The sequence below is a fragment of the Podarcis melisellensis genome, assembly GCF_964234715.1.
Source record: "Podarcis melisellensis genome assembly, chromosome: 6".
NCBI lineage: Eukaryota > Metazoa > Chordata > Lepidosauria > Squamata > Lacertidae > Podarcis > Podarcis melisellensis.
Window position 1 is genome coordinate 87,220,189 of NC_138538.1, and position 143,008 is coordinate 87,363,196.

Consider the following 143,008-nt stretch of genomic DNA (forward strand, 5'->3'; position numbering starts at 1 on the left):
GAGTTGGTGCCAGCAGCACCCAACCAGGGAAAGCGCAGTGATGGGCCTTGAGCATCCTTGGAGCACTGTGTGCTGCTGCCGCCACAGACATGTAGCCGCAAAATGCACCGAAAGCACAGGATCAGCCTCTGACAAGTTGCTTCTGCATCCCTCCCAAAAGCACTGCGATGGGAAGGAAGAAAGGAGAACCCTGGGAAAGATTCCCCAGCTAAAAGTGAAAGCTGTCCATCACAAAACTACAGCCCCACATTTCCTACCCTTGTGTTTTCCTAATAAAAGCAAATTTGGGAATAAATGTTGCAGTTTTTGCAGATACACTGCCTGCCTCCAAATCTCTGAATTAATATGCACAAGGCTTTGAGGGGATCTAATTTGGTTTAGAACATTTTGGAGGCAGCCCAGTTTGGCTCAGACATCTCCTGATTTTCTCCAAATCAGCTTGATTCAGATCGGGAACTTGTCTGACTCTTAGGCACACACCTAATCTTTCTCTCTCTGTGTGTATAATTCATCTTACAGCATTTGATATATCGTGCAGTCATAATTAGTACTTTTCAGTAACTGACAACTCGTGGAATTTCTCACTTCAAACCCAGCAAAATTGAGAGATGAAAAAAAAAAGTGGGGGGAGCCTTACCAATGTTAATTACAAATTGCACATTGAAATCAAAGTATCTCATTTAACATATTGTACCATTTTATGTAAACTGTTAAGAGATTGTTTTTTCCTGATTAAGTGGTATATAAAACTTGCTAAGTAACAGAAACACTTTGGCGATAAATAGGAAGGTTCGCTGAATTTCAAATACTTGTATAAAAGACAAATGATGTAACCAGGTATGTGAAAATTCACCAGCGAGGTCGAACGCCCTTGTCCAGAATGTCTGGTGGCCTGAGACTGTTTGGAAATCATATGAGCATCTGTGGTGATCGTGCAGCTGTGGCGTTTCATCTGCTCTTCACGAACAACGGAGTTAAAGCCGTTTGATTGGCATTTGCAAATAGTATTGCTGAATATGCTTGCCATCCATCTGAAATGTAGCCGGGCATCTGTAGTGCAAGTCAGATGGAAGGGGCTTTTGCCATCTTCATATCCTGAGGTAAAGTGAGAGGAAGGGTAAAGGAAACACCAGCAGATGACAGAGAGCACACTGATTTCAGTACAAGTTGCTCATTGCTCTCTCTTTGGCTTGAAAACACCCAGCGCTGAGTCTGGACAGTAAAGGGGGGAGGAAAAGGTTAAGGACTTCTAGAAAGACAATGAGGTACACTCCTAAGGGAGATAGAAGCAGCAAAGACTGTATTCCTGGAAGACACTGACAGGACAGGCGGCTCTTGAGCAGAATCCTGAAGGATTTCCCCCCAACAAGGTCTAGGAATCTTGTGTGCTTAACGAGAACATCAACTTGGCAAGAGAGATTAAGGTCTCTGGTCACCTGAATAAATAGGACTCTGCCAGGAATTCCAGAAACAAGAGTTTTATTAGAAGGCCTGTTGGAGTCAAACACAGCTCAAATAGAAGAAGGAAGGTAGGTCTTGGTCCGAGCAGAGGAGGAACAGGAACAGGACTGTGAGAGTGGCTGTAAGCAGAAGACCCTTTTGCTTCTCGCCGTGAGGTTTTAAGGGATTTGTCAACGAAGCTGGCTTCAAGTGCTTCCTTATGCGGAAGTTCGGCACGAGATGCAAGACGCTTCACCTTCAGCCCCGCCGGCTAGGAGAAATACAGTAGACTCCTAAGGGGCAAGGCTAGCGACTGGCAAGGCTACCGGCACAGCGGTGATTTGACTCTGAATTGCTCACCAGGCACCGTGAAGCTCCGATGAATATAGACAGCTGTAGGGATCAGAGTCCCGGGTGGCAGAACTGGCATGAAGAAGGCACAGCGCTACGGTAAAACAGCCGGACAACAGCTAAACAACAGCACTTTCCAGCTCTGCTCACGAGGACCGGTCTCTGGAGGGAAGTGATTCTCATTCTGGCTGTGCAGTTTCAGCATTCCCAACGCCCCAACGGAGGTGATGTTTGCTCAGGAAGGTCCACAGATGCTCCACTGGTTAGCAAAGCACCCCAGGCAGCCCAGAGCCCCCAATGGCTGGCTCCCCACGCCCAATGCAAACATGTCTGGGTGCTGGAAAGAACATCTGCCTTTCTTGACCTCCTGCCCACACCTTTACCCAACTGGAGCCGTCCTCTGGCGATGTGGGGTCCGTTCCGTCACCAGGCTCAAGAAATGTTAGAAAGCAGCAACCGAAGCAGGGACAGTCTTGCTACGAAACGGGAGCAGCCGAGATGATTCTACTCAAACGACAGCAAATCTGGACTGTGACCTTCAGCTTCCAGGGTGGACGTCTCCGCTGTGGAGGGGGCCACACTGCTCTCAAACTGGCATTCGGGAGGGCTCTTGCCCGCACTCAAACTGAGCGCCACATTTTCCGGGGAGGGAGGTATCCTGTAAGCAGTGTTTAGTTTAGGCTCCAAATTCTCCTTATAGATGAGATCAGGCACCTCACAGGCCCGGCTGTGGCTGGTCCCAACCTCCTCCTGCGTCAACAAACCCATTTCGCTCCGCGTTGCCTCTCTCCTGGAAGGCTGGCATCCGTGTTCCTGGCTTCCTTCTGGGAAAGAAGCCTCGGCGCTACCTACCAATGGCTGGGAGGCAATCAACATATCTTGGGTGGTCTTCAGAGCTCTTGGGGTGCGCTTCTTGGTAATCTCCGGGGGTGGATTGAGCCGCGGAATGGCATCGATAGGAACCTGCCTACAAGCATAAGAAGAAATGGTTAAGGGAGGCACTCAATGAGAACGGTGCATTACCGAATCCTTTGAAAAGCATGGCTTGAAACCAATCATGGCTCACAGGTCTTCTGTGTCACCAGATTCTTTCTAAGAAACAAGATGGCAAGAGCTAATGGCTTCCATTTCGACCAAAGCTAGAATGTGTAGCATGCAGAAGACTGTCAGCACTTCGCATACTGGGGCAGCACAGCTTAAAATTGGCACAAATTCTTCCAGCTCTTCGAAAGAATACACCTCCTTAAGAGCGCAGGTTCTTAGTTCTTCTTCCACCCCAGGGCTGATCTGGTGGGGAGTCCCATCCCATCTTCCACCTACCTATTGTGGTGCACTGCTTTCTGGTGCACATGTAAATCAAGTGTAAAGGTAGATGTAAAGGGACCCCTGACCATTAGGTCCAGTGGTGACCGACTCTGGGGTTGCGGCGCTCATCTCGCGGCCGAGGGAGCCGGCGTACAGCTTCCGGGTCATGTGGCCAGCATGACTAAGCCGTTTCTAGTGAACCAGAGCAGCACACGGAAACGCTGTTTACTTTCCCGCCGGAGCAGTACCTATTTATCTACTTGCACTGGCCTGCTTTCAAACTGCTAGGTTGGCAGGAGCAGGGACCGAGCAATGGGAGCGCACCCCGTCGCGGGGATTTGAACCGCTGACCTTCTGATCGGCAAGTCCTAGGCGCTGAGGTTTTACCCACAGCGCCACCCGCGTCCCCTTAAATCAAGTGTAGCAATGGGCAAAATGGCCTAGTACCACTTTTCACGACCTTCTGTTAGCTGGATGTCCTGGGACTTAAACCTCTGAAAGGTGTGAGCCCATGGGGGTTGTGAGCTTTGGGAGTTCAGATGTTGTCATGATTCCAACTCCAGCCCCAGCACAGCACAGCCAAGAGTCCTCTGGCAGCAAAAAGGTAAAGGTACCCCTGGACATAGGCCAACTCGGCCCTCCAGATGTTTTGAGACAACAGTTCCAATCATCCCTGACCACTGGTCCTGATAGCTAGGGATGATGGGAGCTGTAGTCCCAAAACATCTGGAGGGCCGAGTTTGCCTATGCCTGCCCTGGACAGTTAAGTCCAGTCAAGGGCAACTATGGGGTTGCAGCCCTCATCTTGCTTTCAGGTCAAGGGAGCCGGCATTTGTCCACTGGTAGCTTTCCAGGTCATGTGGCCAGCAGGACTAAACTGCATCTAATGCAACGGAACACTGTGATTGAAGCCAGAGTGCATGAAAACACCATTTACTTCCCACCACAGAAATACCTGTTTATCTACTTGCGCTGGCGTGCTTTCAAACTGCTAGGTTGGCAGGAGCTGGGACAGGGCAACGGGAGCTCACCCCGTCATGGGGATTTGAACCGCCAAGCTACTGATCAGCAAGCCCAAGAGGCTCGTGGTTTAGACCACAGTGCCACCTGCGTCCCATGCATTCCTATACTACCGCAGGCTAGGTTCCTCCTCATCCTTCTACCCCATTTCACATTTCATTCAGAAAACATTTGCTTCTGTTCAAACTGTTCCGGGGGCACTTTTTCCTGGCACTCCCCCCTCCCTCCCAGCTCACCTGGCAAGCTGCTTTTGTGCACGGGGCATGTTAAGTCAGGTACACTCTTCAGGGCAAAGCTGGGGAGACGTGGCCCAGAGATTGTCAAGAGGGAAAAATTTTCCATGTCCTCTCAGACACTCCTTCACTAAAAGGGCCCATTTGTGGTGCAAAGCTTTCTCCGGGCAAAGGACCAGGTTGCCAGCTGGCCTTGTGACATCATCTCCTGACCTAACAAACAGAGACTGCTGGCACCTGGGCATGACTTTGTGGAGGCTGTTGGCTGCCAAGGGCAAGTTGTGGGGGGAGCCTTTCTATGTGGGTCTCATGCTGAATCCTCCTCGAGGGGAGAGATGTGTAGGACAGTGTGTTGCCACTAGTTGTAAAATGGGGAGTTCGTGGAAGGGAAACTGGGACGATCTTAGGAAAAGTCTTTAAGTATAATGATTGGTGTATACAGTGGTGCCCCGCAAGACGAATGCCTCGCAAGACGAAAAACCCGCAAGACGAAAGGGTTTTTCGGTTTTTGCGACGCTTCGCTAGACGATTTTCCCTATGGGCTTGCATCGCAAGACGAAAGCCCATAGGGAAATCTCCGGGGACCTTTTTTTAAATGCTGGCGGTGGGGAGCAAAGCCTTTTCCCCCCCTCCGGACTTCAGAAGAGGTCCAGGAAGGCCGGCAGGGGCGAAAGGCTTTGCTCCCCACCGCCAGCATTTTAAAAGCGGTCCGGGATAGCAGGGAAGCGCTTCCCGCTATCCCGGACGGCTTTTGAAGGCAGGCGGGGGGAGCAAAGACTTTTGCCCCCCGCCCGCCTTGGGAAGAGGTCCTGGACTCTCCCGGAAAGAGCTCTCCCGGAAAGGCAGGCAGGGGGGACAAAGACTTTTGCCCCCCGCCCGCCTTCGGAAGAGGTCCAGGACCTCTTCCCAAGGCGGACGGGGGGCAAAAGGCTTTGCCCCCCGCCTGCCTAACCGGGGGCTTTTAAATCGCCCCGGGACAGCTGAGAATTCCTCCGCTGCTCCGGGGCGATCTTAAAATGCTGGCGGGCGGCAGCGAAGGCTTTGCTGCTGCCCGCCAGCATTTTAAGATCGCCCCGGACAGCGGAAAAGTCTCCGCTGTCCCGGGAAGGCAGGCGGAGGGGAAGCAAAGACTTTCGCCCCCGCCAGCCTTCAGAAGAGGTCGGGGGACAGACTGTCCCCAGACCTGGTCTGAAGGCGGTTTGGTTTCCATAGGAACGCATTAATTGATTTTTAATGCATTCCTATGGGAAACCGTGCTTTGCAAGACGAAAAACTCGCAAGACGAAAAGACTTGCGGAACGAATTAATTTCGTCTTGCGAGGCACCACTGTATAAGCTAAAAGTTGATATATAAATTGAATTTAACATAACAATAAATTAAGGTTAAAATTTAGGGATAAGAACTTGCTGAACAAACTTTTGGATATGGAATACAAGAAGGGGAGGTGAGGGGAAGTTGCGGAAAAAAGGTATTGAAAATATGGATTGTAAATGTTGAATTTTTCTTTTTTTCTTTTTCTTTTTTGTTTTACTTTTTTATGTATTATTTGAAACTCTAATAAATATCATTTTTTTAAAAAAAGAGATGTGTAGGACAGGCTACACAGATGCAACTGAAAGTGGTTCGGTGTCCTTCGCGAGGTATCTCAGTCCCATCGTCCTAATTTACCGCCTCTAACGAGAAAGGCAGCAATCGGTGGATTAAAATGAGACACAGGCTCTGAGCTCAGGCTCTGAGCTCAGGTGGTTTAGAGCACAGTGCCACCTGCATCCTCTGGCAGTGGGGGAGGGGGGCCTCAGGTAAAGTCCTAAATTCCTATATCAGTGACCTGAGGAAGCTGCAAACAGTAGTGACCACTAATGGCTCTGGAGCTCTACGTGGGGCTACCTTTGAAGGTGACTCGGAAACTACAACTAATCCAGAATGCGGCAGCTAGACTGGTGACTGGGGGTGGCTGCCGAGACCACATAACACCAGTCTTGAAAGACCTACATTGGCTCCCAGTACGTTTCCGAGCACAATTCAAAGTATTGGTACTGACCTTTAAAGCTCTAAATGGCCTCAACTACCTGACATTCAGAAGACATCTGAAGGCAGCCCTGTTCAGGGAAGTTTTTAATGTGTGACATCTTAGTATATTTTTGGTCTTTGTGGAAGCCGCCCAGAGTGGCTGGGGAAACCCAGCCAGATGGGCAGGGTACAAATAATAAATTATTATTATTATTATTATTATTATTATTATTATTATTATTATTATTAAGCCCAGTCTCAAATCTTCCATTCTTGGGCAAGGTGATTGAGTGGGTGGTTGCTGAACAACTCCAGGCACGCCTGGAGGATGCGGACCATTTGGATCCCTTCCAATCGGGGTTCAGGCCTCATCATGGGACTGAAACTGCCTTGGTCACGCTGGTTGATGATCTCCGGCGAGCTAGGGACAAAGGTGAGAGTTGTTTCCTAGTTCTGCTGGATCTCTCAGCGGCCTTTGATACAATCAACCATAACATCCTTCTGGACCGTCTAGAGGGGCTGGGAGCTGGGGGCACTGTTATGCAGTGGTTTCGCTCCTTCCTCCTGGACCGTGTCCAGAAAGTGGTGGTGGGGGATAAATGTTCAGACCCCTGGGCCCTCACTTGTGGGGTGCCTCAGGGTTCCATCCTCTCCCCCATGCTTTTTAACATCTATATGAAACTGCTGGGAGAGATCATCAGGGGGTTTGGACTGGGTGTCCCTCAATATGCAGATGATACCCAGCTCTACCTCTCTTTCAAATCAGAACCAGTGAGGGCGATGAAGGTCCTGTGTGAGTGCCTGGAGGCAGTTGGAGGATGGATGGCGGCTAATGGATTGAGGTTGAATCCTGACAAGACAGAAGTACTGTTTTTGGGGGACAGGGGGCGGGCTGGTGTGGAGGACTCCCTGTTCCTGAATAGGGTAACTGTGCCCCTGAAGGACTAGGTGCGCGGCCTGGGAGTCATTTTGGACTCACAGCTGTCCATGGAGGCCCAGGTCAATTCTGTATCCAGGGCAGCTGTCTACCAACTCCACCTGGTGCGCAGGCTGAGACCCTACCTGCCCGCCGAGTGGTGCATGCTCTGGTTATCTCCCGCTTGGACTACTGCAATGCGCTCTACGTGGGGCTACCTTTGAAGGTGACTCGGAAACTACAACTAATCCAGAATGCGGCAGCTAGACTGGTGACTGGGGGCAGCCGCCGAGACCACATAACACTGGTCTTGAAAGACCTACATTGGCTCCCAGTACGTTTCCAAGCACAATTCAAAGTGCTGGTGTTTACCTTTAAAGCCTTAAACGGCCTCGGCCCAGTATACCTGAAGGAGCGCCTCCACCCCCATCGTTCTGCCTGGACGCTGAGGTCCAGCGCCAAGGGCCTTCTGGCGGTTCCCTCATTGCGAGAAGCAAAGCTACAGGGTACCAGGCAGAGGGCCTTCTCAGTAGTGGCACCTGCCCTGTGGAACGCCCTCCCATAAGATGTCAAAGCAATAAATAACTACCTGACATTCAGAAGACATCTTAAGGCAGCCTTTTTCAGGGAAGTTTTTAATCTGTGATATTTTAGTGTATTTTTGGTTTCTATGGAAGCCACCCAGAGTGGCCTGGGAAACCCAGCCAGATGGGCGTGGTACAAATAAATTATTATTATTATTATTATTATTATTATTATTGAGCCCACTTACCATTCCTCCTGGTCCTGGCCTTGCCCACAGGAGAGGGCGGCCCCAGCACGCTCATTCACTTCGGTTACCCCAAAGCTGCTGTGGTTGCTGGTCTCTTTCCTGCGTAGCAAGTCGTTGACTTTCGCACCCATCGTCTTGCTCAGGTTCTTCAAGTGCTGGCTGCCCCCCACCCACTCGGGGGGGCCTCGAGGACTCACACGGGGGGAGGATCTGGGGTGAAGGGAGACTGATTTGGCAGCCGGCAGCTTTGTTGCAGCGGTAGTGTTTGAATTCTCATACGTATTTTGGTCAACTAGAAAAGAAACAAAATGGCACCTGTGTGAGTGGGACAGTTGCCTGGAAAATCCCTCTTCACACAGCTTAGCCTGATCAATTGTTTTTCATGTGCATTTGTTATCTGTTTAATGAATGAATTTCTTCCCATAGAACACAAGGCAAATTAACCAGCTATGTGTATTAATAACCAAAGAGCTTCAAGTCCAATATAAACACAAGCTGGGATGAAAATCTTCTTGAAAAGCGAGTTCTTCAAATCACTCTCCTTCCCAGGCTGAGAGGAAAAGATGGCAAAAGCAGGTTATATATTGGGACAATGTGATTTTTGTAATATTTTACAAGGACAGGAAGAAAAACTACGGACAGAATAATTGCCACACACCGGAAGAACAAGGATATAGTCTTACTGCCTCACTTGTAGTTTTTATAAACCACTTAATGTGTCAATATGAATGGATTATTTTGACTGGAGTGTAATTGAAATTAATAAGATTTCGGAATGCAGAAATAAAGCAAATCATCAAACCATCTTATCTAGCACGCGGGGGCCACCTAAATGATATAATTTGGTACCTGAATGATTGGTATTAGTAATTGTGCTATAATTTGGCATTGTTATAATGAGGCTATTATTGGGTTGTAATTGAAAACGAATGAAAATTATTTTTAAAAAGGGAAAAAGAAAAGCAAGTTCTTCAATAGACACTGATAATGATAACCGAGATGGTGGTTGCCTGAAACACAGCGTAAGAGAGAATCCCAATTCTAACACGGCATGGGATGGACCTCCTAGTGAACTGGTATCTGCAGGAGGCCTTCTCTTGAGGAACACGGTTATCAGTGGTGAGACAACTTTAAGCTATACTGGTCTCAAGAGCCTATAATTAACACCAGCCCTTTGAACTGAGCCGGAAGCTAACTGGAAGCCGGTGCAATTTTTTTCAGCAAGACACATAACGTGATCATAATATTCTGCCCCAGTGACTAGCCACATCGCTGTATTTTTCACCAAGTGCAGATTTTCTGGGCCCCAGATAGAGTGGACTGCAGCGATCCAACATGGAGATTATCACTGCGTGGATGGCCGTGGCGAGGCTCTCCCAGTCTAGAAATGGCCATTGCCGTCTCAGTTGCCAAAGGAAGAAAGCCATGATTGGCTTTTCTCACCAGGGACACAAGGAAGGGGAAGGTGTGCATTTAAGAAATCAAGTTCCCCAAAGGGCAGAAAGTCTATTCAGTCAATTAAAAAGCCCATAGTTACTTTCCCAGTTTTGTCCTAGGACACTTCTGTACATAGGCTTTCCTGTTTCCTTAGGAAGCAGGCTTATAAATCTCTGCTTTCCTTTAGACCCCATTGGTGCAAAACTGTCAACCGTCCCTTATTTGGCGAGAAACTCTCTTATCCCAGCGCCGTTTCCCGCTGCTATCCTGGATTGATGATGTCCCTTAAATTTCCCGGGTTTCATGCTCGCCCGGCTCGGGAGGGAAGCAGCGGCTCAGGGTCCTCCGCCGTGAGAAGACAGGTGGTGGTGGGCAGGCAGGCAGGCAACCCCTCTCTTGCGAGACTTCCGCCGCGCTGCCAGGGGAAGCCAGAGGCGGCAGCGGGGCTGGAGGCGGCGGCCTGAGGGAGGAGGAAGAGGCGGGGATGGGGAGGGACGCAGAAGGGCGGTGCTTCAGCGGCCGTGGTGGCACCGCAACCGCCTCATGCCAAGCTTGCGGACGGAGTGGGCAAGAGTCTCCCTCCCTCCCTCTCTCTCGGGCAGGGAAGGGCCAATGGAACTCCTCGCGCCAGGACGATGGCAGCCCCGACGTGCTGCTTAGCATACCCTCCAAGCAGTGGAGCATCTTAATGTAGTGATTTCCCCCTCTGCATCCCTTTCATAACTCTATTTTTATAAATCAATTGTCCATCCATAGTTCAAATTTTTACTACAAGTTTTCTGTCAATCCTACCAATGTATGTAACCCTTTACAATAGCTTTTCAACTAAATTATAAACTTTCCCCCTTCTTTATTAAAGAGGTTCTCTTCCTGGTTTCTAATTCCGCCTGTAAGCTTTGCCATCTCGACGTCGTTCATCAGTTTTGTCTGCCACTCTTTGGTCGGGGTTGGAGACCCTTAGGATCATCTAGTCCAACCCCCTGCAAAACACAGTCAGTCGCAGCCAAAGCAGCATGGCTCCATGAGTGGCGGATTTATGCATAAGCTAAGCCAAAATCCCTTATTTTGGCTGCTGATCCCTTATTTTCGAGGCTGCTGGTCCCTTATTTTCAAATCTGTAAGTTGACAGCTATGCAATGGTGAGGCCAAGAGGTAGGTCTTGTTGTCTGGGCTGCCCAGGACCTTCACATACCACTGCCCAGGCTTGCACCCTGGAGAGATCACTTTGGTGCTGATAAAACAGTGGTTTGACTTTAACCCCCAGAGGCGCACTCCATCGTCTCTTGAGACAAATGGATCCCAACGACAATTTACTCCATTTCAAGTTGCTTTAATCTATTCTTCACTAGCGATTCATTTACTCGTCCTTTCCTCTTTCCATTTGGTTAATTTCCTCTTCCCTTTTCAGTTCACTCGGCTGGTTGTGTTTTGGCACTTATTACCCTCATTCTATTTCGGCATGTTGGTTTCCATCTCTCCGGATGTTATATTTCCCATTACCCTTCTTCCATCATTTCTTTCCCCTCTTCATGAGTTTTCTCAAACTCTCTTGAACTTCCTCACACTTCACCCTTGACCGTTTCCCTCTTTTGCTTACTCCTATTCAAAATTTGGCCAATGGTCTCCTTTAGAGTGCATGTCATTGTGATCACGTTTCTCCTCTTCCCTTCGACTCCCTTTTTCGTTTCAGATCTGCTTCAAGCTCTCATTATCTTTTAAGTGTCTCTTCTCTAATTCTCCACTCTTTTCCTCTCTCCTTCCACATTCTGACTTAAATCTGCTTGCCAAGCCAAATATTTTTAACTCAGTTTTTGCCTCCTTCCCCTTTTCCCTGGTTATACCATATTGTTTTTGTAATACTCTTCTCATCCGTGGTTAAGCCACTTCAATCACTTCATTAAAAAAATTATCGCAAGGCATCTCTTTAGGTGAGATTTTCCTGGCAAATCCTCCTCTGCTCAGAGCCTGTGTCTCATTTTAATCCACCGATTGTTGCTTTTCTCGTTAGAGGCGGTAAATTAGGACGATGGGGCTGAGATACCTCGCGAAGGACACAGAACCACTTTTGATTGCATCTGTGTAGCCTGTCCTACGCATCTCTCCCCTCGAGGAGGATTCAGCATGAGACCCACATAGAAAGGCTCCCCCCACAACTTGCCCTTGGCAGCCAGCAGCCTCTACAAAGTCATGCCCAGGTGCCAGCAGTCTCTGTTTGTTAGGTCAGGAGATGATGTCACAAGGCCAGCTGGCTACCTGGTCCTTTGCCCGGAGAAAGCTTTGCACCACAATGGGCCCTTTTAGTGAAGGAGTGTCTGAGAGGACATGGAAAATTTTTCCCTCTTGACAATCTCTGGGCCACGTCTCCCCAGCTTTGCCCTGAAGAGTGTACCTGACTTATCATGCCCCATGCACAAAAGCAGCTTGCCAGGTGAGCTGGAGGGGGACGGGGGAGTGCCAGGAAAAAGTACCCCCGGAACAGTTTGAGCAGAAGCAAATGTTTTCTGAATGAAATGTGAAATGGGGTAGAAGAATGAGGAGTAACCTAGCCTGCAGTAGTATAGGAATGCATGGGACGCGGGTGGCACTGTGGTCTAAACCACCGAGCCTCTTGGGCTTGCCGATCGGAAGGTTGACAGTTCGAATCCCCACAACAGTGTGAGCTCCCGTTGCTCTGTCCCAGCTCCTGCCAACCTAGCAGTTCAAAAGCATGCCAGCGCAAGTGGATAAATAGGTACTGCTGTGGCGGGAAGGTAAATGGTGTTTCCGTGCGCTCTGGTTTCCGTCACGGTGTCCTGTTGTGCCAGATGCAGTTTAGTCCTGCTGGCCACATGACCCGGAAAGCTGCCAGTGGACAAACGCTGGCTCCCTCGGCCTGAAATCGAGATGAGCGCTACAACCCCATAGTCGTCTTTCGCTGGACTTAACCATCCAGGGGTCCTTTACTTAGGGGTGGAGGAAGAGGGTGCGCTGGGGGTGGGCCACCCCAGGTGTCACCACCGAGGGTGTGCCAAAATGCCAGGCGGCACTCACCGCGGGGCCTGCAGCGCGCCCACAGGCTCCGCGCTGCCCCAATCGGCCTGCCCGTCGCCTCACCCTCAGCTGTAGGGCAGCTGAGTGGGAGGAGGAAGGCAGATTCCTTGGAGGCCTTGTGGAGCGTCCGGCCCCGGCTGGTGCTGCCCCAAGGGCATCTGGCCCCGCTCCTGGGCGCAGGGCACACACGCCACCACAGGCACCTGATCGGCTTGCTCCACCATTGCCTTTACCTTTTAGCTTACCGCACCTACCATCACACGGTGCTGGCCAGGTCTGCGAAAGTCACAAGGCTCACTCCCCCTTTTCTTTTGCCAGACTGCCTCCTCGCGGAACTGCAGAGCGGGGAGCCTCCGCAGCAGAACTGCACCATCTACCGCCCCTGGTATTCCCCCTACAGCTACTTTGTGTGCATGGACCAAGACAGCCAAACCGACTCCTGTGGTTTCCCAGGGACACTGGGAGGCAACAGCCAAGAAGTCCCAGCGGACACTGGGCCTGCCGGAGACAACGTGGACAGTGGCTCCTCTTCGTCCGGCTCCCTGGAGAAAACTTATCCCCAAGAGAGTAGTGGCGGTGGCGGCAGCAGAAAGGCCATGGACTGCATCACTTCCCAGGACATCCTATTGGCTTCCAAGTGGCGGCCCCCACATGGGTGCCAATGTGTGGCCTGCTGCCGAATGTTCCCGACTTTGCGCTCGCTCAAGGCCCACATCAAACGTGGAGCCCAGGAGGGCTTCAGCTGCCGGGTCTATTACCACAAGCTCAAAGCCCTGTGGGGGAAGGAGCGCAAATGGCGGCCCAGTAATCACCCAGCGGGCAGCCACAAAATGCTCAAATAGCAATGTCCGTCTGCGAGAGGCGCCGCAGCCAGCGGGCGCCCGTCCTCTCCCCCGCAGCTCCAAAATAAAGCAAGTTATTGATGCCGCTTAGAGCAAGCTCGCTGTTCCACCATAACCTCGCTCCCTTCCTTGCCTGGGGTCTCTGTTCCCAAAAGGGAGAAGCCTCTTCCTCAGACCTCCTCCTCCCTGAGCTTGCCCCTCACGGTTATTTCCACCGCTGATGCTGCTCAAACTTTGGTGCCTCAATAAGTAACCAAACAAACCCCTGTGTTGCAAAGAGAACGTCAGCAATGTCTAGGCAACACGATGACCATGTACGTACGCAATAGACAATCTTTCTAGAATTCCTTCAAACCATAAGAAGAACAAAATGAAATCTTTCGTCTCAAAGTCTCTGAAAATCTTTAAAGGAAGCGAGGCACCAGACTTTGTATGATGAAAGACAAGCGAACATGATGTCCAACACTGGACAGTGAATCCGGATATTGATTACTGTTTTGTAGAATTCTTCGTCAGCACGGTGGAGGATATAGAATTGCTTCATAAACCCATCTTATTTCGAATGAATGTGTGTAAATGAAAATATCAAATGCTGTGGAACAGTGCTCACGTAATAATGTAGAATGCAAGTCTATATCCTCCCACCACGCTGACAAAGAATTCTACGAAACAGTAGTCAATATCCGGAATCACTGTCCAGTCTTGGGCATCATATTTGCTGAATAGACAAAGCTTCACAGCTTGTCTTTCATCGTACAAAGTCTGGTACCTCGCCTCATTTAAAGATTTTCAGAGACTTTGAGACGAAAGATTTCATTTTGTACTTCTTATGGTTTGAAGGAATTCTATAAAGATTGTCTATTGCGTATGTACATGGTCATCGTGTTGCCTAGACATTGCTGACAAACTCTGGTGCTGGCTGAGGCCTGCCCGCAACTCGGCTCGCCCTGCCCCAAAGCATCCCCACCGCTCATCTGGTGGCTGTTTACTAAGGCTCCTGTGTTCCTCTGGCATGGTCACCAAGGCAAGCGAGGCTGGCAAGGCTGGCTAGAACCATGCCAGGAGCCTCTTCCTGGCACCTTCAGGGCGCCTGGCTGCCATGAAAGGGCAGTCGCTCCAGTTGGAGACACACCAAGGCAGCAGATTCAACCTACAGGCCACAGAGGCATCAAGGGCATGTCTGCACATGAGACGGGGGGCGGACTGCCTGCAGCTCTTCTGTGCCGATTCAGGGGGCTTTGGCCTTCAACTGGCCCTTTGCCTGCCCTCATTGTGGGACTAGAGTAGTCCTGGCCCTGCATGGCAGGAGAGGCTGCAGTCCTGCCAGTTACATGCTACACATGCATGCTTCATTCCCTACCTTCCTCAACCCCAGCTCTGTGCCATCAATAGCTCTGGAAGAGGCTTGGAGCAGACGCCACTGCAGAATGAGCAGGAAGGTGCATTTATGGCAAATGTTTAAGGCTGGCAATCAGAGAGGTGCCCTCATCTCCGGCTTCCGAAACACGTTTTAGAATCAGGCAAGAGAAGTGGGAAGCATCAGGCAAGAGAAGTATCAGGCAGGAGAAGTGGGAAGATAGCAGAAAAATAAACTGGGTCAGCTGCATAATTTGTTATGGACCTGGCTGGTACCCTAGATCAGTGTTTCCCAACCTTGGGTCTCCAGCTGTTTGAGGACTACAATTCCCATCATTCCTGACCACTGGTGTTGCTAGCTAGGGATGATGGGAGTTGTAGTCCAAAAACAGCTGGCGACCCAAGGTTGGGAAACACTGCGACAGGCACAGAGCACTTTATTCAGAACGGGTGGCCAACTCCCATGAGTGCGATCTACTCACAGTGTTAAAAACTGGCAGTGATCTACCCCCCCTTTTTGGGGGTTCAGGTCAAAGTTGCTGAGCTTTTTTTAGGAAGAAAAAATGTTTTTTGGGGGGAAGGAAAAGGAGGAAGGCCTGTTTCTTAAGGGTGCAGGGCACAAAAGTTGAGGTTTTTTAGGGGAGCCAAAGTTGTTGAGCTTCTTTGGGGGGAGCCTGTGATCGGCCAGTGATCTACCTCAGACATTCAGTGATCTATTGGTAGATCACGATCTACCTGTTGGACATGCCTGATTTTGAACATGTCTGGTCTAAAAGGATTGCATGGCAATGGGAAGGAGGACAGGCACTTAGTGAGAAACAATGCAGGGATCTGGTCTTTGACTGTAATAAAATAGCTATCTAATTACCTAATGCAGGGGCACAGAAATCATATGCTGGGCAGGCAACGCCAAGGAGAAGTCAGTGGCTGTAGAGGGTTTGGAAGAAAATTCTGGGTTGCTGGATATAGGATGGAACCTCCAAAGTATCATTTTGGAAATGTTCCCTGGATTGGGCCAGCATTAATTATCCTTAAAAGGTTAAGAAAGAAGACAGAGACAGCAGTTATAAATTGATAAGATTCCACAATAGAAGAAGGATCTGTCCTGAGAGTGATGCTATTTGATTTATTCTTAAATGACCTAGAAATGGGGTGAGCAGCAAGGTGGCCAAATTTGAAGAGGACAGAGTTATTCACTAAAATAGTGAAAATCGAAACAGATGGTCCTTTCAGAGCTACTACAAACATGGTGTACAGAAAACAAAATGAAAATTGAGATCCAGTGGGCAGGCCCCAGACATTGAGGCTTCACTCCCTAACTTCAAATGTAAGCTTTGCAAGTGACTAGGAAAAAATCATGAAGAAGAGTTTGGATTTGATATCCTGTTTTATCACTACCCTAAGGAGTCCAAAAGTGGCTAACAATCTCCTTTCCCTTCCTCCCCCACAACAAACACTCTATGAGGTGAGTGAGGCTGAGATACTTCAGAGAAGTTTGACTAGCCCAAGGTCACCCAGCAGCTGCATGTGGAGGAGCGGGGAAGCGAACCCGGTTCACCAGATTACGAGTCCACCGCTCTTAACCACTACACCACGCTGGCTCATGGAGGAATGCTCAAGGAGACTGTTGACTCTGTATACTGAGTTGGTAAAATGGGGGTGGTGGGAGGTCTATAAAACAGGGGTAGCCAATCTGGTGCCTCCCTCCACATTCTTGGGCCCCCAACTCCCATCTGCCCCAGCCAGCCTGGTCCGGGGTTCTCCTAGAGAGGAAAGGTATGGGGTCACTTCCAGTTCAGTCCTGGTGCTGTCCTGGTTGCAGCATTTCCAAAGGATTTTTGTGTTTTGGAAAAAAGTGTTGCAAGGGGGAAATTACAATGATCAGGAGACAGGAGCAGTTTACCTATGGAGAAAAATTAAAGGGGGACAGGGACCATTTAGTGTAGGGGGAAAACGCCCTGCTATCACCCTCACATTTGGCAGGTGGGGGGAATGGATTCTGTGCCTATACCCTGAGGGTTGGGGTAGAGTTCCTTCACACGAGGGGGAACACGGCCCAGCCAGGTCTGTCCCCCCGCTCATGCCCCCGTGCGAAGGAGCAATGTCTGCGTAGAATCTGGCTGAGGCCCAGGTTGTGTGAAGGACTCTAATCCCCCATATGAACCTTCCTGGGCTCTGAGATCTTTGGGGAAGGCTCTTCTTTCTGTCCCTAGACCTTCGCAGGTGGGGCTGCGGGAGAGGAGGGTCTTCTTGGTGGTGGCAGCTTCACAACTCCCTACCTAGAGGAGCCAAACGGGCTCCCTCATTGTCCTTCCGTCAGCAGGTGAAGACCATGTTGTTCCGGCAGCTGGGCTAAGTAGGGTGGCCTGACCCTCTCATGCCATCATTTAAAAGGCTGTTTTGGTTCCTGCTTTTTCCTCCCAGTATCTCTTTCCCTTTGCTATTCCTCAGAGCTGGTTTTTCACCGGTCGGCCAGGGCCTCCGAGACACAACATTTCGGCTACTTACGGTAGCCCTCCAAGTGCGGCCTTTTCACAGGGTTTCCCCACCTAGGAGCGCACAGTCGTAGAGGCGGGTGTGCATTTTGCTAAGGAAAGAAGAACAACCAGGACAGCTCCCAGACCATTTGGTGAGGAGGTTGGGAACAGCCCAAGCACCATAATTCCGGATGGCACACACCATTAACATTACTGCACGCCTCAAGGCACACTCTCGTCCGGGACAGCTGCCCGAGGGCTCATCCAGACTTCCTTTTGCGCCGCATTTCTAGGTACAGGCCTGCACTGCGTCCGAGCCCCCTCACCGACTTTTTGGCCACTTGCCTTGCAAAAAGCTGCTCTTTACTGCTAAACTGGAGCAAACAGCAATCCGGTGAAATCCCAAATTTCCGTTTGTTCAAATTCAGCATTAAAAAGCGGGCTTTTGCAGTGGGTGGGGGAGTGCTCAGACCTGGATCTGGAAAGCACAGACCTAGTTCTACCTCACCTTTAAATCAGAACCAGTAAAGGCGGTGAAGGTACTGTGTGAGTGCCTGGAGGCGGTTGGAGGATGGATGGCGGCTAAGAGATTGAAGTTGAGATTGAGACAGAGGTTCTGTTTTTGGGGGACAGGGGGTGGCTGGGTGTGGAGGACTCCCTGGTCCTGAATGGGGTAACTGTGCCCCTGAAGGACCAGGTACACAGCCTGGGAGTCATTCTGGACTCACAGACGTCCATGGAGGCACAGGTCAATTCTGTGTCCAGGGCAGCTGTTTATCAGCTCCATCTGGTACGCAGGCTGAGACCCTCCCTGCCCGCAGACTGCCTCGCCAGAGTGGTGCATGCTCTGGTTATCTCTCGCTTGGACTACTGCGATGCGCTCTATGTGGGACTACCTTTGAAGGTGACCCGGAAACTGCAATTAATCCAGAATGCGGCAGCTAGACTAGTGACTGGGAGTGGCCGCCGGGACCACATAACACTGGTCCTGAGAGATCTGCATTGGCTCTCAGTACGTTTCCGAGCACAATTCAGTGTGTTGGTGCTGACCTTTAAACCCCAAAATGGCCTCAGTCCGGTGGGAAGGCAAACGGCGTTTCCGTGCTCTGCTCTGGTTCGCCAGAAGCGGCTTAGTCCTGCTGGCCACATGACCCGGAAGCTGTACGTCGGCTCCTTCGGCCAATAAAGCGAGATGAGCACCGCAACCCCAGAGTCGGCCACGACTGGACCTAATGGTCAGGGGTCCCTTTACTTATACCCTGCCTTGGGACCTGCCAGTGTTAGCCACAGATTTTCACATGACCTTTTCTCTTTTCCAGACTCAGGGTGTTAAATTTGGGTCCCTGTTCTCTAACTGAAGGTTGCTGTGCTACTCCTTGTAAGGAACCCTGAACAAACCAGCCATCTTTCTTGTAACACTCGAGGTGATTGAGAAGAAAGGAGGGAAGTGTGAAAAGATACAAGGAAAGCAAAGGAAGCAGAGACGACAGTTCAGCTTGAGAAATAAGGAAGATTTATTTAGCAATAGCCAAGAAGCTCTAACACCACCGGCCAGGGCTTAAGTGCACTTACAGAGAAAGAAATTCCATAACATCCACTGCTTTTGCAAAAGGAGAGAACGAAAGGAAAAATGGAGAGGGAAATCCCAAGAGGCTTTATGAAGGAACCACCTGTGGAATGCCAGGAGATGCAGAAAGGCCTTCCTCTGAGAGTCCCTCTAAGCCAGGGGTCAGCAAACATTTTCAGCAAGGGGCCGGTCCACTGCCCCTCAGACCTTGTGGGGGGCCGGACTATATTTTGAAAAAAAAAAATTGAACAAATTCCCCACAAATAACCCAGAGATGCATTTTAAATAAAAGCACCCATTCTACTCATGTAAAAACACCAGGCGGGCTCCACAAATAACGCAGAGATGCATTTTAAATACAGTGGTACCTCAGGTTAAGAACTTAATTCGTTCCGGAGGTCTGTTCTTAACCTGAAAGTGTTCTTAACCTGAAGCACCACTTTAGCTAATGGGGCCTCCTGCTGCCGCTGTGCCGCCGGAGCCCAATTTCTGTTCTCACCCTGAAGCAAAGTTCTTAACCTGAAGTACTATTTCTGGGTTAGCGGAGTCTGTAACCTGAAGCGTATGTAACCTGAAGCATATGTAACCCGAGGTACCACTGTAAAAGGACACATTCTACTCATGTAAAAACACACTGATTTGTGGGCCGGATTTAGAAAGTGATTGGGCCAGATCTGGCCCCCAGGCCTTAGTTTGCCTACCCATGCTCTAAGCAGTCTGGGCTGCTGTGAGAGAGCTGCCCCATGAACTGAGAGCAGGTGCCTTCCTTTTCAAATTGCATTTTCTTGCCTGAGGCATCTGCCAGTGTTGCTGGGCATGCTGGCACCTCTGCCCTGACTGCTCTATGGCAGGCGCTTTCCTGCCCTTACGACCGACACACACTCATTCCGTCTCGAAAAACATTCATTTGGCACTGTCCAGCTCACTCCACTTTCATGCCTCCCGCGTTCAGCAAGGTCTTGGGATATCAGGGCCTGACCTACGTTGAGAGCAGCAGCCCAGCCCCTTCATTGCTCTTGCCCAAACACAGAAGTATCTCGGATGCTCCCTTCCTGAACAAGACCAGCAGGATTATGCCCTCCCTCTCAATTCACCCCAAAGGCACTTTCTCCCAGAGCTGCATCCCTGAGAGCCCAAACTACTGAGCAAACAATAGGCCTGACTTCCTCAGGGGAGATAATTTGGCTTCAAACTTGCCGGGTTAAGAAGAGAAGAAGAGTTCGGATTTGATATCCCGCTTTATCACTACCCTACGGAGTCTCAAAGTGGCTAACAATCTCCTTTCCCTTCCTCACCCACAACAAACACTCTGTGAGGTGAGTGGGGCTGAGAGACTTCAGAGAAGTGTGACTAGCCCAAGGTCACCCAGCTGCTGCATGTGGAGGAGCGGAGACGCGAACCCGGTTCCCCAGATTACAAGTCCACTGCTCTTAACCACTACACCACACTGGCTCTTAAGTGGCTCCGGATGTAACAACCCTGGTGAGATAAACCGTGGCTTCTCAACCTAAGAGAGCCATGTGCTGCTTCCCTCTTGCAGGAAACTCACTTGTTTTCCCAAGCCACGGTTTCCTGTGAGATCCAGACCAGGAAACAGTAGCTTAAGGGCTCCCTCCCTCCAAACCTGGATATGCCACAAGAAACCAAGAAAGCTTTGCTGAAGCTGCACAAGAGAGGGGAAGGGACGCAGCTTGTTCAATGGCTTATCACATTTGCATTGCTTTCTCTGAACCAAGAGTGGAAGGAAAGGGTGGAGAGCAGCCGCAAAAGAAAGGTCTTGTCTTGCAGACACAGGTGGAATCCTGTGGATGCTATGTGAAAACTGCCATGGAATTTTTTAAAAATTAAAAAATCCAATTTGCTTAATAAGAACTGCACAGCAGTTAAATGCAACGTGTCTCCCTGTGCAGCTGTATCTCCCTGTTCATCGTTGTGATTTCTCCAACTACATCCCATGACCCTTGTTTGCAAACAAATCCTTGGGAGGATTTGCAGAACACCCTGGAAATATTAATATTAATCCCAAATCTTCCTTTGGTGCCTTATGCTCCCCAACAGGGAAGGACAGAAGCGATCGTTCCTCACAAACCGAGGCAACGGCCTGCAAATTAAATAATGGCAAAGTCTGCAGCGGCAGCAGGAGAACAGAACAAAATTCGAGCTATGGAAACACCTAAGGAAAGGTCAAACTGAGCAAAAGCCCAACAGCCCCATAATGTTTCTGAGCACATGATGCTTCTTCAGGGCAGTATTAAGAGGGCAGCAGGGATCTCTGCACCACCTGAGCTGGAAGGAAGGGCACTAATGCTTCTTCTAGCTGCCAGTCATAATATGGGCCAGATCTCAGAGATTGAAATGCTGTCTTGCACGACTGAGTTCTAGTTCAGTTTATGCTGCGCAGGGACCACCCCGTTGTTTTACTCAACAGCTCCCTGAAAGTGAGCAGTCCATTTTGCAGGGACGCGGGTGGGCTGTGGGTTAAACCACAGAGCCTAGGACTTGCCGATCAGAAGGTCAGCGGTTCGAATCCCCGTGACGGGGTGAGCTCCCGTTGCTCAGTCCCTGCTCCTGCCAACCTAGCAGTCTGAAAGCACGTCAAAGTGCAAGTAGATAAATAGGGACCGCTCTGGCGGGAAGGTACATGGCGTTTCCGTGTGCTGCTCTGGTCCTCTGGTTCATTGCAGTTCTGAGTTGTGGGATTTACTGTTTTGTAGGGTGGCGCTGTGGGTTAAACCACAGAGCCTAGGACTTGCCAATCAGAAGGTCGGCGGTTCGAATCCTCGCAATGGGGTGAGCTCCCGTTGGACGGTCCCTGCTCCTGCCAACCTAGCAGTTCGAAAGCATGTCAAAGTGCAAGTAGACAAATAGGTACCGCTCCGGCAGGAAGGGAAACGGCGTTTCCGTGCGCTGCTCTGGTTCGCCAGAAGTGGCTTAGTCATGGTGGCCACATGACCCGGAAGCTGTACGCCGGCTCCCTCGGTCAATAAAGCGAGATGAGCGCCGCAACCCCAGAGTCGGCCACGACTGGACCTAATGGTCAGGGGTCCCTTTACCTTTACCTATTCTGAACACAGAAGCTCCTTTAGGATTCTTTTGTGTCTTAAGTTAAAACTAAAAAATCTGGACCTCTCGCTTGCAGTACGCCGCTCGCCCTATCCCTCAGAAATCCACAAAAGAGAAAGCAGGGCAGGAGAGGCCATGTCTCACGTGGGGAAAACAACCTGGCCAATGGAAGGCCAGGGCTGAGATGCTACTTCCCAAAGGACAATCACAACATGGAGCCAATGGAATGCTTAACTACCGATGATGCCAAGCATTGCCTGAGTGCATCTCAGAGAACAAATACAGCAAAGTGTATAACATTTGCCTCCATACAAAACACGCATTGCAACCCCCCAAAAAGTTCTTCTCTGGCTCAGGTTCAAATCCAAGCTAGAGAGGGACATATGTAGTCTTTGCTCTGCCTCTCACCCATCCATTCCGCACACTTGGAATTTGCTTAGAAAGAACTGAGCCGTTTTCTGAGTTTAGACAAAGAAATTCTAACTTTTCTTGTGCCCAGTTCCAAGTTCAACTGTAGCTCTGACACGTCTAGGAGATTTTTGGGACGAACGCAGAGGCAGCCTGAGCTTTCAGACACACAGGCCTCTTTTGTTTAGTTGCTTCCATAAGGAACCCGCTCCTATGTTCCTGCAGTTATACGTTCAGGGGACTAAGGTGCCAGAGTTACGACAAAAGAGGACGATTTGAGCTTCTGGAACTGAGGCTGCCGTGTCAAGAATTTCAACGGTATTCAAAAATTGTAGGAGAAGTTATCAGGCCCACACTTCTAATACCAATTCCAACCAAGGTTCGATCATTTAACCACAGGCAACCTGTCATAATTGAATTGTTTCAGAGGTTTGCAGAAACGTAAGGCTATTGGTCCTGTCTGGAAGCTGACTAGGGATTATCCTAAGTACGGGGGGCAGCAAGGGAGGAGGAGGGGAAATCCCTCTGCAGGGCTTTTGCGGATGCGACTCAGTAGCCGAATCTAACCCACTAGGTACACAAAAGGCCCCTCTGAATTCTGCCACCTGTATGCATGATGCAAAGGAGGCCAAATTGAAGGTCCTTGCTAAATTTGCATAATTTATCCAGCGTCTAATAGGTATTTTGGGGAGGGAGAGTGTTATGAAGAGACACCTGGACACTGGTAACCTCTCACTGCTGGCTTTTAAAGGTTTCACCAGGAACTGCTGACACCTTTTCAGCTTTTCTAAAAGAAAGATGAGGATCCTCAAGATGCTGTCATTTGCACCCAGTATCCCTTTTTGGTGGTGCAATATGGCATTAAAATACATATATAAATAAATGAAAACAATTCCTGAGACCTTTGGGCGCCCCGGATAGCGGCTCTTGCCTTCAGGAGGAAAACCGCCACCCTACTCCTGACTTTCAGGTACCAAGACACAGAAAAACAGAGAAGCAGGCTTTCCCCGGCCTGTTTGCAAGGAGGCCTGAGCCCCCCACTCTCTCCTCCCCTGTTGCTTGCCACGGGCCTGAGATCTCTGCCTCCTCTTAAATAGCAACCTCTTCATCCAAGCTATCTCCCAGGCCCTGCTTGTCGAGGACACTGAACAGGCGGAGCGAGTCCTCCTGGCCCCACGAGTCCCACTCCTCACTGTCGTCCGCGTTGGACTCGAACTCGGAGGCGATCCCCGACTCACGGAACTTGAGGAGCTCCAAGCTGCCCAAGGGAGGGCCATCGCCAGGGAGGAAGCAGAAATATTCCAGCTTCGCCAGGCAGTCACTCCTACCTAAGGGGCTGGCCAGAGAGCTGGCAGCGTTGGAGAAGCTGGGGTTGAGCTGGAGGGGGTGAGTGTCTTCTGGCAGAGGGGTGCTGGGGTCACACAGAACGGGCAGCCCGCCGGGGCGGAAGGTGATTTCCAACAAACTATCCCGAGAGCCTCCTGAAAGACAAAGGAGAGAAGAAGCAGCGTCAGGCCCTGTATCCAGTCTGCCTGATGGGAGAGAGGGAGGCTCAGGCATGAGATCCTCTAGGCTGGCAGCAAATGTCAGGTAAAAAAAGGCAAAGGGACCCCTGGATGGTTAGGTCCAGTCAAAGGCGACTATGGGGTTGCAGCATTCATCTCACTTTCAGGCCGAGGGAGCTGGCGTTTGTCCACAGACAGCTTTCTGGGTCGTGTGGCCAGCAGGACTAAACCACTTCTGGCATAACAGGACACCGTGACGGAAACCAGAGCGCACGGAAACACCGCTTACCTTCCCACCGCAGAGGTACCAATTTATCTACTTGCACAGGCGTGCTTTCAAACTGCTAGGTTGGCAGGAGCTGGGACAGAGCAACAGGAGCTCACCCCGTTGTGGGGATTTGAACCGCCGCCCTTCTGATCGGCAAGCCCAAGAGGCTGAGTGGTTTAGACCATAGCGCCACCTGTGGTCAGCAACTGGCTAAGCAACAGGAAATAGAGAGCAGGGGGGAAAGTGACAGTTCTCCCTACAGAGGGATGAAGAAAGTGGAATTTCCCCGAGGATCATGGTTGGGACCTGTGCTTCTTAACTTCTTCATTAATGATCTAGGGTTAGGGATGAGCACTGGGGCAGCCAAGTGGAGGAGACTGTCCAACACAAGGGAAATTGCATGCAGCTGGGTCCATGGCGTGAGAGCCTGAAACCCAATGGAGAGAATATGGCCACCTTTGGGGAGCTAGTGAGAATGAGGCTTGTGAAAGTCAAGTCAGTCGGACAGTCAGTATTTGAGAACACCACCCTCCTTGGTGCTTTACAGACTCCCTCTATCAGTACAAGCTAACCCCCCCCCCCATTTTCATTTTATATGGGCTGAAAATACATGTTTCTTTAGGTTGGATTCCTGTGGGATTTTGCTGGTGCATTCTGATTTGTTTTGCTTTGATTGCCTTGCAAACTGCTTTTAGCAATTGGGAAAACAGTATATAAATATTTTAATGAACAGATCGAGGGAAATCCCTGCCTCACAGTCAGCGGCGGAGTAAGCCGATTGGGCGCCTGGGGTGGCGCATGTGCCCTGCGCCTAGGGGCCATAGCTGTCAACTTACAGATTTGAAAATAAAGGACCAGCAGCCTTGAAAATAAGGGACCAGCAGCCAAAATAAGGGATTTTGCTTAGCTTCTGCACATCGGGGCTGCTGTCGTCCTGGCGCGAGGAGTTCCACTGGCCCCTGTCTACCCGAGAGAGAGGGAGGGAGAAAGACTCTCGCCCACGAGCCCGGCATGAGGCGGTTGCGGCGCCTCAGTGGCTGCTGAAGCGCCGCCCTTCTGCGTCCCTCCCCATCTCCTCCTCTTCCTCCTCCCTCAGGCCGCCTCCGGCTTCCCTTGGCATCACGGCGGAAGTCTCGCAAGAGAGGGGCTGCCTGCCTGCCCTCCGCCACCTGTCTCCTCATGACACGCCCCTGAAGGGGAAAAGGGAGAGACGGAGATGTGGCAGCTCGTGCACTCTCTCTCTTGAGGGGGAGGACCCTGAGCCACTGCTTCCCTCCCGAGCCGGGCGAGCATGAAACCCGGGAAATTTAAGGGACATCATCAATCCAGGATAGCAGCGGGAAACGGCGCTGGGATAAGGGAGTTTCCCTCCAAATAAGGGACGGTTGACAGCTATGCTAGGGACGGGGCCAGCCACCCATGGGGTGGGGCAAGCCAGGGCAGGACGCTCCGTGGGGCCTCCGAAGAGTCCGCCTGCCTCCTCCCACTCAGCCGCCCTATACCTGAGGGGGAGGTGGCAGGCGGACCGTTTGGGGCAGAGTGGAGCCCGTGGGCGCCCAAGCCATTGCGTCACTCCCAGGAGAGACGGGTGGCTCAGGCGCGCTGCAGACCCCACGATGAGTGCCATTTGGCATTTTGTCACCCCCCCAGTGGTGACACCCGAGGCAGCCTGTCCCCGCCGCACCCCCTTCCTCCGCCCCTGCTCACAGCGTCACTGCGATCGTAAGCACAAAGGCGGAAGAGCAACTGTCAGATGAAAAGCTTGCTCTAAGCGTTAAGGAGAAGCAGAAGAATGACAAGGGAGGAGGAATATGAAGGAGGAGGAGCTCTTACTGGGGTTGGATCCCAACAGCTTTGCCTCTAGTTCTTGCACCTGCTTCACCAGAAGCGAAATATGGTTCAAGAGGTCCTTATTCTGCAGCAGGAGCTGGTGCACTCGGGCTTGGGCCTCAAGGCGGGCAGCGGCCTCTGTTGCCAGCTGGTCCTTCAGCAAGTGCACCTGCAGGAACAGAGATAAAGGAAGACTCAGGTGAGATGCTCAGAGGAAGCAGGGAAGGAAGCAAAGGGAAATCTTCTCGGAAGACACTCTGCACCCATGTAGGAACACACTTGCTGGGGCCGTCACAAAACTGCCAGTTTCCCCAAATTGGGGAGGGGGCATTTTAAGGGGTGGGGGGGGGGTCCTGAAACATTGCAAATTGTTTTGTGGAGAAGGCACCCAATGGCGTGGCTTCCTGCCTTATTTTTACAGTACTCCCCCCTCCCCCCAAGAGGACATTTTGGGGACATACATTATGTACAATGTGGGCACACCCACATTTTCTACCGCCTGGCAACATGCCTTCAGGCCAAGCATCTTTGCCATAATAATAATAATAATAATAATAATAATAATAATAATAATTTATTTATTTATACCCCGCCCATCTGGCTGGGTCCCCCCAGCCACTCTGGGCGGCATCCAACAAAACACTAAAATACAATAACCTATCTCAGAGACAGAAACAAAATTGATAAAAACTGGTTTCGGGTTTACAAAGAAATAAAAATAAAATAGGGATGATCACTTCTCAGGCCATGCTAATTTTAATACGGAAGAAGCATATTCTTTTCTTTAATTCAGCGATGTGTAACTGGAAAGGAGGAAGTGCAATTATAGCATAAATCACGCAAGCTCTAGAATTGCTATAAATATGAAAAATGGCAAGAAGATTCAATCACTGTATAGAATGGGAAGGGAGAAAAAAACTCATTTCTTACTTCTATAGCATATTGTTAAATAAACTGCAGCAGACAGAAGGGTGGTCCTTCTTGAATTCATGTACATGAGTGTTTGGGTTTTTTGTTATGGAAAATGTTGTCTTCGACATTGTATTTGGCCGATGCATGTCTTTTCCCATTGTATATAAAGTATACAATGCTTAGAAGTGATATAAATTAAACAAAAACGAACAAAATGGAGGCATGGCTCTGTTTCAAATAACTTTTGCTGGAGTTGGTGATTCCCTAAAGGACCTGTCGAAAATTAATCGCCTCAAAGTATTCAGAATTCACGAATCAAGACTAAACATCAGGTAATCACTGTTGTGGCTATGATGCAAAAAATAGCCCTACTTACAGTCACAGAAGCTAGCTTCAGAAACAGACATAAGTAATAAATCACTGTGTAACTAAATGAAAAATCTAACAGCAACCGATTATTATTATTTAATCAATGATCAAATACAAACCTACCATGTATCATTGTAAAAAGCCGGGATGCAAGATATATACTGAAGCATTGTCAGCTTCCTTGTAAATGTATCTAACACTTTGCAGAGCAACAGAGGCAAAGAAAGCCAGGTCCTTACACATATTTTGAAAGAGGGGGGAAACCAACAGAGGGAAGGAAGTGTGAAGGTAACTGGGACAAACTGTGTGAGAATGCAGTTAGTAAAGGTAAAGGGACCCCTGACCATTAGGTCCAGTCGTGACCGACTCTGGGGTTGCGGCGCTCATCTCGCTTTATTGGCCGAGGGAGACGGCGTACAGTTTCTGGGTCATGTGGCCAGCATGACTAAGCCACTTCTGGCGAACCAGAGCAGCACACGGAAACGCCGTTTACCTTCCCGCCGGAGTGGTACCTATTTATCGACTTGCACTTTGATTTGCTTTCGAACTGCTAGGTTGGCAGGGACAGGGACCGAGCTACAGGAGCTCACCCCGTTGCGGAGATTCGAACCGCCGACCTTCTGAGTCCTAGGCTCTGTGGTTTAACCCACAGCACCACCAGTTTCTAAAGAGTGGGTAGAAAATGCGCCCAGGAAAAGTGGATTTTCACAACATGTCACAGGGAGGAGAAACGTGATGGGAACTGAGCAATGCTAAGAGCCAGAGAGAGGGAGCTTTCAAAGCTGAAATCGAGGCTTGGTGCCTGGACAACAGAGGAAGCCGTGGCCGTTGCTACTGGATACAGAGAGTAACTGAGCAGAGGAAGGCTTAGGAGAAAAGATCTTGAGTTTGAAATTGTGATGAGACATCCAATTAGGCAGGATAAGCAGTTGGAGGTGCCAGACTGAACGGAGGGAGAATGAGCTGGGGCAAAGAGGCAGAACAGCAGTATTCTGGTGATATTGAAAGCCAAGATAACTGTCGGAAGCCGTGGTGGGATAGCGGGCAGATTTAAAAATAGCTAGGAATGAGGAACAGACTCCTGAGCAACATTCCGTGGAAACACTGAACGAGTAATAATAATAATACAAAACCCCCTAAAGAATCATGGCAAGAAAAATCGATGGACTATGCAGAACTGGCAAAACTGGCATATAAGCTACGGGACAAGGATAACTGTGACTTTAAAGATGAATGGGAACCCTTTACAAAGTATTTGAAGACGCAACAAAGCGAACTGGACTCCTTGGCTGGCTTTGAATAAACATTCACCATCTTTTTATTGATAATAATCAGCTAAATAGTTTGAGGGTCTATACAGCTGTGTAACATGAGGAAAACAGCCTTTTTAGAGAAATCAAAGACTGGAACTGAGGGAAGATGGCGGGTGGGGGTGGGTGGGTTTTGTGGGGGAGGAAGGGGGAGGGAGGAAAAATGGGGGCGGGGAAATCAGGATGATATGTTTCTGCATATGTTTTGTTTTAATTTTGAATAAACAAAGTTTTTTTAAAAACAGGATAGCAGGCAGAATTAAAAATAGTTAGGAATGAGGAACAGACTCTTGAGCAACATTCTGTGGAAATACTGAATGAGCAATAAAAAACAAACGCAGGAGAGTGAATGAGAAGAAGAAGAAGAGTTTGGATTTGATATCCCGCTTTATCACTACCCTAAGGAGTCTCAAAGCAGCTAACATTCTCCTTTCCCTTCCTCCCCCACAACAAACACTCTGTGAGGTGAGTGGGGCTGAGAGACTTCAGAGAAGTGTGACTGGCCCAAGGTCACCCAGCAGCTGCATGTGGAGGAGCGGGGAAGCGAACCTGGTTCACCAGATTACGAGTCCACCGCTCTTAACCACTACACCACACAGAGTCACAGGGACCCAATAGGGCATCTCTCTCATGACACCAGCCACTGGCCCTTTAAGGCATCTGGTGATTTCTAGGACAGGAGAATTTCATGCACCGGCTCTGCCCCATGGATCCCCTTGTGCTCTTCCCTCCCGCAGAACAGAGATAACAACCTGCGCCACGGCCACTTGCGTCTGCTGCGTCTGCTGCTGCAAAAGCTGCTGCAAAAGCTGCCTTTGGTGGTGAGCAGAGAGAGGGGTCCCTGGCTCAGACAGCTGGGCAGAAGACGGGAGCAGCATCTCGGGGGAGGCCGTCAGGTTGTCCTCATTGTGGAGCAAGCCCTGAAAAAGACAAGCAAGCTGCAGGGAATCAGAAACAACAACAACAACAACAATTTATTATTTATACCCCACCCATCTGGCTGGGTTTCACCAGCTACTCTGGGCGGCTTCCAACAGAATATTAAGATACAATCATCTACTAAACATTAAAAGCTTCCCTAAGCAGGGCTGCCTTCAGGTGTCTTCTAAAAGTCTGGTAGTTGTTTTTCTCTTTGACATCTGGTGGGAAGGCGTTCCACAGGGCGGGTGCCACTACCGAGAAGGCCCTCTGCCTGGTTCCTTGTAACTTGGCCTCTCACAGCGAAGGAACCGCCAGAAGGCCCTCGGCACTGGACCTTAGTCCCACTGGGGGAAAACACCACGGAGTTGCTTTGATTTGCCATATCTAAGGCAAGAAAGATCAAACCCATCCCCCAAGATTAGATCCACAGAAAACGCGGATCTTTCCCCACCCCCCAAGATGACTCTAAGGCTTGGGAAATTTGCCCTGCAGGCCTTTCTTCTGCTCCTGTGCTGTGGCTGCAGCCTGTTCTTTCGCAGACTCCTGGTTCTACGGAATGGGAGGCAACAGATTTTCGTATGCTGAAGTCCCCCCCCCCCCCCGCCCCAAGATGAATGTAAAGGTAAAGGGACCCCTGACCATTAGGTCCAGTCATGGCCAACTCTGGGGTTGCGGCGCTCCTCTCGCGTTATTGACCGAGGGAGCCGGCATACAGCTTCTGGGTCACGTGGCCAGCATGACTAAGCCACTTCTGGCGAACCAGAGCAGCGCATGGAAACGTCGTTGACATTCCCGCCGGAGTGGTACCTATTTATCTACTTGCACTTTGACGTGCTTTCAAACTGCTAGGTTGGCAGGAGCAGGGACCGAGCAACGGGAGCCCACCCTGTTGCAGGGATTCGAGCCGCCGACCTTCTGATCGGCGAGTCCTAGGCTCTGTGGTTTAACCCACAGCGCCACCCGTGTCCCTCAAGATGAACGTACCTTGGTGCAAAGAAGGCCAGGCAGCTCTCCCCCGACAGCATCAAGGTCCGTCACTCCCCTGTTGAACTCCAGGTGGTGCCTCCCCGGCAGCCCAGAGTCCACGGCATCAATGTCCGTTTCCTCAGCGGCGACAACCGGCTCGGCTTCAGGCAAGGCTAGGAGAAAACAAAGGGTACCTTGAGAGCATGGTAGTGGAGGTGGGAATTATCCCCAAAAACTCTTGGTAGAAAATGGAAGGAAGTCCGCAAGCTTCTCCTCTAAGGGTCAAGGGGGCTGGTGGAGGCCCCGTGTGGCCTCCATGCCAAGGGGCAGGCAGTGGGTGGGTGAGGGAATTGTGTCAGGCGGCAGAGGATCCACCCCCCGTGGCAGGACGCCAGGAACGGATAAGGCAAGGGAAAGTTCTTACCAACTGCTTTTTATTCAATATTCACAGAGAGAGGCTTGGGAATATAGCCTCTTGGAATTATGGTGTTGCCCCGAGTGAGTGTCCACCCCCATTCTTCTCTCATGTGTCACAGCTACGGGTGCTGCTATGTGCCCTCTGCCTTTGAGCTCTTTGCTCTCCTACTTTCAAGGCTCGCCAGGTTCTGGGAGAGGGTGGTCTGGAATGCTTTCTAAAGACACTGAGTCCATCAACTGACGCCCCTTTGGTGCTTCTTCTTCTTCCTCCTCTCCCGTTATTTCCCAACTTTCCCACTCATCTTCCCCTGACCTGTGACCTCCCTCAAACCCCTGTTGTAATTCTGAACTGCCTTCTTCTTCTCTGGAAGGGTCAGGCCGGGGAGGCCGTCTCCATCATTCCTCCTCTGCCCAGTCCCTGACAGAATGGAGCCAGATTTTTGCTCTGTACACCCTCTCAACTCGGCGTCAGAGGGAGTTTCTCAAACTTTGCTCTTGTCCCAGTCCCACTCGTCACGTTGCTGCAGGCTGACACTATGAGGACGGAGGACCCAGGGGTGGTTATGGAATCGTAGAGTCACAGAACTGTGGCGTTGGAAAAGGGACCCTTCCAGGAATCTCAACTGAAGCATCTATGACAGATCCACACAACTCCTGGTGGTTTCTGCCAGGCCTGTTGCTCTGAGAAGAGAGTGATTCTCTTCAGGGCTTAGTCCGAGGAGGAGGAACATCCAGACTGAGGAGGCCAGCAGCAGCCTCTTAGCCCTCGCCCACGCACCTGGCGCCTCCGGGTCTTCTCTGCCCTTCTCGCTCTGGCTGTCCTCTTGGCCGTCCGCGTTCTGGTGAGTGTGCTGCAGGCTCAGCTTGTGGCAGACCTCAAACGCTTGCCCCACAGTTCGGACAATGCGCATGGCCTGACTCTGCAGAGAGGCAAGGAAAGAGGTTCTTCCTGGGACACAAAGAACAACGGACCCTTTGCCAAATCAAGAGCCTCCTGCCACCTCTGCCCTGATGCAACTGGAGAGAAACCCAAGGATGCAACTCCAACCGGGGGTAGCACCGCACAGGATCCTGACCATTCAAGCAGTCCAGGCAAGGCATTTGTGCCCAAGTAACTGCCCCCAGCTCCCCCATCCTCTCTCTCTCTTTTTAATATAATTTTTATTAAATTTTACAATTTAAAATACTCATTAAACATCCTTAAGATATCAGTGACTTCCTTTCTTCTCTTTCCATGGCTCATTTTGCATATAACAAATCCCTGCATATTTTAAATAAACTAAACCATTCAGTATTCCATTATTACATCCATCAAAACTTGTTTACACTGTTGAATTTATCTTAATGCTGCCAGGGTTTTCAGCTGTACACAATTATTTCCCATAGATTCAATAAACGTTCTCCAATCTTCTCTAAATGTATGTTTTTCTTGTTCTCTTATTCTATAGGTTAAGTCTGCAATCTGCCCATATTCTGTCAACTTAAGTCCCATTCTTCTTTGGTTGGGACTTTTTTGGGCTAACGAAACATGGGCCGCAGTAGTGACATACAGAAGTAACATTTTTTGACACCTGGGAATTTCAGTCTGAATCATCCCCAACAGAAAGGACTCTGTATTTTGGGAGAAAGTACTTTTAATTCTTTCCCCAATTTCTTATAGATCATTTCCCAATACTCTTCTACCCTTTTACAAGTCCCGCACATATGAAAGAACATTCCCTCCACCTCTTTGAATCTCCATGGGAAGCCAATTCTTAAGTCCCGAGGGGGCCCCTCCAGATGTTTCAGTCTACCATAGCATGTAAAAACAGAAAGAAAGAGTAGAAGAAAGGAAAAATCCTTTGGCACCAGAGGTGGTCTTTTCTCATACTAGCTTGAATCTGGGGGAGAAAATTGCCTTCCTTGTAACCTGCTCACAATCCCCATCTAAGTAGGTCTCAGGTTCCACACTGTGTCTCCAGCTGCAAGCTCTGCCAGAGGTGCTAACTCCACATTTACACCATGATCCTGCCCCGCAAAGAAAGATACTCAGAGGCCACCACCCCAAGGCTTGCCTGCTGCTGGCCAGACCAGACCAGCTTGGAGCTCACCTTCTTCTTCGACTTGAAGACGTTGCAGCGGAAGACGTTGCTGGAGCCATCCCTGGCAATGTAGCTGAAGATCTTCAGGTCCTGGGAATCGTGGGACACGTAGAATATCCTGCAAGAATGGCACAGTAATTGTACACGTGCCCAAGATGTGCAAAAGAGGCTCCCATGCTCTTTGGCTGGGATGGGAGCCTGTGGCCCTCCAGGTGTGGTGGGATTCACAAGTCCCATCACCCCTGGGCACTGGTCATACTGGTTGCTGTGGGTGGGAGTCCGATAACAGCTTCCCGCCCGGGCACAAGGGAAAATCAGGACATGGGCAAGTAGGGAACTCCTGTCTTGGAATGGTTATTTGGGGTGGGCCCTGCATAAAGAAGGGATGCGGGTGGCGCTGTGGGTTAAACCACAGAGCATAGGACTTGCTAATCAGAAGGTTGGCGGTTCGAATCCCCACGACGGGGTGAGTTCCCGTTGCTCGGTCCCTGCTCCTGCCAACCTAGCAGTTTGAAAGCACGTCAAAGTGCAAGTAGATAAATAGGTACCACTCCGGCGGGAAGGTAAACGGCGTTTCCGTGCGCTGATCTGGTTCGCCAGAAGCGGCTTAGTCATGCTGGCCACATGACCTCCGGAGCTGTACGCCGGCTCCCTTGGCCAATAAAGCGAGATGAATGCTGCAACCCCAGAGTTGGCCATGACTGGACCTAATGGTCAGGGGTCCCTTTACCTTTACCTGCATAAAGATAAAAAGGTAAAAGTAAAGGACTCCTGGGCAGTTAAGTCCAGTCAAAGGCAACAATGGGCTTGCGGCACTCATCTCGCTTTCAGGCCGAGGGAGCCGGAGTTTGTCCGCAGACAGCTTTCAAGGTCACGTGGCCAGCAGGACTAAACTGCTTCTGGCGCAACAGAACACCAAGACGGAAACCAGAGCGCATAGAAATGCTGTTTACCTTCCCGCCACAGTGGTACCTATTTATCTACTTGCACCGGCGTGCTTTCAAGCTGCTAGGTTGGAGGGAGCTGGGACAGAGAAATGGGAGCTCACTCCATCGGAGGGATTCGAACCGCTGACCTTCCGATCGGCAAGCCCAAGAGGCTCAGTGGTGTCGCCCACAGCGCCACCCGCGTCCCTCTGCGTACAGGACATCAGGCACTAATGAAGGACACCAGGCTTCATGTGGGAACGCTCAGAGTGGTGAGAGGACCTCTCAACCAGAAAAGTCCACCTGCTGTCAACCTGAAGGGCATCAACTGGCTCTTGTGAATAGTGAAAAGCAAGACCATGTCCTTTTCCATTTTGTGTGGGGTTTTTTTCCTTCTTTTAAAGCGACCGAGCCCATCCTCCCCTTGTGCCTCGTTTGCAGTGTTCCCTTCTTCCTCAGAAAAGGCACTGCTTCCTCTTTTATTAATCTGCCAGCAGCGGCCAGAGGTCCAACTGTAGATTTCCTTTGGCCAGACACCGACCGACCCAAGTTAAGTGTGCTACGAGCCGACACTCCTTCCCTGCTCTCGAGATCTCACCTGTAAATCGGGTCGTGCATCACCAGCAGTTTGCTCTCGTCCCAATCCCACTCTTTCTTCTGCAAAAGAGAGCTGCGTATAAGCAAGACAGATGCCTCACTGAGTGGCAGAGTTATTACAAAGTTCACAAGGAAGGGTTTGTGCACCCATCATCCTTCAGGTGACCTGGCATCAGCTGATGTCACCTGCAACCCACAGGGCGGGCAGGATGAGATTTGACTCTGCATTGGCTGCAGGTGACTTTTGCCAGGAAGGAAGAGGCAACTGCAGCCAATGCAGCAGGATATGGCCCACAGTAGCCAGCTGATGGGCAAGGCTTAGGTTCTACTCAGGTAAGAGGAACGCATAGACAAACAAGGCCTGTAAGCTGTAAAGGTAAAGGTAAAGGGACCCCTGACCATTAGATCCAGTCGTGGCCGACTCTGGGGTTGCAGCGCTCATCTCGCTTTATTGGCTGAGGGAGCCGGCGTACAGCTTCGGGGTCATGTGGCCAGCATGACTAAGCTGCTTCTGGCGAACCAGAGCAGCACACGGAAACACCGTTTACTTTCCTGCCGGAGGGATACCTATTTATCTACTTGCACTGGCGTGCTTTTGAACTGCTAGGTTGGCAGGAGCAGGGACTGAGCAACGGGCGCTCACCCCGTTGTGGGGATTTGAACTGCTGAGCAGAAAAGTGTCCCGAGCAAATATGGGGGGAAGAGTCGGCTCTCACGGAGCCAGATAGGACAGTGGCCGCCTCATGAAAGTCAACGATTTCCTGCACAAAAATCTCCTTCCATCCAGTCTAAGGGAGGAATAGCACAGACGGGGCCCAGAGCTTATTGCAGCCCGGGAAATCGGGAGCTCACCTTCTTCTTCTTCTTTTTCTTCAGCAGCACCTTCACGCCGTCCACGGACACCATGAGAGTGACCTTCTTCTTCTTTATACTTTTGGCTTTGAACTCGTACTGCGGGGAGCAAAAGCACAATGGGAAGGAAGGCCCCCTCAGCAGCGTCTCCAAGCTATTTGTGAAGCACACGAATCCACCCCTTGGCCTGCCACCCGCAGAGGCTTATTTCATGCGCAAGGCAGCCCCCATGTCACAGCTACCATGTTTCCTAGGGGCACTTTCTGTGGACCCTGGTATGCGCAAGCAACCTCATAAAGGGGGCCAGGCAGGTGGGCCACGGACAAGGGCAGCGTCAGCAGAAGATGCAATGTGCTTGGAGGGGATACCCCAGCAAGGAGCTTCCGCAGGCCTGGCCAGCTGTCTGCCTGTTGAGGAAGAGGCCTTTTCTTTCTGTTTTACATTTTAGAATATTCACTTAACAGTAAAGGTTAAGGGGACCCCTGACCATTAGGTCCAGTCGCGGCTGACTCTGGGCTTGCGGCGCTCATCTCGCTTTATTGGCCGAGGGAGCCGACATACAGCTTCCGGGTCATGTGGCCAGCATGACTAAGCCGCTTCTGGCAAACCAGAGCAGCGCACGGAAATGCCGTTTACCTTCCCGCCGGAGTGGTACCTATTTATCTACTCACACTTGACGTGTTTTGGAACTGCTAGGTTGGCAGGAGCAGATACCGAGCAACGGGAGCTCACCCCGTCCCGGGGATTTGAACCGCTGACCTTCTGATTGGCAAGCCCTAGGTTCTGTGGTTTAACCCACAGTGCCACCCACGTCCCTAATATTCACTTAAACAACCTTAAAATATCAACGACTTCCCTTCCTCTCTTTCCATGGTTCATTTTGCACAACATAAATAGCTGAATATTTTTCATAAACTAAACCATTCAGTATTCTATTATTATTGCACCTACCAAAACTTATTTACACTGCTGGATTTATCTTAATGCTGCCCACGTTTTCAAATATACACAATTTCCCTGCATATATTCAACAAACATTTTCCAATCTTCTTTGAACCTATGTTCTTCTTGTTCTCTTATTCTATATGTTAGGACCGCAAGCTGTGCATATTCCATCAGTTTAATTTGCCTATCTTCTTTAGTTGGAACCTCACTCGTTTTCCATTTTTGGGCTAACGAAACACAGGCCGCAGTAGTGTCATACATAAATGACCTTTTTTGACACCTGGGAATTTCAGTCTGAATTATCTCCAATAGAAAGGACTCTGGGTTTGGTTTCGTTTTTTGGTGTGGGGGGGTGCTTTTAAACATTTTTTTCAGTTCATTATGAATTATTTCCCATCACTCTTTTACCCTTTTACAGGTCCACCATATAGGATAGAACATACCCTTTCCTAGCTTCTGAGCCACTTTTGACTTGTACAAAACAGAGAAGTACAAATGAATGATGGGACAAACTTGCTGTCTCAGCACTAACATGAAGCACAAGCCTCAGGGGCACATTTGTCATGAAGTACAGCCCTCCACAGAATTCCTGAGAGCAAGCTCCATGGGAATAATAATAATAATAATAATATATATTATTTCTACCCCGCCCATCTGGCTGAGTTTCCCCAGCCACTCTGGGCAGCTTCCTACAGAAGGTAAAAAAAACATTAAAACATTAGTTGTTAAAAACTTCCCTAAACAGGGCTGCCTTCAGATGTCTTCTAAATGCCATATAGTTGTTTATCTCTTTGACATCTGAATGAACTAAGGCAGGACAAGACTGACAAGGTATGGTTACTTTCGTCCTAAAACCATCAAATACAGTGGTACCTCGGTTTAAGATCAGTCCGGTTTAAGAATGATTTGGTTTACAAACTCCGCAAAACCAGAAATAGTGTCTTGTTTGAGAACTTTACCTCGGTCTAAGAACGGAAGCCGAACATTGGAAGGGCACCAGTGGCTGGAGGCTGGAGGCCTCATTAGGGTAAGCTTTTGGTTTAAGAACGGTCAGATTTTGGTTTAAGAACGGACTTCCAGAACGGATTAAGTTAGTAAACCGAGGTCCCACTGTAGTTTCATTCAGGATCCTGAGACATCCTCTGGAGGTATGATCCCCTGAGTCACAGGTGACCCCTGAAAGATTTTAAGACTTCAGTATGTTCTCTGCATCAAGATCTCAGATTGTGTGACAGAGCCTCTATGCACCTTCAGGTCCAGAGTGAAATCCGAGCCTCTGATGGAAAATTATTGCACAAGCTGCTTTACAATAACTGTTTTATACAGGAGAATAAAGCAAGGATTGTTTTCGTACATGATTCACAGCTGCTGAGAAAGACCTGCTGAAGACTAAGGGCTCATCCATACTTAGCCTTTCTAGCCACAGGCTCATGCTTCTCCAGTCCATGTTTTAACACTAGTTGTTTTTTGGTGTCCCCCCCCCGGTGCTTTTTTCAGGAAAACCCAACATTTACTACTGAATTGGAGCAATTTGAGTTGTCTGCAGATTGCCATTTGTTCCGATTCTGCAGTAAAGAGCAGTATTTTAAAGGGAGAGCACTGGGGCAAAAAGGAAGGAAGGAAGGAAGGAAGGAAGGAAGGAAGGAAGGAAGGAAGGAAGGAAGGAAGGAAGGAAGGACTCAAACACAGACCTGGAAAGCCCTTGCCCTTTGCCCAGAGCTGTGCAGAGCGAAGGTTAGTGTGGTTGAGCCCTGAGCAGTCTCTGTCACTTATGGGGAGAGGGTCCTTGCTTAGCAATAGGAAACCTTTTTTCCTTGGTGTACATCAGTCCATAAAGAAGGCTGATCGCCGAAGAATTGATGCTTTTGAATTATGGTGCTGGAGGAGACTCTTGAGAGTCCCATGGACTGCAAGAAGATCAAACCTATCCATTCTTAAGGAAATCAGCCCTGAGTGCTCACTGGAAGGACAGATCCTGAAGCTGAGGCTCCAATACTTTGGCCACCTCATGAGAAGAGAAGACTCCCTGGAAAAGACCCTGATGTTGGGAAAGATGGAGGGCACAAGGAGAAGGGGACGACAGAGGATGAGATGGTTGGATAGTGTTCTTGAAGCTACCGGCATGAGTTTGACCAAACTGCAGGAGGCAGTGGAAGACAGGAGTGCCTGACGTGCTCTGGTCCATGGTGTCACGAAGAGTCGGACACAACTAGAAGACTAAACAACAACAACAACAGTTCTTAAGGAATAGCAATACTGCAGATGAGACGCAGATTATTTCATGCTGTCAGAACCATGACAGAAGATGGTGCCAAGGAAGGACGTGTGAATCAGTCAAGATACCCAGGTGTTGGGAAGGTCCAAACACACAGTACAAAGTCAGGGGTGAGACATCCCTATCAGGAAACGTAAGGGCCATTGCAATAGCTGGAGGTAGCTCCTCCATTGGTGATGGAAGCATCATCCAACCATGACAGCTCTTCCTTTAACCAGAACAGAAGTATAAAAAGCCAGACAGCAGCACAGACTGAGAATTATTCTCCCTACTACATTTCTGCACTTTGGACCAAGTAGAGCAAATTATTTAATCAACGACGGACGGGGTTCAGTTCGCAGCTTGCTTCCTATATTTGTAATGCCAGCTTTGCAAACTGCATAGCTTTTGTTTTATCTGAAGTTTATTTTGCATTGCATTTCATTCCCATGGGCTCACCCAAATGCTCAAGTAGCCCTTTATTTTCTTTATTAGTTACAGATCTGTACCATTTGTAAAAACCACCCACTTCTGTAACCACAATGCAAACTCTTAAATGTTGTATCTTATCTTTAATAAAAATGTGAATGCCTCCTGGTTAAATCCTGAGTCGGCAGTTCTGTTTTCTGGCTTGGTTAGCCACCGGCATGTCCTCAAGCTAGATACCGGCCTTAACTGACCATTGGGCTGCTGAGAAGCACATTTACAAAGACTTGTCCGAGTGTAACTATCTCCTAAAGGGCCTTGTGCCATGGGAAACTGCTTCATGTCATCTCCATGACCCTTATTTATCCAGACAGACTTGCTCCAGGCAGGGAACCAGCATAGAATTCTGCATTTGCAAACCGCCAAGAGAGGGGCATATATCGATCATTTCGAGGCAGGAACAGGGAATGGCAATGTGAAAGAAAGCTGGATTTCCTTGTCAACAATCTCACAGAAGGACATAGGCCTGGTGCCAACATCAGATCATAGAATCAGGAAGATCCTGTTTGCAAAAGGTCACATGTGACAGAATTCATCAGTTTAATGCACACTGCTTCTACCTCTCAATAGTTTACACAAGCAAAACAAACTCATACACATATCCAGGGCGGTTATATAATATTCATATAAAATTTGGGACTGGGGAGTGGATGAGAGTCCCACAACCTCTCCAAACTGACCTTTGTCTTTAGCATCTCCTTTATTTCCCACAGAGGCTATTTAAAAAAGCAGAAACTCTACCCTTTTGCCATCCAAAATCAGGCTGTGGGGGAAGACAGGGGCCCTAAATCAAGTTCTCAGAACATCTAAAAGCCACAAAGCAGGAGCAATGAGCAAAGGGAGCCACACTGACCCATAAGGGGGGCAGAAATAATCCACAGAAGCATAATATATTTTATTAGGACCAACCAAACGTGTCACAAAATGGAGGCAACCTTTTTGTCCTCCAGAAGAGGCAAGAGTTGGAAGGGGAGTAAAGAAATATAAACAGCAAAAAGGTACAAAAGTATGCTTGGGCGTCAGCTATTCAGGATCCTGATAAATATTTAAATCCTTGCATCCAGGGGTTCAAATGCACAGAACAACAAGATCTTCCCATCTAACATCCTCCAGGCTTCAAAGCCCTTGGGAGTTCAAAAAGGGGAAATTTACCAAGGTATGAGGTGTAACACTTGGGATAAAAGTAAAGGGACCCCTGACCATTAGGTCCAGTCGTGGCCGACTCTGGGGTTGCGGCGCTCATCTTGCTTTACTGGCCGAGGGAGCCGGCGTACAGCTTCAGGGTCATGTCGCCAGCATGACTAAGCCACTTCTGGCAAACCAGAACAACGCACGGAAACGCCGTTTACCTTCCCGCCGGAGTGGTACCTATTTATCTACTTGTACATTGTGCTTTCGAACTGCGAGGTTGGCAGGAGCAGGGACCGAGCAACGGGAGCTCACCCCGTCACGGGGATTTGAACCGCCAACCTTCTGATCGGCAAGTCCTAGGCTCTATGGTTTAACCCACAGCGCCACCTGCGTCCCTTGGGATAGGACAGACGAAAGATAAAACGGGCCGCTCAGGAATAAATTATGCCATTCCTAGAGTCCTTTCCCCCAAATCAGTTTTCACTGAGTTGAGTGGATAATCTTCCAGCCTCTTTACTGAACACTTTTGGGATGTGAAACCATGTGAATCTCTCCACAGAGAATGCATCTACAGTGGTACCTCAGGTTAAGTACTTAACCTGAAACTGTTCTCAACCTGAAGCATCACTCCTGCTGCCGCCGTGCCGCCAGAGCACGATTTCTGTTCTCATCCTGAAGCAAAGTTCTTAACCTGAAGCGCTATTTCTGGGTTAGCAGAGTCTGTAACCTGAAGCGTATGTAACCTGAAGCGTATCTAACCTGAGGTACCACTGTATTAGGATAGTGGCTTGTGGAGAACAGCTGAGGTGCCCAGGGGGTTTTATATCTAACCTAGGTTTGTGCGGCTTAAAATGGCCACAAAAATGGAAGACAATGCAGATTTCCCCAGCCTATTTCTGATTTCTTTTTCCCTCGTGAGAAACGTGGGTAGCCAATTTCTTTAGGCCCATGGCTGGATCTTTGCCAGCCTTACCCGCCTGGGAGAGCAAAGCAGAGATGCTGGCGAAGTAATTCTAGGGTTCGCAGAACCATTTGTTCCCGCCAGGAGTATTTTTGGGGGGGGGGGCAGGGTGACAAACCGCTCGCCATTTTCCTATATTTCCCCATGGAGAAGGTCCCTCATCAGTTCTAGATCACATGCGCCCTCAAAGAAAGAAAAGGAAAAAGTTCACTGGGAGCATGAGGAGAGAGCAGGAACCAGTGAAAGTCTTGTGTGAGTGCCTGGAGGCGGCTGGAGGATGGATGGTGGCTAATGGATTGAGGTTGAATCCTGACAAGACAGAAGTACTGTTCTTGGGGGACAGGGGGCGGGCTGGTGTGGGGGACTCCCTGGTCCTGAATGGGGTAACTGTGCCCCTGAAAGACCAGGTGCATAACCTGGGAGTCATTTTGGACTCACAGCTGTCCATGGAGGAGCAGGTCAATTCTGTGTCCAGGGTAGCTGTCTACCAGCATCATCTGGTACACAGGATGAGACCCTCCCTGCCCGAAGACTGTCTCACCAGAGTGGTACATGCTCTGGTTATCTCCCGCTTGGACTACTGCAATGTGTTCTGTATGGGACTACCTTTGAAGGTTACCCGGAAACTACAACTAATCCAGAATTTGGCAGCTAGACTGGTGACTGGGAGCGGCTACCGAGACCATATGACACCAGTCCTAAAAGATCTACATTGGCTCCCAGTATGTTTCTGAGCACAATTCAAAGTGTTGGTCCTGACCTTTAAAGCCTTAAACGCTCTCAGCCCAGAATACCTGAAGAAGCGTCTCCATCCCCATCGTTCTGCCCAGATACCTAGGTCCAGCGCTGAGGACCTTCTGGCGGTTCCCTCACTACGAAAAGCAAAGCTACAGGGAACCAAGCAGAGGGCCTTCTTGGTAGTGGCACCGACCAGGTGGAACACCCTTCCATGAGATGTCAAGGGAATAAACAACTACCTGACATTTAGAAAACATCTGAAGGCAGCCCTGTTTAGGGAAGGTTTTAATGTGTGACATTTTAATGTACAGTGGTACCTTGGGTTAAGAACTTAATTCGTTCTGGAGGTCTGTTCTTAACCTGAAAGTGTTCTTAACCTGAAGCACCACTTTAGCTAATGGGGCCTCCTGCTGCCGCTGCACAATTTCTGTTCTCATTCTGAAGCAAAGTTCTTAACCTGAGGTACTATATCTGGGTTAGCAGAGTCTGTAACCTGAGGCGTATGTAACCTGAAGCGTATGTAACCCGAGCTACCATTGTATTTTTAATCTTTGTTGGAAGCCTAGAGTGGCTGGGGAAAACACAGCCAGATGGGCGGGGTACAAATAATAGATTATTGTTGTTGTTGTTGTTTGCTGCTGGCAATAATGTCTTGGACGTGCCATCTGTTCGCACGAAGTGCATCTTTGAAATCACTTTTCAGTGCTAGTGAAAACACACAAGGGGCTCCTCCATACGATCAGGAACCCTGGGCCAAGTGCGCTTCCCCTTATGGGAAGACAGATATTTATAGTTATTCTCGTTCGCACACACTTGCATGTTGCTGTCGCATTTAGCTCTTTGAGGCGGGTCTGGTCCTTTCTTTCTTTTTTTAAGCATTATAATCTGAAATTTGTAATTGTGTAGGATTAGAGAAACTGAATTGGATGGTTTGCGATAATGACCAAGAATTATATGTGGAATTTACACCTTAAACTTTAAATTCACAAAATAAAAATAAAAATTGAGGAGCTAGACTAAAAGTCGCATTGGCATAAGCGAACTGGATTTCCCGACACTGTTTTGATAGAATATGGGGGGTGGGTTTCTGCAAATTAAACTCTAGTCGGTCCGGAAAATATATTAAAACTCAGCACATTCTATCCAGCCTCTTGTCTGCAGATTAGGAAAGGCCTAAGGTGAAAAATGACCACATGCAACAGCAATTCCAGGCATTCCTGACAAAAGCCAGAGGCTACCACACTCCTCTGAAGGGGGCTGCAATTCGTTACCATGGGAGGAGAGAGAAACAAGAAGTGGCCGGGAAGGGGGGGTCGGTGGCATATCGGAGAGCAAATCCATGGAAGGAGAAAATCGGGAAGGTCTCCAACCATCACCTGACCTCCCCAGGGAAAGAAGCGCCACCAGAACCCGGGCTTTCTTCCGGAGATCTCTCCGCAAAGAAGGCTCTCCTGAATGGCCCTGGACTGCAAGCAGCCAATGGCAGAGCAAACTCTTGCGCCACAGCCATGAAGGGCTCCTCTTTATTATTATTATTACAGTGGTACCTCGGGTTAAATACTTAATTCATTCTGGAGGTCCGTTCTTAACCTGAAGCTGTTCTTAACCTGAGGCACCACCTTAGCTAATGGGGCCTCCCGCTGCCACCACCGCGTGATTTCTGTTCTCATCCTGAAGCAAAGTTGTTAATCCGAGGTACTATTTCTGGGTTAGAAGAGTCTGTAACCTGAAGCGTATGTAACCCGAGGTACCGCTGTATTATTATTATTATTATTATTATTAATAATAATAATAATAATAATAATAATTTATTTTGTCTTTCAGATTAAATACCTAACATACAATAATAACAATAACAATACCCAACATACAATAATAACATACATACCCAACATACAATAATAACAGTAACAATTAGTTATTATTTATTATTTATACCCCGCCCATCTGGCTGGGTTTCTCCAGCCACTCTGGGCGGCTTCCAATTGAATATTAAAACAATACAGCGTCAGACATTAAAAACTTCCCTAAACAGGGAACTTCCCTAAACAGTTGTCTTTTAAAAGTCAAATAGTTGTTTATATGACATCTGATGGGAGGGCGTTCCACAGGGCGGGCGCCACTACCGAGAAGGCCCTCTGCCTGGTTCCCTGTAACCTCACTTCTTGCAGTGAGGGAACCACCAAAAGGCCCTCGGAGCTGGACCTCAGTGTCTGGGATGAACAATGGGGGGTGGAGACACTCCTTCAGGTATACAGGACCGAGGCCATTTAGGGCTTTAAAGGTCAGCAGCAACACTTTGAATTGTGCTCAGAAACGTATTGTTAATCATCTCCTCCTGCATCTTTTATGCTAATCCAAATCTTTTACATCTCCGTTATGTCCAAAATTCACCATTAAACTACAAGTGTCATTCCAATCCTACCAATGGTTTTAGCTGTTTACAATGGTTCTTAAGATAAATTATAATTTCCCCCGTTCCTTATGAAAATTTTGGTCTTCCCGATTTCTGGTTCTTCCAGTCATTTTAGCCATTTCGCCATAATCCATCAGCTTCATCTGCCATTCTTCTCAGGTAGGGACTTTATCTTCCTTCCATCTCTGGGCCACCAAGGGCTCCTCTCGGTTCCCTATACCGCACAATTTCTTCCGCTTGTCCTTTCTGGCTCTGGGGCTTTCCCCACAGAAACACGCTCTTTAAAGCTCCATCGGAGCCAACAGCAATCCGATTGAAACACAAGTTGACGTTTGCTCCGATGGAGCGCTAAAGAGCAGGTTTTCGTGGAGAAAGTTCAGGGGGTAACAGCAGCAGTTGCGGCAGCGGCGGCAGCAATGCTCAGACAGGGAGCTTTTAAGCATGGAGGTGCGCCTGGCAGGAGCAGGGAAAAGGTAGACAGCTGCGCCTTCTAAAATGAGTAGAAGCAACTGGGTGGCTAGCCTTCCTTCTGCGTTTACAAAGGTCACCATCCAGCCGCTGTCTCTCTGTTCTGCCTAGGTGGTTTCTCCAGGAGAGCCAGACGGAGGGAACAGGGTGCTCCCGAAATTCCTGGCAGCCGTGGGATGGGGTCGGGCAGGGATGTTGCAGGAACTAATGTGCTGAAGTCTGCCCTGCTCTTCTCTATAGGATATACATTGGGGAATTCAACCCTCTCTTTATTTTTAATAATTTTTATTAAATTTTCAAATTGTAAGAACAAATTTTCCACAAATCTTAATCAAACAATTTATATATCCATATTTCTCCCCCCCTCCCCAGTTTGTCTTCCCACGTATTTCCGTATTAATTTATTAAACAAATTCTATACCCTGCTGGTTTTACCTCTGATATAATTGTGAAAGTTTAGTCAAAACCTGCCAATGAGTCCAAATCTTTATACTATCTTTTTATATACAGTCATACAGCAGCTTCAGCTTGCGTTTTTTTGGGTTACGCACCCGCCAAAACCCAGAAGTATCGGAACGGGTTACTCCCGGGTTTCAGCGGCCGTGCATGCGCAGAAGCGCTAAATCGCGCTTTGTGCATGCCCTGAAGCGCCGAATCGCAACCCGCGCATGCACAGAAGTGCGGCTACGGGTTGCGAATGTGCATCCCGTACGGATCACGTTCGCAACCCAAGCGTCCACTGTAGTTTATAAATGGTTCCCACTCCTTTTTGAAATCGATGTTGTCTCTCTCATGAATTAAACCCTCTCTTTAAAGAGTAAGTCTCAAAAATTGATGAAAATGCTAGCGATGCTTACATCCCCCGCTGACCATAATAAGGGTCAGTTGATAAAACACTAAAAAAATACCACCAATCATGGCAACATCAACCGGTCTTAACATAAGGACATCTATTACGCAAGGGATGCGAGTGGCACTGTGGGTTAAACCACAGAGCATAGGACTTGCCGATCAGAAGGTCGGCGGTTCGAATCCCCACAACGGGGTGAGCTCCCGTTGCTCGGTCCCTGCTCCTGCCAACCTAGCAGTTCGAAAGCACACCAGTGCAAGTAGATAAATAGGTACCGCTCCGGTGGGAAGGTAAACGGCGTTTCCGTGTGCTGCTCTGGTTCTCCAGAAGCAGCTTAGTCATGCTGGCCACATGCTGTGGGCCGGCTCCCTCAGCCAATAAAGCGAGATGAGCGCCGCAACCCCAGTGTTGGTCATGACTGGACCTAATCGTCAGAGGTTCCTTTACCTATTACGCAAAGCGAAAAAATCCGAAGCAGCTATATTGACCTAGGGCTTTGACACCCCCCCGAAAAAAACAGGTCCTATCCTGCATTTTAAACACTTCTTAGCTAAGTGCTTGGAAGTTGTACTCCTTGCCAGGGTTTCTCTCATTCTTCGGGTTCAATACAAGGCAACTGCTGCTCCACCACACCTTTGCCTGGGTCATGTTGGCCTTGCGATTCCCAGAAAAGCTAGGCTGCCCCCCCCCTTCCAAGACGTCTGGCAGGCAGCTCCCTCCCTCCTTGTCTGCTAAGCTTGAGATGGAATCCAGAGCGGCAGATTAAGGCTGGAATGTGAGGAATTTCCATTACTCTGCTTTCTCCTGCTTCATTAGCACACGGCTGGGCAGAGATGGGGGAACAGAGGTTGGAGACCTCTGGGACGAGTCTGCGCAGGTCAGCGGCAAGGAATTTCCTGTTCTTGCGCTCATCGCTATGCAGACACAGAGAGCAGCAAAGAAGCGCTGGTCCTTCTGGGGCAAATTCAACAGGCTCTTGCGCGCTGCATAATGTCCTACAAAGAACTATCTGCTGTCACGGAAGGTTCTCGTCCACCATGTTTTTTTGCCTTCCCAAATAAGGCACATCGTAACTGAGGTGGTGGCAAACTACCGCCCTTATAGGATGAAGCAATGTTTGAGAGCAGGATAACGAATCAGAAAAAGCAAGTGTGGATGAGCAAAATATGTTCTTTATTATCTGCATGCAAGGAATCCGCTCAAACACACATTGTTTCAGCATAACTGAAAAGATACAAATTCAATAACAGGAATGGTCTTGGATAGCCAACAATGCACTCTGCGGAACACAAATTTGAAAGAAAACTTCAAATAATCAACCTTGGGTATTTCAATATACGGGGGAATTTCTCACGACAGGTCAGATGCTGGCTGGAGATGTTCTTCTAAGGAAGATTTTCTATCCATCTTTTTGATCTACCTTACTACAGTGGTACTTTGGTTGTCGAACGGCTTGACTCCTGAACAAATCGGCTCCCGAACACTGCAAACCTGGAAGTAAGTATTCCACTTTGCAATGTTTTTTGGAAGCCAAATGTCTGTCGTGGCTTCCGCAGCTTCTGATTGGCCAATCCTGCAGCCAATCGGAAGCCATGCCTTGGTTTTTGAACGGGTTAAGTTTGACAACCAAGGAAACACTGTATTCAAAGTTTCTAGAATGAGGTTATCGATGAAATCCACCGTACTCCATGTTATCAGCTAATACAGAATCCAGAAACATTCAGTGAGGGGGGAGAGGGAGAGGCAGGGCAGGCAAAGTAATTGTTTCCATGGGCCAAGAGTAACTAGAGCTCTCAGGCCAGAAATGGTTAGCACTCAGGTGAGGGTACAACTGAACTGAACCCGCAATCTTTCTTCTGCAGCTGCCTTCCTGGGTTGAATTTTACATCGCAAGCTCTCTGGGGCAGGAACCCTTCCTCCTCCTGTTGTTATTACTTCCTAAAGAACGAGGTGCACTGGTAGTGCTATAAAAATTCATGTTGCTAAAATTATTATTAGCAGAAACAGAACATGAGTCACTGCCGTTGAGGAAGGGACCGCGTTTACCCGCCTACAAGGGGCTTAATAAGAATCACAGCATTCCCACGTTACCTCTCCCGACCATCTAGAATTAAGATATCTCTCTCTCGTTCACACAAATCTTGTTCGGATACAGCAGACATCTATAAGCGTGCTGGAATCAAAGCATTGACACCGCTTACCCTGATGCGTCTCATGGCTGTGACAATCTCCACCCTGCTGTTTGGCCGGGGTACATCTAGGCTGCCAATATACTAGAAGGAAAAGAGAGAAGAGTTAGGCAACACCAAGGCAAGAGTCAAACTTTCCTTCAGAACCAGCCCTCTGAGCAGCTGCATCCCATATTGAGCTGCTCTCCTGCTCCTCTCTGCACCCAGGTTATTATAGGGTGCCACGCCCTGCATCTTACTGAAAATGTGTTCAAAAAGCCACGTTCCAGCGGTTGCATTTTCAGTGCTTCCTAAATCTCTCTCCCCCAACAAACACTGTTCACATCTGCATGGCTTCACTTTGCTTCTGTTCTGTATGCATCGAGGGGGCCTTATTGGGTTGAGAGTGTCTTTACCCTGCATTAGGGACGCGGGTGGCGCTGTGGTCTAAACCACGGAGCCTCTTGGGCTTGCCAATTGGAAAGTTGGCGGTTCAATTCCCAGTGACGGGGTGAGCTCCCGTTGCTCCATCGCAGCTCCTGCCAACCTAACAGTTCGAAAGAACACCAGTGCAAGTAGATAAATAGGTACCGCTGCAGCGGGAAGGTAAACAGCGTTTCTGTGTGCTCTGGTTTCCATAACGATGTCCCATTGCTCCAGAAGCGGTTTAGTCATGCTGGCCACACGACCCGGAAAGCTGTCTGCGGACAAACGCTGGTTCCCTCAGCCTGAAAGCGAGATGAGCACCGCAACCCCATAGTCGCCTTTGACAAGACTTAACCGTCCAGGGGTCCTTTACCTTTTTTTAGGGGGTTCATACCCTGGCTAGAAACCAAATCGGAACAGCTTAAGAATTCCAATCCGTGTTAATCTGGTTTGAGAAAGAACATATCAAACAGGAATATTGTATTACGATGCACGACATACATACGTGTCTTGTCTTGAAATTCCAGCTCTGGAAGCAGGATGAGTGCACTATAAACAGGAGTGTGAGCACACTCTAAGGAAAGTTATGCCCAATCTCAATGGTGCAGCTGATTTTAGACTTTGGGCTTAATGGTCTTATGGGTGTGTGGGTGAGTCCCTTTTGATGGCTCTGTGAGCAAGGCTTCAGTAGCACACAAGACAGCATCTTAAAAAGCAGAGACATCACCTTGCCAACAAAGGTTTGTATAGTTAAATCTATGGTTTTCCCAGTAGTATGTATGGAAGTGAGAGCTGGACCATAAAGAAGGCTGATAGCCGAAGAATTGATGCTTTTGAATTATGGTGCTGGAGGAGACTCTTGAGAGTCCCATGGACTGCAAGAAGATCAAACCTATCCATTCTTAAGGAAATCAGCCCTGAGTGCTCACTGGAAGGACAGATCGTGAAGCTGAGGCTCCAGTACTTTGGCCACCTCATGAGAAGAGAAGACTCCCTGGAAAAGACCCTGATGTTGGGAAAGATGGAGGGCACAAGGAGAAGGGGCCAACAGAGGACGAGATGGTTGGACAATATTCTCGAAGCTACCAGCATGAGTCTGACCAAACTGCGGGAGGCAGTGGAAGACAGGAGTGCCTGGTGTGCTCTGGTCCTTGGGGTCACGAAGAGTCGGACCTGACTAAACGACTAAACAACAACAGCACATAATTAACATATCTCTTTTCTGCTCCACTGCCGTTCCATGAGTTACAACTGCTTCCACTTGCTTGGCATTTCGGAACACAATAAAAATAAAAAATAAAGTTTGCCAACCCTAATAAGAACAAACACTTCTGAGTACGCGCAGCTTTGGATTTAATCTCACTGAAATCACAGCATCTTTACGATTACAGGGAAACAAATGGAGCTTGCGTCTGCCTGCCCTGGTGCCAAACACGCTTGCTTAGGATTAAGCACACTACTGCAGAAAGGGATAATATCTTTCAAAAAAACAATAAAACACACATTTTATTATGCTGTCTCTTGGCTCTAAGATCTTTTGGGGTGAGGAGGGGGAACGTAAAGGAAGCTGCAGTGACCAGCACAAGTCCTGCTGGCCCAGCCGCTGGCATGCAGTCTTTTTGCCAATGCCTCCTCCAGCTGGCACTCAATGGGTGGTCATCTGAAGGCCCCCTGGGCTGCGGGTACCGGGACTATGGGGTTGCGGCGCTCATCTCGCTTTCAGGCCAAGGGAGCCGGTGTTTGTCCACAGACAGCTTTCTGGGTCATGTGGTCAGCAGGACTAAACCACTTCTGGTGCAACAGGACACCATGACGGAAACCAGAGCACATGGAAACGCTGTTTACCTCCCCATCGTAGTGGTACCTTTTTATCTACTTGCACTGGTGTGCTTTCGAACTGCTAGGTTGGCAGGAGCTGGGACAGAGCAATGGGAGCTCACTCCATCGCGGGGATTCGAACCGCCGACCTTCCGGCCGGCAAGCCCAAGAGGCTCAGTGGTTTAGACCACAGCGCCACCCGTGTCCCTTCATAGGGAGAATGTAAGTGTGATGAAAAAAGGGATCTAGGTTCAGAGGGAAGCCATTTCCTGAAGCATTATATCTTCAGCAGAGGTCACAAGGCCTGCAGCTTTCTTTAAAAAAAAAAAAAATTATTAAGGTTTTAAAGGTTACAAAAGGAAAAAGTAAAAACACCATATTAAACAAAAACAAAACAACACATCACAATAAAGAAAAAAAGAAAAAAAGAGAAAGAAAAAGGAAAAGTGAAAAGAAAAATCAGAAAAATAAAATCCATTAAAAACACACAAAAAACACATCGAATCTTCCCATAACTTATCTTTCATTTGCTTGTTTCATTGACCTTCTCACCCCTCCCTTTTTTGTATTCTAGTTCAGTTAACTATTTCAACAAATCCTTTCCATCTTTTCCAATTTTTGTCCTGCAATTTATCTTAATATAATGTAACTTAACTTTCCCTCCTTTCACCAATTAACAGTCTGTTTTTTCCTAAACCTTTAAAACATTTCTGCTAAAACCACATAACTTCATTCCAACAACCTTCTAGCATTCATTAATTTTACAATGTTTCTGTAGATAGTCTTTAAATTTCTTCCAGGCAAGGCCAGCAGCTTTCAAATGCATTCTCCCTCACTCAGGTCCATCGGCTGGAAGATCACCCAGCCCCACTCACTGTGATAAAAACAGCCCCCCTCCACCATCTGCCTCTAACGATTTGGGAGACACAGACAGATAAAGCACAGCCAATGCCATGCCAGATTTTCTGGGAAACTCCATTCAGCGATAGAACCACTTTGCAAAATTGCTCTCTGCAAGTCAAAATCTCGCAAGCGGGATTATCTCACAGAGCAAACCCACCCGCCGCAGTAAATGGTCGACCACCTTAGACAGGACTAACGTTCAAACTAAAGGATGAAAGCCTGGGTTTGAAAATAGCTATTAATCATGTTTCATGGTTTCAAGTCAGCCCTGTTTAGGGAAGCTTTTAATGTTTAATAGGTTATTGTATTTTAGTGTTTTGTTGGAAGCCACCCAGAGGGGCTGGGGAAACCCAGCCAGATGGGTGGGGTATAAATAATAAATTATTATTATTATTATTATTTTGAATTTGACATTTTAAGCGTATAGTTTTTATTGATTTTACCTTTTTTATAATACAGTGGTACCTCGGGTTAAGCACTTAATTCGTTACGGAGGTCGGCTCTTAACCTGAAACTGTTCTTAACCTGAAGCACCACTTTAGCTAATGGAGCCTCCTGCTGCCGCCCAAGCACGATTTCTGTTCTCATCCTGAAGCAAAGTTCTTAACCTGAGGTACTATTTCTGGGTTAGCGGAGTCTGTAACCTGAAGCGTCTGTAACCTGAAGCGTATGTAACCCGAGGTACCACTGTACTAAGCAAAAGGTGACATTCAAATATGTTGGAATTACTTTTACTTCCACAATGGGACTTGCCATTGTTGAGTTTTTCCCCAACCCCTCTCCAAGTACATGTGGGGATGGCAAAGGGGGCACATGGATGGGGGGGGGGAGTCTTTTTGCACAAGCAGAAATTGCTCTGCTTGCACCATTTTTCAGCTGAATGATGCCCAAAGATACAACCATTGGCCAACTTCAGAGCTATGTTGGTTGGGAGCCAAGAACTATGAAAGATACTATCTAAACTTGGTTTTAGCATACAGAACCAGGTGGCAAGGAGGGCTGTATTTTGCTTCGCCTCTCTGTTGTTTTTTTTAAATAATATTTATTAAAGTTTTACAAACAAAATGAAAAGTTACAGAACAAGAAAAAAAGAAAACGTAAAAGGTAAAAAAGGTACAAAATTACAAAGGAAAAATACAAAATACATAAAAAATACAAGACAGTTAAAAACAAGTCATTCTTTTCATATCTTATATTTCATTTACTTATTTCCCTGACCTCCTCGCACCTCCCTTTTCTGTATTCCAGTTCACAAGGTTGGTTCAGCAAATCCTTTCCCTCTTTATTTCATCTTACTTCTATATCTTAACATATTGTAACTTCGTATTTTCATCTGATTATCAACCCATTTTTACATATTCTTTTTAACCCCGTTACTAAAACCGTTTCATTTCAGTCCAACATCATTTAAAGTTTCATTAATTTTACAGTGTTTCTGCAAATAGTCTTTAAATTTCTTCCAATCTTCTTCCACCAACTCTTCTCCCTGGTCTCGGATTCTGCCAGTCATTTCCGCCAGTTCCATGTAGTCTATCGCTTTCATCTGCCATTCTTCCAGGGTGGGTAGATCTTGTGTCTTCCAATACTTTGCGATAAGTATTCTTGCTGCTGTTGTTTGCTTCGCCTCTCTGATGTCTTGGCAAACTTCAGAAACTCAATGGTTTTGATGATGTTGGCAGTTCACAGAGGGCAAACAAGGCTTGGTCCTCAGACTAAGGGATGGGGCATTCTCATTCTTCCAACGCTACAATGCCAGCAAAATGCACAACATTTAATTCCTCTGAGCAGGCATGAAACTTTCTACTATGGGATGGTATTTCATCAAAGCTATCCCACTGGGGGGGAAATGTTCTGTTTCTAGGATCTGGCTGATTTGAATGTTTTGGGTGTTTTTAAAATCGTTTTTATTTGATTTTTACAAAATATCAGTTTTATAACAAAACCAAATACATATCCATATAGAGAGATTTCTCTGAATTTTGAGACCTCCCCCAATCCCCTCCATGGGTCCTATTGTCAACGTTTTCAACTGCATATTATTTCATAATTAATATTTTGTATCTATCCATATTATACATATGATTTGTTACATTACAAGTGAGATTAAAATCCTGCTAATCAGGGTGGATTTGATTAAAATCAAATCGATTTAAATCACTAGTCAGTAAGACTGGATTTAAATCTTTTTTCTTCTTTTTTTTACAGAAAGACTCATTCTTGCTGGTATAATCTTAATATTTACAACCAGATGAAGGTTTCATTTTTGGAATAATATGGAATAATAATTTTTCAGAGCAGTTTTTACAGTTATATCAAAAAATACTGATTTGGTTATACTATTAGAAATACATAGACAGATAATTATTAAATTATTGTGAGGTCTAATAAGTTAACTGTTTATATATGGACAACTTTTCTGCTGTACTTTATTGGAAGGAGAAAAATAATCATTTCCTTAATAACAATTTAAACAATTTATTTAACTAAAGCAGAAATGTTATAGCATATGTATCCATGTTTGTTAACTGATGTGGTTAAACTTTTTTAAAAAACAACAACAAACAACTTAGACTGAATTTTAGCACACGTGAAAAACTTAAAACAAATCCTTATTTCCTGATGAATAGCCTTTGGACTATAATGTAACCTAAATAGAAAACTATCTTTAGAAAGATTTTTCCTCCAAAAGCATTTTATTTTAAAAATCCGATTTAAATTAAAAAAAATCTGTTGTTGGTTTTTAAAAAATCATTGATTTTTATCCACGCTGCTGCTAATGTTTTCATTTGTTTACAGTGGTCTGCTAAATAAATTGTAAAAATTTCGGTGTAGTCTAACAGCTTGATTTCATTTGATTTGAATGTTGATGCTACAGCAGAACAGGAAGACGACAAGTCATGACACCCAAGAGCTTAATGTGAGAACCCTAGTTTAGTTTCTTAAAAGTGAGTAGTGGCTTCCTTGCTTCTGCTGAAGAATTCCTCTCACCATCCTAAGGGCAAAGGTAAAGGGACCCCTGACCATTAGGTCCAGTCGTGACCGACTCTGGGGTTGCGGTGCTCATCTCGCTTTATTGGCTGAGGAAGCCGGCGTACAGCTTCCGGGTCATGTGGCCAGCATGACTAAGCCGCTTCTGGCGAACCAGAGCAGCGCACGGAAACGCCGTTTACCTTCCCGCCGGAGTGGTACCTATTTATCTACTTGCACTGTGATGTGCTTTCGAACTGCTAGGTTGGCAGGAGCAGGGACCGACCAACGGGAGCTCACCCCATTGCGGGGATTCGAACCGCCGGCCTTCTGATTGGCAAGTCCTAGGCTCTGTGGTTTAACCCACAGCGCCACCCTACAAAACAGCAAATCCCACAACTCAGAACTACAATGAACCAGAGGACCATCTGCTCCCATGTAAACCTGCCATAAATTAAGATCTTCACCAGGGACTTCTCTGTGGTGGCACCTAAGTTGTGCCATTCCTGACCCAGACAAATTAGCCCTATCCTATACCCATTTAGGAGTAAGCCCCACTGAACTCAATAGGACTCATTTCTCAGAAGCATGTACAGGACTGTTCTGTGAAATAACTACAATAAAATTGGGTGTATATTCAGATTTAGTAGCTGCAACTTTCCCAAACATATCTCAAACAAACAGGGAGGTCTTCTTTTCGGGGAAGGGGCTAAGGAATGGCATGTAAATATTGTAAATATTGTGAACAATGTGCAAAGGCCAGTAATAAAATACTGAAGCACCGTTCCACTTGCAGGACATCCTTAGCTGAGCTTTCAAAAGGGGGGAGAGATCTGTAAACCCAGCTAGTTTATATCCAGATGGCCTCATTTTACTGCAAAGGGTCTCTTTTACTAATCAAGTACCCCCTATTAATTTTCTAGCTATCTCCTGGGAAAGTTCCATTCAGGATACAGGACGGTCTGCTTCACACACACACACAAAGGCTTCTGGCTTTCTGGCCCCACATCTCACAAAAATATAACCCTGTTAGTCAAACCATCTGCCTTTAATTGCAAACTTTCTGTGCAAATTCCATTTGACTTAGTTTAAAAACAGTTATATCTCTCTCTGCCTCTCTTATCACTGTTGTATACCTGTCTTTTTTCTCTCCGAGAGAGCTCTAATAGCAGTTTCAAGCATTTATTGGCGTGGTTTAGTTTAGGGAAATAACATGGGAGAGGACAGAGTTTATGTCCCACTGCTTATCCCAACTTTGTTCCCCCAAGTGATGTTAAGCAGTTTTAGGCAGTACTTTCAAAACGGAAGCAATAGCAAAAACACCAGCGATCCTGATCCTTGTACAGATATTCCATGTGACAAGAAGTGTGGCTCTGGCAGGGAAGATAAAAGTCCCTACCAGAAAAGAATGGCAGATTAAGTTGATGGATTATACCAAAAATGGCAGGAAGAATCAGAAATCCCCTACAGAACCTGGCTCCCACCTGGACCACAGGGCTTGACCTCTGCTCACTAACCGTGCCCCCAACAGGTGAATGGGGGGAAGTGTCGCTGACAGCATTAAGATAAATTCAGCAGTGTAAACAAGCTTTGATGGATGCAATAATAGAATGATAAATGGTCTAGGTAAAGGTAAAGGGACCCCTGACCATTAGGTCCAGTTGAGGCCGACTCTGGGGTTGCGGCGCTCATCTCGCTTTATTGGCCAAGGGAGCCGGCGTACAGCTTCCGGGTCATGTGGCTGGCATGAGTAAGCCGCTTCTGGCGAACCAGAGCAGCACACGGAAACGCCATTTGCCTTCCCGCTAGAGTGGTACCTATTTATCTACTTGCACTTCATGCTTTCTAACTTCTCCCCCAACCCACTTTCAAAAGGCCATAGATGGTTTAATGGTCTGTATAGTTAAAGCTATGGTTTTCCCAGCAGTGATGTATGGAAGTGAGAGCTGGACCATAAAGAAGGCTGATCGCCGAAGAATTGATGCTTTTGAATTATGGTGCTGGAAGAGACCCTTGAGAGTCCCATGGACGGCAAGAAGATCAACCCTCTCCATCCTTAAGGAAATCAGCCCTGGGTGCTCACTGGAAGGACAGATCCTGAAGCTGAGACTCCAGTACTTTGGCCACCTCATGAGAAGAGAAGACTCCCTGGAAAAGACCCTGATGCTGGGAAAGATGGAGGGCACAAGGAGAAGGGGACGACAGAGGACGAGATGGTTGGACAGCGTTCTCAAAGCTACAAACATGAGTCTGACCAAACTGCGGGAGGCAGTGGAGGACAGGAGTGCCTGGCATGCTCTGGTCCATGGGGTCACGAAGAGTCGGACACGACTAAACGACTTAACAATAACAACACGTTACTACAACTCTAAATGCCTAAGCAAGTTGTGCAGAGAGGACCAATACAGAATATATGCTTGGCCTCAGTAAGCTCAAGACATCACTAGCACTAGAGCTGATCCCCTTGGATGAAATGCTTTTAATCAGCTAAAAAGGTCCCTGATTAAAACAGGCAGCAGAATTCTAATACACATATATTGAATGTGTTGTTTTTAATGCAAATGCGGGCAAAAAGTGCAGATGGCAAGCACCGCTCTAAAAGAGGCTTCCGTGAAGCGAGGGATTTTGGGTATAATATACAACTTACAGCATGGGAGAAGTTATGGAAGTGGGATTTAAAATTCACAGCATGTTACACGCGGAAAGAGAATGATATGAAAATGATGTACCGTTGGTATTTAACTCCCAGTAGCTTAGCAAAAATGTATAAAACAGGGTCAAATGTATAAGGAAAAAGAAAAAAAAAATTCCTTCCAGTAGCACCTTAAAGACCAACTAAGTTAGTTCAAGAACTAACTTAGTTGGTCTTTAAGGTGCTACTGGAAGGATTTTGTTTTGTTTTGACTATGGCAGACCAACACGGCTACCTATCTGTAAAAGGAAAAAGAAGGCACCTTTTATCGTATGTGGTGGAAATGTAAGGTAGTAAAAGAATTTTCGGAAATGATATATAATGAATTGAAAAAAAATGTTTAAAATAACTTTTTCTAAAAAAAAATCCGAAGCCTTTCATTTTGGAACCCTAGATGCCGAAATCCCAAGGGAGCAAAAAAGAATATTTATGTGACCACGGCTGCACAGATGTTATTGGCCCAGAGATGGAAAGAAGATAAAGTCCATACCAGAGAAGAATGGCAGATGAAGTTGATGGACTATGTCGAAATGGCAAAAAATGACCAGAAGAATCAGAAATCAGGAAGAGTACAATTTTAATAAGGAATGGGGGAAATTAAAAATTTATCTTAAAGACCATTGTAAACAGCTAAAACCGTTAGTGGGATTGGAATGACACTTGTAGTTTAATGGTGAATTTTGGATACAATGGAGATAAAAGATTTAGGATTATTATAAAAGATGCAGGAGGAAATGACTAAGAATAGGACCTACAAAGGGGAGCAAGGAAGTCCAGGAGATTCTTCGGAATCTTGTCTTTATGTTGTATGTTGGGTATGTGATGATGGTGATGATAATAATAATAATAATAATAATAATAATAATAATAATAATAATAATAGTAATTATTTATACCCTGCCCATCTGGCTGAGTTTCCCCAGCCACTCTGGGTGGTTCCCAATCAAATGTTAAAAACAGTACAGCATTAAATATTAAAAACTTCCCTGAACAGGGCTGCCTTTGTCTTTTAAAGATAGGATAGCTGCTTATTTCCTTCACATCTGAAGGGAGGGTGTTCCACAGGGCGGGTGCCACTACCAAGAAGGCCCTTTGCCTGGTTCCATGTAACCTCACTTCTCGAAATGAGGGAACCGCCAGAAGGCCCTTGGCGCTGGATCTTAGTGTCTGGGCAGAACGATGGGGGCGGAGATGCTCCTTCAGGTACACAGGACCGAGGGCGTTTAGGGCTTTAAAGGTCAGCACCAACACTTTGAATTGTGCTCAGAAATGTACTGGGAGCCAATGCAGATCTCTCAGGACCGGTGTTATGTGGTCCCAGTGGCTGCTCCCAGTCACCAGTCTAGCTGCCGCATTCTGGATTAATTGCAGTTTGCAGGTCACCTTCCTAGGTAGCCCCACGTAGAGCTAATTGCAGTAGTCCAATTTACTTTATTGTAAATTGTACAACTTTAATCTGAAAGACCAACCAATCAACCTAATGAATGAATGGAAAGGCCTCTAAAATACTCTGCCTCCCACAACGCAAGTGGCCATCACCTGAACAAGACAGTAAGCTGCCTTATTTTTGAGTCAGGCCACAGCTCCACCTGGCTCAGTATTTCCTGCTCGGACTGGCAGCGACTCTTCTGTTCATGAGGCAGCTGGAGATGTCAGGGGTTAAGAACAGGGCCCACTTCGTGCAGAACAGGAGGTCTGCCACAAAACTCTGCAAACCACCAAAGTACCGTATTTTTCGCTCCATAGGACGCATTTTCCCCCTCCAAAAATGAAAGGGAAATGTGTGCGCGTCCTATGGAGCGAATGCAGGCTTTCGCTGAAGCCTGGAGAGCGAGAGGGGTCGGTGCGCACCGACCCCTCTCGCTCTCCAGGCTTCAGGAAGCTATCCGCAAGCCTTCGAAGCGCGGCAGGAGTTTCCGCCGGGCTCCCAAGGCTTGCGGATAGCAGCCTCCAAACCCGACCTGGTTTGGAGGCTGGCGGTGGGGAAAGCAGCGCTTCTCCCCACCGCCAGCCCCACAAGCTCGGGGGACAGCGGGGAGGCGGAGCGCTCCCCCCCGCCAGCCCCAAAGAGCAGGTCGAAAGGAACCCAAAGCCAGAGGCTTCCAGTGAACGCACCTTGAATGCACAGAACGCACCTTGTTTTAGAGGGGGAGAACAATAAATTTTTTTTCCCCTTTTCTCCCCCTCCTATGGTCCGGTGCGTCCTATGGTCCGGTGCGTCCAATAGAGCGAAAAATACGGTATTTAAAAAATACTGCAAATTTAAATGGGTTGATTACTCGATGGAGATTCAATCAAATAAAATCTCCTTAACCGAGTTACAGCTCTTGTGGGCAGCAGCGCAGGAATAAATAAAGGGAAGGGAACTGAACAAATTGTTCCTATTTGTACTTCCCTCACAAATATCTGATTACTTTCAACACTCCTGATTGCAATGCAATTTAAAATCTGCAGGTTTTAGGGCGGAAACGAAGAATAAAGAATGTTAACAAGCTAATGAAGTCTTGAACAAATTAGAGATTAATTTTCCTTTTCTTTAAGCATTCATTGGTCAGGTTTCAGAAGCAAAATTCCAAACCTGACAAGATTTGTGGCAAATGGCATTTTGCCTCCGAAAACAGCAAACCGTCACTGGGGGGAATGAACCGTATGAAAAATTCCGGCACAGAACAATGGTACGAGAAGCAAATTCACATCACTGTAGAATTAAAGCATCTGTTGTTGTTTAGTCGTGTCCGACTCTTTGTGACCCCATGGACCAGAGCACGCCAGGCACTCCTGTCTTCCACTGCCTCCCGCAGTTTGGCCAAACTCATGTTTGTAACTTCGAGAACACTGCCCAGCCATCTCGTCCTCTGTCGTCCCCTTCTCCTTGTGCCCTCCATCTTTCCCAACATCAGGGTCTTTTCCAGGGAGTCCTCTCTTCTCGTGAGGGGTGGCCAAAGTATTGGAGCCTCAGCTTCAGGATCTGTCCTTCCAGTGAGCACTCAGGGCTGATTTCCTTAAGAATGGATGCGTTTGATCTTCTTGCAGTCCATGGGACTCTCAAGAGTCTCCTCCAGCACCACAATTCAAAAGCATCAATTCTTTGGCGATCAGCCTTCTTGATGGTCCAGCTCTCACTTCCATACATCACTACTGGGAAAACCATAGCTTTAACTATACGGACCATTAAACCATCTATGGCCTTTTGAAAGCGGGATGGGGGAGATAGTGTCTGTTACTATGTTATGTGTGTTTGTGTCTTTACGTTGTGTACCACCTGTGGCCTCAGATGAAGGACAGCAAAGTGGTACCTCCGGTTGTGGGCAGGATCCGTTCTGGAACGCCGGTCAGATCCTGAGGTTTTCACAACCGGAGGTGTCTGTTCTGCACAAGCGCATGGCAGGGAGCTTCTGCGCATGCGGCGAAACCCAGAAAAATACTTCCAGGCTTGCCGCGTCCGTATCCTGAAGGATACATAACCAGAGGTGCTCATAAGTAGAGGTACCACTGTACAGAAAATAGGTAGGTAGGTAGGTAGGTAGGTAGATAGATAGATAAGATTGCTTGGACTATTGGGGCATTGCTTTCCTACTGGAAACAGAATTAAAATGGGGTTTTTAATTTAGAATGCAAAGTAACTGCTGGGAATGTAATACTTCTCAAGCAGATCCAATACCTATATTCTGGAACTGCCCAGTAATCAAGATTTTCTGGATTATAGTCCATAACTTTTATCAATGAAATAACTAAATACTTATTATCGCAGGGATACCGTTAGGCAATCTGAAAGATATAACATGAGAGGTAGATCTGAAAGTTGTGTTCAATTTATTATTCCTGGGGCAGGGGTGGGCGGGTGGGACCCTGTACTTGTCTTGGGACAAAAGCACAAACTCCATTGATCTGAGAATGGTTTGAAAGAATATGCGGCATACTAGTTGTGCATTTAATGTACAGTGGTACCTCGGGTTAAATACGCTTCAGGTTACAGACTCTGCTAACCCAGAAATTGTACCTCAGGTTAAGAACTTTGCTTCAGGATGAGAACAGAAATCGTGCTCCGGCGGCGCGGCAGCAGCAGGAGGCCCCATTAGCTAAAGTGGTCTTCAGGTTAAGAACAGTTTCAGGTTAAGAATGGACCTCCGGAAAAATTAAGTACTTAACCCGAGGTACCACTGTATTACAAAAGGCCAAGTAATCAAGTAAGCAGGATGCTCAAAACGAGAAGACGTTATTTTCCACACATGGAATGATAACTTTCAAGAGGAAGATATCCATACGGTGCTTTTGCTCTGATGTAAAAATGTATTTATCTGTGTGCATGTGTTTAATTCATTAATTTAATATGTATTAATTTAATTTAATAGTTATGTGCTGCATCTATCATCTCTCTAGTTACATGTTATATCCATCCATCTATGACCTTCCGGGTCATGTGGCCAGCATGACTAAGCCGCTTCTGGCGAACCACAGCAGCGCACGTAAACACCATTTACCTTCCTGCCAGAGCAGTTTTTATTTATCTACTTGCACTTTGACGTGCTTTCGAACTGCTAGGTTGGCAGGAGCTGGGACCGAGCAACGGGAGCTCACCCCATCGCGGGGATTCAAACCGCCGACCTTCTGATCGGCAAGTCCTAGGCACTGTGGTTTAACCCACAGCACCACCTGCGCCCCTATCCATCTATTTATCTACCAGTAAAATAAAGAACTGGTAAAAGCTTCCCTACATTGGTGATACCATTGCTGGATGAGAAAGACTCAGAATGAATGAATTCTAATTTGCAACAAGCACCCCCCCCTCTGTGTCCTTATCCCAAACTCTCCAGGCTGGATGTCCGTCTGCCTGTTCCTCCGTATAGGAAGGAAGGACTCATTCACGAATGGGAGTCCGTTTATCCTGTGGCACTGAGGAAGCCAGCTCTCTTCCATCCCACGGTTTCTGAATCACACAAGCAGAGGTGATGTGGTCGAGATGTGGAGCAGAAACACATGACTGAAGGGGACATTTAAAAAAAGGAACAGTAGGGTGTACAATCAGAAGGATGCGGGAACAGAAGCTAGCCAGCGAACAGGAAACCTCAAAGGACCGTCTGATTCATGCGATGACTCCGTCTTAACTTTTTAGGAAGTGCACCTTCTGCCTGCTCCGAGTAGGCTTGCTAAGAATGTATAAGAATGAATCAGTTAAGTGCTGGAGATGCAAAGAGCTGGAGGGAACGTTCTTTGATATGTGGTAGAAGCATATCTTAAAAAGCAGAGACATCACCTTGCCAACAAAGTTCCATATAGTAAAAGCTATGGTTTTCCCAGTAGTGATGTGTGGAAGTGAGAGCTGGACCATAAAGAAGGCTGATCGCCGAAGAATTGATGCTTTTGAATTATGGTGCTGGAGGAGACTCTTGAGAGTTCCATGGACTGCAAGAAGAAGGAAATCAGCCCTGAGTGCTCACTGGAAGGACAGATCCTGAAGCTGAGGCTCCAATACTTCGGCCACCTCATGAGAAGAGAAGACTCCCTGGAAAAGACCCTGATGTTGGGAAAGATGAAGGGCACAAGGAGAAGGGGATGGCAGACGACAAGATGGTTGGACAGTGTTCTCGAAGCTACTAAAATGAGTTTGACCAAACTGCGGGAGGCAGTGGAAGACAGGAGTGCCTGGCGTGCTCTGGTCCATGGGGTCACGAAGAGTCGGACACGACTAAACGACTAAACAACAACAAGAAGACATGTAAAAGGGTAAAAGAGTATTGGGAAATGATGCCTAATGAAGTGAAAAAAATGTTTAAAGTACTTTCCCCCCAAAAAACTAGAGTCCTTTCTGTTGGGGATAATTCAGACTGAAATTCCCAGGTGTCAAAAAAGGTTATTTATGTATGCCACTACTACAGCCCTTGTTTCATTAGCCCAAAAATGGAAAACGAGCGTGGTCCCAAGCAAAGAAGATTGGCAACCTTAGTTGACTCAATATGCACAGCTTGCAAACTTAATTTATGGAATAAGAGAACAAGAAGATTGGAAAAGCTTTATTGAATATATGGGAAGTAACCAGCCCATGTTACCCATAGAGGCTGGTGGCGCAGGGCGCCAAGTGAGAGTCCGGGGAACACTGAACAAGCTTGCTGAGTGAGCGAGGGTGCATGCACCACTCCCGTTGAGTGTCGTGTTGGTTTTTTCCCTTTTAGCCTGCAGGTGCTGAATTCTGCAGGGCGCCAGAAGGCTGAAAGGGAAAAAACTGAGCCGGCACTCAGCGGGAGCGGCGCACGCGCCCTCGCTCACTTGGCGCAGGCCCACTCGCTCAGTGTGCTGCCTGCCGTGGCCACTGCAGCACGAAGCGGCCAGCTGAGCCAGGAGGCGCCGCGTCCAGCCTCCGCCTCTTCCCCACTGGAGGAGCCGCCCTCCAGTCGCTGCCCGCCTCCTCCAGCCCTAAAAAAAGGTCGAAAACTCTGGGAAAAGGGGGGCGCCGGGGATCTTTGCACCAAGGCGCCGGATATGCTTAAGACGGCCCTTGAACTGTTTACAGCTGGAAACGCTGGCGGCACTGAGATAAATTCAACAGTGTACACAAGTTTTGATGGATGCTATAATGGAATGCGGAATGGTATAGTTTTTGTAAAATATGCAGGGATTTTTGATATGTAAAATGAACCATTAAGAAATCAAGGGACGCATGCTGTGTGTTAGGCTAAGCAACAAAGCCACCCCTTCTCTCCACTCCTTATCTTTCTCATATAAGCAGCACATAGGCTGGTAATGTAGCCCTGACAAAGAGTGTTTCAGAGACATCACCAGAGCCGTCTTTCCCATTGGCCTTAGTGGTCCATTGCACCAGGGTGCCGGCCTCTCAGGGATGCCCTAGCGAGTGGGGGAGCTGCACAGCTTTGCCAGCAGCCTCCCCTTTCCCTGCACGCCCGCCAGCTGCGCCCCGCCAACTACTGTATTTTTCACTGTATAAGACGCACTTTTTTCCTCCTAAAAAGTAAGGGGGGATGTGTGTGCATCTTATGGGGCGAATGCAGGCTGCGCAGCTATCGCTGAACCCAGCAGAGGAAGAGCGAGAGCTGTGCAGCCTCCTGCTGTGCTGCCTTCACAGAGATGCACGATGAGGGACGGAAGGGAGGCCTTAGCGAGCCCCTTCCGCCCCTCATCCTGCTTCGCTGGGAAGCCAGCGGACCAAGAGGCGCTGTGCAACAATCCCTCTTGCTCTGCTGGGTTCAGCAGAGCGGAGCAGAGCAGAGCAGCTCCCTAAGGGCTCCCTTCCTTTCCTCCTCCCGCTTCGCTGAAGAGTGTCGCTTCGCCTTGCCCGCCTCCTCCGATCCCCCCAGCAGGGACAACGCTGTTAGGTGGCCAGCAGATCCAGCTTCCCCAAAGGGGCGGACGGACCAGCGGCTCCTTAGCCTGATCCTTCCTCTTTAACAACATTTGATTCAGAATATTTTTTTTCTTGTTTTCCTCCTCTAAAAACTAGGTGCGTCTTATGGCCGGGTGCGTCTTATAGAGCGAAAAATGCGGTGTGTGGCTGGCTGGAGCGCAGCTTCCCTCCCAAACCTCTGCATCCCTGTTCCCGGTCCGTTGTCCGTCTCCTGCTTTCTGGAGAAAGGCAGTGCACAGCTTTCCTGGGCTGCCTTCTCGGGCGCCCTGATGCCAGAGAGTATGTCCGCCAGCCCGTTTTCCTGCTTGATCGCCGCCACCACGCCGGGGATCGGGGCAGTGGGGGAGGCAGAGGACATTTTCCACACCCCCTCCCTTGTTTTGGAGTTGCCAGAGAGATCTTTGCACCACGGCGCTGGATATGCTTAAGACGGCCTTGGACATCACCCACCTGTTAAAGCCCTTTTCTATCAGAAGAGAATCCTGACTGGCGGCTGCTTTAGATATGTGCAAGGGGGAGGCAGTACTCCTTGAACCTTCCTTCCCTTCAAAACAAACAAACTGATATATAATGAACTGAAAAATATATATTTAAAATAACCTTTTCTATTAAAAAAACCCATGAGGCCTTTCTTTTGGGAATTTTAGGTGCCGAAATCCCAAGGGAGCAGAAAAGACTATTTATGTATGTGACCACGGCTGCACGGATGTTATTGGCCCAGAGATGGAAAGAAGATAAAGTCCCTACCAGAGAAGAATGGCAGATCAAGATGATGGATTATGCCAAAATGGGGAAAATTCATAATTTATCTTAAAGACCATTGTAAACAGTTAAAATCATTTGTAGGGTTGGAATATGACTTGCAGTTTAATGGTGAATTTTGGAAACAATGGAGAGATAAAAGAATTGGATTATTATAAAAGATACAGGAGGAAATGATCAACAATAGGACCCACAATGGGGAGCAGTCCAGGAGATTCTTCAGGATCTTGTTTTTTACGTTGTATGTTGGATATGCGGTTGTAAAACTGTAATCTGAAAAACCAAATAAATAAACATAATGAAATATTAAGCATTAAAAAAAACCTACCCAATACAGGGCAGATCTCTCCTAAAGTCTATATCTTATCTCCTTGACTTGAAGGTCACATAACTCCAGACCCTCCAACATTTCACCGATGAAAACTGGCATGTCCTAAGGAAAAGCGGGACATTCCGGGATCAAATCAGAAACCGGGATGGCTTCTGTTAATCTGGGACTGTCCCTGGAAAACAGGGACACTTGGGAGGGTTTGTACCGGGCCCTTGTAGTCCACTTTCACCCTCCCCCTCAATTGCTTGGGGAGAAAAGGCTTTCATGGTTGGGGGAATCATTTTCCCATCCTTTCACAGCGTTTCCGAGTCCCTGTGACCACCTGTGTCTAAACCACCCCAGTAACTTCTCCTTTCTGGAAAACTTTCTCAAGGCAGATGATTTCACAACCTCCTGGGGAGCCAGTTCTGGTTCTAAACTCCCCTTTCAGGTTCCTCGTACTTAATTCAAAATCATACTCCCTGCAATTTGAGAAACAGGAATGCTTTTCAATTATAGTCCCAAATGCAGATTAGCACCAATCTTGCATTGAGTAGCAGAAGGAACAGACTGGAAGGCATTTGGGTCCAGCGCTAAACATCCTGAAAGAGGCAAGGAGACGCACAAGGGAATTGTCACCTATCTTATCTCCATCTCAACCAAATCTCAACTCTCTCCTTGCCAGCCACTAACTGCTGTGCACTTAGGCCGACACCCTAAATTGCCTACTCTTTAACTTTAAGAATATCTTAATCAGGGCTCATGCATGGAGAAAAGGCACATGCATGGGGGGGGGCAGTTATGGGATGGAATGGCTGAGAAAATATGAACAAGGCAACGCTGCACAATGTTTAACCATCTTTCTTTAACTGTACCTAAGCACATACATGTCCAAACAGTTCATCATCTCACATGCAAACTTCAATCTGAGTAGACCAGAATTACAATTCACTCAGAGGAGCTGGATGGATCACAGTCCAGTCCTATAAAGAGTTGGTGTTCTTCAGCGCAATGATTCCACTGGGTTTAGTTGTGTTTAACTCTTCATGTGAATAGGTTTTGGGGTTTTTGTTTCTTAAAAGAGGCACTATGTCTTAAGAGCTAGGTAGTAAGAATCTAGGGGAAGCGGGTGGCGCTGTGATGTAAACCACTGAGCTTTGGGCTTGCCGATCGGAAGGTCAGCAGTTCTAATCGCCGCAACGGGTTGAGCTCCCGTTGTTCGGTCCCAGCTCCTGCCAACCTAGCAGTTCGAAAGCACGTCAAAGTGCAAGTAGATAAATAGGTACCACTCCAGCGGGAAGGTAAATAGCGTTTCCATGTGCTGCTCTGGTTTTGCCAGAAGCGGCTTAGTCATGCTGGCCACATAACCCGGAAAAACTGTCTGCGGACAAATGCCGGCTCCCTTGGCCAGTAAAGCGAGATGAGCGCCGCAACTCCAGAGTCATTCGCGACTGGACTTAACTGTCAGGGATCCCTTTACCTTTACTAAGAATTCAGCCCTGCAGCAGCAACAATGGGGAAAATATCATCTGCTGAATTTCTGCTTGCCCTAAGAGTGGTGCTTCCAAAAATTCTCATAATTATTATTTACAAATGTTAATGGAGAATATTTTTTAAATATCTGATGTGCATAGTTCATGCTCAGTAATATTTTACTCCAGTAGTTGATATCTGACAGTAAATTTGCAGTGTTGTTTCCTATTCCCACCATGGCTCCTTTCATAGGTTTTAAAAAAAGGTAAAGGACCCCTGGTCGGTTATGTCCAGTGAAAGGCGACTATGGGATTGCGGCACTCATCTCGCTTTCAGGCCGAGGGAGCCAATGTTTGCCCACAGACAGCTTTGTGGGTCATGTGGCCAGCATGACTAAACCACTTCTGGCGCAATGGAAACCAGAGCGCACGGAAGCGCAGGAGCTGGGACAGAGCAACAGGAGCTCACCCCGTCACAGGGATTCGACCCGCCAACCTTCTGATTGGCAAGCCCAAGAGGCTCCGTGGTTTAGACCACAACGCCACCCACGTCCTGGTTGCAAAATAAAACATGTAGAACTGTTGGAAGGTATTTAAAAAGCCAGAGCAGGAGTAATGTGGTCCTGGGAATGCATGCCATTTATAATATGAAAATGCCATCTTCTTCTGCTGCCAAATTAGTTCTCCTGGCAGAATAAAACCCTTTCTCCCCACTCCCAAACTCAGTCTTGCTATGAAAGGAATCTTCACATGTCTTTTGCCTCTTCGCACAGACTTCAGCTCTTTGCATAGACTTCTCTCCCTCTCCTCCGTTGTTTGAACAGCACATGCAACTTTGCTAGTCCTGAAACCTAACCAGAGAGCTGGCATTTGCCCACCTGCCTGCCACCACCCTGCTCTCCTTTGTGAACTTTTTGTCGTTGTTCTTTCCGACATGAAATGAATTGTTCCACAATCCAAAACCAGAGGAAATGAGATTTAGATAGAGTAGTAATTAACTCACCCCAAACTGGGTGGAGGAACCTGCTGCCAAAATATTTCAGCAAAGAGTTTTTACGGAGTGTAGCAGTTGTACAACGTGGGTGGCAGATCTGTGGCCTTTTGGGTGTCATTGGGCTCCAACGTACATCAGCCCCAGCCAGCCAGCCTGGGCAGCCAATGGGGGAGATCTGGGGGGAACCCAATATCCCCATGGCGGGCAGAGCTTAGCCACCGCTGTGAAAAGTGGTCTTATACACAGATGGCATGAAGATGATGCTTTGTTTATGAACACCCAGTTGCGGAGTTTTACAGTGGTACCTCGGGTTAAGAATTAAAATTGTTCCGGAGGTCCATTCTTAACCTGAAACTGTTCTTAACCTGAGGTACCACTTTAGCTAATGGGGCCTCCCACTGCCGCCGCACAATTTCTGTTCTCATCCTGAAGCAAAGTTCTTAACCCGAGGTACTATTTCGGGGTTAGTGGAGTCTGTAACCTGAAGCGTCTGTAACCCGAGGTACCACTGTACTGGCTCTGTGCCCAGTAGGAACTGATGACAAGTTGGGATTAGATCTGGAAAACACAGCTTCAGGCCTGACCTATCTCAGGCGAGATCTTGGGCAAGTCCCTCTCCTTCGATCAAATTAGCCCAGATATTATAGGAAAACTCGTGATGCATTTCTATCTATTTCCCCCAGAGTCAGGGTTCCCAGATCACTGGGAAAGACTGTGTCGTGGTTAGAGGTCCTCCTAGTCTCTTGTCTCCCTTTTGCACTCCTCTCAGGGCTACAAGAACCAATACCCACCCCCCACCGTGTTCCACCACAGGGAAGATAGGCATTCATGATCTCACCTTCATCGTTCCCAATGCTAGATAATGGCAAATGGGGGGTGGGGAATAATGAGAGGTCAGAGCAGTTGTCCAGCTCTAAAAGCACAGTCTTACTGCCACCCCATGGGTCAAAAGGCCAGCTGGCTAGCCCCACGCTGCAAAGATCCTCTGACCTCTGGTGCGACATAAATCAGTGACCCAAGTCTGCTGACATGGGCGCACTTTACTTAGCAGAGCAAAACTGAGCAATGAAAGAGGCTTGAGGCATATGAAGACATACTTAACAAACTACGTATTTATTAAACATAAATCAAGACAAAGAAACATGTCGTCTCTCTTTGCCGTCCTTCCAAGAGAGACAGAGAAGCAAAAGCAACACAACAGAAGTTCCGCTTATGCCAGCAAACAGTGCTGGAATGTAAACAGAGATGTGACATGCAACAGTTCCACGTCTGAACCAAAAGGTAGAATGGAATCTCGAACAGGAATCTGGCCACCTCTGGCACAACAGAACACCCTGCTTGCAAACACCAATATATGGGCTCTTTCAGACTTAAAGCAGCGGGAGAGGGGATAAGGTAAAGGTAAGGTAAAGGACCCCTGGACGGTTAAGTCCAGTCAAATGAGACTATGGGGTTGCTGTGCTCATCTCGCTTTCAGGCCAAGGGAGCCAACGTTTGTCCGCAGACAGCTTTCTGGGTCATGTGGCCAGCAGGACTAAACCGCTTCTGGCGCAATGAGACACCGTGATGGAAACCAGAGTGCACGGAAACGCTGTTCACCTTCCCGCCACAGCGGTACCTATTTATCTACTTGCGCTGGCGTGCTTTTGAACTGGTAGGTTGGCAGGAGCTGGGACAGAGCAAGGGGAGCTCACCCTGTCGCGGGGATTCGAACCACCAACCTTCTGATTCGCAAGCCCAAGAGGCTTAGTGGTTGAGACCACAGCGCATTGCTAAATCACCAACAAAGGTTATCAGAAGGATGCAGAAAGATTACTCAAAAACATTTCTGGGAAAAACCCATCATTTGGAAACATCGATATCAGAGGAACTTTGTATATCAAGCTATGGAAATATTGAATGCTAAATATGTCAGCAAGGCTAATGTGTGTAACTGTGGAGAGGCGGAAGAATTGAACCTGCCAAGAAGAACTGAACCTTCCGAAGAAATTCAAGGGCAAGCAGTGCAAATTCAGAAGATGGCCTAAAATGCCAGCACCTTGGAACTGCCCATCCTAAGAGTTGCAATCCCCTTTTAAAGCCATTTACACCTTATATTTTTTCAGTACAGCTCAGCATCCCCATGCTTTGCACTTGACATCATGAATCCTAAGCATTAACACATATACACACAGAGAAGAGCAACATCTCTGATGTTCCTGTAATGGTGTCCGTCAACCACACACTCAGTCACATATCACCTGGAGAACATCTGGATCTGGTCGTGTTTTGCACCCACCACTGTCCTGTCCACTTCATTCTAGCAATGGGAAGCAATATCTTAACTGACGGCTACAGTCCTCAAATAAGGCTAGCTGTTGGGACAACCATCTCCCCAGCTGACAAGAAGATTCAGCATTTCATTGATCTTGATTCTATAGCAGGGCTTCTGTCCCCAGTCCGTCTGTCCCCATTTCACTCACAAAATTGGCAGGAAATAACTGCATGCTGGAATATCAGCCCAAAATTCATCACACGGCTTGAGCCATGAAAACCTTGCCAAATTGCAGTGCAAAACTCCCGTTATTTTCCAGGTTAACAATACTGCAAACTGATTTTTCCTCCCCAGAAGCAGTTTAACATGGAAATGAGTGCTAAACTCCCACTAGATTTCTAGAAGTGGCTTTTATGTCACGGGAAAGATGGCATGAAACGTATTCAAAAAATCAGGTAAGGAAACATCAGAAAAGTGAATGCGGTCTAGTCAGAAGGGAGTCCCATTAAAATTCCAAGCTTGGGAAACGATGAGATGAGATGTGTGGAACTAAATTCTGCTTGCCCTAAGGAAGGTGAGAGGCGCCGACTGAAGTAAACATATGAAATACTGCTGCAAGGGAGACATTATATTATGGAGAGTTGGGGAAAGTCAAAACCATTTTGTTGTTCCAGTGAAGTTAATTCCTTAACAATAACCAACATGTGAAAATCTGCCCAACTGTTATTTTATTGATTGATTCATTTATTTTATTTCACCTTTTATCCAAGGCTCACAGGGCAGTTTACAATATAAAAACACAAAATTGCATAACATAGTAACAAACAAAAATAATAACACCCCCCACAGTATTTAACTCTAACTAAATATCCATCATAAACAAACAAACAAAACCCAAGTCTGCCTGCCCTAAAATATCTGTGTGATTCATTTGTGCTCAAGAAAGAGCTAAGTTCTTGCCTGGTTACCTAGGCAATTCTTATTTGTCCTAAGCAACCAGGAAGGCAACTATTTGCAAGCCTACTAGGGCTTTAAAGTTCATCATAACCCATGTTGCCAGTTTACGGAAATAAAAATTAAAAAACGAAGACAAGGCCCCGTGTAGCCAGAAGTGACTGGGTCACACGTGCAAATTCATGATGATAGCAGAGAGCAATAATGACATACTACAATGTTTTAATGACATGTTTGTTAATTGCTTTGATGCACATGTAAAATGAATAAATTAATAAAAGAGCGACAACATTCAGAACTAGTCAGGGCTGGGCGATGTCAGAACCCTGCCTCACAACTACAGAAAGAATGAACGGGGGATTGGTGAACAGGTGGAAATTTGCCTAACCTGATGTTTTTTTTAAAAAAAGAAGAAGAAAATAATCACTGCATGCAATTTAAGAGGGGGAGAGATGATTATGGGAGACAAACAGGAGTCTAATGATTAGAGGGCAATGGAATACCTGCCCAAATTCATAATAAGGCATCGTTCATGAATATTACTTACTTTTATCCAACACGGAAATGTAGGACTAAGTTAGATAACACATAGGATGGAACATACATAAGCATGAAGGGACATCTGGGTACCAATTGCTGGTGTGGACTTTTTTGTGATTTTGTCTCGTGCAGGTTACAAAACTCCCAGAGTCTGTTTGCTGTAATAGGTAAAGGTAAAGGGACCCCTGACCATTAGGTCTAGTCGTGGCCGACTCTGGGGTTGCAGCGCTCATCTTGCTTTATTGGCCGAGGGAGCCGGCATACAGCTTCTGGGTCATGTGGCCAGCATGACTAAGCCGCTTCTGGCGAACCAGAGCAGCGCACGGAAACGCCGTTTACCTTCCCGCCAGAGCGGTACCTATTTATCTACTTGCACTGGTGTGCTTTCAAACTGCTAGGTTGGCAGGAGCTGGGACCGAGCAACGGAAGCTCACCCCGTCGCAGGGATTCGAACTACCAACCTTCTGATCAGCAAGTCCTAGGCTCTGTGGTTTAACCCACAGCGCCAGCAGCGTCCCTGTTGTTTGCTGCAATACGTCCGCCTAATTTGATTTATTGATTTATTTAATGCATGCTGCTTTGCAAAACCAAGTGTCTTTCCAAAGCAGATCACAATATTCCCTCCCTGGATGCTCGAATTTCCTCTTACTTGCCCATTTTGTTCCGCTCTTACACTTACTCACATGGGTAAGTTGTCTCCGTACTGAGCCCCACAGCAGATGGTCTGCTGCTATATTCATGAGTCCAACCTATTCCCACACTCCCCTCCCTGGCACTGCTAAGATGCAATCCCTGCTTCTGTCTTCCGTTCCTTCCTGCCCTTGCTTACCTTATGATAAGGCAGAATTCAGCAGCCAGGTTGCTCACCGGAGCAAGACGGTTTGAACATATTACACCGATCCTGGTCCAACTGCACTGGCTACCAATTAGTTTCCGGGCCCAATTCAAAGTGCTGGTTTTGACCTATAAAACCTTCAGGTCTGCAACACCTCAATGACCACCTCTTTCCATATGAACCTATCCAGACCCCGAGATCATCTTCTGAGACCCTCCTTCATGTGCTTCATGCTCCTTGAGAGGTTCGGAGGGTGGCAACACAAGAACGGGGCCTTTTCTGCAGTGGCCCCCCGTCTGCGGAATGCTCTCCCCAGGGAAGTTCGCTTGGCGCCTTCATTAGACACCTTTAGGCGCCAGCCAAACACATTCCTTTTTAATCAGACCTTTGGTTGACCTGGCTGACATCCTATGCCCTGTTAAAATGTGTTTTTTGGGGGGAGCTATTGGATGGTTGTTTTTATTATGTATTTTGTGGTTTTATATCTTGATTTTATTCTGCGAACCGCCCTGAGACTCCCAGGTATAGGGCGGTATGTAAATTCAATAAATAATGACAATAATAAGGCCAGTGCTGCATGCTTTAGAGGCGGAATGAGCAATAGGTTGTTGTCATCGTTTTTGTTGTCATTTAGGTTGTTATCATTGTTTTAAGCAATGAGCGATCAGCATAATGCAGTCAGGGTACATTATGAGGTTGTGCCAAAGTATGTGGCAGAGATAAAGCTTTCTGACTGAGGTGAAGGATGAAGCAGGACAGGGGTTGCTTGGGGGGAACGACACATTTTAAAAATGCAATTTCAACAGCTACTCGTTTTATTGGATCCAGCCTCCTTTCTCTAGAACTATTCCGAACTTAAAAAACAGAAAGCGTAATGCTGGTGGTCAACAAAAGAGGTTTAAAGACTCTCTCAAGGCAAATCTAAAAAAAATGTAGTATAAACACTGACAACTGGGAAACACTGGCCTGCGAGCGCTCCAGCTGGAGAACAGCCTTTTCCAAAGGTGTCATGGGCTTTGAAGACACTCAAACTCAGGACGCAAGGGAGAAATGCGCTAGGAGGAAGGCACGCTTGGCAAATCCACACTGTGATCAACTCCCGCCCGGAAACCAATGTCCCCACTGTGGAAGGACGTGTGGATCCAGAACTGGCCTCCACAGTCACTTATGGACTCATTGTTAAAACCGTGTTTATGGAAGATAATCTTACTCAGCTACAAGTGATCGCCAAAGAAGAAGAAGAAGATGTCACCCCTCTCTCCCTCGGCTCCGGTGGCACCCCACATCCCCCCTCACCATCTTTCCCCCCCCCAAAAAATCACACCCACCCACCCTTTCTCTCCATTGCTCTGACTGACCGAGGACTGGAAAGTAAAGTGAGTTTCAACTTCGTCCTTCAACTCTATGCCCTTTTGAAAGGGGAATGGAGAAGCAAAAGCCCCCCCCCTTGCGATGAAGGGGGCAGCGCCTGCGAGTGCCATGGCAGGGACCCCAGCACAAAGGTGGCACCAGCAACCTGAGATGCCCAGCCGCCTTTGCCCAGGGCCTCCCGATTGAGAGCAAGCCAAGAGCGGAGAGGGCAGGTGGGTAAGCGCTGCCCTGTTTTCTCTCCAGGCAGGGAGGGGAAGAAGAGGGCACACCTGCCTGCTTGGCAAACAAGAGACAAAGGGCACCTGCTCCCGTGCCACTCCGGGACTCGGAGATCCCAGCAGGCTATCGCTATTAATAACTGTATTATAAACTGGTATATTTGAGGTTATTATTGGAGATCCCAGCAAAGGCCACCAGGAAGGGGCGCCCAGGAAAGACAGCTCGCTCCATGCCCACTCCCTGGGCAGATCTCGTGCCCTTTGCGCGGGGCACAAGCAGACTCGGAGCCACCTCCTCACCTTGGCACGGGCGAGCCTTGCGAGACAGCAGGACCCCCGTCCAAAGCGCTCTTTCCTTCGACTCGAACCCGGGCTCGCCTTTACACTCCCTTCTCCCCCGTCGAGGCTGGCATCCAGATGGGGAGCAAGGGTGCTCTGGAGCACGTGCAGAGCGCACAACCTCATCCCAAGGAACAGATGAGGCCAATTGCGCTTCCCCCCACTACCATGCACCGCTGGGAGAAACCACCTCCGCTTTCTGCACGCGCTCAGGAGCCCTCTCGACCTCTCGCCCCGTCCGCCGGTCGCCTACCTTGGCCTCGAAGGCGATGCCGTGCTGGAAGGCGTCGTCGTTGTGCAGCGGGACGCGCAGGTCGTGCCGGTCGTCCACCAGGCTGTAGCGGGTCTTGGCCGACGGGGAGGCCCCGACGGGCATCGCGGGGAGGAGGGCGGCGGGAAGGCGCAGGCGGGCGGGCGGGCGATCGCGCTGTCCTGGCGCTCCCTTGGTCCGGCGGCGGCGGCCCCTCGGCCTCAACCCGGGGAGGCGGGCCCCGGGACGGCACCGCCCCGAGGAAGCTCCGGTCGGGAGAGCGCACGCCGCCGCCGCTTCCCGGCATGCGCCGCCCGGGAAGGAGGAGCCGCGCGGCCGGGCGAAGCTGCGCCCGCCCCGTCCGCGATCGGCGCAGCAGTCGAGCGCCGGCGCGCCGTCCTGGCCAAGGAGACCCGTCGGACGCGCTTCCCCTCCGTCCGGACCACCTCTCTCCCTCCCGGGGGTCGGAAAAGCGATCGGACCCCCAAGGCGGCATCCGTGGAGCAGGATAAGCCGTCGAGTGGGCGGCTCCGGCGCAAAGGGAGAAGCCGGGGGGGGGGCGGGGGCGGCGCCGGCTTGAAACTGGACTGGGAATTCTAGCCTAAATTATATAGAAATTTATTCGTTTATGCGACTGCAGCGGCAAGAATGCTACTTGCCCGAAAATGGAAAGAAGCAAAGGGAGAACGGATAATAAAAAATACTTATGGAATATGCAGAGATGGCGAAAGTTACCGGAAGAATAAGAAATCAAGATGAACTTTTTATAAAAAGAATGGAAATGGTTCCTTGAATAAGTTGCAAACAGATAAAAACATTGGCAGGATTATTGTAATAACCTGCAGAGTAGAAAATTAACTGACGGAACCGCAGAAAGAGGGGGAAGGAAGTCAGACTTGGAAATGTTAAATTGATTGTAAAGCTAATGGGATGTATGAACTTGAAAAGTATAGATAAAAACTTTTTTTTAAAGTGTGTGGGGGGGACTGGGCTGGGAAGAAGAAGATGGCAAGGGGGCCCTGGAGCCCCTTCCTGGGGCAGGTGATCGAGGGCACAGCATGGGCGGGTACCCCTCCACAAGAGGTGCTGGCTGGGTTTTTTTGAGCCCACCACTCTGCGTGGATTGGGCCCTCTGGCCCCTTTGCAGAAGAGGACACAATTTGCACAAATCTACATACAGTATGCTTCGTGTCAAATTAAAAGTGATGTCCTCTTTTTTGGCAGGTGGAGTGGGTTGCCGCAAACTGTACACTATAAAATGTCAGAGAGGAAAAACAAGTGAGGCTTTCCCCCATAATCCCTCATCTCTGGTCCAATAGCACCCACACAGCTGTAGTTGCATATATAAATATTCTTTTCTGCTCCCTTGGAATTTCGGCACCGAGAATTTCTAAAAGGAATGCTTTAGGGGTTTTTGTTAAGCAAAGGTTAACCATTTTAAACTTTTTTCCCAACTCATTATATATAATTTCCCAATATCCCAAAATTCTTTTACTAAATTCTTTCTTTTACAAAATTCTTTCTTTTACATTTCCACCACATATGATAAAAGGAACCTTCTTTTCCCTTACATTTCCAGCGTACATTTGACCCCGTTTTATACATTTTTGCAGTGGCGTAGCATGGGTTGTCAGCACCTGGGGCAAGGCAAGTAATTTGCGCCCCCTAACCCGTGGATTTGCGCCCCTAACCCCCAGATGTTGCGCCCGGTGCGGCCGGCCCCCCCTGCAGCCCCCACGCTACGCCACTGCATTTTTGTATACATTTTTGCTAATTGACTAGCAAAAGTTAAATACAAACGGTCAGTGCTTTTTCCCCCCTAAAAAAAATGTTTAGGGGTACTCTCTTTTCCTACTCCTATTGAAATACTGCCCCTCAAGGACAAAATGTTTAGGGGTATGCGTACCCCTTCATACGCCCCAGAAGAAAAGCACCGCTAACGGCACATCATTTTCATGTAATTTTCTTTCAACGTATAACATGCTGTGAATTTTAAACCCCATTTCAGTTGGATATGTGACTGTAAAGTTTTAAGCTGAAAAACGAAATAAATCCATTTATTATTTTGTTGCAAAGGTGGGTGGTTGTGCTGGGTGTGTGTCCTTGCTCCTGATGCCTTCTGCGGGCAAAGATCACGACACAGCAGTTGTCCGTTCCCACTATAATCTCTGCCAGCAGGATTTCTTTTCTGCACTCCCAGTTCTGCCCTGATTCATTAATCGAAGTACGCAACTGCTGCATTGCACTTCCAAGCTGCCATTCTTGCCTTTTGGGATAGCAATGCATGCCACACAATGATCCCAACACTTTATTATGGGGCTTGAAGGATTATTATGCCACATTAGCAAGATGCGCTACCCAACAATGAGGTTTCTAGAAGGAATATAGAGGTTTAGGTCCAGTCGTGACTGACTCTGGGGTTGTGGCGCTCATCTCGCTTTATTGGCCAAGGTGTACAGCTTCCAGGTCATGTGGCCGGCATGACTAAGCCGCTTCTGGCGAACCAGAGCAGCGCACGGAAACGCCGTTTACCTTCCCGCCGGAGCGGTACCTATTTATCTACCAACTTGCACTTTGACATGCTTTCGAACTGCTAGGTTGGCAGGAGCAGGGACCGAGCGACGGGAGCTCACCCCGTCGCGGGGATTCAAACCGCCGACCTTCCGATCGGCAAGCCCTAGGCTCTGTGGTTTAACCCACAGTGCCACCTGCGTCCCTCTATATAGAGGTATACTGCATCACTAATAAGGAGGGGCAGGAAGAACATTTATTGTTATTGTTTAGTCGTTTAGTCATGTCTGACTCTGTGATACATGGACCAGAGCACGCCAGACACTCCTGTCTTCCACTGTCTCCCGCAGTTTGGTCAAACTCATGCTGGTAGCTTCGAGAACACTGTCCCACCATCTCGTCCTTTGTCATTCCCTTCTCCTTGTGCCCTCCATCTTTCTCAACATCAGGGTCTTTTCCAGGGAGTCTTCTCATGAGGTGGCCAAAGTATTGGGGTCTCAGCTTCAGGATCTGTCCTTTCAATGAGCACTCAGGGCTGATTTCCTTAAGAATGGAGAGGTTTGATCTTCTTGCAGTCCATGGGACTCTCAAGAGTCTCCTCCAGCACCAGAATTCAAAAGCATCAATTCTTCGGCAATCAGCCTTCTTGATGGTCCAGCTCTCACTTCCATACATCACTACGTGGAAAACCATAGTTTTAACTATACGGACCCTTGTCTCTGCTTTTTAAGGTGCTGTCTAGGTTTGTCATCACTTATACGAGTCTTAATAATGCCCTGCCTGCTTTGCAGACTAATGCTGAGTGATCAACAGGCATAGACGGTCGTCTTCCCCTGAAGAAGATTTGCATTGTTTTCCTTACTGTCCCACAGGAATCTGTGGAAATGTGTAGAACATTTGCAGTTGCCCTAGCCTAAGTAATTATTATTATTATTATTTTGTTACTGAGTTTATATACCTCCCTATACCTGGAGGTCTCAGGGCGGTTCACAGAAAAGATCACATAAATAATCAGAATGAAAACAACAACACAATAACACACACACCCAAGTAATAATTAATTCACCTCCGCATCCTCTAATCAGCAGTGGAGACAGGGCGAAGAGTTTTATGGCAACGTAAAGAATACCAGGTGATTGTGGCACAAACTTTTATTGAGTGCAACACAATTCATCAGATGTAAATCCATGAGTGTATGCTGTAAAACATTTCCTAGTCCAAGGTGGTTCAACATGTGGCACCTTTTCTAGGCAACTTTTGACACACACCCCCCCCAGCACCCCAGCCCTTGTGCTGCCTCCCTGAAACCAGGAAAAAGTGGGGGCTCTGACGGGGACCTAGAGTTCTCCTGCCTCCAAGCTCCTTTCCAAAGCTTCCCTCCAATATGAAAATTGCTTCTTGGGAGAAAATGACAAACCTAGACAGCATCTTAAAAAGTAGATAGCCGTGTTGGTCTGCCATAGTCAAAACAAAAAAAATTCCTTCCAGTAGCACCTTAAAGACCAACTAAGAATTTTTTTTGTTTTGACTATGGCAGACCAACACGGCTACCTATCTGTAACTTAAAAAGTAGAGACATCACCTTGCCAACAAAGGCCTGTTAAAGCCATGGTTTTCCCAGTAGTGATGTATGGAAGTGAGAACTGGACCATAAAGAAGGCTGATCGCCGAAGAATTGATGCTTTTGAATTCTGGTGCTGGAGGAGACTCTTGAGAGTCCCATGGACTGCAAGAAGATCAAATGCATCCATTCTTAAGGAAATCAGCCCTGAGTGCTCACTGGAAGAACAGATCGTGAAGCTGAGGCTCCAATACTTTGGCCACCTCATGAGAAGAGAAGACTCTCTGGAAAAGACCCTGATGTTGGGAAAGATGGAGGGCACAAGGAGAAGGGGACAACAGAGGACGAGATGGTTGGACAGTGTTCTCGAAGCTCCCAGCCTGAGTTTGACCAAACTGCAGGAGGCAGTGGAAGACAGGAGTGCCTGGTGTGCTCTGGTCCATGGGGTCACGAAGAGTTGGACACGACTAAACGACTAAACAACAACAAAGCCGTGTTCGCTTCACCCTTTTCAAGGCTGCATCAGCTATACTGGCCTCCTGTGAAAGCCAAGTTCTGCTGCCACCTGTCGAGCCTTTGGGGGAAATTTGCAAGAGATATTTCCAGCAGCTCCCAAGAGATGGCTTTGCTAAAGTCTCCCCTGCTTCTCACACCAACTCATTTTAAATGCTGAGGAAGATTTCTGGCTGTTTTCAGATGCACTAAGAACAAGGTTTTGCCATTGAAATAGCCTTTTCTCGTTTTCCTGAAAAGGAAATGTCTTTTGTAGAAACGGAAGTATTCCAGTGCTGTGTTTTTGCACCTTTTGGTGGTGTTTGAGGCCTAACTTCTTATCCAGCAGAGCTCTCAACTAAAATTAATGTATTCCTTTTATGGTGACTGTTGTCCTTTCACTTTGCATATGAGGATCTTAACTTGGAATCTTCCCTGGAGAAGCTCGTATGTCAAGCAATAGGAAAACCAACCTCGTGAGAGCGGGGAATGGGAAAGATTGCAGGACTCTACAATGTAAAAAGAGACAGGACCAGAAATGCACACTGTACCTGCCATGAAGGCTGGAGGTGGGAAAGAAGGGTGCAACAGCCATTGTTATAGGAGGCCTCCTCCTTGCCTGTGCTCTGTGGCAGGATGAGATATTTCGGAGAGGTTCAAATATTTTCTCGCCTGTCAAAATAGCACCATCTGAGGTAGCTGGTCATTCAGCCCAATAGGTAAAGGGACCCCTGACCATTAGGTCCAGTCGTGACCGACTCGGGGGTTGCGCGCTCATCTCACTCTATAGGCCGAGGGAGCTGGCGTTTGTCCTCAGACAGCTTCCGGGTCATGTGGCCAGCATGACTAAGCCGCTTCTGGTGAACCAGAGCAGCACACAGAAACGCTGTTTACCTTCCCGCCGGAGCGGTACCTATTTATCTACTTGCAGTCTGACATGCTTTCGAACTGCTAGGTTGGCAGGAGCAGGGACCGAGCAACGGGAGCTCACCCCGTTGTGGGGATTTGAACCGCCGACCTTTTGATCGGCAAGTCCTAGGCTCTGTGGTTTAACCCACAGCGCCACCCGCGTCCCTATCATTCAGCCCAATAGCTGACCACAATCCCAGTCTGTTCTTCCCCTGGGTTCCTATGGAACCCTCACCTTGGGTATAAGAATAGGAGAATCTCCCTTGGAAGAGACGCAAGGAAAGCCTGACTGCACACTGTGAAAATCATGTGTGCTCAAGCAGTGAAGGAACAAGGCAACCAAAAGGGACCAAAAGCCCTTGAGCCACAACCGCTGTGGAAATCGGATTAAAAATGGGGAGAAGAGATTCATGGCCGGGCACCAGCTTGTGCTGGATGTGGACCCATGTGCTGGAACTGGAACCACTGGGCAGGACACCCAATGTCTCCATGGTGTCTGGATAGTATAGGAATGACGTAGGTGGTGCTGTGGTCTAAACCACGGAGCCTCTTGGGCTTGCTGATCAGAAGGTCGGCGGTTCGAATCCCCGTGACTGGGTTCTCTGTTGCTCTGTCTCAGTTCCTGTAAACCCAGCAGTTCGAAAGCACACCAGTGCAAGTAGAAAAATAAGTACTGCTGCAGCGGGAAGGTAAACGGCGTTTCCGTGCGCTCTGGATTCCATCACAGTGTCCTGTTGCCCCAGAAGCAGTTTAGTGCTGCTGGTCACATGACCCGGAAAGCTGTCTGTGGACAAACGCCGGCTCCTTCGGCCTGAAAGCGAGATGAGCACCACAACCTCATAGTCACCTTTGACTGGACATAACTAGTGGTCCTTTACCTTTACCTTTTACTTTTACCTACCTAGTTTTCCTTCCACCTCAGCCTTGGCCGCATTCCCTGCTATCTCCCTACCTAGAAAGTTAGGAAAATGTGACTTAGTGTCCTATAATTCCTTTCCTGCTACAAAATGCCAAGCAGTATGAAAGCACTGGAGCCCAGAGGGGTTGCTCTTAGGAAAAACCAGTCGAGGGATGATTGCAGGAGAGGTTTTGGAGTGTTGGATGTTATGTATATCACTATAATTACTGTAGGATTTGACTCAGAAATGTCAGTGCAGCTAGTGCTTTGGATGAGATTTGTTTTAATTAATTAATTGAAGTTGTTTTTCTCGTATCCTGCCCTTCTCCTCCTCAGAGCCCAGGGAGACTAACGACCATCATGGGAAAAGAAAACAACTTTAAAATCACCAATGCACATTAAAATGTTGTCTGTTATGCAGATTTGAATTCCCATGTGTCACAAGTGGAAATTTGTTGAAGCACCTTCAGCTAGAACGGGGAAGCCTTGATGAAATCAGGTGTGGCCACGGAACGAGTAATTAAATTTCGGAATATATCTGTCCCTCGTAAATATTAATCTTTCCTTCATTTAAATAATGAATGTCACTATCTTCAACAAAATCCCCAGGATGTCTCTAGCCCTCATGTCATTTGTTTTGTTCCTGCCTGAAGAACGTGTAAAATAGGCCACAAAATGCTTGCAACCCCTCAAAGATAAATTTCGCATGGATATAATTTTAGACTCACTGTCAGGAAGGCGGAGTAGTTTGTTGTAAAATTAAGGAATGTTAGAAGGATGTTGGAATGAAGTTACGTGGTTTTAGCAGAAATGTTATAAAAGATTAAGTAAAAATAGATTGTTAATTGGTAAGAATGTAAAGTTACATTATATTAAGATAAATTATTAGGATAAAAACAAAGATGGAAAGGATTTGCTGAAATAGCTAATTGAACTAGAATACAAAAAAGGGAGGTGTGAGGAGGTCAAGGAAACAAGCAAATGAAAGATAAGTTATGGAAAGATTGATTTGTTTTTTTCTTTCTTAATTGTTTTTATTTCTCTGTGTTTGGGTTTTTTTTTCCTTTTCTTTTTCTTTAACTTTGTAACCTTTCAAAACCTTAATAAATATTTTTTTCTAAAAAAAAAAAAAGGAAGGCGGGGTAGTTTGCACAATACACAGTGCAGATCTGTAACTTTTTTGTAAAAGGAGGAAGAATAGAAAGACCTGTGAAGTGGGAAGATGTTAAGTTTAAAATGATTTAGGATATATCTTACTTACATGATTAAACTATATGTCTGAGGCAGTTCCAGGAAGGTAAGGGGAGAGCTATAATATCAGAATATAGGATGAAAACTGAAATAAATGTTTAAATGTTGGAACAGATGCCATCATGAGAATGGTGCTGTAGATAAATATTATGAAAATATTACGTGTAAGTGGAAGGGACTCCCCACGGCTCACCTAATCCAACCGCTGTCAGGGATTTTAAAAAAAAAAAATTTAAAAGGAGAGCGGGAAAATTCTCAGGGACGATTCACGCCCCGGGCAGCACCTCTTTAATCTTCTACCCTCGTGCAGGAGATATAGAAGTATAATCAGTCGTACCAACAGGCTAAAAAACAGTTTCTATCTCTGGGCGGTTAGGCTGCTGAACGGAAAATAATATAGTGCAAATGACTTTCGGGTTGGTGTGTTGTGCGACAAGCACACAGAGTGCAATGAGATTGTTTGTGCGGGAGGAGACTCAGGAGATTTCATTGTACACTGGTTGTACATTGACAATAAAGGTATTATTATTATTAATAATATGTAAAAAATAGATAAACTAAAGGGGTGTGCTTACAGGTAAACAGATACCAGTGTGCATGCCCATTCAGGCAAGAAACAAGAAAATACAGTTGGTCCCTCTTAACTGACATTCTTAACTGAACAGAAGTGAAGGGAGGGGCTGGTTCTGGAGCAAAGCTGTTTAGATTGGGTTTGGGTGGATGCGAAGAGGATGCCTCAAACATCTTGGGCTTTGCTTCTCAACTTATTCTGCCTTCTGGGACCCCCCAGCCCAACACCAACCACCTCTTGGATAGGTGAGCATGCAGATATTTTGGAATGTGAGTGTGGGGCAGGTTGACCACATAGGAAAGCTCATTTTAGCACAAGTGCTGGTCCCCCTTTCTCCTACCTCTCTCCCCACTCTTGGCTGGCCAGAGAACGCATCTGGTTGCACTAGACTCTGAACGGACAATCACAAGATGGCCAGCTCCTTCTTCAGGGTCTCCAAGGGAGAGAAAAGGGAACCTTAGTTACTCTTTGCCTTCTGAGGACAATGTCTCACTCCAAGAGCCCCAATACTTACTGCTGCTGTACAACGGCCTCAGGACATCCAAGGGATCATGAGCAAAGCACACAAGCCCTGCCTGCCAGATACGAAGCACTCTAATGAGAGAATTTGGGTTTTTTAATTGGCTGAACAATTAGAGTTTCAGCCCTTGGGGAATTTGATTTCTTAAACGTACACCTTCCTCTACTTTGTGTCCCTGCTGAGGAAAGCCAGTCTTGGCTTTCTTCCTTTGAATTGCTGAATCAGGAACTCTGTGCATGCACAGAGGCTATACCCCTTGAAGGCAAGACCAAAGCCAAAGTCAAACCCCAAAGATGGGAGAGATGGGGCATATCTCTCCAGGGAGTGTTGCCCCCTGGCTCGATGGGATATTGCTTATGGCCAATGAAAGCCCAGTGGCGTAGCGTGGGTTGTCAGCACCTGGGGCAAGGCAAGTAATTTGCGCCCCCTAACCCGTGGATTTGCGCCCCCTACCTCTAACCCCCAGATGTTGCGCCCAGTGCGGCCGGCCCCCCCTGCACCCCCCACGCTACGCCACTGTGAAAGCCCAAGCAGAGATTCCTAGTGGGAGAAGTTGCTGTCGTATACTAGAGGAGCAGGAAGAGGAGGCTAACTTGGATGCCTGAGAACAGAAAAAAGCAGCAGCAAAACAACTATATTTTATTAAAAAAAAAAATTATTGGTTTTCACACTTATCACATAAAATCAAGAAAGAAGAAAAACATTACCACACACAAAAACCAAAGAAAAACACATAAAAATAAATTTTAACTTCCTGACTTCCTTGAATCCCCTCTAACTGAATTAAATTATATCACCTATTTAGCAGTTCTCCAAATTCATATTTCTAATAATATTAACTTATTTCATTTACTAACCTTTATTAATATTCTAATCCTTAATATTTATATTGTTTTGGGGGGGGCAGGGAGCGGGTTATTATTACAATAATCCCGACAGGGTTCTTATCTGTTTACAATTTGTCTGCAATTATTCAATAAACCATTTCCATTCTTTAATAAAAAGTTTGTTCTCTTGCTCCTAGAAACGGTCAGCATGCGACAGAGGCTGCATCCTGGGAACAGCTTTGACTGGCCACCTAAACCAGGTGAGGGCAGCCAAGGAGTCTCAAATGCTCAGGAACTTCCCCTGTGTGCCAAGACCGGCTCCAGCAGATTGAGCGGACAGGACCAATCGTGGGCCCAGTGGTCAAGAAGGTGGTTTCTGCAATGCTGTGAAGGGAAGTGAGGGGCAGATGGGGCTCACCCACCTAGAAAGATAGCCCATCGAGAAGGAAAACTCTGATCCTAATTTGCCTCGTGGGATATCTTTGGGAGCTGAAAAGGCTAAGGAGTAAACCCTACACAAATCTGTAGTGGAGTCCCTCAGGCGGTTGGATGGCGCCGTTTACAACCCCTTCTGACAACTCCTGCAGCCCAAATGGTGCCTAACTCTGCTTTCCTTGGAGACACATCTGCAAGGCCAAAAGTCTTGTCATCTAGGAAGCCCAGGACCTCCAGACACACTGCCCAGATTTTCTCCCTGGAGAGGTCACTTTGGGACTGCTAACACTATTGCTTGACTTTTGACCTCACCCCCGGAGGCGCACTCCATTGCTTCTCGAGACAGACAAATGCCAACATTGAAAAACTATTTGAAAGAATTTTATTTCATTCACAAAAGACAATCTGGCATGTGATTAGGGTAAAGGTTTTCAGACAACGGGTGACATGTTTATTGATCCAGCTTGGAAGTCTCTGTCTTGTCTTCGCACATGCACAGTTCCATCTAGGAGCAACAACCAGGGAAGGAGCCAAACTGTCGACTCCTGCAGCGAGACTCGGGATTTCCACCCATGCTCACAAATGTAGGAAAAAAACACCCCATAGGACAAAAGGATGATCACAGACTAGCATGTTCGTAAGGGAACTTTATTAGAATAATATTATTTATTTATTTATTTTTCTATTTGGGTTTGTGGGGAAGGGGGAACTGGGTCATGGTGGGGGAGGGAGATCTGTGCTGGAGCTGCTGGCCTCACTGTTGTGGCTTCCTGGAGGAGAAAAGAAAAGAAAAGATTTTTAATTTTCCCATTTATTATTACGTTGATAGCCCATCTTTCCTGCAATGATCTCCAGGTGGCTAACGCTATTCTCCCTGCCTCCCTTCCTCATCCCATCCCCACAACAGCTCTGTGAGGTAGATCAAGAGGCAGTGAGTACCCAAGGCCACCCATTAAGTTCCATGGGTGAGGCGGGATTTGAATCTGGGTCCCCAAGTCCTAGTTCAGCAGTCTAAGTTGCGTCGCCAACGCTTTGAACTCATGGGCACACCTGCAAACCTGAGAGACTGCAGTGAGCGCTACGCCATAATGGAAAAGGACAGAATTAAAGAGAAATTGTTCTCTCTCTTCTTCAAAAGGGATGTCCCGGAAGTTTTCTTGAATGTTAAATTGTTGGACAATCTTGAATTGTTGGACAAAAGCACCCCCAAGGATAAAGTCATGATCAAAGACTTTATTAGAATAACAATAGAAATATTTATTATATTTATTTTCTAACTGGATTTCTGGGGAAGGGGAACTGTGCAAAGGCAGGGGGAGAGCTGTGCTGGAGCTTATGGCCTCACTGCTGTCACTCCTGGAAGAGAAAAGAAGAAAAAAGATTCCTAATATTTTCATTTATGAAGATCAACACTCACCACTGGTGGAAGCACTGGTGACATCCATCCCCTGGTCTCTCGGTCTCACATAAATCGTTCTCACTTTAATATTTCTTCCATCTACCACCACGATTTCCTCCTTCAAACAGTCCAGGGGATGGATTTTGATGGCACGGCAACAGGAGGCCAGCAGTTCACCCAGCCTGCGCAGACTACGGAATCTAGGGAAGAAGAGGGGAAATAGTCAGGAAATTGCTTCTAGTTACTTCCTTGATACTCTCTATCTCTGTGCTGAATGTGGTTCCCTATGTTTCTAAATCTTGAGGGATAGCATAAGAAGCAGAATGCAGAAAGAATGTGGAATCCTACTTTAGATGAAGAAAGTCTCTTCCTTGCACTAGAAAACATGTTTGCTTCCTCAAAAACGTCCTCCTCTCACATGGACTCTCAAATAATTGTTCTTCCCAAAGTCTTCATCCCATTCCTGAACTCTTCTTGAATAAGGGAGCTACCTCTCCCCCACCCCCCTTCAGTGAGACAGATTCTCTCCAGCCTCCCTGTTCCTCATGAACAAAGATCAGTGCTCACCATCCATTTTGGTATCGGTGGCATCCATCCCCTGGTCCCATGGTTTTACATATATCCTTTGGATTTTCACATTCTCCACCTTCTCGTTCTTTATGATGTTCACCTCCTCTCATTCATCCTTCTCACAGACCAGGGGATGGATCTTCGGCATGCGACAGCAGGAGACCAGCAGCCCATGGAGCCTTCTCAGACTTTGAAACCTAGGGAAGAAGAGGGAAAATAATCAGGGAATGGGTTCTAGATGCTTCCTTGATACTCTCTATCTTTCCTTTCCCTTCTCCATCACCATCACAGTCTCCTCCTCCTCACAGTCCAGGGGATGGATCTTAGTGGCACGACAGCAGGAGACAGATCAACACTCACCACTGGTAGAAGCACTGGTGGCATCCATCCCCTGGTCTTTCGGTCTCACATAGATGGTTCTCACTTTAATTCTCCTTCCATCTACTATGACGCTTTCTTCCCTCATACAGTCCAGGGAATGGATTTTGATGGAACGGCAACCGGAGGTGAGCAGCTCTCAAATCCTGCGCAGACAGGAAGATCTAAGGAAGAAAAGGAAGAAGGTCAAGAGGGCATACTCTTTGGTTAGGAAGGGTGCAACCACAAAACGTGTTTCTGATGGAGGCAAGAAGGCAACATCGGTTGGCTCTCCCACCACATCTGGGAGCCTTGCGACCACCATCAAGCTCTGCTCCAGGCGTCAGGTGACCTGGGATTTCCACCCATGCCCACAACTGTTGGACAAAAGCACCCCCAAGGATCAAAGACTTTATTAGAATAACAATAGAAATATTTATTAATTTATTTTTCTAACTGGATTTCTGGGGAAGGAGGACTGGGCAAAGGCAGGGGGCAGCTGTACTGGAGCTTCTGGCCTCACTGCTGTCACTGCCTGGAAGAGAAAGGAAGAAAAAGGATTCTTAATATTTTCATTTATGAAGATCAACACTCACCACTGGTAGAAGCACTGGTGGCATCCATCCCCTGGTCACTCGGTCTCACATAAATCATTCTCACTTTAATCTTTCTTCGATTTCTATCACGCATTCCTCCTTCTAACAGTCCAGGGGATGGATTTTGATGGAATGGCAACAGGAGGCCAGCAGCTCTCTCATCCTGCGCAGACCGGAACATCTAGGGAAGAAAAGGAAGAAGGTCACAAAATGGATTCTAGTTAATTCCCCGATACTCTCTATCCGTGCACTGCAAGCCATTTCCCTCAAAGCATATAATGGGCCCCTGAGGACAATCTTTAAAAACTAATCTAACCATGACCTGGTTCCCTATGTGTCTAAATCTTAAGGAATAGCTAAAGAAACGGGAAAGAATAAGAGATCCTACTTACAGACGAGATGATGGTTTCATTTTTTCCCAAACCACAATTCACTTCTCACATTTTCACTCTCTCACTCAACTCTAATAGATGTTCTGCCCGAAGTTCTCGGCCAAGTCACTCAGCAGGGGACGTGTCACAATGGAGGACATGACACGGTTACTTTAGCTACCTTGCTTAACAATGGGCATGGCCTCACTGCTGTTACTGCCTGGAAGAGAAAAGAAGAAAAAAGATTTGTAATATTTTGATTTATGAAGATCAGCACTCACCACTGGTGGAATCACTGGTGGCATCCATCCCCTGGTCTCTCGGTCTCACATAAATCGTTCTCACTTTAATATTTCTTCCATCTACCACCACGCTTTCCTCCTTCAAACAGTTGAGGGGATGGATTTTGATGGAGCGGCAAAAGGAGGCCAGCAGATCACCCAGCCTGCACAGACCGGAACATCTAGGGAAGAAAAGGAAGAAGGTCACGAAATGGATTCTAGTTATTTCCTTGATATTCTCTATCCCTGAACTGCAAGCCATTTCCCTCAAAGCATCTAAGGGGCCCCTGAGGACAATCTTTAAAAATAAATCTAACCATGACCTGGTTCCCTATGTCTCCAAACTTTAAGCGATAGCAAAAGAAGCGCACTGCGGAAAGAAGAAGAGATATACTTACAGACGAGATGATGGTTTCATTTTTTCCCAAACCATAATTCAGATGCTCTGTCCAAAGTTCTCGGCCAAGTCACTCAGCATGGGACGTGTCACAATGGAGGACATGACATGGTTACTTTAGCCACCTTGCTTAACAATGGGCATGGCCTCATTGCTGTTACTGCCTAGAAGAGAAAAGAAGAAAAAAGATTCCTAATATTTTCATTTATTAAGATCAACACTCACCACTGGTAGAAGCACTGGTGGCATCCATCCCCTGGTCTCTCGGTCTCACATAAATCGTTTCCACTCTAATCTTTCTGCCATCAACCACCACCGTATCCTCCTTCAAACAGTCCAGGGGATGGATTTTGATGGAGCGACAACAGGAGGCAAGCAGCTCTCTCAACCTGTGCAGACCGGAACATCTAGGGAAGAAAAGGAAGAAGGTCACAAAATGGATTCTAGTTATTTCCTCGATACTCTCTGTCTCTGCACTACAAGCCATTTCCCTCAAAGCATCTAAGGGGCCCTGAGGACAATCTTTAAAAATAAATCTAACCATGACCTGGTTCCCTATGTGTCTAAACTTTACGGGATAGCAAAAGAAACAGACTGTGGAAAGAATAAGAGATCCTACTTACAGACGAGATGAAGGAAACTTCATTATGTCCACAAACACACTCTCACTAAATTCACTCTCTCACTAAATCTAGGAATAGCTAAAGAAACGGGAAACCATCAAGCTCTGCTCCAGGCGTCAGGTGACCTGGGATTTCCCCCCATGCCCACAACTGTTGGACAAAAGCACCCCCAAGGAATAACAATAGAAATATTTATCAATTTACTTTTCTAACTGGATTTCTGGGGAAGGGAAACTGGGCAAGGCAGGGGGACAGCTGTACTGGAGCTTCTGGCCTCACTGCTGTCACTGCCTGGAAGAGAAAAAAGAAACATGATTCTTAATATTTCAGTTATGAAGATCAACACTCACCGCTGGTAGAAGCACTGGTGGCATCCATCCCCTGGTCTCTCGGTCTCACATAAATTGTTCACACTTTAATCTTTCTTCCATTTCTATCACGCATTCCTCCTTCAAACAGTCCAGGGGATGGATTTTGATGGAACGGCAACAGGAGGCCAGCAGCTCTCGAATCCTGGGCAGACCGGAGCATCTAGGGAAGAAAAGGAAGAAGGTCACAAAATGGATTCTAGTTATTTCCTCGATTCTATCCCTGCACTGCAAGCCATTTCCTTCAAAGCATATAAGGGGCCCCTGAGGACAATCTTAAAAAAACTAATCTAACCATGACCTGGTTCCCTATGTGTCTAAACCTTAAGGAATAGCTAAAGAAACGGGAAAGAATAAGAGATCCGACTTACAGACGAGATGATGGTTTCATTTTTTCCCAAACCACAGTTCACTTCTCACACTTTCCCTCTCTCACTCAACTCTAATAGATGCTCTGCCCGAAGTTCTCGGCCAATTCACTCAGCAGGGGACGTGTCACAATGGAGGACATGACACGGTTACTTTAGCTACCTTGCTTAACAATGGGCATGGCCTCACTGCTGTTACTGCCTAGAAGAGAAAAGAAGAAAAAAGATTCCTAATATTTTCATATATGAAGATCAACACTCACCACTGGTAGAAGCACTGGTGGCATCCATCCCCTGGTCTCTTAGTCTCACATAAATCGTTCTCACTTTAATATTTCTTCCATCTACCACCACGCTTTCCTCCTTCAAACAGTCCAGGGGATGGATTTTGATGGAACGGCAACAGGAGGCCAGCAGCTCTCTCAACCTTCGCAGAACGGAACATCTAGGGAAGAAAAGGAAGAAGGTCACAAAATGGATTCTAGTTATTTCCCTGATACTCTCTATCCCTGCACTGCAAGCCATTTCACTCAAAGCATCTAAGGGGCCCTGAGGACAATCTTAAAAAATAAATCTAACCATGACCTGGTTCCCTATCTGTCTAAACCTTAAGGGATAGCAAAAGAAGCAGACTGCGGAAAGAAGAAGAGATATACTTACAGACGAGATGATGGTTTCATTTTTTCCCAAACCATAATTCAGATGCTCTGTCCAAAGTTCTCGGCCAAGTCACTCAGCATGGGACGTGTCACAATGGAGGACATGACATGGTTACTTTAGCCACCTTGCTTAACAATGGGCATGGCCTCATTGCTGTTACTGCCTAGAAGAGAAAATAAGAAAAAAGATTCCTAATATTTTCATTTATTAAGATCAACACTCACCACTGGTAGAAGCACTGGTGGCATCCATCCCCTGGTCTCTCGGTCTCACATAAATTGTTTGCACTCTAATCTTTCTGCCATCAACCACCACAGTATCCTCCTTCAAACAGTCCAGGGGATGGATTTTGATGGAACGGCAACAGGAGGCCAGCAGATCACCCAGCCTGCGCAGACCGGAACATCTAGGGAAGAAAAGGAAGAAGGTCACAAAATGGATTCTAGTTATTTCCTCGATACTCTCTGTCTCTGCACTACAAGCCATTTCCCTCAAAGCATCTAAGGGGCCCTGAGGACAATCTTTAAAAATAAATCTAACCATGACCTGGTTCCCTATGCATCTAAACTTTAAGGGATAGCCAAAGAAACAGACTGTGGAAAGAATAAGAGATCCTACTTACAGACGAGATGAAGGAACCTTCATTATGTCCACAAACACACTCTCACTAAATTCACTCTCTCACTAAATCTAGGAATAGCTAAAGAAACGGGAAACCATCAAGCTCTGCTCCAGGCGTCAGGTGACCTGGGATTTCCCCCCATGCCCACAACTGTTGGACAAAAGCACCCCCAAGGAATAACAATAGAAATATTTATCAATTTACTTTTCTAACTGGATTTCTGGGGAAGGGAAACTGGGCAAGGCAGGGGGACAGCTGTACTGGAGCTTCTGGCCTCACTGCTGTCACTGCCTGGAAGAGAAAAAAGAAACATGATTCTTAATATTTCAGTTATGAAGATCAACACTCACCGCTGGTAGAAGCACTGGTGGCATCCATCCCCTGGTCTCTCGGTCTCACATAAATTGTTCACACTTTAATCTTTCTTCCATTTCTATCACGCATTCCTCCTTCAAACAGTCCAGGGGATGGATTTTGATGGAACGGCAACAGGAGGCCAGCAGCTCTCTCATCCTGTGCAGACCGGAGCATCTAGGGAAGAAAAGGAAGAAGGTCACAAAATGGATTCTAGTTATTTCCTCGATTCTATCCCTGCACTGCAAGCCATTTCCTTCAAAGCATATAAGGGGCCGCTGAGGACAATCTCAAAAAACTAATCTAACCATGACCTGGTTCCCTATGTGTCTAAATCTTAAGGAATAGCTAAAGAAACGGGAAAGAATAAGAGATCCGACTTACAGACGAGATGATGGTTTCATTTTTTCCCAAACCACAGTTCACTTCTCACACTTTCCCTCTCTCACTCAACTCTAATAGATGCTCTGCCCGAAGTTCTCGGCCAATTCACTCAGCAGGGGACGTGTCACAATGGAGGACATGACACGGTTACTTTAGCTACCTTGCTTAACAATGGGCATGGCCTCACTGCTGTTACTGCCTGGAAGAGAAAAGAAGAAAAAAGATTCCTAATATTTTCATATATGAAGATCAACACTCACCACTGGTAGAAGCACTGGTGGCATCCATCCCCTGGTCTCTTAGTCTCACATAAATCGTTCTCACTTTAATATTTCTTCCATCTACCACCACGCTTTCCTCCTTCAAACAGTCCAGGGGATGGATTTTGATGGAACGGCAACAGGAGGCCAGCAGCTCTCTCAACCTTCGCAGAACGGAACATCTAGGGAAGAAAAGGAAGAAGGTCACAAAATGGATTCTAGTTATTTCCCTGATACTCTCTATCCCTGCACTGCAAGCCATTTCACTCAAAGCATCTAAGGGGCCCTGAGGACAATCTTAAAAAATAAATCTAACCATGACCTGGTTCCCTATCTGTCTAAACCTTAAGGGATAGCAAAAGAAGCAGACTGCGGAAAGAAGAAGAGATATACTTACAGACGAGATGATGGTTTCATTTTTTCCCAAACCATAATTCAGATGCTCTGTCCAAAGTTCTCGGCCAAGTCACTCAGCATGGGACGTGTCACAATGGAGGACATGACATGGTTACTTTAGCCACCTTGCTTAACAATGGGCATGGCCTCATTGCTGTTACTGCCTAGAAGAGAAAAGAAGAAAAAAGATTCCTAATATTTTCATTTATTAAGATCAACACTCACCACTGGTAGAAGCACTGGTGGCATCCATCCCCTGGTCTCTCGGTCTCACATAAATTGTTTGCACTCTAATCTTTCTGCCATCAACCACCACAGTATCCTCCTTCAAACAGTCCAGGGGATGGATTTTGATGGAACGGCAACAGGAGGCCAGCAGATCACCCAGCCTGCGCAGACCGGAACATCTAGGGAAGAAAAGGAAGAAGGTCACAAAATGGATTCTAGTTATTTCCTCGATACTCTCTGTCTCTGCACTACAAGCCATTTCCCTCAAAGCATCTAAGGGGCCCTGAGGACAATCTTTAAAAATAAATCTAACCATGACCTGGTTCCCTATGCATCTAAACTTTAAGGGATAGCCAAAGAAACAGACTGTGGAAAGAATAAGAGATCCTACTTACAGACGAGATGAAGGAACCTTCATTATGTCCACAAACACACTCTCACTAAATTCACTCTCTCACTAAATCTAGGAATAGCTAAAGAAACGGGAAACCATCAAGCTCTGCTCCAGGCGTCAGGTGACCTGGGATTTCCCCCCATGCCCACAACTGTTGGACAAAAGCACCCCCAAGGAATAACAATAGAAATATTTATCAATTTACTTTTCTAACTGGATTTCTGGGGAAGGGAAACTGGGCAAGGCAGGGGGACAGCTGTACTGGAGCTTCTGGCCTCACTGCTGTCACTGCCTGGAAGAGAAAAAAGAAACATGATTCTTAATATTTCAGTTATGAAGATCAACACTCACCGCTGGTAGAAGCACTGGTGGCATCCATCCCCTGGTCTCTCGGTCTCACATAAATTGTTCACACTTTAATCTTTCTTCCATTTCTATCACGCATTCCTCCTTCAAACAGTCCAGGGGATGGATTTTGATGGAACGGCAACAGGAGGCCAGCAGCTCTCTCATCCTGTGCAGACCGGAGCATCTAGGGAAGAAAAGGAAGAAGGTCACAAAATGGATTCTAGTTATTTCCTCGATTCTATCCCTGCACTGCAAGCCATTTCCTTCAAAGCATATAAGGGGCCGCTGAGGACAATCTCAAAAAACTAATCTAACCATGACCTGGTTCCCTATGTGTCTAAATCTTAAGGAATAGCTAAAGAAACGGGAAAGAATAAGAGATCCGACTTACAGACGAGATGATGGTTTCATTTTTTCCCAAACCACAGTTCACTTCTCACACTTTCCCTCTCTCACTCAACTCTAATAGATGCTCTGCCCGAAGTTCTCGGCCAATTCACTCAGCAGGGGACGTGTCACAATGGAGGACATGACACGGTTACTTTAGCTACCTTGCTTAACAATGGGCATGGCCTCACTGCTGTTACTGCCTGGAAGAGAAAAGAAGAAAAAAGATTCCTAATATTTTCATATATGAAGATCAACACTCACCACTGGTAGAAGCACTGGTGGCATCCATCCCCTGGTCTCTTAGTCTCACATAAATCGTTCTCACTTTAATATTTCTTCCATCTACCACCACGCTTTCCTCCTTCAAACAGTCCAGGGGATGGATTTTGATGGAACAGCAACAGGAGGCCAGCAGCTCTCTCAACCTTCGCAGAACGGAACATCTAGGGAAGAAAAGGAAGAAGGTCACAAAATGGATTCTAGTTATTTCCCTGATACTCTCTATCCCTGCACTGCAAGCCATTTCACTCAAAGCATCTAAGGGGCCCTGAGGACAATCTTAAAAAATAAATCTAACCATGACCTGGTTCCCTATCTGTCTAAACCTTAAGGGATAGCAAAAGAAGCAGACTGCGGAAAGAAGAAGAGATATACTTACAGACGAGATGATGGTTTCATTTTTTCCCAAACCATAATTCAGATGCTCTGTCCAAAGTTCTCGGCCAAGTCACTCAGCATGGGACGTGTCACAATGGAGGACATGACATGGTTACTTTAGCCACCTTGCTTAACAATGGGCATGGCCTCATTGCTGTTACTGCCTAGAAGAGAAAAGAAGAAAAAAGATTCCTAATATTTTCATTTATTAAGATCAACACTCACCACTGGTAGAAGCACTGGTGGCATCCATCCCCTGGTCTCTCGGTCTCACATAAATTGTTTGCACTCTAATCTTTCTGCCATCAACCACCACAGTATCCTCCTTCAAACAGTCCAGGGGATGGATTTTGATGGAACGGCAACAGGAGGCCAGCAGATCACCCAGCCTGCGCAGACCGGAACATCTAGGGAAGAAAAGGAAGAAGGTCACAAAATGGATTCTAGTTATTTCCTCGATACTCTCTGTCTCTGCACTACAAGCCATTTCCCTCAAAGCATCTAAGGGGCCCTGAGGACAATCTTTAAAAATAAATCTAACCATGACCTGGTTCCCTATGCATCTAAACTTTAAGGGATAGCCAAAGAAACAGACTGTGGAAAGAATAAGAGATCCTACTTACAGACGAGATGAAGGAACCTTCATTATGTCCACAAACACACTCTCACTAAATTCACTCTCTCACTAAATCTAGGAATAGCTAAAGAAACGGGAAACCATCAAGCTCTGCTCCAGGCGTCAGGTGACCTGGGATTTCCCCCCATGCCCACAACTGTTGGACAAAAGCACCCCCAAGGAATAACAATAGAAATATTTATCAATTTACTTTTCTAACTGGATTTCTGGGGAAGGGAAACTGGGCAAGGCAGGGGGACAGCTGTACTGGAGCTTCTGGCCTCACTGCTGTCACTGCCTGGAAGAGAAAAAAGAAACATGATTCTTAATATTTCAGTTATGAAGATCAACACTCACCGCTGGTAGAAGCACTGGTGGCATCCATCCCCTGGTCTCTCGGTCTCACATAAATTGTTCACACTTTAATCTTTCTTCCATTTCTATCACGCATTCCTCCTTCAAACAGTCCAGGGGATGGATTTTGATGGAACGGCAACAGGAGGCCAGCAGCTCTCTCATCCTGTGCAGACCGGAGCATCTAGGGAAGAAAAGGAAGAAGGTCACAAAATGGATTCTAGTTATTTCCTCGATTCTATCCCTGCACTGCAAGCCATTTCCTTCAAAGCATATAAGGGGCCGCTGAGGACAATCTCAAAAAACTAATCTAACCATGACCTGGTTCCCTATGTGTCTAAATCTTAAGGAATAGCTAAAGAAACGGGAAAGAATAAGAGATCCGACTTACAGACGAGATGATGGTTTCATTTTTTCCCAAACCAAAATTCACTTCTCACGCTTTCCCTCTCTCGCTCAACTCTAATAGATGCTCTGCCCGAAGTTCTCGGCCAAGTCACTCAGCAGGGGACGTGTCACAATGGAGGACATGACATGGTTACTTTAGCTACCTTGCTTAACAATGGGCATGGCCTCACTGCTGTTACTGCCTGGAAGAGAAAAGAAGAAAAAAGATTCGTAATATTTTCATTTATGAAGATCAACACTCACCACTGGTGGAATCACTGGTGGCATCCATCCCCCGGTCTCTTGGTCTCACATAAATCGTTCTCACTTTAATATTTCTTCCATCTACCACCACGCTTTCCTCCTTCAAACAGTCCAGGGGATGGATTTTGATGGAACGGCAACAGGAGGCCAGCAGATCACCCAGCCTGCGCAGACCAGAACATCTAGGGAAGAAAAGAAGAAGGTCACGAAATGGATTCTAGTTATTTCCTCGATACTCTCTATCCCTGCACTGCAAGCCATTTCCCTCAAAGCATCTAAGGGGCCCCTGAGGACAATCTTTAAAAACTAATCTAAAGATGACCTGGTTCCCTATGTGTCTAAATCTTAAGGAATCTAAAGCTAAAGAAACGGGAAAGAATAAGAGATCCGACTTACAGACGAGATGATGGTTTCATTTCCCCCCAAACCACAATTCACTTCTCACACTTTCCCTCTCTCACTCAACTCTAATAGATGCTCTGCCCGAAGTTCTCGGCCAAGTCACTCAGCAGGGGACGTGTCACAATGGAGGACATGACACGGTTACTTTAGGTATCTTGCTTAACAATGGGCATGGCCCCACTGCTGTTACTGCCTAGAAGAGAAAAGAAGAAAAAAGATTCTTAATATTTTCATTTATGAAGATCAACACTCACCACTGGTGGAATCACTGGTGGCATCCATCCCCTGGTCTCTCGGTCTCACATAAATCGTTCTCACTTTAATATTTCTTCCATCTACCACCACGCTTTCCTCCTTCAAACAGTCCAGGGGATGGATTTTGATGGAGCGGCAACAGGAGGCCAGCAGCTCTCTCAACCTTCGCAGACCGGAACATCTAGGGAAGAAAAGGAAGAAGGTCACAAAATGGATTCTAGTTATTTCCCCGATACTCTCTATCCCTGCACTGCAAGCCATTTCATTCAAAGCATCTAAGGGGCCCTGAGGACAATCTTAAAAAATAAATCTAACCATGACCTGGTTCCCTATGTGTCTAAACCTTAAGGGATAGCAAAAGAAGCAGACTGCGGAAAGAAGAAGAGATATACTTACAGACGAGATGATGGTTTCATTTTTTTCCAAACCATAATTCAGATGCTCTGTCCAAAGTTCTCGGCCAAGTCACTCAGAGAAAAGAAGAAACATGATTCGTAATATTTTCATTTATGAAGATCAACACTCACCCCTGGCGGAAGCACTGGTGGCATCCATCCCCTGGTCTCTCGGTCTCACATAAATTGTTCTCACTTTAATCCTCCTTCCATCAACCATCACAGTATCTTCGTCCAGAGGATGGATTTTTATGGAGCGGCAACAGGCGGCCAGCAGCTCTCTCAACCTGCGAAAACCGGAGCATCTAGGGAAGAAACGGAAGCAGGTCACAAAATGGATTCTAGTTATTTCCTCGATTCTATCTCTGGACTGCAAGCCATTTCCCTCAAAGCATCTAAGGGGCCCTGAGGACAATCTTTAAACATAAATCTAACCATGACCTGGTTCCCTATGTGTCTAAACCTTAAGGGATAGCTAAAGAAACAGGAAAGAATAAGAGATCCTACTTACAAGAGAGATGAAGAAACCTTCATTATGTCGAAAACCACAATTGTCAAACTAACTCTTCTCTCAGTAAATTCAAATAGTTGCTCTTCCAAAGTTCTCAGCCGAGTCACTCAGCAAGGGGACGTGTCAGAATGGAGGACAAGACATCATCACTTTAGCTACCTTGCTTAAGAATGGGTATTGTTTCCATTAACATTTATTTTTCAAATATATCTTCCAGTGGGTTAAGCGGTTTTATTCAATTTATTTAGAAAAGATCTAGAGCTGGCTTCATCTAGCTCTCGAATCCTGCACAGTCCGCCACATGTAGGGAAGAAAAGGAAGAAGGTCACAAAATGGATTCTAGTTATTTCCTCGATACTCTCTATTCTTGCACTGCAAGTCATTTCCCTCAAAGCATCTAAGGAGGCCCTGAGTACAATTTTAAAAAATTAATCTAACCATGACCTGGTCCCCTATGTGTCTAGATCTTAAGGAATAGCTAAAGAAACGGGAAAGAATAAGAGATCCTACTTACAGACGAGATGGTTTCATTTTTTTTCCAAATCAAAATTTACGTCTCCTGCTTTCTCTCTCTCACTCAAATCTAATAGATGTTCTGTCCAAAGTTCTCGGCCAACCAATCAGCAGTGGACATGTCACAATGGAAAACATGACTCCGTTACTCTTTAGCTACCTTGCTTAACAATGGGCATTGCTCCCCTTAATATTTATTTTTCAGATCTATCTTCCATTGGGTTAAGTGGTTTTATTCAATTTAGAAAAGAACTAGAGCTGGCTTCATCCAGCACGGTGCATTTCTGAACAGGACAGGAAACACGGTGGAAGTCTTTTTTTAAAAAAACCACACACACTTTATTTAAGGTAGATAAGGACAAGATGAAATTATACAAATGAATATAAATTTAGATGGGAAATGGCTATGTATTGTGAGTACTTATCTACTTTTAAAATTTTTCACCTATGATCTTTTTCTTTTACTTCTTTATTTTTCTTTGTCCTTTTTTCCTTTTTCTGATATCTTATCTTTCATTTCACTGCTTTATTGTGAATAGCATTTTATAGAGGTATAAATAACTGTAAATATGAAAAGAGACAAAATATTCTCTAATTTTTTTCCCCTTGGTTATATGTATTTTCTTTTTCTTTTGTGTTTTCTTTTGTTGTAAATATGTATGTTTTCTAATTTGTACTTAATAAAAATATTTTATTTATTTTTTTTAAGTGGGGAAAAAGAAACACCTTGCAAACACACACACTTTTCAACATGGCGGAGTCACCAAGGGACAACACTTCTGAGCTAGACTATGGCTGCTGTTTCTCACTTAATAGTTAAAAATAACCCCTCTCAACACCCTATAGTAATCTGTCCAGTATTATGATAGACAGGAGCAGGATTTCACCCTTAGACCTCCTCACCCCCCTGTTTCTTTCAGTTTCTGCCCAGTGTGTTCTGCCAATAAACAGCTTTCCTTAGGTTGCAAGGAAGTGGAATGTTATGAGTTTGTGGGTGCCAGGCTCCCCTTTGCCATGAGTTTGTGGGTGCCAGACACTGAACCCCTGGACACTGAACATCTAGGGAATTGATCTAAGCCATGTTTAAATTTACCCAGTGCTTTTTTCGGGGGGGGGGGGGGAAATGCAGGGGTACATATACCCCTAAACATTTTGGGAATCTAACAGGAGAAGAAACAAAGATTTTAGAATTTCTTAGTTTCTTCTCTAGTACGGTGAATCGTCAGTTCCAAATCTGCCCCTGATAGCAGCCTTATTTCCATTCCTGCTGTTTCCTGAGTCTCAGACGGAAGCGAGTGTTTAATGTGTGGAATGTGGATGTGTGGTGTTTTAGCGATGAAAGTTTGGCCTCACTGAGGGGCAGTAATTTAATATGAGTAGGAAAATTACAAACTATTTTTCATCCACACAACCAGAAAAGAAGTGTAAAGTTAATGAAGACACTGTAAAAAACAAAAGATGGGACAACGGTGTTGTGTAATATGAGGTAACGCATGTTCTTTGTACTTTTGTCCATTTACTGTTTTTATTTTCCTCAATTTGAACTGTAAAATGGTGAGTCAAAATGAGAGTACCCATAAACATTTTTTTAATAAAAAAAGCACTGAATGTACCCCAAGCTCTACATTTGATTATTGGCTATTAAAAACTGGTTGAAAGCATTTTATTTCATTCACAAAAGAAAATCTGCCATGTGATTATAATAAAGGTGACACATTTATTGATCCTTTTTGTAAGTTGTTTTTTGTCTACTTTAATGTATTCTTTATATATAGTAATAACGGGGTGGGAAGCAGTTTTGAATATGAAACTGGTGGGTGGCACTCATTAATCCAGATCATTTTCATAGAATCATAGAATCTGAGCGTTGGAAGGGACCCAGGGGTCATCTAGTGTAACCCTCTGCAATGGAGGAATCTCAGAAAAAGCATCCATGGCAGATGGCCATCCAAGCTCTGCTTAAAAACCTCCATGGGAGAAGAGTCCACTGCCTCTCGTGGGAGTCTGTTCCACTGCCAAACAGCCCTTACTGTCAGAACGTTTTTACGAATATTTCATAAGAATCTCCTTTCTTGTAACTTGAAGCCATGGGTTCGAGTCCTACCCTCCAAAGCAGGAGAAAACAAGCTTGTTCCCTCTACCGCGTGACAGCCCTTAAGTTATTTGAAGATGGCTATCAGATCTCCTCTCAGTCTCCTCTTTTCCAGGCTAAATGTACCCAGCTCCTTCAAGCGTTCCTCATAAGGCTTAGTTTCCAGACTCTTGATCATCTTGCTTGCCCTCCTCTGCACATGTTCCAGCTTGTCAACATCCTTCTTAAATTGTGGTGCCCAGAACTGGACACAGGACTCCAGATGTGGTCTGACCAAGGCAGGAGAGAGCAGGACTGTGACTTCCCTTGATCAGGACCCTGGACTTCCGTTGGTGCAGCCTAGAACAGCGTGAGCATTTTTCTGCTGCTGCACATTCCTTGTGGCCGAGGCTCAGAGTAACACTGGGACCCTTCAGTTCATGGTGTCAACATGACTGTCATTAACTCCTAGCCTTGTGGCCATGTCTCTGAAAACACAAACCATCCCAGCCTTTCAGAGCCAGCTATCATGGCTTCTTTAATCTTTGTGTATTGCTCCACCATGTGGCTGAATCACATAAAGCACTGACTTTTATATATCTATTTTCACTTCCAAACGTTGCGGGGGGGCCCTTTTCCCACAGTTTGGCACCGCTTTGGAGTGAATCGGACAATGATAACTCCAAGATAAGTAATAATATTGGATACATTAAGGAAATCTTACAATGGGGCAGCAACAGACAAAGAGGAAACCATTGTGTCACACCCCATTTCTATGCCACTGAAAAACGGCAGCTGTTAAATTTTGGTCTTTTGTCAGCACCTGGTTCTGTAGTTTTTCTGCTTATTTTAAGCTCAGATCCTCTTTGGACAATCATTGTCTTTTTTAGCCATATTATATGACAACTATGATTATGGTCATGGTTACCAGTAAGATCTGCAACAGAGGCTGGAATGTGGAATGTTCTTTTTTTAAAAAAAATATTTAAAAATAATGATTCTGCATAATAATTTAAAATAATTTTACATCCTTAAGATATCAATGACTTCCCTTCTTCTCTTTTCATGGTTCATTTTACATATCATAAATCCCTGCATATTTTACAAAAACTATACCAATCAGTTTTCCATTATTGCATCAACCAAAATTATTTTCATTGTTGAATTTATCTTAATGCCGCCAGTGGTTTCAGCTGTACACAATTCAATATATTCAATAAACTTTTTCCAATCCTCTTTAAATGTACCGGTATGTTCTTCTTCCTCTCTTATTCTATATGTTAAGCCTGCAAGTTGTGCATATTCTGTCAACTTAAGTTACCATTCTTCTTTGGTTGGGACCTCACTCGTTTTCCATTTGGGGGCTAACAAAACACAGACTGCAGTTGTAGAGTACATAAATAACCTTTTTTTTTTGATACCTGGGAATTTCAGTCCGAATTATCCCCAACAGAAAGGACTCTGGTTTTTTTGGCGGGGGAAGTACTTTTAAACATGATTTTCAATTCATCATGGATCATTTCCCAATATTCTTTTACCCTTTTACATGTCCACCACATATGAAAGAACATTGGGAGCTGGGCCAGATGTTCTGGGCATCTCTTAACTCTACACTTGAATCCCCTACTCACATTTTTCCAGGTTAGGAATGGTAAAGCTTGCAGGTTCACTGCATGCGGGCAGATTGCTCAGTGATTACGAGTTTATCTCAGTGAAGACCTTACTTGGAAAATCAATACATCACAGGTGATTAAGATGAATGATTACAACTTAAAAACAAAAATAAAATACAACATTAAAATAATGGAACATTAAAATATTAAAATGTAGCCTCATCACAGGAGGAGAAGGAAAAGAAAAAAGAAAGAGAAGGAGGGAGGGAATCAAATTGGCTCCAAGCCAAAGGCCAGGCGGAACAACTCTGTCTTACAGGCCCTGCGGAAAGAAATCAGATCCTGCAGGGCCCTGGTCTCATGAGGCAGAGCGTTCCACCAGACTGGAGCCAGTGTTGAAAAGGCCCTGGCTCTGGTTGAAGCCAATCTAACTTCCTTAGGGCCCGGGACAACTAGGGTGTTGCTATTTATGGACCTTGAGGCTCTCTGTGGGGCATACCAGGAGAGGCGGTCCCGTAGGTACAAGGGTCCTAGGCCATGAAGGGCTTTGAAGGTCAAAAGCAGCACCTTAAATCTGACCCTGTACTCCATTGGGAGCCAGTGCAGCTTGAAAAGCACTGGGTGAATATGTTCCCATGGCAGTGACCCCGTGAGGAGCCTCACTGCAGCATTCTGCACCCGCTGGAGTTTCTGGGACAGCTTCAAGGGCAGCCCCGCATAGAGCGAATTACAGTAGTCAAGCCTGGAGGTGACCGTCGCATGGATCACTGTGGCCAGGTCAGGGCGGGAAAGGTAAGGGACCAACTGCTTGATGCAGCGAAGGTGGAAAAATGTTGCCTTGGCTGTTGCTGTAACTTGCGCCTCCATGGAAAGGGAGACGTTAAGGATTACACCCAAACTCTTAACGGAAGGCAATGGCACTAATTGGGTCCCCGCAAGAGAAGGGAGTTGGTCCCTCATCCCCATGCAATCCCGACCTAGCCATAGGACCTCTGTCTTCGAAGGATTTAGTTTTTTTAGTGTCCTTTCATATTGCATCATGGTGTGGTACGCTGGTTTGACATCATCTGATAGGAAGTGCCTACAGAGGGTGGTGAATACAGCACAAGATATTATGGGCTGTTCCGTGAATCTGCTGGATAAAATAGCGGAAGAACGTTGCCTCAGGAGAGTGAGGAAAATTCTTAGGGATGATTCACACCCTGGAGAGTGAGGAAAATTCTCAGGGATGATTCACACCCTGGCCGGCACTTTCTTGATCTCCTGCCCTCGGGCAGAAGATATAGAAGCATGATTAGTCGCACCAACAGGGTAAAGAACAGCTTCTATCCGTGGGCTGTTAGGCTGCTGAATGAAAAGATAACAACAGGGCAACTGACTTTTGGGTTTGGTGGGTGTGCGTCAGTAAACGAGGAGAATTAAGACTAAGAGAGCTGAGTGGGGGGTGCTTGTGTAATCTCACTGTATACAAGTCGTACAAGTGACAACAAAGTATTTCAATTTAATTTCAATTAATCGTAGCGTTATCCAAAAGGGATGAGACTGTGGCTGCAAAGGATGCTCTCCAACATCAACTCCTGGCTGCTCCCAAGTGGGGAGATGGGCATTTAACTAATGTGCTACTCTGGCCGAGTAGCTGATCACAGGCTGCAATTCTCACAGTTCATCTGTCTGTTATGCTTCTGCCACGAACTCTGCCTTTTTCTCCCATTTTGAGAATACGCTCACCAGAGGTATTTGTTTTATTTCCATAAACAGCGAGAAGGCGCAGTCATTAAGTGCGTGCAACTGGACCTCCATGCACCAGTAGCCATGGAAACTCCTCCGAGAGCTTCAGTTTCCTCCTCAAGAATTAATTTACATGAAAATGCAGGTGTGGGAGCAGCGCAGATCTCTAACAAGCAACGTTATTTATAGCACAGATCCATAGGCTTTTCATAGACCGGGAGGCAGGGCTGAGGAGCCCATGGTGCCAGCAGGACACATCTGGGTTTGTCAGGGTTTCCATGGTCTCTGGCTGAACAGGTTTTGCAGGGTTCTCTCCCCCCCCCCTTCCACCCACAATGTCTCAAGGCCCTGCTTTTCAGGTGGTTGAACTTGTACCACCTGATTTACTGCGAAGCACCACTGCAAGGGACGCGGGTGGCGCTGTGGGTTAAACCACAGAGCCTAGGACTTGCCGATCAGAAGGTCGGTGGTTCGAATCCCAGCGACGGGGTGAGCTCCCGTTGCTCAGCCCCTGCTCCTGCCAACCTAACAGTTGCACATCAAAGTGCAAGTAGATAGATACTGCTCCAGCGGGAAGGTAAATGGTGTTTCCGTGAGCTGCTCTGGTTTGCCAGAAGAGGCTTAGTCATGCTGGCCACATGATGCAGAAGCTGTACGCCGGCTCCCTCGGCTAATAAAGCGAGATGAGTGCTGCAACCCCAGAGTCGGTCATGACTGGACCTAATGGTCAGGGGTCCCTTTACCTGGTTCCCTATGGTTGTCAAGCCTCTGCTTAAAGACCTCCAAAGAAGGAGACTCCACCACACTCCTTGGCAGCAAATTCCACTGTCGAACAGCTCTTACTGTCAGGAAGTTCTTCCTAATGTTTAGGTGGAATCTTCTTTCTTGTAGTTTGGATCCATTGCTCCGTGTCTGCTTCTCTGGAGCAGCAGAAAACAACCTTTTTCCCTCCTCCATGTGACATCCTTTTATATATTTGAACATGGCTATCATATCACCCCTTAACCTCCTCTTCTCCAGGCTAAACATGCCCAGCTCCCTTAGCCGTTCCTCATAAGGCATCGTTTCCAGGCCTTTGACCATTTTGGTTGCCCTCCTCTGGACACGTTCCAGTTTGTCAGTGTCCTTCTTGAACTGTGGTGCCCAGAACTGGACACAGTACTCCAGTGAACATAGTACTCCAGGTGACACAGTACTCCACCTTTACCGTACCACTGCTTTAAAGGTACACCCAAAAGCTGGATTCTGTGCAATTTGCATGTATTTTGCTACAGCCACCTGTGACACCAAGATGAAGCCCTACGGCTTCCAGATTCACTTTCTTGGGCTGGCTGGATGCTGAGGAGTGTTGGTAGGAACAAGTTGGGAACCCCCAGGGGAAGAAGGCTCAGAGCCAGGGGATTGGTGATAGGACAGCGATGCATAGTCAGAGGGAGAAGAGGGAGCAGATGATGATGATGATATTTTATATACCGCCCTATACCTGGAGGTCGCCAGTTGGTTCACAGGTTATTTATGTATGCGACGTCAGCAGCAAGGGTTATAGTGGCAAAACACAGGAAAGATAAAAATACACCCACTAAAGATGTAGTCAAATTGTGTGAGTACTTGGAGCTCGCAAAGCTGACAGATGCAATAAGAGATAAACCTAAAAAGATGGTGAAAGAAGAATGGGAATGTTTAAATAATTATTTAGGGGATAAGGGTTGATCAAGAAAGACCTGGTTATGTTTAGAATGATACCGCATAGGGAAATGTTCCCTGATACCAAGATGAGGGATTCTATGGAATGCAGAGAGAATTGATAAGAATAATGATCTGTTGTGACCTTGACGGAAGCCTACAATAGATGAGCCTTCTTGGGTTTTGGCTCATCTTCCTCTTTTTCTCTTTTCCCCTCCTCCTCCTCCTTCCCTTTTTCTTTTTTCTTTCCCATAATGGCTTATGTTCTATGCCATGTACTTTGATTTTTTTGTAGTTTTTTAAAGCTTTTTTCATTATTATTATTAAGGAATTTTCTTTTGTAATTTTGGTTGTCTATATTTATATGTATTTGTTTAAAGCAAAATAAAAGTATTTAATAAAAGAAGAAGAAAAGATCACAACATACCGTATTGGCCCGAATATAAGCTGCACCCAAATATAAGCTGCACCTTTAAAATTCAAAGGGGGAAAAGAAAAACAAACAATACCCAAATGTAAGCCACTTCCTTAATTGTCTTTTTTTTTTTTAAAAAAAGTAATATTTATTGCTTTTAAACACTTCCTTAATTTTCTGATGGCACTCACACCAGTTGCATTTTACCATATGTCTGTTTCAGCAATGATATCATAAAAACCAATTTTTGTAAGGTCGCAAATTTAAGCTGCACTTAAATTTTTGTTTGTGGGACATTCCTAGCCTCCTCATGCCTTGAGAGAGTGTCAGCAGCTGGAGTCTGTTGCAGATCAACAATAAAACAACCGCTGTCAGTGAATTCTTTCTTTAAAAAAAAAACCCCACACCAAAACAGCTCATGCCTGGTGATCACAGCCAGACTTCCCAGTAGGTCTTGCCCCACTGAAGCTGTTACAAGACTGAAGGTCCTCACATTTCCACCGCTCTCTAAGGCTCCTTCCCCAGCAGTTTAAGGCTCCTTTGTTTTGTCCTCTACATTTATCTGCATGTTCTGAGAGACCAGGGGCAGGGGAGCTGGTCGCAGCAGGAAGGGAAGACACCCTGGATTCTTCAGCAGTCCGTCTGATTTCTGTCTCCTGGTCCCCTTCCTCTCCTGCCTCTGAGTCTGGACTGCCCTCTGCTCCATCTGCTTCCTGCTCACTAAACCCTGTTGCTTCTCCAGCTTCCAACACCTCCTTCTCCTAGCTTTGTTTCCTGGCCCAATTCAAAGTGCTGGTTTTGAGCTATCAAGCCTTAAATGGCTCAGGACCGCAACACCTGAAGGACCGCCTCTTTCTATATGAACCTACCTGGACCCTGAGATCATCTTCTGAGGCCCTCCTTCCTGTGCCTCCTCCTTGAGAGGTCTGGAGGGTGGCAACACGAGAACGGGGCCTTCTCAGTAGTGGCTCCCCGTCTGTGGAATGCTTTCCCTGGGGAAGTTCTCCTGACGCCTTCATTATACACCTTTAGGCGCCAGGCAAAATCCTTCCTTTTTGACTAGGCCTTTGGTTGACCTGATCAACATCCTATACCCTCTTAAAACGTGAGTCTTTTGGCGGGGAGGGGGGGCAGTGTTATTGGGTTGTCGCTTCCGTTTTGATAACAGTGGTAAGTACTTAATTCGTTCTGGAGGTCCATTCTTAACCTGAAACTGTTCTTAACCTGAAGCACCACTTTAGCAAATGAGGCCTCCCGCTGCTGCCACGCCGCCGGAGGACGATTTCTGTTCTCATCCAGAAGCAAACTTCTTAACCTGAGGTAATATTTATGGGTTAGCGGAGTCTGTAACCTGAAGCGTATGTAACCTGAAGCGTCTGTAACCCGAGGTACCACTGTATTTGTTGTGGTGTTTTATATTGATCTTGTTCTGTGAAGAGCCCTGAGACCCTCTGGGTATAGGGCGGTATAATTAATTATAATATTCTGTTCACAGACAGAATTATGGAGTAGAAGACCACCAATGGCGACTAATCTGGATGGCACTTGTACTGCCTTCAGAGGCAGCCTCACGGTGGCAGATTTGGGGAATCGTGGGGAGCTTTTGCCCCCCTTTCCAGAGGCATATGGTTGGTCTCTGGGGGAAAGAGGATTCTGCATTAAACAAGCCTTTTGTCAGGTCCAGCGGAGCTCCTAAGAAGGGAAGGAAAGAACAGCTGCTGCCACGATAAACATTCAAAACAGTTTCAGTGATGAGACTGCCGCTCCACCCCCCCCCCAGGCCCGAGTTGTCACTGTTGTCACTGAAGCATCCCTCAGTACATCACCTACTGGCAGGGGCAGCCTGGCAAATTGGAAAGGTGCCCCCCCTGGCACTGCTCCCTTCCCCATCCTGGAAGCCTTGCCTGCCAGTGTTCTGCTGCAGCAGTGGATTCCAGCAAGAGATCCACAAGATCCAGCTACAAGCTGCTGCAGCTGTGCGCCCTGGGAGGTGGCTTGGGGGAACCGTCTCGCAGGATTTGGCCGCCTGAAGTGGCTGCTTCAGTCTGTCTCATGAGCGAGCCGGCCCTCCCTGGCAACCATTTTCACTTCAGCCCCCAATCTCCCTTTTCCTCCAAGGTAAAGGTAAAAGGTATAGGACCCCTGGGCGCTCATCTCACTTTCAGGCTGAGGGAGCCAGCGTTTGTCCACAGACAGCTTTCTGGGTCATGTGGCCAGCAGGACTAAACCGTTTCTGGCATAACCGAATACTGTGACGAGTGCCAGAGTGCAGAGAAATATCATTTACCTGCCCGCTGCAGCAGTACCTATTTATCTACTTCACTGATGTGCTTTCAAACTGCTAGGTTGGCAGGAGCTGGGACAGAGTAATGGGAGCTCACCTTGTTGTGGGGATTCAAACCGCCGACCTTCTGACTGGCAAGCCCAAGAGGCTCAGTGATTTGGACCACAGTGCTACCCATGTCCCATGCAAGGAGCTGAAGGTGGCATGACATGAGAAGTTTCCCTCTTCCCAGTTCAGTTCTAGTACAGTGGTACCTCAGGATAAATACTTAATTCGTTCTGGAGGTCTATTCTTATCCTGAAACTGTTCTTAACCTGAAGCACCACTTTAGCTAATGGGGTCTCCTGCTGCTGCCACACTGCCGGAGCACGATTTCTGTTCTCATCCTGAAGCAAAGTTTTTAACCTGAAGCACTATTTTTGGGTTAGCGGAGTCTGTAACCTGAAGCATATGTAACCTGAAGCGTATGTAACCTGAGGTACCACTGTACTATGAGAGGGAAAGAAAAGAACCTGCTTCCTCCATGCCACGCATAATTGTATAAACCTCCATCATTGCTAAGCCACCCTCTCCCCCTGCTTTGGCAGCCCGGTCATTCAGTAGCCTCCTCATGAACCTTTTCCCTTTGGAGACAAGCCTGCCTAGAGCTGAACACAAGATCCAACTGTGGTTGCACCACAGATTTGTAGAAAGGGCAGCTGTAATCAAGGTGAACCCCACACTTGTGGCATGTGAAACACATAACAGTGAAGTACAACATTCCTAGAATGGTCATGCTAGGGGATGCTTTGTACCAGCCAGGAGAAAACTTCCTGTTTCCTCCTGAGCTGGGACAAACTTCCTCTGCATGTGACTAGATGTGGGTGTGGTCTAATCTGGGTAGGGGAGCACACATTCTTCTTTTGCTGCTTTTCTCCATTTTGTTTTTTCACGTGTTAGCAGAAGTGACTGTCGGCAGTCACATGGGACTAACTCCCTTATGGGATAGTTCCACATGTATGTATACTTTTGTAACCTAAGTCTGCCTTCAGGGATCCAACTGTGAACTGAATGAATGTGAGTAAATTGCTTTTATACAGACTTTAATAAGATTGTCGTGTCTGTTCTTTTTAAGAGGGACAAGAAGGGATCTTACCAGGAATCGTATACAGAGAGGCTCAGACGAGCCTGCAACAAGCAAACCGCTGTGCGTTTAAAGGGGAATGTTTAAACTCTGCTACGATATAGAGCTTGCTAATGCAAGTTAGGAAGGATATCATTAAACAATATATCCTCTCCTGCCTCCCTGAACATTCCCACAACGGTAAAAGATCATTAGGAAAGGGATCCGAAAAAAAGACTGCCAGTGCCACGATCTCTTAACATGACATTTGCCCTTTTCACAGCTGCCACAGGCTGAGCCAGGGGGTGCATTAAGCTGCCTGCTATGAGTTGCAGGATTGGTTCAACCAGGAACTTGAGTATTAGCATCTAAATAAGAGGGAGTGACAGAGAATGGTCCCTAAAATAATGGGGGAGGGAGCCTCTATCGAGTCATGCTGGTGGCTGTTTAACTGCCTTTTTCGGTTACTCCTCACCCTGCTCCCCCCCCCCCCCAAAATATCTTATCCTCCCACTGTGACTCTGAGATCTCTTCCCTACTTTAGTATAAGCCTCGTCCTTTGAAAGGATTTGCTGCCAAGGAACCACATAGCATCACTTCCGAATGGATTGTTTATTCTTTGGAAGAAAATAGGTCATCTCCCCTTCCTTCTGGCTTTCACCCAAAGGAAGCCTCCCTCTCCATGCCTGCCCCACTGCTCCCTTCGGCAGCAGCATCTTTTCTAACGGTATAGACCATGCCGAGCGTGCAGAAAGCTTAGCATGATGTTCTGAGTCTGGGACTGAATCGTTGACTGTCATACAGCCGTTAAATGCTGACACTCTGTACCTGGGGCAGGGGAGGGGAAGAGCTGCAGCAACAGCACCTAGCTAAGAGGTGAGTCACAGTATCCTTTGAATTCGGGGCGGCCCCCTGGAGTCCTCCCTGGAACTTGCCTTCATCTTGGTTCCTCTGCACCTCTGCCTGCTGGGCAAGCCAGGGGAAGGCAGGCCATGTTGCTACCACTGTAGCCCTCCAAGGAAGCTCCATCTGGGAAAACTAGCCCAAGGGGCCCTGATGTTGCAATTTAAAAGGAGCTGCCAAATTAAGGGCAATGTTCTGGCACAGCCCTAAACTTCTTGGCCAAGACATGAGCTCTGGTTTCCGTCACAGAAGCGGTTTAGTCCTGCTGGCCACAGGACCTGGAAAACTGTCTGTGGACAAACGCCGGCTCCCTCAGCCTGAAAGCGAGATGAGCACCACAAGCCCATAGTCACCTTTGACTGGACTTAATCGTCCAGGGGTCCTTTACCTTTTACCTTTTTGATTAAGTGGGTTGTGGGGTGCTAAGAAAAAAAAAAGCAACACCAAATGCCTGTCTCTGCCATGATTGAGAACTATCCAAAAAGCCTCCACTCCAATGAATTGAACATCTCCTGGCTAACAGCTCAGCAGAGACTCCACACATTCCCAGTATGATTTGGAGTGGGTGTGATGGCCTGGGAATCCAATACAGAGGCTGAACCGGAGGAATCCCAGCCTGCACAGGAGTCCCCGCCTCCAGGGCCGGCTGAACTGGGGCAGGGCCTTGATTCTGAAGCGCCTGCACCTGTGCCGGATCCTCAGGAGCAGGCACCAGGTGAATCCACTCTGGCTCCAGAGGTGGTTGAGGACTCAGTGCCTACAGGTGAGTCTCCCCCTGGGCCCAGTAACCCTTCAGCCTCTCCTGAACTGCAGAGGCTCAGGGCAGAGAGGCGAAGGGAACTGGTTTCTCCCAGGAGGAGTGCTCGCCTTAAGGCCAGGAGAGGCGGGTCTCCTGGGGGCCAGGACCGCCCCTGGCCTCAGAGAAGATAAAGGCCAGTCAGCCCGGTCCCAGGTTGCGGGAGCAACGTCGTTGATGAGCTGTTTCGGCCAGCATCCAGTCCTGTTTCCCCCAGAGTTCCTGTCCTTGGCCGGCTTCCCGCTGTGGACCCCGCTTCGCCCGAGGAGGACTGTCTGCCGACCCTCAACTCAGGTCCTGGACCTTGCCCCACGGTAACCTCCCCCCTGGACCAGCACAGTGGGACAACAATGCACCTGTCTGTGACTTTGGTTTGTGTTGCTTTCTTCTCCAGAGGATGTTATTGGCTTCATAAAAGCTGCTCTGATCTCCCCACCATCCAAGAGAAGGAGAAGTGAACCAGTACACCAGAATATTCTATTACAAACAACCACTAAAGGTAAACGTAAAGGACCCCTGGACTGTTAAGTCCAGTCCAAGGTGACTATGGGGTTGCGGCGCTCATCTTGCTTTCAGGCCGAGGGAGCCGGTGTTTGTCCACAGACATCTTTCAAGGTCATGTGGCCAGCAGGACTAAACTGCTTCTGGCACAACGGGAAACCATGATGGAAACTAGAGTGCATGGAAACGCCATTTACCTTCCCACCACAGTGGTAGCTTTTTATCTACTTGTACTGGTGTGCTTTCAAACTGCTAGGTTGGCAGGAGCTGGGACTGAGCAACGGGAGCTCACCCCGTCGTGGGGATTCGATCCGCTGACCTTCCGATCAGCAAGCCCTAGGCTCTGTGGTTTAGACCACAGCGCCACTTGCATCCCTATAACAAGAAACCACTACAAAATAAGGATCCATGTCCAGTCCCAAAAGCGAAAACCCATCAGGTGACGGCAAGAGCGGCTGTCAGCCTTCCTGGTGGACTGCCTGGGGGTGTGCTGGTCCGCTCCTAGGAAGTGGGCTCCTTGTCTCCTTAACCTTACCTTCCTGCATGCAGAGGTACAAAATCAGCTGGTCCTAGTTCTGCAACGGGGGCTGCAAGGTAGTAGGGTGGGTTTGGGGAAGAATATCAGCTGGAGGGGTTCTCTGCGATAACTTGGCTGCATAAAACTGGTTAGCTGGCCTCCTGAGAAAGACCGGGAGGATCCTACAGAGATGGACTTCCTGTACAGCTGTTTGCAGATGTTGTGCGGACTTCTGGAGAAGAGCAGGGATGAAATCGAAGTGTTGGCAAATAAGACACACAGATAGTGAAAGCAGCTGCCCGCTGGGTGTCCAGAACCCTTTATTACATAAAAACAGAACTGTCTTCAAACAAAATAAAAACAGAGTCCTGTGCAGGGACCAAACTCTCCCTCGGAACTGTGTCGCTTCCCAGGCAAATGACAACATGATCTGAGAGTGCCCTCTTGTTGGGCATCTTTCTTACTTCCTTTTTGGGACGGCTGTAGCTGGATGACTCCAAAACACACACCCTGCTGTTATGGCCTGAGAGTAGCGGATTCGTAGGAGTGGTGGATATGCAATGAAGGCCCCCCTGGAGTCAAGGGATGGTTTCAGGGCCCAAGAGGCTGCTGCTCCCAGCACAACACCTTGCAAAGCAAGACTCCGCAGCACAGACCCCCTTGAGTCACCCACATTTTCCCGGACACACCCCTCCTCTGCTCACCCTCTGTTTCCATCTCCTCATATCTCTCCCCGCCATTACTTGGCGGAGCGACAATTCCATGGGTCAGAAAGCTCAAACCTTTCCTCTGTCGCTGAGCCTCAGGGTCCCTCTCCCTCCTCTGCCATCCGTATGGTGGCATGGAACACAATGGCTGGGTATCGCTTGCCCGGTTGAGGAAGAAATGGCAGCCCATGGGGTTTGCCAGCCCCCTTCCTTTTGCACCAAGGCCCACCTCCTCAGAGAGGCATCCCATTGTTGGTTTGCATAAGGGAACTGATGTATTCTGTTCTGACACCCAGGCCGAGGTATCAAAACGTACAATGAAAACTCGGGCCGGTGGCAACCTCAGCACAATTGGGAACTTGACCGCTTGGGCTATGGCAGCAGGTCACCAAATGGGACTCATCCTGTGCAGCTGAACGGGGCAAGTGAGCAATGGACCTCATGGCTGAAGGGGGCAGGGAGGTGTACGGCACATGGCGCATGACACATGCAATGGGAGCAGCTGCCCCCAGACACTGCGAGGCTGCCCAGGAGAAGCCAGAGGTTGGTGTGGAAATTGGAGAAAAGATCAGCGATAAGGAAGGGGCCACTGGGACATGGCTCTGCTTGGGTGTCGGCCTTATTTGCTGCTAGCAGCTTCAAAGCAGGACAGAGACACTGCAAGACCTTATTTCGGCTTGGATGGGGCTTCCATTCTTGGTAGCATGTTCATGGTGCTTGGATCCGACTGCTGCCCATCCTCTGCTGGATCTGACTGCTGCTCCTCTGACCTGCACAGAGGGACCGGCTCCTGCTCTCGCCTAGAGAAAGACTGTGTGGTTTATACAAAAGCAGCCCGTTTTTAAATTCAGCTGCCGCCGCTGCTGCTAGAATAAAAATGAACCTGCATCATCCTTATGGTTGCAGCTTCTACTTGTAGCCCCATCTGGCAGCTCTCCTCGCCCTGACCCCCTCTGGCGAAACCCCCCCTCCCCCGGAAAAATCAAGCCACCAGGACTGAGAGTTGGAAAATGAGAAAACCGTCCTACACCCACACCCCCCAAAATAAAAACAAACCCAGGAACCTTGTGCTGAATTATTTGACAAAGCATCAGAATGACCCTTACAAAGCATTCCGTTGGCTGTCAAACACTGTTCCTGGCGCGGCTGCCTTCGCACTTTGGCCACGTTGGAGGTCCTCTTTTCCCAGAGAGTTGCCACGGCTAAACTTTTGCACCCAAGCCTGAAGAGAACGGCATGGCTGCTGTGAGCAGCTGAACAGAACCAGGAGCTGCTGCCGGATGTTATAAAACTGTCCGGACTCTGCTAGAGATCCCAGCAAGGATCGAACGGGTGTGGCTTTTTCGTCTTAAAAATAAGAAACTGTAAACACAGCCATTTTAAATAAGACACCCATGTTTACAGGGACACTGGTAAAAGTGCAAGGCCCGATTCTCCCCGCCCTCCCCTTCCCTTCCTTAGAAAAGACTGTGATAACAAAAATCCTCATTCCCGTCATGTTGTGATGCACAGATAACAAACAGATAGAAAAGATCAGATGCTGGCTGGGGCAGAGTTCTTCTCCGGAGGTCCATTTGGTTTTGTTTCCTTTCTAGAGGGCCCCAAGAAAATACCTGAGAAGCATGGGGTGTTCCACCACTTTGATCAGAACCTTGTGCCGGGGGTGGGGGCAGCTCTGGGTGCTGGGGTGAGAGCACAATCCCCCTCTCCCACTCCACCAAGGGAAGGTGAGCGAGCGCCAACGCCCGAGGAGCCCTGTCATGTGTCCAAGATCTCCCTGGTGGGCGACTGCTCGTGGGCAATGCCCTGCGAACTGTGGACCGTCTGGTTGTGGGGCACCGAGTTCTGCTGCAGCTCAAGTGCAATGGCATTTTGGGGAAACTCCTTCACCTGCTTCTTGTACTCAAGGAACGTGCAAGCCTTGGTGGCAATGGCGATGATGTTCTTGCCGATGAAGATGGTGGAGACTCTGCTGTCTTGGAACAACACCATGTTGATGGCGCGGATGAAAATGGTGACGACGTTGATGGTCACCAGGCTCAGGACAGGGTAGAGCATCATTTTCTGCGGAGCAATGTGCTCGCCTTGCATGCTGATCTCGCTGAGCGATACGCAAGGGAGGATCAGGAGAAGAATGTAGCAGTAGAAGAACATGAGACCTTCTGCCCAGATGGGCAGCCCCGTCTTGTGTGGCTCCCATAGATTGGCTTGAATGTCCAAGATATCCAGGAGGTCTAAGGCTACCCAGAAAAGCCTCCCTCGCAAGTCCTCTTTCTTCCGAAAAGTGCGGATGTATTCCATGCTGTCCAGAGCCACGAGCACCAAATATAGTCCTGGCACGCAGATGGAGAGCAGCAAGGTCAGTGCCTTCCTGGCCACTGTCTCCAGGTTTCTCTTATCAGCCTTGTAGTTCTGGAATATAAAGTAGAGTTTGATTTCCAGTACAAAGATGTAGAGGAACCACAGAATCATAGCATAGCCACGCTTGGCCGTTTTGACCTCAGCCCCCACCCAGACAGCCACGTAGCGCAGCACAATCAGAAAGCAGATGTCTCCTACCAGGACGATGATGCAGACGCCAATCTTACGGGGCCCCTGATTCTGCTCCACTAGATAAGCATCCATGAATGCCATGCTGGTCATTATAACAATAGTGGTGAGACACACATGCCGCTTGTCCGGGGGTGGAAGCACCATGGTGAGACGATGGAGGCGCCCACTCTTCCCTCGGGCCTCCTTGCTACAAAGGCAGGCCTGCGCTCATCTCTGATGGAGTGTCACGAGGCGGGCAGCAGAAGTCCTCTGCCGCAGAAGAAGTTCCAGCAAAGCAATGACAGATGGACCAGAGACTTCATGTGATGTCCTCAGGCTCCAGTAGCCCAGAAACACAGCACCCTCGACACAATCATTGCTCCTGGAGGCTTTGCAACGTATGGATGGAGGTTCCTTCATGGAATGACCTCAAGCAAATCCTTCGCTGCCTCCTACTGGAGTTGCCTTCTGCCCAAAACCATTCTCAGTACCCCTGAAAGCACCAACCTTTCCCTTCCTCTCCCTTCCGTCCCTTCCCACTCTCAATTCTCTTCGACTTTTCACTACTAATTTCTTTCTTGGGGGTAAGAGGAGTCCTGCACTGGCCAGAGGCCAATCTTTCTTATGGACCTCCTGGCAGCAACTTGTTCAGCTCCTCAACAATTAGAGAAACTATTGGACAGCCGTATCAGTGTAAAAGGGGAATATGTTACTCCACAGCTGGTTCAGACTCTTCCAGAGCCGCAGACAGGACCAGCGCAGACATTTCCCAGGGTATCCTTTCTCCTGTGACTTCTTCTGCTCCTCCTGACCCAAACCTATTTGGAGCAGGATCCATGGTGAACAAGACTTGCATTTCCAAGCAAGGGTTCTGCTCGCCCATCGCTTTCCGGGAGACATCCATTCAGATCTGAAATAAACCAAAGAAAAGACATGAGAGGATGTATCGAGAACCTACATCCTATCCAGTCGGGATCTGAGCTAACCCCTCACCAGTAAACATCACATTTTTCATTCATTTAGGCAAAGCTGGGAGATCACAAAAGAGAATCACTTGGTGGGGTTTACTAGATCCAATGAAAAAAATTTAAAAAATGTCCAGTAGCACCTTAGAGACCAGCTAAGTTTGTTCTGGGTATAAGCTTTCGTGTGCATGCTCATTTCTTCAGATACCATGCACACGAAAGCTTATACGCAGAACAAACTTTTTTTTGATAATAACTTTTATTAATTTTAACATATAAATTATAATACATACCACTTATACAATCTTTTTTTGGACTTCCATCAGCACCTCTGATGATCCACTGTTTTAACCACTTCTTATGCATTTCTTCGCCTGCCAACCTAGCAGTTCGAAAGCACCTCCGGGTGCAAGTAGATAAATAGGGACCGCTTACCAGCGGGAAGGTAAACGGCGTTTCCGTGTGCAGCTCTGGCTCGCCAGAGCAGCGATGTCACACTGGCCATGTGACCCGGAAGAGTCTCCGGACAGCGCTGGCCCCTGGCCTCTTAAGTGAGATGGGCGCACAACCCCAGAGTCTGTCAAGACTGGCCCGTACGGGCAGGGGTACCTTTACCTTTACCTTATGCATTTCTTAAATTCATATTGCCTTTAATTATCTTTAATTATCTTAACTAACCATCCTCCCCTTTATCCATTTTTGCAATAGTTCCAATAATTCACCTCACAAAACTTCTTGCAAACCTACAAACATAGTCTGATCATCACAATTACTTTTCAAATAGTCTGTAAATTTACACCAGTCTTCTGTGAATTTCTGGTCCCACAGGTTTTGAATCCTTCCTGTTAGTTTATCTAGTTCTGCATAGTCCATTAATTTCATCCTCCATTTTTCTTTTGTCGGTAATTCTTCTTGCTTCCATTTTAGTGCCAATATTATTCTTGCTGCCGTCGTTGCATATAAAAACAACTTACATTCTTTTCTATTTATATCACTTCCTACAATGCCAAGTAAAAATGCTTCTGGTTTTTTTATAAATGTATATTTCAACATTTTTTTCATCTCATTATATATCATTTCCCAGAAGCTTTTAACTTTTTACATTCCCACCACATGTGATAAAATTTTCCTTCTTTTTCTGTACATTTCCATCTACGTAGAACAAAATTAGTTGGTCTCTAAGGTGCTACTGGACAATTTTTTAATTTTAATTTAATTTTATATTTTTTAAAAAAGATATTTATTAAAGTTTTAGAAGTACAAAAAGAGAAATCAAGAAAACATCCTTTTAAACATGAAAAAAGAAAATACAAAAAAGAAAAAAGAAAAATCAGTAAGCAAAAAGAAGAATCAAGAAGAAAAGAAAGAAAAAGGAAAAAATACAACAAATCTTCCCATTACTTTCCTTTCATTAGCTTATTTCCCTGACCTCACACCTCCCTTTCTTGTATTCTAAGTCAATTATCCATTTCAGCAAATCCTTTCCCTCTTTTCAAATCTTTGTCCTGAGAATTTTTCTTGATACTAATATAAGTTTCCTTTCTTTCCTTTCACCAATTAACAGTCTATTTTTCTTAAATCTTTGTTACATTTCTGCTAGAGTCACATAAATTCATTCCAACATCATTCTAACATTCATTGATCTTACAATACTTTTGTAAATAGTCTTTAAATTTCTTCCAATCTTCCTCCACCGTCCATTTCTTTAATTTTTTAATTTATTTCGACTGCGTCAGACCAACACAGCTACCTACCTGAATCTAGATTCAATGAGTCTTGGATCACAGATGCATCAGAGTCTCCAAACCAGCCTTCTCCAACTTGATGCCCTCCAGATGTTTTGGACTATAACCTCCATCTTTCCCAGCAAGCACAGCTCTGGAGGGCAGCTGGTTTAAAATATCTGGAGGGTATCATATTGGGGGAGACTGCTTGGCACTTCCAGGGCAGAGATGATGAGAGTCAGATGTGGGGACCAGCAAACAGGAAGGTCTGGATACTGCCACCTTTTCACGCCTGAGACTTTCCCTGTGGCATCTGGCCAGCCGCTGTCAGAATGCTGAGCCATTCCTTTCTCTGTGTGCAGTCCCTGTGCTCTCATTCATTTCCCAGCAGCAAGCAACGATCTCTATGGAAATCAGAGCCGTGGCAATCGGCAATTGTTGCGATCAAAGGAATGGAGATTCAAAGGCAGTCGGGCTCATGACTTCAGGGGTTTCATTCTGGTTTTGCATGAAAGTGTTTGTTTGTTGATTCGAATCCCAGATGAGTCCGCAAAGACACCCAATTTGCATATTTGCTTCCCTCATGAATTTGCCTGGCAAGAGCAAGACATGGGCCGGCAAAAGTGGAACTCCCAGAATTAACGCAGCAGAACAGCCTGCGGCAAGGTACCAAAGGCAAGTTTATTCCTAAAAATGGCAGAATTATTTTAATAACTTGACCTCACTTTTCAATATTTAATTAAATTGTCTCTGCCTTTCTGTGGGTTGTTCTAAATAGCCTGTAGCCATGCACTGAAGAAAAACGTGGCTCTTCCTACATACCGTATAAAGCAGTTCTTCTCCTCAATATACCGTATTTTTTGCTCTATAAGACTCATGCATAACACCACCATCTCATGCATAACATCAAGGCAGTGTGCAACAATATTTTACAAATACCGTATTTTTTGCTCTATAAAGATGCACTTTTTCCCTCCTAAAAAGTAAGGGGAAATGTGTGTGCGTCTTATGGAGCGAATGCAGGCTGCGCAGCTATCCCAGAAGCCAGAACAGCAAGAGGGATTGCTGCTTTCACTGTTCTGGCTTCTGAGATTCAGAATATTTTTTTTTCTTGTTTTCCTCCTCCAAAAACTAGGTGTGTCTTGTGGTCTGGTGCATCTTATAGAGTGAAAAATACGGTAATACATGTCTCTCAAGGCAAAGCTTGTCCGTCATCCCTCTTAGGCACCTCCATGCACTTTGGACTGGGGAAACCCAAACATTGGGGAGCATCGAAGCCCTAGTACGCAGGCAGACCCAAGCCCTTCAAAGTGGTTTTGGTGGCAGTTCAGGGCCGGATTTAGGTTTGATGAGGCCCTGTGCTACTGAAGCTAATGTGGCCCTTTATATGTCCAGCTGTCCTTTGTCAACAACAAATGGTCAGTGTTTTTTGTGTTGAATATATGCTATATGGTGATTTATGGACCTAATAGGAATCTAAAGCCATTTGCACATGCAGAATGTAGGCACCCTATATATCAGTGGTGTCCAAACTGTTTTCAAAGAGGGACAGATCTGATGAAGTGAACATGCATGAGGGCCGGCCAAAGTGGTTCCAAGGGTTGACACTGGAGAGTTGCAGCTCTCCGTAGATGCATTGGTTCCTGTGCAGAAGAAGCCGACCACAAGGCGCTCGGGGGCCGCAACAGATTCACTTCTCAGAATTGCTTGGGGGGGCCAGATTAAATCGACCAGGGGGCCGGATTTGGCCCTCGGACTGGATTTTAGACATGCCTGCTATATATAAATATGAGCAAACCAGTGATATTTTAGGGAGCAGGCTATAGGAGCCTACACAACACAAAACGCTGTTGCTATTTGTAGGTTTTATTTTATTTGTTTTTTATCTTATATATTGGAAATGTACATTCAGGTTGTTTTTTTCCTTTAAATTTTTTGGGGCCTTAAGCTATAGCTTGTTTAGCTTATTCGTAAATCTGGCCCTGGTGGTGGTAGTGGTTGCTACTGTTCATTTGGGAGAAGGCTGAGGGAGTGGAACCCTGGCATCTCTGCTTATCAAGCACTGGGATCCACCTCTGCTTGGGATCCACTACCAGTCTGAGTCTACAGAGTGGCCATGCTAGTTGACTACAACAAGGTCACCTTTTTCAGCCATGGGCCGGTCCACCGTCCCTCAGACCATGTGGTGGGCTGGACTATATTGGGGGGGGGGGGTTGAACGAATTCCTATGCCCCACAAATAACCCAGGGATGCATTTGAAATAAAATGACACATTCTACTCATGTGAAAACACGCTGATTCCGGGACCGTCCATGGGTCGGATTTAGAAGGCAATTGGGCCACATCCGGCCCCCGGGGCTTAGGTTGCCTACCCTTGCCTTAGATAATGAATGACGTCAATGTTTATTTCCCCGTCCCCGTCCCCATTCCATATCTGCATATATGGGTGGGATGCGGGTGGCGCTGTGGGTTAAACCACAGAGCCTAGGACTTGCCGATCAGAAGGTCGGCGGTTCGAATCCCTGCGACGGGGTGAGCTCCTGTTGCTCGGTCCCTGCTCCTGCCAAACTAGCAGTTTGAAAGCACGTCAAAAGTCCAAGTAGATAAATAGGTACCGCTCTGACGGGAAGGTAAACGGTGTTTCCGTGCACTGCTCTGGTTTGCCAGAAGCGGCTTAGTCATGCTGGCCACATGACCCGGAAGCTGTACGCCGGCTCCCTCAGCCAGTAAAGCGAGATGAGCGCCGCAACCCCAGAGTCGGTCATGACTGGACCTAATGCTCAGGGGTCCCTTTACCTTTACCTTTTACCCACTTAGGTGAGCACCCCTGCTTGATTTCTGCAACAAAAATCTGGGTCAGCCTTAAGTGGGCACCTTTCCCAGTCCTGCTTGCATGCTCCCCAATTCTCCTCTCCAGAGGAAAATTGTACCAGGCAGGCAGCTGTGACACAGCGGCTTCTGTCGGATGAGAGATCCACACCTAGCCTCACTTTCTCCTTCCCCACATTTGTCTGAAAAGGAAAAGGTGCACTTGTAGAGATAGACGGAGATTGGTTTTTGAATAAGGAACACTGCCTTGGGGAAAGGAGCAAGTCTGAAAAGCTGCCTAAAGATAATTGGAGGGGGGGGGGGAATAAACTGATGCCTCCCCAGGTCAAAGAGATAAGTAACTATACAACCTTTAGAAGACAACCTTTAGAACAATGGCAAGAAAAACTGATGAGCTATGCGGAGTTGGCAAAGCTGACATATAAGGACAACTGTGACTTCAAGGAAGAATGGGGACTTAACAAACTGTCTAAAAAAAACAACAAAATGATTTGGACTCCTTGGCAGGTTTTGAATAAACATCCACAAATTTATTAGTAGAATATATGACAGATAAGGTAATGATATGTACAGTTTTTAACATGCAGAGAATAATATGTGTCAACAAATCAGAGGGGGGAGCTGAGGTACCGTAAGTCCTTAGGGGGTGGGAGAGGGAGGGAAGGGGGGAAAGGGGGGAAATGTAATTGGTTATTTCGATTGATAATTGTTTTGTTAAAATGGTTTAATAAAAATATTTTTTTTAAAAGAAGAAGAAGAAGACATCTGGATGCAGCCCTGTATGGGGAAGCTTTTTCATGTCGAAAGGAATCTGTTCTGGAAGTCCGTTCGACTTCCAAAACATTCGACTTCCAAAGCACGGCTTCTAATTGGCTGCAGGAAGCTCCTGCAGCCAATCGGAAGCCGCGGAAGCCCCACTGGATGTTTGGCTGGAACACTCACTTCTGAGTTTTGATTGTTTGGGAGCCGATTTGTTTGGGAGCCAAGGCATTTGAGATCCGAGGTACGGCTGTATTATTATTGATATTCTAAGCTAAGGAGGGGTGGGTGTATGGGAGGCCAAGTTGCAAGAGATTTGCAAAGAATAGACAGCCCTGGCCCTCCTATAAGCAACCTGGAAGCCGCTGTTAATTACTCCTTACCGCTTTCACTGGATGACAGTTGTGCTAACAGTATCATGGCATAAAAGTATCCCTTCCTTGCTCAAGTAAGCTATAAAATGAGCTCCAGTCTGAGTTCAGCCAGAATTAGCAATGTTTGATGTTCTTACATCCCAGGCTGATCCCAGCTGCAAAAATCTCTAGTTGAGTTAGCAGCAGAAAATGAAGGTAGAAAGGTGGCGGGGGGGGGGGGAATAGGAAGTAAAATCTGCCATAAATCTAGCATTACTCTTCTTGAAACTGGTGACTTTGCAACTTAAAAATAAAATAAAAATGCTCATATAGACATTCTGGTAACGGTTCCACAGGACCACTCTTGTCTCCCATCACAATTCTGAGGAACTTTAGACATAGTTGTGCAGCTCATAAATATGAAATACTGTTTTTCAAACCTAATGTAAGAAGCAACAGAAGAAGAAGAAGATAATAATAATAATAATAATAATAATAATAATAATAATAATAATAATAATAAATAATAATAATAATAATAATAATAATAATAATTTATTATTTATACCCCGTCCATCTGGCTGAGTTTCCCCAGCCACTCTGGGTGGCTCCCAATCAAGTATTAAAAACAATACAGCGTTAAATATTAAAAACTTCCCTGAACAGGGCTGCCTTCAGATGTCTTTTAAAGATACGATAGCTACTTATTTCCTTCACATCTGAAGGGAGGGTGTTCCACAGGGTGGGTGCTACTACCGAAAAGGCCCTCTGTCTGGTTCCCTGTAACCTCACTTCTCACAATGAGGGAACCGCCAGAAGGCCCTCGGCACTGGAACTTAGTGTCCGGGCTGAACGATGGGGGTGGAGACGCTCCTTCAGGTATACATCGTTTGGCCCTCGGTTCATTGTGAGGCCCCTATTCTCTAGCCTCTGGCCACTGGTCAGGAGAAAGACCCACAGACAGCTCAAGCTGAGGCTCTTGCAGCACAAAGCACAATCCTTCTGCTCATGGGGCTCAATCCTGTCTCACTGCCTGCTGCCCTAACTTTCAGCTATTTGCTGCTGATGAGGTTCGTCCATCTATTCTTCTTTGCTGCCTGCCAGGCTGCAAGCCCACCTGCAGTCTCTTTTTCCATAACTCATATCTGAGCACCTGATTCACACTCTAGAGAGGACGACTTCTTCATCCCAATCCTGAATTTGCCTTCTCTGCTTGCATGCAAATGCCACCATCCTGCACTGTGTGGGCATGCGCTTAATTAAACAATATATAGTGTCAATAATGTTAATCAAATCCAATTTCTAGGCATTATCCACGAGCAAAGACTGGCATTTATTTTCATTTAAAATCTCAGCCGCTAATTCCAGGATGGATCAGACAGAATTGCCAGTGAGGCGAGGAGAGAGAAAAAAAATGACATGGTGAGATCAGGGCACTGATATGACACATGCCGAGTAGCTAAAACTGTAGTAAGCGAGTAACATTAATAATAATAATAATAATAATAATAATAATAATAATAATAATTTATTATTTATAGCCCGCCCATCTGGCTGGGCTTCCCCAGCCACTCTGGGCGGCTTCCAAAAAATATATTAAAATACTGTACTACATCAAACATTAAAAGCCTCCCTCAACAGGGCTGCCTTCAGATGTCTTCTAAAAGTCTGGTAGTTGTTGTTCTCTTTGACATCTGATGGGAGGGCGTTCCACAGGGCGGGCGCCACTACCGAGAAGGCCCTCTGCCTGGTTCCCTGTAACTTGGCTTCTCACAGTGAGGGAACCGCCAGAAGGCCCTCGGTGCTAGACCTCAGTGTCCGGGTAGAACGATGGGGGTGGAGACGCTCCTTCAGGTATACTGGACCGAGGCCATTTAGGGCTTTCAAAGTCAGCACCAACACTTTGAATTGAGCTCGGAAACGTACTGGGAGCCAATGTAGGTCTTTCAAGACCGGTGTTATATGGTCTCGGCGGCCACTCCCAGTCACCAGTCTAGCTGCCGCATTCTGGATTAGTTGTAGTTTCCAGGTCACCTTCAAAGGTAGCCCCGCGTAGAGCTCATTGCAGTAGTCCAAGCGGGAGACAACCAGAGCATGCACCACTCTGGCGAGACAGTCCACAGGCAGGTAGGGTCTCAGCCTGCTTACCAGGTGGAGTTGGTAGACAGCTGCTCTGGACACAGAATTGACCTGCGCCTCCATGGACAGCTGTGAGTCCAGAATGACTCCCAGGCTGCGCACCTGGTCCTTCAGGGGCACAGTTACCCCATTCAGGACCAGAATTACCATTAATTCATGGTAATTGTGAGAATAACAAAAGTGGTGTGAGAGAGCAAGGAGGAGAATGGAGGAGAGTCGCTGCTCTCCTAGCTCCATCCCAAGTGCTGCAGAAGACATGGAGTGATGGCGGCGACTTCTGTGGACTTCACTGACAATTTAGGGAGGTTGAAGATGGGGTCTTGAGAATCTAGGCAACTCTACATGTTATTCCTTGAAGGAGAACTACTTGAAAATGGTTTACAGATGGTACCTAACTCTGAGTAGGCTTGCTAAGATGTGTCAGACTGAATCAGATAAGTGCTGGAGATGCAATGAGGTTGATGGGATGTTCTTTCATATGGGCTGGACTTGTAAAAGGGTAAAAGAGTACTGGGACTTTTCCAAAAAAGCACTTTTCCAAAAAAAAAAAAAATCCCAGAGTCCTTTTTGTTGGGGATAATTCAGATGGAAATTCCCAGGTGTCAAAAAAGGTTTATTTATGTGTGCCAGCACTGCAGCCCATGCAGAGCCCCAAAATGGAAAACGAGTGAGGTCCCAACAAAAGAAGAATGTCAACTTAAACTGATGGAATATCCGCAGCTTGTGGACTTAACATATAGAATAAGAGAACAAGAAGAACCTACGTTTCGAGAAGATTGGAAAATGTTTATTGAATATATGGGGGGGGGTTGTGTGCACTTGAAAACATGGGCAGCATTAAGATAAATTCTACAGTGTAAATAAGTTTTGATGGATGTACAGTGGTACCTTGGGTTACATACGCTTCAGGTTACATACACTTCAGGCTACACACTCCACTAACCCAGAAACAGTGCTTCATGTTAAGAACTTTGCTTCAGGATAAGAACAGAAATCGGGCTCCGGTGGTGCGGCGGCAGCAGGAGGCCCCATTAGCTAAAGTGGTGCTTCAGGTTAAGAACCGTTTCAGGTTAAGAACGGACCTCCGGAACGAATTAAGTACTTAACCCGAGGTACCACTGGAATAACGCAATACTGAATGGTTTAGTTTATATAAAATATGCAGGGATTCATGTTACAGAAAATGGAAAGAGCAGAAGGGAAGTCACTGAAATTTTTTTTTTTATATAAATATTTATTAAGGTTGAAGTCACTGAAATTTTAAGGTTATTTAAATGAATATTCTAAATTGTAAAACAGAAATTTTTAATGTGTGTGTGTGTGTGTGTGTGTGTGTGTGTGTGTGTAAGAATCTAAGCAACTCTACACAGCACCTCATTTCACACCATGTGCACGTTGCTGATCAGTAAGCTTTTAAATATAAAAGACAGGAAATCCTTCTGCCTCTGCCCTCCCTATGCACACACAGAGCCAGAATCCTCCTGCCATTTGGTCACTGGGAGTTTCCTCCCGTGAGAGCTCTGAGCATCTCCTCTCATTCCCCCTGCCAGATTCCCTTTCAGCTCAGACTGGGAGAGCAATCTCTCTCAACAGTTAGGCAGCGGCGGCCACGTTTCCAGCTGAAAGATACTTTAGAATATTAGCAGCCTGGACAGCAAGAGAAGGGAAATAGAGAGTCTGCATTGCAGAAAATTTGAGTGACAAGGCAAGATGGAGTAGGTGGGATTTGAAAGAGGACTGCAATTTGGTATCCACGGGTAGAGGAATGGTTTGTTTGTACTTGTAGCCAGCGCTTCTTTTTTCCTTAAAAAAAATGTTTAGGGGTGCTCTCGTTTTGACTCAAGAAAATCACCATTTTATAGTTCAAATCATGAAAAATAAATACGGCAAATGGACAAAAATACACAGATTCACAAAATGTTTAGGGGTATATGTACCCCTGCGTACCCCCAGAAAAAAGCACTGCTTGCAGCCCTCCCTTCACCACGAAGTTACATAAAATTCATTGAAAATGTTAAATTAAAACCACAAAACAACACAAAATCAAAGGAGCAGCACACCAGGCGTGCAGCAATGCAACAGGGGTGAAGGCAGCAGTGGCGTAGGGTGGGTTGTCAGCACCCGGGGCAAGGCAAGTAATTTGTGCCCCCTAACCCATGGATTTGCGCCCCCTAACCCTAACCCCCAGATGTTGCACCTGGTGCGGCCGGGGCCCCCCTGCACCCCCCACACTACGCCACTGGAAGGCAGCCCTGTCACTAAAAGAGCCTCCCTTCTTGATCTAGGCAGGTTGAAGACAAATGAGACATTTATTCAGATAGCTAGGGTTGTATATGTCAATATCAACAACACCTTAAATAGGTCTAGGAAGCAGGCTGCAAGATTTTGTAGGAAGATTGGGAAGGCACTAAGCTGCTTTTATGCTTCTGATCATTAAGGTTTTTAGCCAGAGCCGTCTTTCTCATAGGGCTTAGTGGTGCATCACGCCAGGGCGCTGGCCTCTCAGGGGCGCCCCAACAAGTGGGGGAGCTGCGCAGCTTTGCCGGTGGCCTCCCCTTTCCTTGCACACCCGCCAGCTGCGCCCCGCCAACCATAAGGCTAGCGGGCGTGCAGCTTCCCTCCCAAGCCTCTGTGGAGATCACTCTCCTCCAGTGTGGTGTAGTGGTTAAGAGCGGTAGACTCGTAATCTGGGGAACCGGGTTCGCTTCCCCGCTCCTCCACATGCAGCTGCTGGGTGACCTTGGGCTAGTCACACTTCTCTGAAGTCTCTCAGCCCCACTCACCTCACAGAGTGTTTGTTGTGGGGGAGGAAGGGAAAGGAGAATGTTAGCCGCTTTGAGACTCCTTTGGGTAGTGATAAAGTGGGATATCAAATCCAAACTCTTCTTCTCCTGAGGAGGCTTGGGAGGGGCGCAACTTCACTCCCAAGCCTCTGTGGGGATTCCTCTCCTGCAGCGGCATGGGGAAGAGTTGCGCCCCCCAATGGCTGGCAGTGTACAGCTATGGCCACCCCAACACTATCCATGGTAATTTGGGGCGCTGGGTGGATATTTGCACCCCTTGCGCCACATCTGCTAAAGACGGTCCTGTTTTTAGCTGGGGCAATCAGAATAAGACCCACATTTGACTATTGATTCGAAACCCTAAAATGTATTTTACAGTGGTACCTCTGGATACAAACGCTTCTGGTTGTGTACACGTCACGTTACAAGCTGCGCTAACCCAGAAGCAGTTGCTCCCGATGTGAACTTTGCCCCGGGATGCGAGCGGAAATCGTGCGCTAGAGGTGCGCGCGAAGTGGGAGACATGCTTTTGCTAATGGTGCCTCATGTTAAGAACAGTTTCAGGATAAGAACGGACCTCTGGAACGAATTAACCGGAGGTACCACTGTACATAATTGACTTTTTATTTCTGTTCTTTGTATATCGTATTGTTGTTTTATTGCTATGGCTGATGGCTGACGCAAATAAAGATTCATTCATTCATTCATTCATGCTTCTAATCATGTTTTCAAGGTGTGATGGGGACTGAATTTCAGAATGGAGCTTATTCATAATAAACCAAGGTATAATCTATTGAGAGAGAAGGCTCTCAGTTTTGCTGAGCCCAATTCCAAACCAAGCTGCAGCAAGGAGTTACCTTTCTGTATCTCCAAACATCCCAGCGATGCTACCGGTTTGAGAGCATTAAAAGCTGCAATGCCTTCCGTTCTGCACACCCTTCCTGTCCATATTTAGCTCTCCCCCCCCCAACACAGCACTGCCCTATTTATCACCCTCTGCTTCATTTCAATGAGGGGAAAGTAGCAACCGAGGAAAAATATGGCAGAAAGACAGGATGGCAGAAGACTTCCACAAACAGCGTCTTTAACTACAAGTCAGAAAGACCTGACAAATTGCACCACCGAAAGTGATTGAAACAGAGATGAGTTTCCAGAAGGCTGGAGAATTGCAAACGAAGCCTTGAGTGCAAGTCACATCCCTGGAAAGTAATTGCAGCAACATAAAAAAAGGGGGGGGGGCGGATTCACTTTAACATCTAGAAGAAACAGGAATGATATATTTGCAATCAACATGGATTTATTAAGAACAAATCATATCAAACTAACCATGGTAATTTCATTTCATGAATGATTTAGATGAATGATGGAATCACAGGACTGAAATGTACCCACTTGCCCCCGGCTTGTCTTAATGCAAGATGTGCATTATGTATGTATGTATAGATTAATTCATGCCAATTCACAAAACGGGCACACTTTCAGATTCATTTTTGTTTGGATTCATTAATACAGGACAAACAGTGCGGCAATGTTTTCAAAAGAAGGGACATGGATTCACAATTACCTCCCCCTGAGACCAAGGTCATTCATTTTGCGAAGCTGCTTCCGTAAGGTTTCCGGTTTCTTGTTCTCATCAGATTTTGGGTTCTCACAGTTATTGCAGAAGAGCTCTTAAAATCCTGTGCCTGTGATTTCTGCTTCAGAATTAATATTGAGCAATCTTCAAGGCGGTGAGGAGCGCCCGTGGCAGAGCCCTTTTGACCAAGTAGGAAGAGGGGCTTTTCTGGGTCGTCCCCCATTCCCCCTTTTGTTTTGAGGGGTTTCCCTTCATTTCTCCTCCCATTAATATCCAGCATTGGTGGATAACCCTGGCACATTTTCTGGATCTTTCCAGCAGTTTCTCTCCTCCAGTAGCCATAGATCTGGTGTAGGATTGCAGTCTAAGTAAATTAACAACCAATTATTTAAAGTACAGTGGTACCTCGGGTTAAGAACTTAATTTGTTCTGGAGGTCTGTTCTTAACCTGAAACTGTTCTTAACCTGAGGTACCACTTTAGCTAATGGGGCTTCCCGCTGCTGCCGTGCGATTTCTGTTCTCATCCTGAAGCAAAGTTCTTAACCTGAGATACTATTTCTGGGTTAGTAACCTGGGTCTGTAACCTGAAGCATCTGTAACCTGAAGCGTCTGTAACCCAAGGTACCACTGTATTCAACTGTCTTTTAAAATTTAAATATAATATCTCAGTTCAGGTGATATTTTGCATCTAGTTAAACTAGGTGGCAGTTTTTAAAAAAATCCTAGGGGTTCATATAGTTTTCTCATGGTCTGCTTCCGATTTGTTTCCTATCTGGTGTAAGAGAAACTCCCCCCCCCCCTGTTTTTTAAAAAGTTGCCTATGGGAGGGGGGTTCAAGCTTTCACCGGCTGCCACCACAGCAAACACCTGCAACCCATAAACCAAGAAGTCATGCCAGACTAAACTTATCTCCCTTTTTGATAGCTCTACTAGCCTGATAAATCGGGGGATTTTTGTGGATTTAGTATACCTTCATTTTAGCAAGGCTTTCCACAAAGTGTGCTGCGATGCTATTGTCAGAATGTGGGCTAGACAATGCTGATAGGGGGACAATGCTTGCTGGACCAAACCAGGCTCATCAATAGCTCTTTGTCATTCTGAGAAGAAGTGACAAGCAAAGGGCCAAAGGGCTCTGTCCCGGGTGCAGAGCTGTTCCACACATTTATAAATGACTCGTGGAAAGGAAAAGCAGGGATGCTCATCAAATTCTCAGATGACACCAAGACGAGAGGGATACCCAATGCCTTAGGAGACAGAAACAGGATCCACGAGAATAGGATGGACCCAAACAAACAACTTGCATGTCAACAGATAAATATAAAGCTCTTTTTACAGGTAGGGAAAACTGGATCCACAAACAGAGGATGGATAACATGTGATAAATACCTAGGTGACAAGCTAAAAAAAAGGCTAACACAATTCTAAGCTGGATCAAGAGAAGTAGGGAGTTCAGATCATTAGAAATAATGGTACTGTTCTAGTCTGCTTTGATCGGACCTCATGAGGAATACTGTGCCTATTTCTCGGAACCTCAGCAGAAGAAGGTGGAACAAGTCCAGAGGAAGGTGACAAAGATGATGAAGGGCCTGGAAACCCAACTCCTATGAAGGTTGAAAGAGTTAGGGTGTGTTTGGTCTGGAAGAGGGACCATTGATAGGTGAGAGGAGAGCCATCATCAAAGATATGAAAGGCTGTCACACAACCAGATTTGCTTTCCGTTTCCCCTACCGATGCAATAGATTCACATTACAAGAAAACAGGTTTAGACTAAACATTAGGAAGCTCTTCCTGATTATAAGAGCTGTTGTTGGCCATGGAACAGGTTGCCTCAGAAGGTGGTAGACTCTCTTTAGCTAATGAATTGTACGTTTTGACCATGTAAAGGTAAAAAAAAAAAAAGGTAAAGGACCCCTGGATGGTTAAGTCCAGTCAAAGGCAACTATGGGGTTGTGGCGCTCATTTCACTTTCAGGCTGAGGGAGCTGGCGTTTGTCCACAGACAGCTTTCCGGGTCATGTAGCCAGCAGGACTAAACCGCTTCTGGTGCAATGGGTAACCATGGCAAAAACCAGAGCACACGGAAACGCCATTTACCTTCCCGCCACAGCGGTATCTATTTATCTACTTGCACTAGCGTGCTTTTGAACTGCTAGGTTGGCAGGAGCTGGGACAGAGCAACGGGAGTTCACCCCGTCATGAGGATTCAAACCACCAACCTTCTGATCGGCAGGCCCAAGAGGCTCAGTGGTTTAGACGACAGTGCCACCCGTATCCCCCATGTACCAAGAATGCTGCAGTATTGGGTTGTCTGGGAGTGGGGCTAGATGACATAGCCCAACTCCACCTTTGTGGCAGTGTGGTCACTCTGTGCTTCCTTACACAGAAGCTCATTTGCCCGTTTTGCTCCTCATCTCCTAGTTTGGAGAGATCTTTGTAGAGCTCTTCATAGTATGCATTGGTTTTCATCACCGAGATTTACCATTCTGAGTTCTCTTGTTAACATGCTAGGCATAAGAATGTTATTTTGATGTATTTATATTGATTCGGTTTTTCATGCTTTACCACAAATCACCTTGAGTGTAATGTCCCTGGCAAAGCACTATAAAAGGGAGGCAACCAGATCTCCTCACCATCTTGATCACATTCAGACTTTTCAGACTGAATGTATACAGTACTTGCTATATTGAGAATGTCAGTGTGCTGCACACTCGGAACTGTGGGGAAGCCCCTGCGTATGTTTCTATATCGGGTTCTATAAACTGTGATCAAGTTCAATTTGTGCAGGACTTGGAAGACAACCTACTTGTCTACAGCTTCCTATAACATCTACCCAACCATTTCACATTGAACATGTGTTATAATTCTGCTTGTCTTGCAACTGTCGGAGAGCCAAAATCGTATCGAGGAAGGTCTGATATACGTACAATTTGATATACAGATGTTGTTTTGCTTTCAGAATAGTCGGTGTTGTCTTGTAATCTCACTCTGTATGCACAACAGCTTCCCTGTTATCTTCATGGCTCACTCAGCCTATGAGGAAGTTTGGCTCCAGCCTCATGAAGCTCACCCACAATAAATGTAGCGATATCTCATTTGGGACCTGGTGTCACGAAGGAGGGTGGTGCCTTCGGCTGTTGGGAGTTGTACGCAAGACAGGATAGAACCATTTACAAAGCAAATATCAAACCCTCCAATTGTCCAACAAATGAAATGATACAAGACGTAAGAGATGAGACCCTGACCTTTACTGGTGCATCTGAGAGAACAGTCCACTATGCATTAAAGAAACACAGGATTCTCTGTTGTTTCTGCCATGCCAGACCAATATTAAAACGGTTCTGGAAGAGTGCTGATGTATGAGGATTCTTAGGAGATACAAGATGTTGATTCTATAGAGTCACTTGAGCAAAGGGCAGCTCTTTTTGCAGCACTGTGTCCATTTGAGCTAAAATAATAATAATAATACTGTAATTTATTATTTATACCCTGCCCATCTGGCTGGTTTTCCGCAGACACTCTGGGCGGATCCCAATACAATTTTAAAAACACCAAGCATTGAAAACTTCCCTAAATAGGGTTTCCTTCAAATGCCTTCTAAAAGTCAGATAGTTGTTTATTTCCTTGACATCTGATGGGAGGGCGTTTCACAGGGCGGGCGCCACAACTGAGAAGGCCCTCTGCCTGGTTCCCTGTAACCTCACTTCTCGCAGTGAGGGAACTGCCGGAAGGCCCTTAGAGCTGGACCTTAGTGAACGATGGGGGTGGAGATGCTCCTTCAGGTATACTGGGCCGAGGCCGTTTAGGGCTTTAAAGGTCAGCGCCAACACTCTGCCAAGTTACATGTAACCCTATTTCAGCCGCCTAGTGAATATGTACATGGATCATGTACATAGTGATTACATACATGTACAGGCGAACTAATGCCAGTCTACTGGAAGAAGCAAAGATCCCCAATTTCGAAGCAATGATTCTTCAACATCAACTTCGTTGGAATGGTCAAGTTGTGCGGATGCCTGATTGTTGCCTTCCAAAGCAAGTACTCTATTCTGAACTTTAAAATGGAAAGTGTAATGCTGGTAATCAACAAAAGAGGTTCAAAGACTCTCTCAAGGGAAATCTTAAAAAATGTAGTATAAACACCGACAACTGGGAAACACTGGCCTGTGACGCTCCAGTTGGAGAACAGCCTTTAGTAAAGGTGTCATGGGCTTTGAAGACGCTTGAACTCAGGATGAAAGAGAGAAAAGCGCTAAGAGAAAGACATACTTGGCAAACTCTGTGATCAACTCCCACCTGGAAACCTATGTCCTCACTGTGGAAGGATGTGTGGATCCAGAACTGGCCTCCACAGTCACTTATGGACTCACTGTTAAAACCGTGTTCATGGAAGACCATCTTTAATCGGCTACGAGGGATCACCAAAGAAGAAGAAGATTATGTACATGGAAATTTGTTCCATACATGTATGGCCTCTAGAGTAGGGTTGCAATACATCTGGATTTTCCTGGACACATAAGGGATACCACATTTGTCAGTGGCGTCTGGGCGGAAATAGGCTAAATGTCCAGAAAAATCCAGACATATTGCAGCCCATGTTGGCAGTGCCAATTTCCCCTTTAAAAAGCTTGAAATAGTTTGAAACGTGGCAACCCTACTGTAGACAATTTAAAGCAGATCAACAGCATACAATATATCATAGAATTGTAGGGCTGGAAGGAACCACACGAGTCAACTCACTGCATTGCAGGAATCTGTTGCCCAACCGTGGGCTGGAACCCATGGCCCTGCGATTAAGAGCCTCATGCTCTCAAGAGCAAAGCATAATGTACCATGGCTTAACTACAGAAGCCAACCGCAACAGAATCGCCTCTGCAAGCACAGACACACAAATCTACATCAGATTAAACAGCCCCAATAAACGGATGGTTGATAAAAGACGCCAAGATTGTTAAAAATGGCTGCAAGCCACTGAAAGTCCTGGAGGAAAAGAAAGGCATTTGCTTGCCACAGAAAAGATTATCTCAAGCGGCTACCAGGGAAGCCGTTCTCGAAAGAGGTGTTGCCAAAATTCTTGCCAGCTGGAAGTAAACACACACGAGAGTTTTTAACCCTGTTTTTGAGAGTCAGGAGGGGGAAACAGAGAGGAGCCTTTTCAGCAGGGTTAAAAACTCTCGTGTGCATTTACTTGTACGCTTCATTTCATGTCTGGTGGATTTTTGTAATAATAGCATGTGTTTCTTTATAAATAATACTTATTCTGTGCTAAAATTCTTGCTAACTGGAAGTCTTAATAGCGCCATCTGGAAGGGGCAAGTTCCAGAGACAAGGGGCAACTTAAAAATGTGCCCTGGGCCACGTCACAAGTTGACTAGCATCCAATATATTAGATGGCCATACATTATGTCCTTACCTTGAAGTAGTTTTATTTATTTTAAAATTCATATTTAAACAGACCAATGCAGTGGTACCTCGGGTTAAGTACTTAATTCGTTCCAGAGGTCCGTTCTTAACCTGAAACTGTTCTTAACCTGAAGCACCACTTTAGCCAATGGGGCCTCCCGCTGCCGCCGCGCCACCGGAGCACAATTTCTGTTCTCATCCTGAAGCAAAGTTCTTAACCTGAAGCACTATTTCTAGCTTAGTGGAGAGTGTAACCTGAAGCGTATGTAACCTGAAGCGTATGTAACCTGAAGGCTATGTAACCCAAGGTACCACTGTATACCTATGCACTCTGTTTGTTTGTTGTTAAAGTAGTAAACACACGCCGGGCGTATTTGCGTGACCGGCGGGTGGCGCTGGCACCCCCAGGAGGATTGGCGCACCCCCATGGGCGGATCACTCCACCCCCGGGTGCACATCATGTTTGCCCCTCCGCCACTGCCCCCATGTTGGACACCCTGCTCCCCTTAAGCCCCCTTAAGACTCACTCGCAGCCAGCATGCATTGGTGGGGTGGGGTGGGGGGTGCCTGGAGGATGCTGGCTGTTGAGAGGGTGAGGCCCACCCCTGGGTGGCTGCTTGCCTCTTTGCGCACTCAAGCCAAATGCCTAAAGAGGGCACCAGTCCGGTATGATGTCAGAATAAGGTAAAGGGGACCCCTGACCATTAGGTCCAGTTGCAGACAACTCTGGGGTTGCGGCACTCATCTCGCTTTATTGGCCAAGGGAGCCAGCGTACAGTTTCCGGGTCATGTGGCCAGCATGACTAAGCCGCTTCTGGTGAACCAGAGCAGCGCACGGAAACGCTGTTTACCTTCCCGCCGGAGTGGTACCTATTGATCTATTTGCACTTTGATGTGCTTTCGAACTGCTAGGTGGGCAGGAGCTGGGACCGAGCAACAGGAGCTCACCCCGTGGCAGGGATTTGAATCGCCGATCTTCTGATCGGCAAGTCCTAGGCTCTGTGGTTTAACTCACAGTGCCACCTGCGTCCCTTGATGTCAGAATACCATACTGAATAAATTGTTCTAGTTGTTTATGACTTTTTTATTTTGACTTGAATTTACTGATTCCTTTCCCTTGAAAAATGCATCAAAAAGTACTGGGAATAAAGAATAACAATTCCGAGCTGTGCCCTTGCTTTGAAATGCTTTCACCACAAATTGGCGCCGATTTCCTTTCAAGGTCAAGTCAAATCCATTTTATTAGCCTAGCACTTTTTTAGATATGTTAACGTTAACTATGTTTTATTGTGAAATATTGCCAGCTTCACTGTCTTATTTTTTGGTATTATTTTACAGTATCGATTTTGTTTATTGAGAATCATTGCGCGCATCGCTTTGGGCTGCAATCCTGTGCACACTTATCTGGAAGTGAGCTGACTGAATACAGTGGGACCAGGGCTAGATTATAATGGTGCAATTGGAGCAATTGCACCAGGAACAAGGGCCTCAGGTTCTAAGCTTTCATTTTTTAAAACGGCAGAATTCAGTGTTGCACAGACTGCCCTCTCTCCTTCTCCCGCTTCTCCAGAGCAGATCTGGGGAAGATTTAGTGGGGAGGAGAGGGAAGAAAGCTGTGTTACACTAGCAGCCATCCTTGTGCTGGCTTCTGATAGCAGAAGAGGGGGGTGAGGACTGAACCTGTCCCAAAGTTTTTATCCCTCCTGGAAGCAAAGTTCTAGACCAAAACATGAAGGCAACTTTCTAAATGATTGTTATGAGATGAGCTGCTCATACTTCTCAGTGTTCTTACCAAATGATGGAAGTCATATCTGTGATTTGCAGGCAAATCCCCTGTCTTGCGGGACATCTTCGGGAGAATTACAGGCTCAGAAGTCAACCCTACACAAATCGAGAGTGGAGTTCCAAAGGCGGTTAGAGGGCACCTTGCTCACCTCCTTCTGGAAACTCTTGCAGCCAAGCTGGTGCCCAATTTGTGTATGAATAAGGTGAGCCTGTGACCTGAATTCAGGAACGAAAGTATTAACCATCACCAAAGAATGGCCAGGCTGCCCAGGTATTGCGATCAGTGACCATTATCAGGTATCTTGGCAGACAGGATTTCTGCTGTAGACCAGTCTCCTATGCTGTATGTATGATGATTTTGAGGTGGTCTTTGGCTAAGGGGGTTGGGCAACGTCCAAAGTCTTTAAAGGTTCCTGCACACTTTTGTTCGGGGTCTCTCCCTCCTTGCAAGGAGGGGAGGGAACTCTGTTGCAACAGAACAAATAAATATCTGCCTTGCTTTCTACTGGATCCTGCCTCCATCCATTCTTCTCTGACACATCATATACTTAGGGGGCTCAGTGTCCCATGGGGAGCTGGGCAGCAAAAGCCAAACACCATTTTTTTTACATCAGCACCCAAACCTGAGAGTAGTGGGCTCTCCATCTAAAACATGTAATAATCAGGCCAGGTTAAGATTGGCTTGCAGCCTTGGAGCTGTTCTAATTTGCAGGGGTAACATACCCAGAGAAACAGGAACCTTTACATACAAAAACACATCACCTGGTTAAAGCAATCCAGACTTGATATCTCTGAAAAAAGCACTCATCCCCCTTTCGCTGCCATTGTCTATACTCATTAGATTTGCGTGAGGTCGCTTAGGTTGAGAATAGGTGACAGGCCCAAGACAGGAAGTCAGCAAAGGCAAGGATGAGTTAACTGAACTTAAAATGCTCAGAGTACTTTCTTTATGATTATCAAGGTTTCCGAAATGTTTTTGGTGCTGTGAAACACCACACGTTGAGTGAGTTTTTTGCAGTTCCCAAGGACTTGTGCTATGGTAAATTTCTTAAGTCTTTAAGATGCCCCAACAAGGCTTTACTTAGCGCAATAACTGTCCCATGTGTTCCTTTTGCAGAGTGGGAATCAGCCCCTATTTGGGGACTGCAACAGGGCCCCCAACCACCTTGAGTGGCACTTATAAAGGTAAAGGGGCCCCTGACCATTAGGTCCAGTCATGGATGACTCTGGGGTTGCAGCGCTCATCTCGCTCTATAGGCCGAGGGAGCCCATGTTTGTCCGCAGACAGCTTCCGGGTCATGTGGCACCAGTCCAGTATGATGTCAGAATTGGGCACCAGTCCAGTATGATGTCAGAATAACGTAAAGGTAAAGGGGACCCCTGACCATTAGGTCCAGATACAGACGACTCTGGGGTTGCGGCGCTCATCTCGCTTTATTGGCTGAGGAAGCCGGTGTACAACTTCCGGGTCATGTGGCCAGCATGACTAAGCCGCTTCTGGCGAACCAGAGCAGCACACGGAAATGCCGTTTACCTTCCCACCAGAGTGGTACCTATTTATCTACTTGCACAATGGAAACTCACCCCGTCACGGGGAGTTGAACTGCCAACCTTCTGATCGGCAAGCCCTAGGCTCTGCGGTTTAGACCACCGCACCATCCATGTCCCTGAGTGGCACTTACGTAAAGGTAAAGGGATCCCTGACCATTAGGTCCTGTCGTGGCCGACTCTGGGGTTGTGGCGCTCATCTCACTTTATTGGCCGAGGGAGCTGGCGTACAGCTTCCGGGTCATGTGGCCAGCATGACTAAGCCGCTTCTGGCGAACCAGAGCAGCGCACGGAAACGCCGTTTACCTTCCCACCAGAGTGGTACCTATTTATCTACTTGCACTGTGACATGCTTTCGAACTGCTAGGTTGGCAGGAGCAGGGACCGAGCAACGGGAACTCACCCCGTCGCAGGGATTCGAACCACAACCTTCTGATCAGCAAGTCCTAGGCTCTGTGGTTTAGACCACAACGCCACCTGCGTCCCTGAGTGGCACTTACTTCTGAGTTAATAAAATATGCATTTTGTGCTGTTCCTACCCAAACCTAAAGGTGGGGAACCTGTGGCAGCCCAACTTTCCTCACCCCTGAACTGGGGTGTAGCATGGAGAGGGCCAGGAGGGCCATAGCCCTGGGCACATGATTCTGAGGGGGTGCAAGCCAGGCACCCCCATACAGGGATCCCTGCCCTGCTTGCCGCTGGGGTTCTTTGGGCTCCAGAGCCTTGCCTGGCCTTGCCTCCGGTCCTCGCTGAATGTCCGCCTGGCCAGTGTTGGTGTGGATGCACCTGCCAAGGCCACGTCAGCCAGCCTCTGTGTCCCATGCCCGCCTGGTGGTGGTGGTGAGGGTTGGGCTGGTGTGGGTTTTGTTTACCCTCCACCCCCCAGCCCTTGGTCCTGCTTGGTGTGCACGCCCCGGGCACCAGCAAAGGACGCAACGCCTCTGTCCCTGACCATTGGCCAACAACTGGATAGCCCTATGAGCAAATGAAACTACACAGCTGCTTCTTTCTATGTTGCAAGATTGGAAAGGAAAAGATGCAAGGAAAAGATACACAGATTTCATATCAGCGCTAATTTGTAGTAATCAAGCATCTTCTCCCAGAAATGTGTTAACAAGCATGCTGTAGCACAGGCAAGAATCAGCTTGAATTGTGGATTAAGCAGCAGCCTATAGCTCCATAGCAGATCTCCTGCTTTGCATGCAAAAGCTCCCAGTTTCAGTCTCTGGCATGACTGGGAAAGACCCCTGCCTGAATGTCCAAAGAGGTGCTGCCTGGACAATACTGGGCTAGAGGGACTCCCTTGGTTTGAGGCAGCTTGCTATGTTCACCTGGAGTCCACCAGAGCAGCCCTACGGTCTCTAAAAATGTACAGGCCACTTAGGATACCTCGCTTGGCAGATGAATGTAATATTCATTTCACCACTGCCTCATTTAATGCACTCACAGATGCCAGCACTTAAATACTGGATAAGCAAACAAGCTTAATGTTTCCACAGGCTATCTCAATGCTATAGTATGAAAAGGAAATTGACATTTTAGTAAGGTGTAATGGCGCTGCTCTACTCTACTTTGTCAGCTCAGTTCTGATGTTCAGTTCAGTGGCGTAGCGTGGGTTGTCAGCACCTGGGGCAAGGCAAGTAATTTGCGCCCCCTAACCCATGGATTTGCGCCCCCTAACCCTAACCCCCAGATGTTGCGCCCGGTGTGGCCAGCCCCCCCTGCACCCCCCACGCTACACCACTGGTTCAGTTCTGAGCACTGCAGTTTCAGAAGGAAACTGCCGAACTAGAAAATGCCCACAGAAGGTTGACAAAAGCAGTGAGGGCCATTGACCAAGTCCTGGGAGGAAAGGTTGAAGGAGAAGCCTAGAGGCATCGTCAGATAGCTGAAGAGCTATCACAGAGATGATGGAACAGATTCATCTTGCTATTTCAGAGGGAAGGACCTGTAGCCATGGGTTCAAATTGGAAAAAAAGCATGTAGAACTAGTATGACAGAAAACCTGTTGACTGCATGAGCTGTTTGACAGCGAAACAGACCGGGGACTCTCCTTCTAACCAGAGGCCGGGTGGCCAACTATCAGGGATGCTGTCATGATGGATTTCCTGCATTGGCCATGAGTTGGACAGGATGACCTTTGGATCCCTTCCAGTTCTGTGCTTCTATAGCACATCTGTTTCAGATTAGCGGCATTAGAAACCTCCAAGTCAGTCGATGCCCTAGCAATGTTTGATCCAAAGAGAGGCAATGCACAGAGTGCTCATAAGCACATAGAAAAAGCTCCAGCAGGAACACACAGAGAGAGAGTCACAGATGGATGGATGGATGGATAGATATAGATAGATGATAGATAGATAGATAGATAGATGATATAGATAGATAGATAGATGATAGATGATAGATAGATAGATAGATAGATAGATAGATGATAGATAGATAGATAGATAGATAGATAGATAGATAGATAGATGATAGATATAGATAGATAGATAGATAGATAGATAGATAGATAGATAGATAGATAGATGATAGATAGATAGTAGTTTCTAGGGCTGTCTGGTTTACACGGACAAACCTCCACACCCCACCCAGTACATTTCTCAAATGAGTACTGCTGCAACCTGCCTGGAGGCCAGTCCTTTCCCTAAAGGCTCACCCCAACCCTCTCATTCACAGGTTCTTTTTTTTGGGGGGGGGGTGTAAACTGGTTATTCAGTGAGCATATTGAACAGCTTACCAGGAAAGCCCCAGCCTTTCCGAGGGAGAATGAAAATCCATTTGTGGCTAACAAGCCCCTACGACGTCTCAATCTAGAAACACTCAGAAAAGCAACGTTCTCCACACTCGGAACGGCAGCAGCAAAATATCCTGCCGACACCGTCTGCATGCACAACGGTGCAGGATGCAATGTGTGGAAAAGAAGCTCCCTTTCCTCTCACGACCGGCCGAGTCTCAGCCATCTTAGCCAAGGGATCTTGGAAGCTGGGTGGCCCTGAGAACCAGAGGGTTGTTCTGTTCCAGGGCCTCCCTGACCCAGGCACCATGGAGAGCGACTGGAGAGCATTTGCACCGCCTTTGGCTGCTGGGGCTGGGATTCTCTCTTGCATGCTACAAGTAGTGGAGCATTGGGAGAACAGCTCCCGATTCTTAGGACAGCCATAATCCCTCCCCACCGCTGCCCCAAATCCACATCCGCCCAGCAACACCAGCCTGGCGAGTCCTACTTTGTCAAGATGAAGTGGGACTTTGTCCAAGAGTTGGGAAGATGCAAAATTCGCGAGGATGCGAGCCTTGTCTCTGCATCTGGGAGTAGCAGCAGGGGGAATCCGCTCCCTTTGCATCCACACTGTTCCGCTCCGTCTCCACCTCCTCTGAGCAGCTGAGAGCCAAGAGTCGCCTGGAGAAGCTTTGCAAGCCTCGGTCCCCTAGCCCCCCACACCAATGGCTCCCCTGCGCTTGCCCTCCGAGCCGTGGGGCTGGCGGAGGGCCTGGCGTGTGTGCTCAAGCCCCCCCCCCCCCAGGGCAGGCTGCTCCCCTTCCCTCTCATCGGGGGCGGCCCAGCAGAGAGGGCCCCCACCCCAAAGCCGCCCTCCACCCGTAGGGCCCTGGGGAGGGGAGAGGGACGAATCCGGGGCGCTCAGTCGGAAGAGCATCCAGCTGCGGCCGCCTGGCCCACCTTGCGCGCTCCCCGACGGGCTGCGGGACTGCGGATGGGGCCCGGCAGGCCCGGGGATGCCCGGAGGAAGAGGGCATCGCCGAGGGGGAGGGCGAGGGGCGACCCCTACCCGCCACCAACACCCCCCTGGCGTGCACGCGCCCCGGCATCCTCGACTTCCTGGGCGGGGCGGGGGGCGCCGAGATGCCCTCCTCCCCCGGGGAACCTGGCCCCGATCCCGGCCCACGAGGCACGAAGGGTCCCCCGGATGCGGGGCGCCCGGCCGGCTCTGCGCTCTCCTTACCTGGCATCGGCCGAGCGGGCTCCGACGGCCGCTTCCAGCCCCCGTCGTGGCCGGGCGCGTCCCCGGCCGCCGACCCGCCTCTCGGCGCGGGCGCCGGGCTGGCCGAGGCGAGCTTGGCCGGCGGGGCTGCTGCGCGACGGGGCGAGCGGAGCGGCGGCGGCGGCGGGAGCGCGCGCGGGCGCGCCGCTTGCGATGACGCGGCCGGGGGCGCGGCTCCGCGGATCGGCCTGCCCCCCCGTCGCAGGAGGACCCCCGTCCTCGCCGCCAGCCAGCCAGCTGCCTCCGATGGGGCGCGCGCGGGGATGCCCGGCCTCGGCGCCCCAGAGGAGCCTCGCCGGAATCCCCCGAGGGGCGCCTCGCCGCCTCTGCGCCAGGCGCCCATCTGGCAGGAGGATGCAGATATGGGGGCGCCCTCCTTTCCCCGGGGATGGACGCGCCATAGGATGCCCGGGGTGGCGGAGCCAGGCGCAAGTACCCATCTGGCAGGAGGATGCAGCACAGCTGGACGGGGCGCCCGCGGGCGCAGATATGGGGGCGCCCAAAGGACCCCGAGAGCCTGCCCACCGCTGCATGGTCCCCTCCTTGCCCCGGGGATGGACGCGCCATAGGATGGCCGGGGTGGCGGAGCCACTTGCGTCCCACCCCCCTTGGTGTTTCCCTTTTAAAGAAAAAAACATTTATGCTTTTCAGGTTCATACATTTCACTAATTTTACAATCATTTCAACATTTCAGAACTTGACTTCCCCCTCTTTCTGCAGTTCCGTAAATTTATTTTTAATATCTTCTGCGTATCCAAATTAACTTAATTTGCTCATTTATTCATCTACTTTAAATATATACTCTTGTAAAACGGCAGGTTATTACAATAATTCCTGCCCATGTTCTTATCCGCTTACAGTTTATTTGTAAATATTCATGGAACCATTTCCATTCTTTTATAAACTGTTTGTTATCTTTATTTCCTCTTCTTCCGGTAAGTTTTGCCATTTCTTCATATTCCGTAAGTTTTTGTATCCATTCTTCATTTGCTGGGAATTCTTTCCATTTTGGGGCAAGGAACATCCTTGCCGCTGTAGCTGCAGACATGAATAAGTTTCTATACAATTTAGGTAGTTCTGTACCTATAATTCCCAAAAGGAAAGCTTCTGGGTTTGGTGGTTGTGGTGGTGGTTGTTTTTACAAACGTTATTTTACACATCCTTTTCGATTCATTATATATCATCTCCCAGTAAGCTTGGTGTATCTGTTATCCACAAGCGAATGCTGGCAGCTTGCTTCCCCAACGTGCTGCCCCCTCCTCACTTACCTTCAGGGCTCGGGAGGAACCGGGTGTACTACACAAACAGGCATGTGTGCATGGAGACGGCTGTGCAAATTGAGATGGTGGCTGCCGGGCGTCTTCCCATGCTTTGCAATGTGGCCCACAGCTCCTTCAGCAAAGGCATGTATGTGTGTGTGTGTGGATTCAAGCCCTGGTTCAAAAGATCCGGGTCTTAGACCCCCTTAACAATGTCCTTAACTCAGAGCTCTCCCACCGACTAGTTCATTTCACTTTTAATTTGCATTCGGCCTATCTGTTTTGCAAGATCACCCAGGACAGTCCCATCCAGCTCTCCCCACGAAAGCCCATCCTAGCCCCACAGTCACTATGTGGAGCTTTCATACTGGGGGGCCTGTATATCTTTGAATACAGCAGGGAGCCTGGAATACATAATTCTCTTCTTTAAATACAGTGGACAGTCGGGTTGCGAACGTAATCTGTACGGGATGCACTTTTGCAACCCGCAGCGTCCGCAACCCGCAGCAGTGCATCTGTGCACGAGCAGGTTGTGATTTGGTGCTTCTGCACATGCGCAAAGTGCAATTTAGCACATGTGCAACCGCCAAAATCTGGAAGTAACTGGAAGCCTCTGTAACCCAAGGTATGACTGTATAATTTTTATTAATTTTTCTATTTTACAATTTAAAGTACTCATTTTTACATCCTTAAAATATCAACAACTTCCCTTCCTCTCTTTTTGTGGTTCATTTTACATATCATAAATCCCTGCACATTTTTTCCAGAAACTATACCATTCAGTATTCCATTATTACATCCATCATAACTTGTTTACACTGTTGAATTTATCTTAATGCTGCCAGCGTTTTCAGCTGTATGGAATACATAATTCTCCGGAACACCTGGGTCTTATGCATGGGCTTAGGCATCCCAAAGGATTTCTTTTCACCAGCGATCCTTCAGGGACAGAATTCCCTTCTGAGTCCCCTGTGGCCACAGTCAGTGGAATGATGCTTCCCAGCAACACACACTCCTCAAGAGTAAACAAAAGGGACTCATTTAAGGTTGAGTCCTAATGGCTAGGGACACGGGTGGCGCTGTGGGTTAAACCACAGAGCCTAGGACTTGCCGATCAGAAGGTCGGCGGTCCGAATCCTCATGATGGGGTGAGCTCCTGTTGCTCGGTCCCTGCTCCTACCAACTTAGCAGTTCGAAAGCACATCAAAGTGTAAGTAGATAAATAGGTACCACTCCAGCGGGAAGGTAAAAGGCGTTTCCGTGCACTGCTCTGGCTCG

The 143,008-nt window shown here is 47.2% G+C and overlaps 3 protein-coding genes and 4 long non-coding RNA genes across 9 annotated transcripts; 3 read left to right on the forward strand and 4 right to left on the reverse strand.

Moving 5' to 3' along the window:
- Window positions 1-1,728: 1,728 nt before the first annotated feature.
- LOC309371822 (carboxyl-terminal PDZ ligand of neuronal nitric oxide synthase protein-like) lies at window positions 1,729-74,258 on the reverse strand. 2 transcript variants are annotated; one of them, XM_081914870.1, is made up of 12 exons: window positions 74,065-74,258; window positions 47,633-47,704; window positions 35,183-35,281; window positions 34,332-34,390; window positions 32,817-32,925; window positions 31,505-31,646; window positions 30,328-30,482; window positions 29,175-29,342; window positions 25,835-26,000; window positions 23,557-23,709; window positions 8,049-8,340; window positions 1,729-2,758 (listed from the first exon to the last, which is right to left on the reverse strand). In XM_081914870.1, the coding sequence occupies exons 1-12, from the start codon at window positions 74,185-74,187 to the stop codon at window positions 2,296-2,298; spliced, it is 2,001 nt and encodes a 666-aa protein (XP_081770996.1). In that variant the 5' UTR covers window positions 74,188-74,258; the 3' UTR covers window positions 1,729-2,295. The 2 variants fall into 2 exon arrangements, with proteins under 2 accessions (XP_081770996.1, XP_081770997.1); XM_081914871.1 differs by lacking the exons at window positions 47,633-47,704; window positions 74,065-74,258 and having other exon boundaries at window positions 34,332-34,403; window positions 35,183-35,280.
- On the forward strand, window positions 11,753-13,453 carry SPATA46 (spermatogenesis associated 46). Its single transcript, XM_081914963.1, has 2 exons — window positions 11,753-11,913; window positions 12,834-13,453. The coding sequence occupies exons 1-2, from the start codon at window positions 11,808-11,810 to the stop codon at window positions 13,355-13,357; spliced, it is 630 nt and encodes a 209-aa protein (XP_081771089.1). The 5' UTR covers window positions 11,753-11,807; the 3' UTR covers window positions 13,358-13,453.
- Window positions 13,939-14,966, forward strand: LOC309371913. The gene is made up of 2 exons (XR_014169345.1): window positions 13,939-14,877; window positions 14,917-14,966. It is a non-coding gene; the product is annotated as an uncharacterized lncRNA (long non-coding RNA).
- Window positions 74,259-82,295: 8,037 nt separating the features above from the next.
- Window positions 82,296-84,387, forward strand: LOC309371885. Its single transcript, XR_014169313.1, has 2 exons — window positions 82,296-82,499; window positions 83,799-84,387. It is a non-coding gene; the product is annotated as an uncharacterized lncRNA (long non-coding RNA).
- A 14-nt stretch (window positions 84,388-84,401) lies between these two features.
- On the reverse strand, window positions 84,402-89,269 carry LOC309371886. Its single transcript, XR_014169314.1, has 3 exons — window positions 88,233-89,269; window positions 85,454-87,139; window positions 84,402-84,806 (listed from the first exon to the last, which is right to left on the reverse strand). It is a non-coding gene; the product is annotated as an uncharacterized lncRNA (long non-coding RNA).
- Window positions 89,270-96,102: 6,833 nt separating this feature from the next.
- Window positions 96,103-97,513, reverse strand: LOC309371897. Its single transcript, XR_014169325.1, has 2 exons — window positions 96,865-97,513; window positions 96,103-96,518 (listed from the first exon to the last, which is right to left on the reverse strand). It is a non-coding gene; the product is annotated as an uncharacterized lncRNA (long non-coding RNA).
- Window positions 97,514-113,558: 16,045 nt separating this feature from the next.
- On the reverse strand, window positions 113,559-140,532 carry TMEM121 (transmembrane protein 121). Of its 2 annotated transcripts, XM_081914945.1 has the most exons (3): window positions 140,433-140,532; window positions 114,636-115,518; window positions 113,559-114,488 (listed from the first exon to the last, which is right to left on the reverse strand). In XM_081914945.1, the coding sequence occupies exons 2-3, from the start codon at window positions 114,771-114,773 to the stop codon at window positions 113,835-113,837; spliced, it is 792 nt and encodes a 263-aa protein (XP_081771071.1). In that variant the 5' UTR covers window positions 114,774-115,518; window positions 140,433-140,532; the 3' UTR covers window positions 113,559-113,834. The 2 variants fall into 2 exon arrangements, with proteins under 2 accessions (XP_081771071.1, XP_081771070.1); XM_081914944.1 differs by having other exon boundaries at window positions 113,559-115,518.
- Between the last annotated feature and the right edge of the window lie 2,476 nt (window positions 140,533-143,008).

What these genes read in the sequence shown, in the direction of transcription:
- LOC309371822 (XM_081914870.1), bottom strand. Translation starts at nt 74,187, where the DNA reads ATGCCCGTCGGGGCCTCCCCGTCGGCCAAGACCCGCTACAGCCTGGTG. An exon ending in TCTTCAAGTCGAAGAAGAAG is followed by an intron (nt 31,647 to 32,816) that starts GTGAGCTCCAAG and finishes GCCTCTCTGCAG; the next exon opens with AGTCAGGCCATGCGCATTGT. An exon ending in GCTGTTGGGATCCAACCCCA is followed by an intron (nt 23,710 to 25,834) that starts GTAAGAGCTCCT and finishes TTTGTCTTTCAG; the next exon opens with GAGGCTCTCGGGATAGTTTG.
- TMEM121 (XM_081914944.1), bottom strand. Translation starts at nt 114,773, where the DNA reads ATGGTGCTTCCACCCCCGGACAAGCGGCATGTGTGTCTCACCACTATT.
- SPATA46 (XM_081914963.1), top strand. Translation starts at nt 11,808, where the DNA reads ATGGAAAATTTTTCCCTCTTGACAATCTCTGGGCCACGTCTCCCCAGC. An exon ending in GCACAAAAGCAGCTTGCCAG is followed by an intron (nt 11,914 to 12,833) that starts GTGAGCTGGAGG and finishes TTCTTTTGCCAG; the next exon opens with ACTGCCTCCTCGCGGAACTG.